This window comes from Narcine bancroftii, chromosome 7, assembly GCF_036971445.1.
Source record: "Narcine bancroftii isolate sNarBan1 chromosome 7, sNarBan1.hap1, whole genome shotgun sequence".
NCBI lineage: Eukaryota > Metazoa > Chordata > Chondrichthyes > Torpediniformes > Narcinidae > Narcine > Narcine bancroftii.
Window position 1 is genome coordinate 93,113,305 of NC_091475.1, and position 113,196 is coordinate 93,226,500.

Below are 113,196 nucleotides of genomic sequence, written 5' to 3' on the forward strand. Positions count from 1 at the left end.
TATTGAAGATTTTATTTCCTGTTTTTTTGGTATCCCCAGCATGCATGTGTGAGGAGTCGCATATGCGCAATGTAGATCCAATTTTTGAAATGGCACCATCTTTGTGAGGTGGCTCCGTGACTCACTGCCCAGTTTCATTGATGAGGTAGGCCCAAGTTCTTTTTTCTTTGCATTTTTCTTTTGGTGTAATATTCAGATATTGTTCTTTGCATGAAAGCATTGTTTTTTTTTAATCATCAGTAACTTTAGATTAATGTTAAAATAGTTTTGATGAGTTAAACATTTAATTAGCACTTTTTTTTAGTAATTCCTCTGGGAGACGCGAGGATGTGCTGTGACCTCTACACCCTCAAGAGACCTCCCCAATAATGTAGACATCTAATCAAAACAGAGCATGGCGCTTGTCCCAGAAATGGCTTCTTTCTATCAGCCCTATGCACTCTATCAAGTTCAAATCCATTTGGGAAGTTCTCAGATACCAGAACTTCTGGAATCCACTTTTGAAAAAAATCGTACTGGATTAGAGCCCTCAAAATCTTCAACCAACCCAACAATCTTCACCTTATTCCTGCATCTATGATTTTCCAATTCAATCTTTTGTAAAGGTTCTTTCCTTTGCACATCCAAAGTTATGACAGAATGTTCCATTTTATTAACTGTTCCTTTACATTGTTCTACTTCATAACGATAATCTTGGATATCATCTTCACTTTTCTGGACTTGAATTTTAATTATATCAACAGCTTGGTATATTTTGTCATTTCTTCTTTAATATCTTTCATTTCATGCTTAACATATTCAAATTGTGTTTTATCATTACTGATGACAGATTCAAATTGCAAATCCATATGTTTGCACATTAACTGCATTTGGTTGATAATTATAGAAGTTTGTTCAAGATCTTCCATACCTTGGGTTCTGGCTTCAGGGTATCTGAATTGTTTAGCTTCAGTCCCATGAATCAATTGGGCTTCATCTTTTTCCTGTTCTGCTCCTGCTCCCTTCAATTATTCATAAGCTTTTTCTTCCTTCTCTTTATCTTGATCTTCAGCATTTTGACCCTCTGAATCGCTGCCAGATTATCCTGATTCAACACCTAGTTGAATCGACGGCTGGGACTGACTAGCAACGGAGATAGTGCTGGAGTCATATGAATCCTTACCATTGCTGCACAAGTCACTCTTTGACGAGGAGGAACTGGAGCCTGAGGCTCCACCGTTAAGGTAGGCCCAACTTCTTCAGCTGTACTAACTTCTTTAGCAACCTTTTTCTTAATTGTTTGAATTTTTCCTTTCCTTGTTGCTATAATATATTGATTAATGAATAAATCCTAAAAGTTTTAAGTTTAAGAAAGATTTTTCAATATTACTTTTAGCCGGGTTTTGATTAATTCTGCATCTTTTCATGTCTCCAACCTATACCATCACATCTGTTTGTCTGTATGTGTGTTAAGTCTGTTGTGTGTTTGCATGTTTTGCACTGAGGACCAGAGAATGCTGTTTCATTGGGTTGCACTTGTTTACATCCGGTACCGCACGGATGGCAGTCTCTTCAATCTGAGGCGCCTGCAAGCTCACACCAAGACACAAGAGAAACTTGTCCGTGAACTACTCTTTGCAGATGATGCCGCTTTAGTTGCCCATTCAGAGCCAGCTCTTCAGCGCTTGACGTACTGCTTTGCGGAAACTGCCAAAATGTTTGGCCTGGAAGTCAGCCTGAAGAAAACTGAGGTCCTCCATCAGCCAGCTCCCCACCATGACTACCAGCCCCCCCACATCTCCATCGGGCACACAAAACTCAAAACGGTCAACCAGTTTACCTATCTCGGCTGCACCATTTCATCAGATGCAAGGATCGACAATGAGATAGACAACAGACTCGCCAAGGCAAATAGCGCCTTTGGAAGACTACACAAAAGAGTCTGGAAAAACAACCAACTGAAAAACCTCACAAAGATAAGTGTATACAGAGCCGTTGTCATACCCACACTCCTGTTCGGCTCCGAATCATGGGTCCTCTACCGGCACCACCTACGGCTCCTAGAACGCTTCCACCAGTGTTGTCTCCGCTCCATCCTCAACATCCATTGGAGCGCTTACACCCCTAACGTCGAAGTACTCGAGATGGCAGAAGTCGACAGCATCGAGTCCACGCTGCTGAAGATCCAGCTGCGCTGGATGGGTCACGTCTCCAGAATGGAGGACCATCGCCTTCCCAAGATCGTGTTATATGGCGAGCTCTCCACTGGCCACCGTGACAGAGGTGCACCAAAGAAAAGGTACAAGGACTGCCTAAAGAAATCTCTTGGTGCCTGCCACATTGACCACCGCCAGTGGGCTGATAACGCCTCAAACCGTGCATCTTGGCGCCTCACAGTTTGGCGGGCAGCAACCTCCTTTGAAGAAGACCGCAGAGCCCACCTCACTGACAAAAGGCAAAGGAGGAAAAACCCAACACCCAACCCCAACCAACCAATTTTCCCTTGCAACCGCTGCAATCGTGTCTGCCTGTCCCGCATCGGACTTGTCAGCCACAAACGAACCTGCAGCTGACGTGGACTTTTTACCCCCTCCATAAATCTTCGTCCGCGAAGCCAAGCCAAAGAAAGAGAAAAACTTGTACAATTAGAGGACAATACACTTGACTGAACCCTTTCCTCTTAAATGTTAAAAGCCTACCACTTGCCACTTCTCCCCTTATCCTCTCCCCATCAATCTCTCACCAATAGCTTCCAAACTAGGCTTTGCCCCACTTAGTCCCATCTTTCTCCAACTATTTTAATAATTATAAGCTGATCACTGGTCTAAGAGTGCTTCTTATTGAAACTTCAGTCACTTACCCTTTTTCATTCCCTTGCAGGAGGTCGAGAGTTGTGCCCTCTATACCATATATTAATTGAAGAAATTTTCTTGGCCACATTTGATAAATTCCAATGTGTCCAAGCTCTTTGCACAGTCAATTTTATGAAAGTTAAAACATAGCAATAATACCCTTATTGTACATCTTTCTACAATCTCTTTAGACATCATTCATTTCAATTCCCATGGACTATTTTGGGGCCTACCATAGAGTCCCAAAGAAAGTGATAATTTCCTATTTGTTTCTACCCATTTAGCCTCACTGGTGGGCCCCAGGAATGCTCTCTCTAAGCATGGTTATGCCTTTCTTTGTCAAGAAGGCAACAGCCATCTCTCGACTGTAGCATCTGTACTCTAGAACAATGAGTCGTCAGTCTTGCCCCTCTATCAGCTATGTTGGTCTTATGGCTATAATATCCCAGTCCACTAAGTTAGTCTGCCTTACTCATTAATCATCATTGAAATGAAATAAATATTTAAACCACCAGTCTTTCCTTTATCTTTGCTGTCCTCCTGCCTGTTCTGTCTGCTATATTTCCTTTCTTTGATCCAAGTAATATCTGATCCAGCATGGAAAGCTCAGGGGTAACTTTATATAAGTAGATAAAATCATGAGAGATGGAGATGAGGTAATTTATTCAGTCTTTATTCCAAGGGTAGGGGCACAGATTTAAGGTGAGAGGGGATAGATTAACCTGAGGTGCATCTTTTTCTCTCACATGGTAACAGGTTTGCTGTCATATGCATTATAGAATGTACATGAATATATTGCGGGAACTGTAGGGGTGTGTATAATTGTAACATTTCTAAAACATTTAGCCAGGTGCATTGATGGGAAAGGTTTGGAGGGATATGGCCAAACATGGGTTTTGCTTAGGTGAACAACTTGAGGTGAAGGGCTTTTTTCTCCTCAATAAAATTATATGAAGCTAATACTTTTTGGACTGGTTTTCAATGGAATTTTAGGAAATATAAATTATTAGCAGAACTTTCTAGTGAGTATTAGACTTGTGGCCTAATCATCTCCAACCCCACTATGGCCTTTGCTCCAGTACTATTCGCCAACAAAATGGAGCAGTTTAGTTGTGGAATATTGTTATCCCGATTGATATTTTAATGATGGGTTTGTCACATACAGTGTTCAATGTACATATGCACTGAAATTCTTGCTGCAACCAAGTAGGTACTTCATGGAAAAAAAAATACTTTAGTATACATTAAATAAAAATACACTAAATTAATCACGCATTGTATTACAAAAAATATTTCCTCCTGTATTAAGGATAAGGAGATTTATAGCAGTTACAAATTCAGTTGACAAATATATAAAAATGGAACATTTACAGAAAGAAGTGTTTTAATTTTTCATTTTAACCTACTCGTTAAGCTAAGCTGTAGCATTTCTATGCAATAACTACAAATCCAATATTTCTGCCACATTTGGATAATTCAAGTGATCAAGGAACTAAAAATAGATGTAACAATGAAACTGAGTATTCTCCATGTTGGAAATCATTTAACTTTGTGATATTAGTAGCATCTGAAACAACCTGCTACAAATTTGGTTCACCTGAGTACGTTACTCCCCTGAATATGAGATAAAATCAAACAAGCTATGAATAAATCTTTATGGATAATGAATAGTATCAGCATTGCATAAAAGAATGTTAAATGCATGCCTGTGCATTTTAAAAAAAATGTTAATTAGTGATGGGAGAACATGATCAAGGCACCAAGCACCATTCATTACTCCAAACTTTGTACTGAAGCCACTAAATCAAATTAACTACATGCTGTAAGCTACAAGCTCATGATTGTTTAAAACTTTTTATGTAACGTTCTGCATGGAAATTCTAGACATTTTGTTTAAAAGCTGCTGAATGATCAACATCAGCTATGGAATCAAGGCTTTTTGGGGGCATCAGCTGGTGTGGTCCCAGGATCTTGTCTGGTTTTAATGCAGTCTTCCCCTGTGCTTTGGTATCCAAAGTTTTGAATTGAATATTGCTGGAAAAAAAAAAGCAAACGATAAACAACTCTCATAATATAGTGGTAAAAATTACAATCTGTGCGAATGAGTAAATCTTTGTGACCATCAGGATCTGGGCAGTAATATACCAGGGTAAAGTAGGTACTCTTCACAAACTTGAGTCCATTCTTTTCTTCTCTGAAGAGCAAGCAAACCAAAATTCCAACACCAAAGATGAGAGCAAACTCTATAATGATGAAATAAGTGTAGACAACCAACTGCAGAGCCGAATTTCCTCCTGTCCACTTTAACATGAAAGGTCATCAACCCCTCGTTAGATAGGCAGAGAAAACTACTGCCCAGGATGGGGAAAAAAAACTTGAATCCATCTTGTCCAAATTAAATCAATTGATCCAATTAAAAGAGGGCAACAGAAAATAGAAAATTCAGAAGTACTGAAAATGCAGGAGTATATAATAAAGGAAATAGCAGTAAAATGTCTTCAAGTGTAATAAAACTGAGTAGAGTCAACATGGATAGATGAAATGAAAAAATTGTTGATGAATCTGCTGGTAAACAAGAAATGTGCAGCTGCTGTAGAAGTGCTGGAGAAACTCAGGTCCATAAACAGTAAAAGGTTGTCAATGTTTTAGGCTTGAGCCCTTCTTCAAGTGTGACAAAAATTAAGCAGTTGCCTGAATAATTCCTCTGCAATTTCTGCCACCTACAATGTGAACCTGCCACCAAACACATCTTTCTCTCCACGCTTTCTGTAATGATCGCTCCTTCGTCCACTCCCACGGATGGTACAAAGCCCTGTGATTCAAAAAGTGCTATACTCGGGGAGGGGGGGGGCGAGCCACGTGACGGCATGGGGCATGGGGCTAGACTGGAATTCTCAGCTCTCTCCAATAAAGTTTTAACAAAGGGTTAAGAAGCCTGAACTAACTGCAAGAAAATAGCAGAGGAAGCTATCAGAAGACCTACAGAACAATAAACAATGCCTCCTAAGAAAGATAATCTGACTGTTTCTTTTCAAGAACTTGAATAAGAAAAAAGAAGCTGATAAAGACGAGAGGCCTACATCGAAGGAGGATCCTGGAGCTCTCCAGAAGGCAAGTGCCCGTGGTGGCAGACCTGGAGCTGGGGAGACCATGGACATCGCTGTACAAGGTCTTCCCCTGACAGTTGCCGACTGCCACGGGAAGAGACACCGCGCATGTGCGAGGGGTCACGCGTGCGCAGAACACAAAAAAAAAGACAGAGGCAATTTTTAAAAAAGCTCGAGAAGCCTCCAGCTCCAGTGATGAAGAGGAGGAGCAGGAAGAAGAAGAAATGTATGTGAACACAGGAGAAAATAAAAGAGTCTTATATATCTACAACTGAAATGAAGAAGTACATGGACACTTTCCAGCAAACTTTGTTACAGTTAACAATGGAAGTTAAAAAGTGCAATGAGGGTATAATTGAAAATAAGGGTTCTAAGAAGAAGGTGGAGAGAATGATGTCTCAAATGGAACAAAAATTTGAAGTGATGGACGCAAAAATTTAAGGCAATGAATTTGAAATTCAGCATGTTAAAGAGCAAATGAAGAAGGTTCAAGCTGAGGCGGCTGCCATGAAAGAACAATTAACTCAAAAAATTGATATGTTAGAAAATTTTAGTAGAAGAAATAATATAAAAATTGTTGGACTTAAGGAAAGCGATGAAGGGCAAGATATGAACAGATTTTTACAACGTTGGATTCCACAAACTTTGGGGGTAACTGAATTTTCAAGGAGATATTGAGATTGAAAGAGCTCATTGATTTACATTGATAATAAGATTTTCTTTTACCCTGATATGTTTTGATTTGTTGAAAAAAAAGAAAAGAACCTAATGCTGTTAAAAATGTGCTATGGAAAAAAGATTACACTTTTGTTTGAAAGTATCCAGCAATGTTAACAGTTTTTGTTCCTGAGGGTAAAAATAGATTTTTTACGGAACCCAATGAAGTGAGTGTTTGCAGATTTGTTGCCAAGAGAATGAGACAAGAACTGGGAGATATCTGAAGAGGAAGTGGAAATATTGCAGTTGGGGATGTATAATGAAATCATGCAAGTTTTAGGAAGAGAGAGAATATTAGAGAAAACAGTTTTTACCTGATAGATTAGTGTAAAAATATATGAATTGATCATTGTAAGTTTGTGTAGATTTGAGGCATAATTTCAGGGGAGTTATTATATGGTTATATGGGAGTTAGGTATGAGCCTGGCCTCCGTGGAATCTAGTGGGCGGGTGTGGTTTTTGGTCACAACTCCTTTCGATCAGGGGTACAAAGACACACTGTTAATAATGTACACCTGGGGGGAGGGGGGTTGGGTTTCTGTTCTTTTTAAAAAAAGAACCAATAGAAAAACAAAAGAATAAATAAAAGTGCTATACTTGAAGCTGCGCCTCCTCCCTGACCACTGATCAGGGCCCCAAACAATCTTCCCAAGTGAAGCAACATGTAACCTGTGAATCTGTAGGGGTCATTTACTGCATCCAGTGCTCCAGATGCGCCCGCCCCTACATCGGGGAGACCGGACACAGATTAGATTATTTTGTTGAGCACCTTCGATCTGTCTGCTGAAGCAGCAAAGATCTCCCAATGGTCAACCATTTTAATTCCACACTGCCAGTTTGGGGACACTTGTACATTGGAAGAATAATACCTTGTTTTCTGTCTGGGCAGTCTCCCACTGGATTCCATCATTATTAACCAATTTCTGTTACCTCCCCTCCCTCAAACACTCATTTTTTTCTAGCCCTTCCTTTTACTATCAGAGAGCGATCTTTCTGACCCCTCAGCCTCTTCCCCTTTTGACCTTCTCAGGTCTTTTCTCTTCCTCCCCTTCCCAATTATATCCACCTACTATCACCTGGTAACTTGTGCTCTTCCAACCTCCCCCTACTCCCCAAAACCCCAACCTTTTCATTTGGACATCTATCTAATTTTCAGCACATCTGAAAAAGGGTTCAAGCTTGAAACATTGATCTCCTTTCGTGATAAGTAAAATAAATAAAGGGGTTACCAGAAGTTAAAGCAAGTGGACAGAACAAGCAGGGGCAAGCCTGGGTGCCTTAAGCTACCGGATATGGTGTTGAGGCTAATTTCAGATTTATTGACAGAATACATACAAGAGTACAAATGTGACATCACACACAACTCTGAGATTCTTTTTCTGCAGGCACAGCAGAATTACCACTAATTGGTAGTGTAAATTAAAAATGTTCATAGCGTAAACATGTAAACAAATAAAGAATTGTACCCAGAGAATGAATGTATACAAACTGACTGTGCAGAACAGAGAGAATAAAGAAAAATCAGTAAAGTTCACAATTAAGAGTCCTTAAATGGGTTCTCTGATTGAGTTTGTATTGAGAAGTCTGATGGTGGAGGGGGAGTAGCTGTTCCTGATCCTGGTGGTGTGAGTTTTGTGCCACCTATACCTCTCTCCTGATGGTGGCAGCGAGAACAGAGTGTGTGCTGGGTGGTGAGGATCCTTGATGATTGTATAGCAACCACCCCTTTAGTAGGTCCATGCAAATCATAAAAATCAAATGTATAAATCTTGGCCACCGTGTTCAATCCATCATTACATCGTACCAAGCAGAAAAAAACTTGTTTATGTCCAATTTCTGTTTCCTGTCATCCAGCCAATGCTGGAATATCACCTCCTGCACCAAGGAGGTTTTGTTTTCTTTGATGCAGCACTTAAATGACCACTTGCATGCCCAATTGAAGGCAGCACAGTTCGTGTAGCAGTTACTGAAACACTTCCAGTGACCGGGGTTCGAATCTGGCACTGTCTGGTAAGGAGTTGTACGTTCTTTCCCATGGGTTTATTCTGGATGCTCTGGTTTCCTCCCACCCTTCAAAATGTAAGCAGGTTGTAGGGTATTTGGGTATAATTGGGTGGCACGGGCTTGTGGGCCAGAGGGGCCTGTTACTGAGAACTGGAATTAAAATTCCTTTTTGTCCAACTAGGACACAATGGGCTGAATGATCTTCTTATGCGTGTATGCTAGCCCAATAACCTAATTTAAGCAGATTGACATAAGAAATACTTTTTCAAAATTTTATCCAGCAAGTGAACTGAATGGTCTTTACACACTCTGAGAGTTAAAGTACAGCTGTGCAGGCTCTGAAATGATAATGACCTTCAATTGGTTATGAATAAAAAAATCTGTATGTTCTCACCTTGGGAGTAACTACCAGTTGCTTTCTTTGATGCCTGAAAAAAAAAAGTGTTTCAATATTTTAGTACATTTTATCAGAATCTGATTTTTAAAAGTTCATTTAATGGGTGGAGTCAGAATAGAAATTGGATTGTGACACCTCTCGCAATTTCTTTGCAATTTTCAATCACTTTAGAAGCATCAAGAAATACTGATCAGAATTTAGCTCAAGTACAATGCTCACACCAGAAGAATGCTGAGCAGCAGTGGTGCTAGTCTTCCCCAACACCTACAATTTTTTTTCAGGCATATTATGCTTTGCATATATACTCAATGCACTGCGTGAACTGCACATTGGGGAAAAGGTCCAAGTTGCTGGATAGCTGACCACATCAAAATGTCTTTTCGGAGTAACAATTGTCCCCACTTCTACCATCTCCTGACTGCTCATTCCAAATATCCGCCATCTGCTGTGAAAAGATGGTGCCCCTCAGATCCCTTTAAATCTTTCTCCTCACCTCAAAACTAAGTCCATTTGAAGAAAGATGATTTACCTTATCTGTGCCCCTCATGATATAAAATAAAAGCTCAATAAGATTCCTCTTAGCCTCTGATATTTGAGAAGAAGTCCCAGCCTAACCAGTCTTTCTTTATAACTCAATCCTATCAGTCCTGGCAACATTCTCATCATTTTTTTCTGCAACTTTTCTGGCCCAATGAATCTCAAAAATGGCCGACACAATACTTCAAGTGTGTTGTCACTAGCAGTTATAATACAACAGCCCTGTTCTTCTACTCAGTCTGCTGATTGATGAAGCCAAGCATGCCATATACCTTCTTCACCACTCTGCATTGTCAGATTTACAGAACATGCTTGTATCCTGAAGTTTCTTTTATTCATCACTAAACTGTCCAGGGTCTTACCATTTACCATGCAAGTCCTGCCCTAGTTCAATTTACCAAAGTGCAAATCCTCAGTTAAATTCCATCTGTCATGCCTTGGCCTATTTCCCAGTTCACTTAGATCCTGTTGTAACTTAGAACACCTTCACTGATCACAAAACCATCAGTTTTGGTGTCGAAGTTAAAGTTCAAATTGATTATCAGAGTACATACATGTCATCCCATGCAATACTGAGATTCTTTTTCCTCTGGGCCAGGCAGAATTTCTAATTACTAGTAACTGTAAACTGCATTCAAGAAAGGAAAAATATGTAATTAAAATAAAGAAATGTAAACTGACTGAGCAAATGCAGAAAATAAATATTCGGTAATAGTTAAGTCTGCCGTTCAGGAGTTTGATTATTGAGGGGTAGCAGCTAATCCTGAACTTGGACGTTTGAGTCTTGTGGCACCAATACTTCTTACCCGATGACAGTAGTGAGTACAGAGCTTGTTTTAGGTGATGTGGATCCTTAATGATTGCTGCTGCTCTCCATCTGCAGTGTTCCATGTAGATTTTCTCAATGGTGGGGAGAGTTTTGCCTGGCTGTGTCCAGTAATTTTTGCAGGGCATTCCACTCAGAGGAATTGGGTTCCCCCACACCAGGCCACGATGCAGTCAGTCAGCACACTTTCTTTCACACATCTGTAGAAGTTTGCCAAGATTTCCAATATCATGCCAGACCTCCGCAAACTGCTGAGGAAGTAGAAGCGCTGATAAGCTTATTTCATGATGACATTAGTATGTTTGGTCTAGAAAAGATCCTCTGCGGTGGTGACTTCCAGGAATTTAAATTTTCTCATCCTTTCTACCTTTGATCCCCCAATAATCACTGGATCATATGTGGAATATTAGCTGTAGAATATCTAGTTATGGGAATTATGATGAAGAAACCATCACACAGACTTTGCCAGTAAGCTAGGAGAGAAAGAAAGATTAACCAAGGACATTTGAGACAGTAATCAACTCTCACCTCTTCCACTGAGCCATATCCTAATGCCTGCCTGATCTCTTGAGCACAATAGTGCTAACTGACTACTACCTGTTAGATGTCATCTAAAGGCTGCAATAAGCATCCAGCACCTGAATGGAGTCCCTGAATGGATGGCATTGTTTCAGTGATGAAGTTTTGGTCACCATTGTCAACGTCAAGAATCTAAGATTACTATGAAACTATCCATTTACATGTGTAAATTAGAAACCAGAAATCAGGCAGGCAGAGAATAGATACTGATTGTGTACTGTGAGCAACCCTTCCAGACTTCTGTTAACTTTTTGTATGCCAGAAGGATGTTCTTAATTATAACTGGTACATGAGATTAAATGACCATCAACAAATCAGTTCCCTTTCTTTAGAAAGAGGATATGCAAATATAAAAAATAAGCTGTTGAATACCTTCAAAGAAATGTTGTCCAATTTGTATGCAGGAAAATGCCTTAAATATTGTACCCTGTGACCGTGTTCTTTGAATGAGACCAAACGGTCTTAGTGAGGTGACCTTGTCTACCCTACACTACAGATTGCTCATTCCTGCTAGCATTATTCGAATAAAGTCTGTTTGAATTGTACTGTGTGAATTGGTTGTACTACTTGTATTTTGACAGGAGCTCGACTTTAAGACATACATCTCTGGTGTTCCCCTCCAGAAATCCACAATCAGCTCCATGGTTTTGGTGATATTGAGGGTGAGGTTGTTGTTGGTGTACCATTCAGTCAAGTTTTCAATCTTCCTCCTGTATGCTTATTCATCACCCTTCTTTATATAGCTTACCATGGTGGTATCGTCAGCAAATTTCTATATGGTGTTGTTGTTGTATCAAGCAACACAGAAACACATGTAGAGCAAGTAGAGCAGGGGCTAAGTATGCAGCCATGTGGTACCCTGCTGTCTATGGAGATGGTGGAGATGTTTTGCCAATCTACATTGTTTGGAACCTGAAGGTGAGAAATCCAGGAGCCAATTGCCCTGTGGAGTATTGAGGCCCAGATCTTGGAGTTTGCTGTTTAATTTTGGGATGATAGTGTTGAATGCTGAACTGTAGTCAATAAAAAAAACTTCCTGATGTATGTGCCTTTGCTGTCCAGGTGTTCGAGGATTTGTGGAGAGCCTGTGAGATGGCATCTTTCATAGACCTGTTGCTGCAGGAACCAAATGGGAATGGATCCATGTTGCCAGGCAGACAGGAGCAAAAATGCTTCAATTATAGATGTGAGTGGCACTGGTTGACGGTTGCTTAGGAAGGTTACCATAAAGCATAGGAGCAAAAATAGATCATTCAGCCCATCGAGTCTTCCACACCATTTAATCATGAGCTGATCTATTTTCCCTCTCAGCCCCACTGCTCAGCCTTTTCCCCATAACCTTTGATGCTCTGGCTAATCAAGAATCTCTGCCTTAAATACACCGAATATTTTGGCTTCCACAACCACCTGTGGCAACAAATTCCACAGATTTACCACACTCCGGCTGAAGAAATTCTTCGCATCTCTGTTTGAAATGGACACTCTTCAATCCTGAAGTTGTGCCCTCTTGTCCTAGACTCTCCCGCCATGGGAAATTACCTTTCTACATTTACTCTGTCCATGCCTTTCATCATTCCAAATCTTTCAATGAGATCCCCCTCATTCTCCGAAATTCCAATGAGTGCGGGCCAAGAGCTGTCAAACACTTTCTTAAATGAGGAGCCAAAAACTGCTCATAATACTCCAAGTGAGGTCGCATCAGTGCATTTAAAAGCCTCAACATCACATCCCTGCTCCTCTATACTATTCCTCTTGAAATGAATGCCAGCGTTGCATTTGTCTTCTTTACCACAAAATCATCATGCAAATTTACCTTCAGACTATCCTATACCAGAACTTCCAGGTCCCTTTGCATCTGGGTATTTTCAATTTTCTTCCCACTTTAAATATAGTCTGCTTGTTTATATTTTCTACCAAAGTGCATGGCTGTACAATTTCCAATGTTGTATTTCATTTGCCACTTCTCTGAGCATTCTCCTAATCTGTCTAAATCCTTCTGCAGCCTCTGTTTCCTCTGCACTATCTGCTGCTACACCTACCTTTGCATCTTCTGCAAACTTGGCCACAAAGCCATTCATTCCATAATCCAAATCATTAATATACAACATAAAAAATGGCCACAACACTGACCCCTGCGAAACATCACTACAAACAGGCAGCTAACCAGAATATTATCCCTGTATTCCGACTCTCTGCTTCTGGCCAATCAGCCAACACTACCCATGCCAGTATGTTTCCTGTTATACCATGGGCTCTGATCTTGCCAAGTAGAGTCACGTGTAGCACCTTGTCAAAGTCCTTCTGAAAATCCAAATATGCAATATCCACTGGCTCTTCTTTATTTTGCCTGCTTATCACTTCTTCAGAAAATTCCATTAGGTTTGTCAAGCAAGATTTTCCCTTACGGAAACCATGTTGGCTTTGGCCTATCATGTCATGTGCCTCCACTACTCCTTAACTTCATCCTTGACAATCAACTCCAACATCTTCCCAACCACCAGACTCAGCTTAATATTTTCCTTTCTGCTGCCTCTAACCCTTCATGAATAGTGGAGTGGCATTAGAACCATAGAACCATAAAATCAAACTTACCTGTAAATAAGAATACCCTAAGATCGCTGGAAGACCTTGAAATTGGAAGATTTGGCAGTTTCCGTTTGATTGCGGGACCATTAAACAGCCTGCACTAGGCAAGTTTAACATGGCAGGAGTTTTAAACAGCCAGCAATTGGGCCATTTAAACACCATGGGAATTACCAACAGCAGACCCACAGAGACAGATGTACACCAGCTTTGGCAGGGAGTGCTGGCCATTGCAACCTACAAAGTGAGGGCAAGATGGTTGTGATGCTTCATAACCCAATGAGCTGAACCCCTTCTATGCCCGCTTTCAAAAGGAGAACCAAACAGTCCCTTCTAGAATCCCTGGCAATGTGGAGGACTCTGTGATATCTGTCTGTGAGAATGATGTCAGAACCTCATTCAAGAGGTTGAATCCTCACAAGGCACTAGGCCCTAAAGGTGTATCTGGCAGGGTACAGAAAGTCTGCCCCAACCAACAAGGCGGAATGTTCATGGATATTTTCAACCTTTCATTGCTGCAATCAAGAGGTTCTATCTGTTTCAAAACAGCATCAGTCATCCTGGTGCCCAAGAAGAGTAGAGTGGGCGGCCTCAATGACTGTTGCCCAGTAGCACTAACTTCTACTGTGATGAAATGCTTTGATAGGCTGGTCATGGCCAGAATTAACATGTACCTAAGTAAAGATCAGGACCACTGTGTGATAGTACAGGATACTATCACCAATGTATATATTTGTAGTGATTGGCTGAGAGCCATAGCCATGCCTACTGGCAGGTCATAAAGGGGTGCTCCTAACCAAACCCAGGTCAGTCTGGACTGGTCGACCTCGATGTACTACGCTCCAGTCTTTTGTTAATAAAAGCCTTGGTTTGAGTCAACAAGTCTTTGAGTCATTCGACACGCTACACACTGCAATTTGTCTGTCGTCACAATTGCACAAGCAATGATACTGGATCTTCCCTCAGCTCTGGATCACCTCAAAAAAAACAATCATACTTATGGCTACTCTTCATCGACTACAGCTCAGCCTTCAGCACTATTCCTTCAGTGCTGGTCAAGAAGCTTCAAACGCTGGGTCTCTGCACACTGCCCCCCAACCCCACCACCCCCCACAACTGGATCCTTGACTTTCTCATCAGAAGACTATGGTCAGTAAAAATGGGAAAGGCCGACACTTCCTCACTGATTATCAACACAGGCACACCTCAAGGATGTGTGCTTCACCCACTGCTCTACCCATTATACTCCTATGACTATGTGGCCAGGCACAATTCCAATGCTATCTAGAAATTTGCTGATGACACCACAGTTGTCGGCAGAATCACAGACGGCAATGAGGAAGCGTACAGGAGGGAGAGAGATCAGCTCGTTGAATGGTGTAACGACAACAATCTTTAACTCAACATTAGCAAAACCAAAGAGATAATTGTGGACTTCAGGAGGAAGTCAAGCAAACACGACCCAGTCCTCATCAAGGGGTCAGTATTAGAGAGGGTCAAGAACTTCAAATTCCTGGATGTCACCATCTACAAGGATCTGTCCAGGTGCCTCCATGTCAATGCAATCATGAAGGCGGCTATACCTTGTGAGATGCTTGAGGACATTTAGTATGTCATTGAAGACTTTGGAAAACTTCTACAGGTGTACTATGGAGAGCATTCTGGCTGGTTGCATCACTGCCTGGAATGGAGGTGCCAACTCTTAGGACAAGAAAAACTCCAGAAGGTTGTTAACTCAGCCTGCAACATCACAGGTTCCAGACTTCACTCCATTGAGGTCATCTACACGAGGCAGTGTCTTAAAATAGCAGCCTCTATCCTCAAAGAGCCCCATCACCCAGGCCACGTTCTCTTCACTCTGCTACCATCAAGGAAAAGATACAGGAGCCTAAAGATGAGCACTTAACAGAACAAGGCCAGCTTCTTCCCCATTGCCATCAGATTTCTGAATAATCAATGATCCAAAGACCTTGCCTTACTTTGCGTGCACTATTTTATTTTTATATAGTAATGTTGTAAGATGGTTATAATATACATTTGCTCTATGATGCTGCCACAAAACACCAAATTTCATGACTTGCTTATGACAATAAATTCTGATTCTGAACATCTCCATCAGTACCAGAACACCACAAGGCTCCATTCTTAGCATCCTGCTCTACTCGCTTTACACCTATGACCGAATGTCTCAGTACAACAATAACACCATCTACAAATTCACTGACGATGCCACGGTAGTGGGTCATATAAAAAGGAGCGATGAGTCAGCATTCAGGAAACTTGGCTAAATTGTGCACCAACAACAACCTCACACTCACTGTCACCAAAACCAAAGGAGCTGACTATTGACTTCAGGAAGGGAAAACCAGAGGTGAACGATCCAGTGATCATTTGGGGATCAGAGATGGAGAGGGGGAGCACATTTAAGTGCATGAAGTTACTATATTGGAGGATTTTTCCTGTACCCAACACACTGAAGAAAACACATCAATGGTTTGACTTTCTCAGGGGTTTGTGAAGGTTTGGTATGACACCAGAAACCTTTGCAAATTTCTACAGATGTGTGCTGACCGGCTGCATCACAGCAAAGGGGACTCCAAAACTCCCAAGTGTAAAGCCCTGCAAAAGGTAGTGGACACAGCCAAAGACATCACAAGCAAAACCCTCCCCACCATCGAGAACATCTGCAGGGAATGCTGCTGTCGGAGAGCAGCAGCAATCATTGAGAACCACACCATCCAGCACACGCTCTCTTCTCGCAACTACCATCAGGAAAGCGGTATTGAGGCCATAAAACTTGTACCTCCAGGCTCAGGAACAACCGCTCCCCCTCCACCGCTCAACAATAAACTCAATCAGAGACTCATTTAAGGAATCTTACTTTTACATTTTATTGTTTATCCTTTCTTCTCTGCCTTGCATAGTCAGTTTGTTTACATTTATTTGTTTTGTTACATGTTTACATTGTGTACAGTTTTTTTTGTACAACCATTAAGTGGTAATTCTGCCAGTTTTCAGGACAAATAATCTCAGGGTTATATGAGATGCCATATATGTACTGTTGACAATAAATCTGAGACACAACTTCCCATGCACAAAGCAATAATAACTACCCATAATCAGTCCCTACCATTTCAAATAGCATTTGAATCTTCTCCTTGCCATGTGTTTAGCTCATTACCCCATAGGCTTCTGGCTTATCCTTAGAGCCTTTTATTAAACAAAGGTACCATATTAGTTACCCTCTAGTCTTCCATTTCCATTCCCACACTTCACAATGATACACCAGTCTCTGCCAGGGCTCCTGCAATTTCTTCTCTAGTGTCCCATAATAAAATATCTTTGATCAGGCCTACTTTGTGTTTTAAGACATCCTGCTCCTCCTCTTCTGTAAACTGGATCCAATTCAAGACATTACTATGACCTTCACCTCCCTGTACTTGTCCATGGCAAATCCAGGTGAAAAATACTTGCGAAGAACTTCACTCATCTCCCATGGCTCGACCTTGTTGATTTTTTAAGGGCCTTCTTCTTTCCCTTGTTATTCCTTTGTCTTTAATGTTACTTGGTCCAAATCTCTTTAAATCTCCTTAAATTTATCTACTAGAACAATCTCGTGCCTCCTCTTTGTCCTCCTAATTTCCCTTGTAAATGAACTCCTTCATCCTCTGTACTGTTTGCTTGATTTCAGCTGTCTATAACTGGTAGATGTCTTGTTTTACTTGACTAGATCCTTAATATCTCTGGTTACCCAGCATTCCCTATTCTTACCAGCCTTGTCCCTTACACACCATCCCGAAGTCTCTCTTGCAGCCAGAGAATCATCTGCCTATGCCCTTGGCTATCACTTATTGCTCAGCTAATGCTAGTGCAGTTCACAAAAGAGCTGGAAGAACTCAGCATGTCACGTAGCATCCATGGAAAGCAAAAGGCAGTCGATATTTCGAGCCACAGCCCTTCTTCCGGTGTGCTGAAAATCAGGCAGATGTCCAAAGAAGGAAGTGTGGTGGGGGTGGGCAGGGGAGGGGGTGGAGGAGGAGCACAGGTGAGATTGTCTGCATTCCCCTGTTCCAATGAACTTTCAGCCTGTTTTATTTGTAGGAATGCCAAGGACTGAAAATCAGACCAATAAGCCTTTATTTTAAGTATTTCAAAATAAAGGTTGTTTTGACAAAGTATTAATAATTTTGGATGAGCATCAGTTCTATACACCAGGATTTTCCTACTTACCACCTCAAAATAAGGAATAAACAGACACTTCCTGCGAAGACTACACATAATGTTATCAATACAGCTCTTGTCAGAAACCCTGAAAGCATAAATATAATCATTAAATTCTTCAGAAACACTATTTCATTCATGAACATGGATTAAATACATTAAAACTGTCACTTCAAGTCACATTCAAAATGCAGAAGTGAGATAAAATGGTGATGATGAAAGCTGATTATCATATGCAGAAGTCCAATGTACAGATGCACTGAATTCTTTCTTGGTGAGGCCATTAACATACACAACAATAGTGTAAAACACTGCATCTAGCAATAATAATGACATTCGTTTCAAGATAATTATGGAAAAGGATAGGTCTGGTCCTCAGATTGAGATTCTAAATTGGAGAGAGAGGTCAATTTAATGGGATCAGTAAGGATCTAGCAAGTGTCAATGAGGCTGTTTTGGTTTGGTAAGTAGGAGTCCTTCAACGGTGAATTTTTGAGAGTATAGAGCAGTGGTTCTCAGCTTTGTTCCTTCCACTCACATACCACTAAGTATCCCCTAAGCCATCAGTGCTTTGTGATTAGTAAGGGATTGCTTAGGACAGTATGTGTTTGGAAATAAAAAGTTTGAAAACCACCTTTTTAATAATCCCTAATTGACTTGTTATGTGCACGGATTCATACCTCCAAATGAAATGGGCCAACTTTACTCAACCAAAATATTTCAATAACAATTGGGTCTAGAGCAGTGATTCTCAACCTTCCCTTCACAGTCACATACCATCTTAAGCAATCCCTTATAATCATAGAGCACTAATGGCACAAGGATCACCTATTTTCTAGTGAATACTGAAACCAAGTATTGATTTAAGACCTCCTTTGCCTCCAGGTGCATATTGCCTCCTTCATCCTTAAGCCGCCCCACCTTCATTCTTGTCATCCTTCTGTGATTCACATATGCATAGAAGGCCTTGGTTTTTCCTTAATCCTACTTTCCAAGGCCTTCTCTTGTCCCATTCCAGCTCTCCTGCCTTTTCTTCCCAGCTTCCATACAATTCTCATGAGCCCTTCCTGTTTCCTGCTTCCTAAATCTAATGTCTGCTTCTCCTTCCTCTTAACTAGCTGCCTCACCTGGTTCCCTTTTCTTGTCTCAGTGGGCCAAACCTATTGTCAACCTAGAGAAAGTGGTCCCTAACCATCCTCCACATTATTTCTGTGCTTTATTCCAAGAGCATCTGTTCCCGTTTTACTTCCCCATCCCATCGTAATTTACCTTAACCCAACTAAAGAGTTTCCCATTTTGTCTGCTTTTATCCTTGTCCTTAGTTGCACTAAATTTCAGGGAGTTATGGTCATTATCACCAAAATGCTTCCCCACTGAGAAGTTTTCCACCTGACGAAGTTAATTCTAAATCCAGTATGGCCTCCCCTCTAGTCATCTGGTCCACATACTGTCAGGAATCCTTCTTGGACACAGCAAACAAATTCTGCCCTATCTATCAATCTTGCAGTCAGGAGGTGCCAGTCAGTATTAGGGAAGTTGAAGTCTCCCTTAACAACAACTCTTTAATTTCTGCACCATTCCAAAATCAGCCTCATTTTCTGCTCCTCAGGGACCTGAGGGCCCATAGACTACTCCCAGCACAGTGATTGCTCCCTTCCTATTTCTGACTCCCACTCATACCGATTCAATTCCTACAGCATCATCTGTTTCTACAGCCATGGTACTATCCCTGACCAATGTTACTCCCCCTCCCATCCTATTCCTTTTAAAACACCTAAACTTGCATCAGCCAATCCTGTCTTTCTGCCAGCCAAGTCTCTGTAATGGTCACAACACCGTAATTCCACATACTGATCCATCTCCTTTATTCCTCATACTCCTTACTCTGAAATAGACACATTTCAAACTCTCCAACTGACCATATTTATGCTTCATCCCCTGCCTGTCCTTCCTCACAAACCCACAGCACATTTCATCATCCTTTCCACCTTCTACACTCACATTCTGGTTCACATCCCCCTGCCAAACTAATTTAAACTCTCCCCAACTACTCTAGCAAACCTTTGTTGGACAGCAGTCAACATTGCTGGTGTGGCATCAGGTCAACAACATCAATGACAACAAATCAGGAAGTGGCATAGAACACAATGGTGTATCAATGGTTTTGAGGCGGAGAGCTTTAAGATTAGATTATACCAACAATCTGTCCTGAACTAACTAAGTTTACATTATGGCCAATGAGGCACACTAATACATGTCCCCAATGTCTCTAACCAATTTTTATAAATACATCAGACTGGCTGCATCATAACCTATCTTGCAAAGACTACAAGAAATTGCAGAGAGTTGTGGATGCATCTCAGGCCATCACGCAAACCATTCCACCCTTCATCAATTTAGTTTATATAAATTTCCCGCTGCCTCGGTAAAACAGCCAACATATTAATTGACTGACCCCACCTTGATCATACCCTCTTCTCCCTCCCATTGGGCAGAAAATACTAAGTTTGAAAACATGCACCACCAAATTCAAGGACAGTTTCTTCCCCATCATTAACGGATTATTGAAAGTTCCTTATGCCAGTAAAATATTGTTGTCCTTGTTCCGTTTTACCTTTTTTCTGTTACTCTATACTGTGCACTTTTGCTTTATTTTGCAATACCCATAGCCCTCAAGGATAGGTTGACTTGCTTGGACACATGAAAATAATATTATTCTCTGTTTCTCAGTTCATGTGGCAACAAACAATTCAATTCAGTTTCACAACGGATTATGATATCACAGCCATAACAAAAAATGTGGTTGAAAAAAAGGGTAGGATGGGGAAAATAAAATAATTTACAGTAATTTAAGCAGGGAGAAAAGGAAGTATATATCTTTATGGTGAAGATGTCAAAGAAAATCAACAATTGTCAGCAACTTTGAGCTTCCAATGAGAAGCACAGTTTTTCATTTCAGGAAGAAGCTTGGGGTTGTGGTTTGTTCTGCCTTGTGTGCAGACAGCCCAGTGCCTGGGAGGAATGGTGGAATGTCTTTGGCGTTGGAGCCAAGAAATGTGGAAGAAGAAAAGAGACTGGGCATGTGCACAGTGAAGAAGAACTGGAAGAAGCAAGAAAAAGGAGCTCTCTCCCAAAATGGTGATTCGGAGACTGATCAAAGAACAGAAAAAGAGGATGAACTGGTAAATGTTAAACCAGTGAGCCAAATTAAAAAGTTAAAGTACAAACTGAAGAAAAATATACTAATGAAGATATAATGAAAGTACTTTTATTGAAAGATCAGAATAGTAACAAGAAATTGGATCATATTTTAAAAGTAGTGAGCAGGTTAAAAACAGAAATTGGGATTTTGAATGAAAGGGTAATGGAAGTGGGAGAAAAAAAAATGGATGAAACTATGGAAAGAGTGGTTAAAGTAGAAAAAGAATGAAATGAATGGGCTACAGAAAAAAATTTAAAAAATTGGAAAAGTTGGATTTTAGTAGATGCTAAAATGTTAAAATAGGAGGACTCAAAGAGGGAGTGGAAGGTGTTAATCCCATCCACTTCTTTCAAGAATGGTTACCAAATATCCTCAGAGTACAAAATGTCAGAGCTAAGATAGACATTGAGAAAGTATACAGGTCTCCTTATCCACATTTAGGAATGAATCAAAAACCACGCTCTATATTAATTAGATGTATGAAATTTAATGATCGTGAAAAAATATTAAGAGCTGCAACAAAAAAAAAGTTAAGGAGAGAGAAGGAAAACCACTAGAAGTTGAAGGTGAAATTTTTTTTTTTATTATGCTGATACAAGTGCTGTGCCAAAATTTTGCAGAAGGGAATTTAATCCTCCGAACAGCACCATTTAGAAAATAGGATACAAATTTGTGCTGCGTCAACCAGCCAATTTGAAATTCCTGACGCCAAATGGCAAAATAAGTTTTTTTTTTCCACAAAAGAATTTTGTGAACAAATTATCAAATTTGAAGGAAATTTAAAGAGAATGAGAGAACTTCTTTAAACCTGATTCTTTAAATCTGAATTATGATACAATTTCTTCCTGTGTATTTGTATTTGTTTGAAATTTTCTGAAATTGTTTTGTTTTATTCTTAATACTTTCTTTCTCTGTGGAGTGCTGTTAGTGGGGACACTATCTTTGAGAGTAGGGGAATGACTTGAAAGGAGCGAGGTGTGGGGGGATTGTAGGGAAGATATGGAACAAGGATTTTCATAATAACAAGATGAATCATATATTTTGGAGTGTGACAAAGATTTTAAATAATGTTTTAAATTTTAGGTTACTTTTTATGTTTTTAAAACTCACACTGATACCCCTTAGATTTTATAAAGTTATTTGAATAGTTGTCCTAAGATATTACTTTTTATTTTCTTGCTTTAATTTTTTAGGGTGGTTCTTTTATTTTTAGGGAGGGAGGGATTAGGGGGAAGGTGCAAGGATAGAAAAGAATTAAAGTCAACAAGTAATATGGTTTAAATGATTATATTGTACAATGAATTTTGAATATGGATGAATGTACGACTTAAAAACTTCAAAATAAAATATTTGACATAAAAAGAAAGAAGGGTAGGATGAGCACTCACCAGGATATAGCTTTTGAGTGGAGGTCGATGGGGCTAGGTAATAACTTGCACACACTAAGATGCAGTGAGAGAATGTTACCAACATTTCAGGCTGAGGGAAATACTGAGGCTTCGTGCTAAGCAAGGGAAGACTTGGTGGAGAAGGACTACAGTCTCTGGTCCTCCTTTTCCTGGGCATTGAAAACCAGAGGAAACCCCCTCAAACAACAAAGGGAAGAAAAACTACAAGAGGCCACAGTGGTAGCAGTGTGCCAAATACTAATTGAAGAAAGAATGTTACAATGTAAATGTTACAATGTACAGTGATAACAATGTGTGAAATCAAGAACATGAGCAGGAGAAGGCCATTTGGTCCATCGAGCCTGCTTCACCATTCAATGAGATCATGGTTTATCTAATTATTGGGTCATCTCTGCCGATCTGCCTTTTCACCCATATTGCTTAATTCTCCTACTATTTAAAAATCTATCCAATCTTGTCATAAGTATATTTACTGAGGTAGCCTCCACTGCTTCAATGGGCAGTGAATTCCATACCCTCTGGGAAAAGCAGTTGCTCCTCATTTCCATCCTAAATCTTCTACTCTGAATCTTGAAGTTACTGTCCCTAGGACTAGTCTCCACCACCAATGGAAACAACTTACCTCCTTCTATCTTACCTATACCTTTCATTATTTTATACATTTTGATAATTTCCCCTCGCATTCTTCTAAATTACAGTAAGTACAGGGACACTAAGGATGTGAAAAGCCTTTGCATAGTCTTCTTTTTGTAAATAATGTTATTGTGAATAAAATTTAATTCTGAAAAATGTGGTTAGGCATGGACTAGCTGAGCAAGAGGGTCTGTTTCTGTTCTGCAACATTCTGTGGCTCTATGGTTCTAATGTGAAATGGAAAGAAATAAAAGAAGAGGGGCATTGCAACATTGATTAAGAAGACATTGATTAAGAAGCGGTGGCCAGGAAGTGCATTGCGGTGACTTGGAAATCCAACTCTATTCTTAGTATTGAGCGATGGAATAAGGAAATGCAAAGTTGCGTTCCCCTGGAGAAAATAACTTACAATCTGAGAGACAAGTACAGCACCTTTCGGAAGATTTGGCAGCCATACATGCTCTACATAGGGGTATGGAAGTGATTGTTCTACCGTTCCCTGCTCCGGCTCCCTCTCTCCCACACTGATCCCGATCAAGGAAAGTCAAGAATGAGCACCAACCCAGAAGCCGTCTGTTGAGCCGCGATAGACCCTGTTTCTTTTTATTATTTGTACTCTTGTTCATTTCCTTAATGCTCATGTGTGTTAGTTTTATTGTCATTGAAGTATGAATGACTTGTTTAGTTTTATAGGTGGGGGAGGGGGTGTGTAATGATGTGGGCTTGTATGTCCAGTCATAGAGAAAAGGAGTGCATACACATGTATACGAGATTGTGAACTGCCATCTTTGGCAGGATGTGATATATGACGGTACAGGCCTGTGTGAAAAATGATCAATGAAATATTTTTTAAAAAGACAATTATTGCAGTTATGAAGGACGTCTTCACGTTTTGAAAATTTACGACTTGAAGGCACTAAAAATGCCATTATTTGTGCTGTTAATTTCTAACCTGAGCTTGAGTTTATATGATCCATCTCTGGACTATCTCTACACATTCTCGATCTCTCCATCTCTTTCACAAGAGAAAGGCTTTGCACCAACATCGACCACAACCCTCCAGATGCCAACAGCTGGCCCAGTTGCACTTCCAACGCACTTGCCTTTGCACCAACTCCATTCTCCCTGTTCCTCTGTTACTCTGCCATATTTGTACCAATGTAATTCCATGCAGGTGCCTCTGGAAAGTGATCCTTTTCTTGACCCAATCCCCTTCTATGTTGGTACCTCAAAACAGTCTATTTTTAACTCCACTCCCTCTTTAATTACTGTACAAAAATTTAATTCCTCTTTAAATCTTGTTAATGATATAACCTCCACAACCTGTCGATGTAGAGAATTCTAGCGAATGACCACTTTCTGCAAGAAATTCCTATGGCTTTCAGTATTCAATAACTACCTGCCTGTCTTTCGAGCAAGATTCTCCCACGAGAGGAAATATCTTGACACATCATTTGTGATGCCCCTAAGGTTTATATACATATCCACAAGAACATCCCTCATTCTTCTGAACTTCAAAGAATGTATCTCTAATTTCTTCAGTCGTTCAATAGACAATAAACAATAGACAATAGGAGCTGGAGTAGGCCTTTCGGCCCGTCGAGCCAGCACCACCATTTTACAGATCATGGATCTTTTCGACTGTGGAGGGTATAGGGTTACAAAGTCAATGTGCAGATAGAGAGAAAATTACAGTTAAAACAGACTTTTGTTAAAAATGGGACCAAAAAGATGCATTATAATCTGTGTTGCCTCACTAGTACCCTATATAATTGTAATAGTAGACCTCTATTCCCCTACATTCCATCCAAACAACTCATTGCATCTGCTTGCTTACTTTCTAAATAATTGGTGCACAAGAACACCTAAATGCATTTATTCTTCATTTAAAGGTAATCTTTTTCCACTAGCTAATAGTCTACTTGTAGATTTATTTTACTGAAGTACATGACCTTGCACTTCCAGCATATTAAGCATCATTTGCCAAGTTTTTGCCCACTCATTCATCCTTTCTAATGTGATTGCTGAGTTCAAAAATCTTCACTGCAGCATGCCCTCCCATCTATTCTTCTTGCACTCTGCTGTCTCCTCCAGTCCAATTATATTAATCGTAAGTATTTGAGGGATAAAAATTGATTCTTGCAGCATTCTAGAGCAAACAGGAAAGGCCTCCTTCCCAGAACAGAGGCAACAAAAAGTAACAGGCATAAATTTAATGAAATTGATAAATTCTTCGATGGGAACAAATGGGAGAAGTTTGACCTAAAGAGCAAGAGGGCCAATGGAAACAGAAACATCCATTACATTTTTCAAAACACAACTATAATTACTCCACAGAGTAGGATCAAAGAGCCAAACGTCTACAGCTGTTCCATCAGTCACAAAGAATGGTAGCACCTTTTGTGGGCAGATTGTTCAAGTTAAACCTCAAAGCACATTACAGCAAACAATTTGCAATAGTGTTATCTTGGTCACAACCAACATTGCAATATTCAGGGCAATCCACAATGCAATCAAATTATTAGTAACAAGGGTTGCAACATTCAAAGAATCATTGCACAAGACTAACTCAAAATGAACTGTAAAAGAGAGTACATCATCCAGAATGAAATACCAAGAAAATTAATCCACTTGAGGAACCTTACTATTTTCATTTCTACAACTTTGGGTTTTGGGGCATACTTATATATATGTGATTTTGTTTGCTTTTTAGCAATGAAGCTGTAAGTGAAACATTAACTTGACATGAAAATAGGTCATTCGCTTCAGTGTTCAAAAAAATTGACATTACCTTGAATCAGTCCTATCCAACATAAAACTGTTCTTAGCAAAATATTAATACATACAATGATTTTCATCCGAAGTAATCTCAATCTCCCAACGTGCTGACAACTTCCAATGTTGATTGGACGCTACACAGACATACGTGCCAGAATAACTTTCCTTCATCGGTCCTTTGAATATGAGGTTATTTTTAACCAATTCAATGCCTTCAGGAAGTGAGCTATTTTGCCTTGGAAAAGAAAACAAATGATAGATCAAATAGCTTCATATGCATTTATCAAAAGCATATCTGTATTTCTTAGAATCTGATGTAAAATATTTATGCTTTATGACTGTGAATATTTTAATTCATATTATCATTATATTTGCTCATAAACCCTGCCATAGAAATAAATGGACAAACTATTTGCTTTTGATCTATAAAGGACAGTCAATAAGGTCATTCAAGTCACATCAAATACAAGGAGACCAGAAGATAACGCTGGCTACATCCAAGCAAAGATCTCTTTGTTTCTGACCCACTCTAAGATCTTCACTCAGGCTTTGACACTAGATGCTTGGTTTCCTTTCTTGCAGATACTGATTCTTTAAGACTTCTAGCTAAAAACCGCATAATGAAATTTGCTGACAACATTCACACACTGCTAAATCACCGACTTGAAATCACTCCATTGTCATTGCTGGTAGGAAATACCAAAGCCATTCCACATCATCCCACATTGCCCTCTTCAGTGTGTTTAGGATTATGTAATATCAGTAGCTCGTTCTAAATCTCCAAATTGCCAGCAAAAATCAGCTGAAACCAATTAATAGTGATAAATTCCATGAGATAAACCTAGAGAAGTTCAATGCATGTACTAAAAGAGTGCCAATGGGGTGGGCAGACAGCACACACCTTGTGAAACCTATTTCAGGAACAGGATGGAGAGAAGCTTGGAAATAAATTGGCAAAGGAATGAAAAATGTATGGTTCCCATTTGTTGAATAGTGACAATGGCTGGAGCTACAATCAGAGAGTCAGAGTTTGAACATGTGAACTTCCAGATTCAAGGACAGTTTCTTTCTTACTGTTAGCAGATACTTAAAAGGACCTCTCAGGTAAAAGATGATCCCCTACTCTGTTTTAACTAATTTTCTATCTGCACATTATCTTTGTAACACTATACCAGGGGTTCTCAAACTTTTTCCTTTCCTCTCACATACCTCTTTAAGCAATCCCTACACTATTGGTACTCTGTGATTAGTAAGGGATTGCTGAAGGTGGCATGTGGGTGGGCAGAGAAAGTTGAGAAGCACTGCTCTAGACCCAATTATTACTGAAATATTTTGCTTGAGAAAAATTGTCATTGGTCCACTTCCTTTGGAGTTATGAAACCGTGCGCATAATTATAACAGTGGCTTTCAAACCTTTTTTTCCACCCACATACCACCTTAAGCAATCCCTTACTAATCACAGAGCACTGAAGGCCTAGGGAATACTTAAAGTGGTATGTGAGTGGAAAGAAAAAGGTTGAGAACTGCTGCACTATACCTTCCACTCTGTGACTTACTGGGACACGACATCCTGCATTTTATTTTATCATTCTGTTACCTTATGCATTTATGTATAGATGGATATGTCTGGAGAGAACACATACAAAACTTTGACATGACATTAAACAATTAAGTTCAATACACTACAGAGCAGTCTCTTTGGTCCACCATGACTATATTAACCTTTTTACCCAACAATGTGAATTCCACTTGCTGGCATTAGGCCTATATCCTTCTCTGCCCTGCCTATTTCCCTGTGTCTTGAAGTGTCTCTTAAACATCATGTCTACATTTGAGCATCACCCCCTCTGTCAGAGAATTCCAGATATTAATCGCCCTTTTAAAATACTTTCCCTTCAAATCCCCAGAGGATGTTGGGGAATAACTCCAGAGCTCCCTGAAAGAGGCAGCATAAGAGGATAGGGTGGTAAAGAAGATGTTCTGCAAGCTCGTTTTCATCAGCCAGAGCACCGAGTATAAAGCTGAGAAGCTATGTTGCAGCTATACAAAACTTTGGTTAGGTCATATAGGCTCTTATATGTACAAATGTATAGATGAAATACTTGTCCTGCATATGTGTTTGTCCGTATGCGAGTTATGTCTGGTTGTGTGTCTGCATGTTTTGCACTGAGGATCGCAGAACTCTGCTTCGCCAGGTTATACTTGTACAATCAGATGATAATAAACTTGACCACTAGAATATTGTGTGCAATGCTGGTCACTACACTGCAAGCAGGAAGCAGAGGATTTGGAGAAGGTACAGAAAAGGTCCACCAGCAATTTGCCTGGATTGGACAGAATTGGCTATAAGGAGAAGTATGACAAACTTGGATTGTTTATTTTTTGGAACATTGGAGGCTGAGGGGTGATCTGATAGCAATTTATAAAGTTAACAGTGGCACAGTGAGGATAGATTGTCTTTTTCTCTCAGCGTGGAAATGTCAAATACGAGAGGGCAGGATTCTAAAGTGATAGAGGTTAAGTTTAAAGGAGATTTTCAAGGAAACTTTGTCACACAGACATTATCCTGAAACACTATGATTGCAATGTTTAAGAGGCATCTGGACAAACACATAAACTGGCAGGGAATAGAGAGACATGGACTGTGCACAAGTAGTTGGGAGTAATTTAATCTGGCATGGTGATTAGTTGTGTAATCTGGCATGGTTGTTTCTGTGTTTTTTTTTTTTGTTTCTAAAAGTTCTCACATTAAACTGGTGCCCTCTTCTTTCTGATATCCCTACTGTAGGAAAAGATTGGTTACTCCAACCTTTCTTTGCCCTTATAATTTTATCAGGGAGTTGTTCAGCCTCCTTTGCAAATTTATTTCCATGATTAAAGTCCCCCAATATCCTGGTGCAAGATAACATTCCATCCATGCCATTCTATGCCATGACCTACTACAAGGATAAATATGCCAAATGTCTTGGTCACCACCTCAATTGTCATTTTCAAGTCAATTCAGGTCAAGTTTATTGTCATCTGTACAGGTACAACCCAATGAAACAGCATTCTCCGATCCTTGTTACAAAACACAGAGACACACAATCAGACATAACTCACATATAGACAAACAATACATACACAGGACAAGTATTTCATCTATACAATAAATAAATATTGTTTCATTAATAGGAGAGTCTTGAATGGTTAGTGTGATCAGCCTCTTTGGTTGTTCTTAATTGTCTGTGGGAAGAAGCTGTTCCTTGGTTTGGTTATGTTGGCTCTGATAATCCTGTATTTCTTCCCATACGGGAGCAATTGAAAAATATTGTTTGCAAGATGGAAGGGATCCTCAATGACTTTGCACACCATCTTCAGACAATGATCCCAGTAAATCACATCAAAAGGGGGAAGGGACCCTCAGTGATCCTCTCTGCCATTTGTATGGTCCTGTGGATTGATCTCTGATCTATTTCTCTGCAGCAATCATACCACATTGTGATGCAGCCAGCAACAATGCTCTCGATAGAGCTCCTTTAGAAGATTGACATAATGGTGGCTGATAGCCTTGCCTGCTTCAGTCTTCTCAGGAAGTACAGTCACTGTTGGACCTTCTTGACAAGTGAGGAGATATTGAGTGTCCACAATAGGTCATCAGTTGAGTGAACTCCAAGGAACTTGGTGCTCTTCACTCTCTCTACTACAGAATGGTTGGTCCTCCTGAAGTCCACAATCATCTCTTTCATCTTGTCCACATTGAGACTCAGGTTGTTACCCTTGCACCATTTCACGAGATTTTCTACCTCTTCTCTGAAGTGTGACTCATCTTTGTTGATGAGGAGGCCAACAGTTTAGAGGGAATCATGGACGTGAACCCTGAAGTTCTCTGTTCATCAACACTCCTTGGTGCATAATTTGATGTCACAAAAAAGGAACACTTCACAATTGTCATCTGCCAATGCTACAGACAATTTTCCATCCATTCTATATCCTGCTGTTGCCTTCTTTGCTTTATACAGCACCATCAAATTTCATGTCATTTGCAAACTTACTAATCATACCATTTACATTCACATGCAAGTCATTAATAAATACCCAACAAAGGTCCCAGCATCAATCCCTACATTACACTACTGGTCATAGACTTTCGACCAGAGACACATCCTTCTATCATTACCCTCTGTCCCCTAACACACCAAGGATAAACCATTGGAAAATTCCAAGTCTGAGACAGTGACCACAAATCTCCTGTATTTGTTTTGTCAAGTTAGGGAAATTATCTTGCATTCATTGGTGGATTGAAAAGGCCCTGCTTAGTGTTCTGTCTGGGATATAGTACAGATACCACTGATGGGACTTTTCAGATTCATAGAATTATAAAGAATCTACACCCCTGTCAGTATCAATGGTGCTGTGGTGGAAATAGTAGATAGCTTCAAGTCCTAACAAATAAAATCTCCAATGACCTGACCTGGGCCAAGCACGTTGACGCAAAATCGAGAAAGAACACCAAAACCTCAACTTTCTTAAAAGGCTAAGGAAGTTTACCACAACCTCCTTATCCCTCAACAATTTCCACTGGTGCACCATGGAAAGTAGACCTACTGGATGAATCACAGCATGGCATGGGAGCTGCTCTGCTCAAGATTGAAAGCAGCTGCAGAAATTAGTGAACACAAGTCCGAGCATGGTCAATCCCTGTCTTCACTATGAGAAAATGGTGTCTGCATTTTCTGAGTGTCACCGTGAACATTTACTGGAGGGCAGATTGGCGCAGGATCATTGATTTGTGGATGATGAGAACACAATTATCCACTCGCATACTTCAGTGAAAGCATCAACTATGACCTCAAGTTTGGTGTGTTAGTATGTGCAAGCACAAGCACTGCCTGCATAATGCAGCTTGACTGGTGATGTTTGGGTAACCTTAGATCTCGAGCACATTTGCCATAGGTTGAACAGTTTCCCATTTGTTCAGTCATTAGCTCCAAGTGCATGGGAGGCAGCATTGTGTCAAGAAAGATTAAGACAGTGAGGTGGCAGTGACAGTTTTGTTTGACACCAGTCTTCACTGAGGCTGGATTTGTTGCAGACCCCAGGGGTGAATATCACAGCAGGCATCTTGTAGTGGATCAGTTGTAAGATGGAGACACATTTCTGTGGGGAGTCGAATTGGAGAATAATCTACAGAGGAAGGGTGCTTCATGCAGAGATTTGTATTGGGATGAGTTTTTTGTTTAAAAAATGGGGCCAGGAGGATGATTTTCAAAAATGTTAATTTCTAAAATAATTTCTTTGGAGATACAGCACAATAACAGGCCCCACGAGCCCACACCCATTGAAAAATTAACCTACTAACTCTGGTTGTCTTTGGATTGTCTGTGGGGGAAACTCACATGGTCATGGGGAAATTGTACAGACTCTTTACATTTGCCTCTCCCTGGCTCATCATCCCAACTAAAAACAGAATTGGGCTTTGAACATGCACTCAATATGAAAGGCTGGATTTCAACTCATCAATGATCTTTCAGCATTGTCTGCAAGGGAATGTCAGGAGGCAGAAATAAGTATTCACCACCAGCATGAGTTGTTTCTTGTAATATTGCACATATACTTAATTCACCAGTATTGTCCACTGCAATCGCAAGATCTAAACTGATCAGGCATAGTGTAAACATGATCTGCTGCATCCATAATGCTTTGTGTTAGCCAAGGCATTACATTTTCATGAATTAGAAATTATTGTGATTTATGCCAATTATCTTCACTTTGCAAATATGCTCTACCTTGTTAAATATCGCTCTTGTTTAATAAAGAGTCACCTAATACTGTTATGGACCATGGACTGATCTTTTAGACTGACTGTCATTATAAAGGATGGATTTCTCCTAAGAACTTGTGATACAGCTAAGTGCTGCCTCGTCAATTGCTTGGAACTTTTGAGAACAAAGGGAGAATCCAGCAGTGAAGCAGAGAGCAGCAGTTTGAGAGGACAGCTGGAGAGCATACGCCTCAATGAGGATTCATAATATTATGAGCTCCCATTTTAGTAAAATGGAATTATCACTGATAGTACAGACAGGAGGACTGAATGGTCACAGTTAACATTTCACACAAGCACCATCACAACGCCAGCCACAGCCCAGTGACAATTCGATACATCGGAAGAGCTGAGGGAAGGCTTGTCACAGTCTGTTTCAAATTCGATACATTTGCAAAGACATTGTGATTTTGCAAGGGTGAACCATTCTGACGCTGAAGAGAAAACAGCTTTTTGAAGCAGCTCGTGGCCAGCCATTTTGTGGAATTCAGAGCAAAGCATGCTCTATGAATGACTGGGCTTTTGCAGTGGATTAACCTGTGCGGAAGGGTCTTTTGGGAAGCAAAGTACTTCATTTTGATTCTGACTAACAGTGAAGGTCACTTGGAGAGACCAGTGCCAGGGTCTTGGAAGCTTTGTGGAGGCCACCCAGTTTGAGTCTTTCCTACAAAAGGACCAGGAGTGTTATGACCAGAGATCATGTGGATGGACATTTCTTCAAAGGCAACGCAAGGAGAATTGATGAATCTGTGGCAGCCACAACTCCAGTCTTCCCATCAGTTCAACATTAATTCTGGGCATCAAATTTCAAAAGCCTACATTTCAACACTGAATGTAGAAGACTGAACTTGGAAGTAACTTTCTAGGTTTTGGCCTGGGCTGTAAAGGTTTGGGTATATCACACACACATACACATACACACTAGTACACCTGTGTATAGTTGGGGATAGATTTAGTGTTAAGGATAGCGTAAGAGTAAGAAATAAAATTAGTGTTTTAAAATTAAACACTGTCTATTGCTGCTTGTTACACGCAGTTCGTAACAGTAAGTTTACTGCAACCCGACATCAGTAATTTCTCTCTCCAATGTTCAATATGATGTCCTTTATTATCAGTTAAAGAACTAAACTTGAACATTGAATGTAGAGATTGAATTCTGTGAACTGTGTTTTTTGGATTGGCTTACTTGACTGACTGACCTGGGGTTTTTGGGGATTTTTCCTTTCTGAATATTGGGCACAGACAGTTATGGTCAGGGTTTTATCACATGCACACTGTTTATAAATATATGATAGTTGTATATTTGCTATAGGTACTCATAGTGGGGTTAATTGTGTTAAGACATTATATTGTTAATAGTCATTAACAAATACAAGTACACAATCCTTTATCCAGACATCTAAAATCGGGAAAGCTCAAAAATCCAGCAAGTGGGGAGAGAGACGGGAGCGCGAGTCAGGCGGGTGAGGGGGAGAGACCGACAGCGCGAGTCGGGTGGGCGAGGGGGAGAGACCGGCAACGCGAGTCGGGTGGGCGAGGGGGAGAGACCGGCAACGCGAGTCGGGTGGGCGAGGGGGAGAGACCGGCAACGCGAGTCGGGTGGGCGAGGGGGAGAGACCGGCAACGCGAGTCGGGTGGGCGAGGGGGAGAGACCGGCAACGCGAGTCGGGTGGGCGAGGGGGAGAGACCGGCAACGCGAGTCGGGTGGGCGAGGGGGAGAGACCGGCAACGCGAGTCGGGTGGGCGAGGGGGAGAGACCGGCAACGCGAGTCGGGTGGGCGAGGGGGAGAGACCGGCAACGCGAGTCGGGTGGGCGAGGGGGAGAGACCGGCAACGCGAGTCGGGTGGGCGAGGGGGAGAGACCGGCAACGCGAGTCGGGTGGGCGAGGGGGAGAGACCGGCAACGCGAGTCGGGTGGGCGAGGGGGAGAGACCGGCAACGCGAGTCGGGTGGGCGAGGGGGAGAGACCGGCAACGCGAGTCGGGTGGGCGAGGGGGAGAGACCAGCAATGCGAGTCGGGCGGGTGAGAGACCGGGAGTGTGAGTTGGCCAGGCGGGGGGGGGGGGGGGGGTGGAGATTGACAGCGCAAGTCGAGTGGGCTAGGAAGGGGGAAGATGGCAGCGCCACTGGAAGGGGGTGGGGTAGTTACAGCAGCACAATTCGGGCGGGCTTAAATCTGGCTTTCTGAAATCTGGAAAAATCCAAAATTCAGAACATTGTCCCCCAAAGGTTCCGGATAAAGGATTGTGTACCTGTATAGAGTTAAAATTCAACCTTTTTGAATTGCATCTTCTGTTGTTTGCTGGTTTGAGATGTAACAATACTCAGGCATTATTTAAATACTTTAAGTAACTATTTTCACTTACTTTGAACAGTGTAAGTCAATTTGCTCCACAAAGCCTGTTATTTCAATCTGAACGATTCCCTCACTGTCCTTGGTGTTGAAGATAATTTTGTTTTTCCTCCCTTTAACACCATGACTGTTGTTTTTAATTCTGATACTGAAAGGACCTGTGACAGAGAGATTTAACCAATGAATATAAATGGCTACATCATCAACCAGCTGTGGTCAGTGCCCAGCAGTACAAGTTACAACAGCCTTCAGAGACCCTGGTTTGGTGAGGAAGAAGATTTCAGGATGGGGGAGCAGCAGACTTTTAGAGAATCACAAAGCTGGCTTTTTGCTCAACAGTGTGATATCACTGCAAATGAGGTGACTCCATTGATAATTTTATAGTTAAAAAATTATTAGAGAGGGTGAGGCATGGCAGGACAGCTCAATGCAGCAGAATGCACATCCTGAACTGTGGAAGTTCATGGTTGCTTCCAGTATTCCATATGGACAAAGTCTCTCAATTTTCAGAAGTTTGAGTGGTGGCTGGAGACATTGTGCTGCATCCATGAGGCTAAGAACCTGACGAACAGAAAATTTAGTAAGTTAGTTGGACTGCAGCTTAAGCACAAGCAGGTAGAGATCTTGGGTACCCACCAAAGTAGTACAGGAATTCTCTCAGCCCACCTCATTCTAATAGGTTTTCTCCATAATGTATCCTCAGGACTGGAATCAGAGACAGGAGAGTGGTACCACAAGTGGTTCAAGACTATGAGAGAGGAGTGAGTGAGAGAACAAAAATGATAGGTGACGTTCAGGAGGACAGAAAGATATTTCTGCGTCCGTTGACATTCTCTGGTCTGCTGTTATTTCATTGGTTCCAGAGACAAGAGCATTACTGGGCAACTGCAAAGCATCATGAGAAAATAAACTGGGTGTAAAACTGGCTCGGCTCAAGAAGACAAAGGATAGTGGTCGAAGAGTCCTCTTCTGGCTAATGATCTGTGACTAGCCATGTTCCACAAAGATAGACATTTGTGCATATACACACAAACACACAAACACACACACATATATGTACATAATATACACACACACAAACACACGCATATACGTACATAATATACACACAAACACACACACACATATGTACATAATATACACACACACAAACACACACACACATTATATGTACATAATATACACACACACACACATACACACATTATATGTACATAATATACACACACAAACACACACATATACGTACATAATATACGTACATAATATACACACACACAAACACACACATATACGTACATAATATATGTACATAATATACACACACACAAACACACACATATATGTACATAATATACGTACATAATATACACACACACAAACACACATACGTACATAATATACACACACACAAACACACATACACATTATATGTACATAATATACACACACAAACACACATACACATTATATGTACATAATATACACACACACAAACACACACATATACGTACATAATATATGTACATAATATACACACACAAACACACACATATACGTACATAATATACACACAAACACACACACATACACATTATATGTACATAATATACACACACACAAACACACATATACGTACATAATATACGTACATAATATACACACACAAACACACACATATACGTACATAATATACACACACACACAAACACACACATATACATACATAATATACGTACATAATATACACACAAACACACACACATACACATTATATGTACATAATATACACACACACAAACACACACATATACGTACATAATATACGTACATAATATACACACACAAACACACACATATACGTACATAATATACGTACATAATATACACACACAAACACACACATATACGTACATAATATACGTACATAATATACGTACATAATATACGTACATAATATACACACACACAAACACACACATATATGTACATAATATACGTACATAATATACACACACAAACACACACATATGCACATTATATGTACATAATATACACACAAACACACACACATACACATTATATGTACATAATATACACACACAAACACACACATATACGTACATAATATACGTACATGATATACACACACACAAACACACACACATACACATTCTATGTACATAATATACACACACAAACACACACATATATGTACATAATATACGTACATAATATACACACACACACAAATTATACATACATAATATACACACAAACACAAATTATACATACATAATATACACACACACACATTATATGTACATAATACACACACATATTATACATACATAATATATACACACACATATTATACATACATAATATACACACACACAGACACACACACACAAATGTCAATGGTCAAGTTAGTAAGTTTGCAGATGATATGTAAATTAATATTGAGGATACTGAAGAAGATTGTCATAGAATACAGCAAGATCAGTTGAAAATTTGAGCAGAGGTATCTGGGAAGTCATATTGCAGCTGTACAAATCTTTGTTTAGGTCATATTTGGAGTACTGTGTGCAGTTCCAGATCCTACACCAAAGGAAGGATGTAGAGGCTTTGAGGTTTTGGAGAGGATGTAGATAAACTGTTGACTAATTTGGGGCATATTAGCCATGATGAGATTGGACAAACATGATTTTTTTTTCTGAAGTGTCAGAATCTGAGAGGTGATCTGATCGAAGCAAATAAAATCGTGAGAGGAATGCATAGAGTAGATAGTCTTTTTCCCAGGGTGGAAATGTCAAAAAATTTGAGAGGGCTTTGGTTTAAAGTGATAGAAATAACGTTTAAAGGAGACATGCAAGGCCAATTTTTTTTCCCCCTCACACAGAAAGGAAAAGTGGTAGAACCATATTTGATAGCAACTTTTAAGAGTCATTAAGACAGATATTCATTATAAACAGGCAGGGAATAGAGGTGTATGGATCATATGTGGGCAGATGGGATGTTTAGATTGGTATTGTGGTCAGCACAGATATGGTGAGCTGAATAACCTGTTCCCCTGCTGAATCGTTTCATGATTGCAAATTGCATTTCCTTGTCACAACCAGCAATGAGATCTTTAAAAAAATACTCACATCTTACAAACAATTTCAATGGTGTAAAAATGGTTGGATGTCTTATTAAACAGGTTACATTATCCAAACTGTGGCGAGATTGGATTGGCTTGTAGCTGCTGGTAACAATCCTGCTTGAATTTTGCTGCTTGGTCTTGTACTTTCCTCTCATTGGGATGTGTGAGGGAATCCATACAATATTGTCTGCGAGGCCACCCTGAGCAGCTCTGCATGCTGTCACAAGTTTATCTTTTGAACTACTCTGATGCTTTGTGCTAAAAAGAAGGACTAGAGAGGAGAACAAAGTACAGTCATTTTCAATGTCCTAGAACAATATTAAAAACTAAATGTTACTCAGCAATTAAGAATTTTACTGTCTCCAACAAGTCATTTTTTCCTCAGCAAGTTTCTTGCTTTTCTAATCATTTTTACAACCCAGTTTAATTAATTTTAAACAAGTAATTAATTAAATGCACTCATGGTCCATTTTCTTAACTGGTTGTCAAAATATTTTGATCTCTTAAGCTCAATCATAAGGGACCAGTAATTAAATTCCTGCTACATGGTTTATAAGCAACTAAAACCCAAAAGACTTTCATATATTAGCTTATGCATGCAAAAATTTAAATGCAGCCTAAATTTCTTTTTAAAAAAAACTGATGAGCTCTATAAATGGGGAAAAAATAGCTCACAGGAAGTTCATAACTCCACAAATCGATAAGAAACATTTTGTTATAGTTAACTTACTCAGATTTGTCAGTTTTACATGATTTTCAGCTGTACAGGAGTTTATAAAGACACACACATTTGATTTTACAGTTGTAAACGGGTGATTTCTAACTCTTGTCAACGGAACTTTGATGGATTTTGAACACACTGTATTTTTCAAAGAGGTCTTTGGTACGATTAGCCCAAGAAAATGCATTGTTTTGTTGATTTCCACCTGCCACTGTGATTGACTGATTGCTACTTTTTTCGTGTTCTTGCATGTGGACACCATTCCATTTTTCTGTTCATGTAGATTTGTATTCGTATGTTTTCCTGCAAAAATCACATTATAGATAACAGATACACCGAAAGGTAATACAAGCAATATATTTTATAAATCTAATAACTTGACTTGTATTCATTGAAAGTTCAGTCATGTTGCTCATGTTATCATTTAATTCTGCTTATCCTGTTCCACTGTTTACTAGTTACTCCTTCCTGATGTCCTTTGACTCCAACAACTAAAGTTATAAACCTTTGCTTTTAATTTTTCTAAAGATTCATCCCGTCTTCTTAATCATTTTTTAAAAAATTATCTGCCCTCCTAAGCATTCCATTCCTTTTGCATTCCACATGCTTTCTCCCTCTGCTAATAAATTGATGGCAAGAATCTTTAATAACTATGATTATGTTCTCTTGAACTTACTGATTAAATCTTTCTCCATGTCTATTCAGCACTTTAAAAAAATCAGACCTTCATTCATACAAATGAATTTTTCCTTCACTAGGTGAATGTCTAATGTTATTTTGTGTCAGGATGCTTCTTTGTATTTAGTATGTTATAAAAATTATAAAACACTATGATGGAAAACTATGTTTGATCTGTTTTTAAAAAAAAAATAGAAATCTAATTCAGCATAGATCTGGCACAAACTTTAAAATCCTGTGTTCACATTAGATTAGAAGTTTGAAAGAATTCAATTCTTGATTATAAATCTCAATTACTAAGTACAATCACGGAATTCTTCACATTAGACAATGGGGTTTGATCTTTCCGTCTGGTAATCGAAAAGAGAGGTTGGCCAAGTGCTGAGTGCAGAATTCCTTTGGGTGAATGACTATTATGCATGTCAGATAATGTCAGAAATCTCTTGGTGCCTGCCACATTGACCACCGCCAGTGGGCTGATATCGCCTCTAACCGTGCATCTTGGCGCCTCACAGTTTGGCGGGCAGCAACCTCCTTTGAAGAAGACCGCAGAGCCCACCTCACTGACAAAAGGCAAAGGAGGAAAAACCCAACACCCAACCCCAACCAACCAATTTTCCCCTGCAGCCGCTGCAACCATGTCTGCCTGTCCCGCATCGGACTTATCAGCCACAAACGAGCCTGCAGCTGACGTGGACTTTTACCCCCTCCATAAATCTTCGTCCGCGAAGCCAAGCCAAAGAAGAATACTATGTTCAGATTGGAATTGAAACACAAAAAATACAGTAGGCCACCAAAGAAGATGGCAATAATTCACCTTGCTCAGTAATTCAGAAGGAGCAGAAATGTTTGATTTCAACTTTTTGAATTTAAAATAAAATTGAACAGGTTTCTTCCTCTTTGCTGTTAAATAGCGCACCCTGCTGGAAATGTGCACGCAGACTTTGGGTTAGAACATGATGAGTCTTGGCTGCTTCTTCAACAGTTGAAATGAGCATCAGTTTTAAAAGTGCTGAAGGATATGCAGGCAGCAAGCAACATTCAGCAATAAACTTTAAAAGTCTTTGCATTGACATTGGACTCAAACAGATTCTTCTTCAATCTCTCCACCTCTCTCTCCAATATTTAAAAAAATCAAACTCTATTTCTTTGATAAAGCTTTTAGTCTACTTGTATTTTACTCAATTGCCAGCTCATTCTCTTTAGACCTAATACTACATCAGCAAACAATTTAATAAAATTATCAGATTATTAATGGAATTTTCAGCTCTTCAAGTGTCTTTTTTTACACCAACCCAGTTTCAGAGACAGTACAATTATAACATTCAAAAGAAATTTGGACAATATATGAATAGGAAGGGCTTAGAACAATATGGAACAAATGCCGACAAATGGGCCTAGCCTAGGATGCTAACTTGGCCACCACAAACAAGTTGGCCAAAGGGTCGGGTTCTCTGGCTCCGTGAACCACACAGGGCTGACAAATATATTTGCACTTCACCATCATCATGGGTCATAAATCAATATTTTGTAAAAACATGGTTTGACACCCATTTGCAAGTGATTCCATCTGAAGAGCAGCATCATTGATAAAAAACAGTAGTGCCTTTATTAATCCATCAAATTAAGGGAGAAAGTACAGTTGTTTACTGGAGCCACATTACAGATGCCAGAACCTGAAGCTAAAAACCATCCACTGGAGGAACTTAACAGGTCAACTAGCATCAGTCGGTGGAAAAAGAATGGTCAGTGTTTTAGGTCAAAGCACTTTATTGACACAGGGAGAAAAAAAATTTGTATAAAGAGGGCAGGTAGGGACAGGGGCCCAAAGAGGGATTGGTGAACCATAACACATGAAACATGACAGATAAAGACAAAGGGAAAGGGAGACATAAAAAATGAATCACCATCAATTTTTTTAATGTTATATATTTTGCTTAAACTTTGTATTCCATCCTTCATATATTAAGAATCTGAAATCTTTTGTGATTACATTTCTAGCTAACACTATCTGTGCCAATCTAACTCCACTACCAGCAATTTCTGAGAAAGACAGGAGAATGGAAAGAAGATAGGATTGAAGTAAATGGCCTAAACTTCACAAGGGTAGAAATGTACCTTTGCTTAATTTTCTGTTTTTATATGTGCTTGCCAGAAATTAGAATGCATGTAGCTTTTTAAATTTCAAAGATTGTTCAGTTACTTCAATTTCTTCAACTAAATATTGAAGATGTATTTGTAATCAATGAATTAGAAATGATTCAATAGTAGGTCCTCCCTCATTATTACAGTACTCTAATGAAGCCCTTAAGCATACAGGTACTCCTCAACTTATGTCCGATTTCCATTCTGACCGTCCGATCGTATCTCAAAATGGACGTATGCCGGAAATGCATTGTATCTGTGTTATCGTTTGTCAACACATGGTGGCCACCAAGGCCAGTTCTCTCAAGAGAGAACTGCCATGGGTGTTATTTTCCATAGATAGACCCCTGTAAAAGTATAATTTTTATATTATTTTAAAAAGATTCATGTGTGTATGGATGGACAGCCATAAATCAGAGAATACCTGTACTGTAATGATACATCTTCTGCATCCCAACTTCCCATGCCTGAAGATTCTGCATGTTGAATGGTTAACATGCCAGTCCTGCCTTTCTTTCAATCAGGTGTCTATTATAGCAATAGTAATCACATTCATATGTATTGATCAAAGGTCTCTGTAAAACTGGATTCCTAGTCAGACTCCTTGCTTTGAAGGCAAGTAAAACCAGACCAAAGTTAATTGACCAATCCTGTAAATTATACAAAGGAGAACAGATACTTGGAAGATTTTTTAAAAAAAAGCAAAAACTTCTGGTTTCTCAGAGCAAAAAAGTTTCCATCACTAAACAACAAGGTTTCAGAGGTGACTCAATAATCAAACTTCCTCTCGGCCTCATTATCACAGAATTATATGGTGGGAAAGGAAACTGTTTGATTTCCCGTATTTCTATCACTTTTTCATATCTGATTCATCACCACCTTATTTTCTGCAAAATCCTGTCATTTAGAAAAAACTGTTCAGGTTTTTATCTGTCTTCATTTAAAATATTATTTTCAAATTTGTGTTCAGTATCTTTTCTAGCATTTGCATTGGAATAACCTTTACAAACAAATGTTCATCAGGTTGCCTCCAGTTCTTGTGTCAATTTCTTATTCCATGGATGACTCTTCTACCAGTGGAAACAATCATCCTCATCAGAAGTATTCAAATATACTGATTAAATCTCGAAATAACAAACATGGTACAAAAGGTAAATGTTAGCAATTATCAAGGAAAACTGTTGAAGCTACTCTTAAGGGGAAGGGTTAAAGAACCAGAGATTGGGCTACACACAAAATATTCGTAATAAGAGATTGGGCAATGCAATTTTGGGATCTTTGCTGCAAATGGATGGTTGGCGCCAGAAGGAATGTCAGAGGGGGCCATTAGTGCATTAAAGAAGGGGGCGGGGGTAAACAGTGCGGATTCTGGTCATATCTGCTGATAAACGTTAACGTCCTCCGTCCCTCCAACGTAGCAGACAAAACCACTGGTTTTATTGTGTCAAGCATCACAAGCAAGATGCTAGTGACACAGCTGGGGGTAGGTGGAGAGTCACTGGCGTGCATCAAGCTGGATGTTTGACGCACACTAGTGATGCGGGCAGGGGTGGTTCTAATGGCAATCAATAGCTGTGACCATGTGACCTCACTTGTGGCGTAATGCCCACAGATGCCACCCCCACCTTGGCACCCAACCCTGTGCACATGAACTAACAGGAGCCCTAAATTCATAACTTCTGGATTATTTCCAGAGCTACCTGCCAGTGAGTATAGGAGCGGGAGGGTAGGTTGTATGAATGTTATTGATTTCGAGGGAGGGCTTTAGATTTTGGATTCACTAGGACTATTTCTGGGAAAGATGGGACTTAGACCATAGGATCACAAGATACAAGAGCAGAAATAGACCATTTGGCCCATCGAGCCTGCTCCACCATTCCAACATGTGTGGATCCATTTTTGCGCAGCCCCACTCCTCTGCCTTCTCCCCATAACCTTTTATAGTTGTGCGAACTGAGCTTAATTGCACCTGAAAAGGGTCAGAAATGCTTGTGGAGAGGTTCGCTACTGCTGTTGGGAAGGGCTATTTTTGCAAGGGAATGGGACATAAAATTGATCCTCAATTTGGGGATAGATGCAGTTAACGTACACGACAGCAGCGATAAAAGTTAGCCCAGAAGGGGTTATATTTAAAATAATATTTTAAATTATTAATCAACAATTATATAATGTCTAATCTAATTTAACTAACTGATCTAAACTTTACTAAATTTATATACTGCAGTTGTACTCGGGGCACACAGCGAGCGAAAGAACCACGCAGAGCTGAAAGTGAGTTGAACCAACTGATTTTGATAGAACTCTTTCATATGCTTAAATCCCTCAGAACCTGATGACACTTATGACTCTTGGGACCCTTATGACATCAGCTACCAGGCTGTGGGCTTGCCCTGCACCTGGAGCTACAGCAGTCAGATCTGCCGCGGACTTGCCTACGACTCCATGAGGCAGTTTGCCTGTTGCATGGGCGAGCTGCCACGTGACCTCCCCCCCCCCCTCCAAACCAGCGTTAAGAGGTGTAGAGTCCACGGCTAACACCTTTTTAGTCCATTTGGGGGGCTGACCTCGTCGGTGTGGGGGTGGCATAGTCACAAGGTGATTCAGGTCTAGTTGTGCCAGTCACCTTGTGGCTGCTCATGTCGAGGATGTACGTGGTTCAGTTCTGACACACCACCTTGTACAGGCTCTTGTTCGACCACTGGGCCAGTGTTGGCTGGTAGACACGTCACAGAGGAACTTCCTGCCTGTTGGGCAAATGGGGATGTCCTCAAGTTGTAGGCCTGAGATGGTAGGCCAGCATGTCTTTGTCCAGCTGCTGTGTCTCAGCAAGCACCACATAGTCCATCCTTGGGGAAAGGGAATACACCAAATGGATGGAGGTGCAAACAATGTGTCGGCCACGACGTCGTTTTTCCAAGAGATGTGTCTGACGGCAGTAGTATACTCTGAGATGTATGACTGGTGGCGTACCTGCCACGCTAACCATTGGATCCAACACTTTAGTGAATGTGAAGGTGAGGGGTTTGTGGTCCATGAAGACCACGAACTCCTGCCCCTCCAAGAAATACTGAAAGTGCTGGATCGTGAGGTAGATGGCTAGCAGCTTCCTGTCAAAGGTGCTGTCTTTCAACTCTGTGGGTCACACGTGCTGGCTGAAGAATGCGAGTAGTTTCCACTGACCCTCAATTGGTTGTTCCAACATGCCGCCGACTGCTGAGTTGGAAGCGTCAACCGAGAGGGCTGTGGGCATGTCCCCCCACAGGTGTACTAGGAGGTTGGCATTTGCAAGGGTGTCTTTGGCATGCTCGATAGCCGCCGCTGACTCTGTGTCCCAGGTGATTTCCTTGGCCTTGCCAGACATCAGGCCGAAAAAGGGTCACATGATTCAGGCCGCTGATGGTAAGAATCGGTGGTAAAAGTTGATCATTAACAACCCTCAACATGGTGGTTGTGTCTCTCTCACTGCTCACACTGCCACAGTTCTCCAATTCTTTCTGCTCCTTCTGTCCTGCAGGCCCTTGACTGTACTGTGCCTGGCAAACTGGCATGTGGCCTTAACTGTTGCAGGCAAGGGAACCACTCCATGTAAGTCGATGTGGTGCCCAAGGAAATCAATGGCCGACAGCTCAAACTGGCACTTTGCGGGATTCACTCAGGTGGCGGCAGAGTTGGTGTAGGTGTGTCAAATGCTCTTGGTGCAAGCCGCTGGTGATCAGGATTTCATCTATGTAGGTGAAGGTGAAATCCAAGCTGTGCCCCACCAAGCAGCTGGAATTTCTGTGCTGCATTCTCGAGTCTGAAAGGCATTCGCAGGAACATGAATAGGCCGAATGGGGTGATGAGAGCCATCTGGGGGACATTGCTGGGGTGGACAGGAATCTGGTGAAACATATAGACCAGGTTGACATTGAAGAAGATGGGGGCCCCATGAAAATTGGCTGTAAAATCTTGAATGTGTGGCACTTGGTAGTGGTTGGCCATTGAGCCCTCTGTAGTCACCACATGTTCTGAATTCTCCAGATGACTCGAGCACCTCGTGCAGCAGAGAGGCCCACCAGATGTCTGAGCACTGGATGATCCCCATCTCCTCCATTTTCCTGAACTTTTCCTTGGCGAGGTGGAGTTTGTCAAGCAGAAGCCCGCGTGCCCAGGCATGAAGTGGTGGTCCTTGAGTGGGAATGTGGTGCTACACTTCATGCGTAGGGGCATCTGTGGAGAATGTAATAATGGTTGGGAACTCCGCTAGTGCTCTGGCAAATTTATTGCCTGACAATTTGACCGGTAATTTGACTTCGCCGAGCAAGGAGGTCTGGAAGATCTTGGCATTCACTAGATACCGTCCCTTTGAGGTCCACTAGGAGGCAGTGCGCCCAGAAGAAATCCGCACACAATAAAGGCTGTGATACTGCTGCCAGTGTAAACAACCAGGTGAAACAGCTGGAACCAAACTGCAGTGGGATGGTTCGCATTTCATATGTGCGAATACTGTTGTTGTCGGCAGAGGTGAGCACCGGTCCTAACTTCCCAGCACAGTTGTCATGGCTCAAATGGGGCAAGACGTTAACCTTCGCCGGTGTCTATGAGGAACGTCCGAATGGAATGTTGGTCCCATAAGTAAAGTAGGCTATCATGGCTACCAGCCGCAGCATTTCCCGGAAAAGAACAGGGTGGGTTCCTGAACCCCAAATTTGGTCGCTAAAACACCAATGTTCTGAACTGGGGTCACTCCCTGCAGCAGGCTTTACTGGCTTTGTTGATGGTGTGGGGAAGGCCCATGCAGCAACTTGGTCAATGGAGGCCCTGCTTTGCGTGGGTCACTGAAATCGTCGTCAGCAATGAGGAGGCGGATATCTTCTGGCATTTGCTCAAGAAATACTTGTTCAAATAGTAAACATGGCTTATGGCTGTCTGCTAGTGCCATCATCTCGCTCATTAAGTCCCTGTCGCCTAGCCGTCCATGTGGAGCAACTTTGCTGAATGCTCACAGCAGGAGAGGCCAAAAATATGGATCAGGAGCACCTTGATTGTTTTATACCTGTCCACAAATGGTGGCTGGTGTAGGAAGTCAATAATGCGGCCTGCTGTTTCCTAGTCAAGTGAACCAACCACGTAGTAGTACTTTGTGACATCCAAGATGATTTGCCCAATCTGGAATTGGGCTTTGGCCTGTTCAAACCAAACCTGTGGCTGTGAGATTCAGAAAGTTGGTAGTTTCAGTGAAACTGCATTCTGCATGCTTGGATCAGTCATCATTGGGTCCTGATGCCATTTGGACCATTGGGGTCACCAATGTAGTTGCACTAGGTGTGGTGTGCTGAGGTACAAGCACAAAACTCAAAAGACTGTACAACAGGCTTTATTCCAGTAAAAGTTTGAACACCAGTTCAAGCCTTGGTTGCTCCCCGTCTGACTAGCTCAGAAGGGGCTGGCTCAGGTCTATATTCAGGTCGGCTGATTAACAGCCGGCCAGGTGGAGTCAGCCCCTTAGGTGGTCTTCCTGCAGGTACAGAGATCGCCCCTTGCAGTAGGCTGGTGGTCATATCACAACACTAGACATGCAGCAAGTGAAAGAACCACACAGAGTCGAAAGCAAGTTGAACCAATTGACTTTAATAACACTCTCGTGTACGCTTAAATCCCTCGGAACCACATGATGCTTGTGACTCCCAGGACCTTATGATATCAGCTGCCAGACTGTGGGCTTGCCCCACACCCAGAGCTCTCACAGTCAGATCTGCCGCAGACTTGCTTGTGATTTCGTGAGCCAGTTCACCTGTTGTGTTAGTGAGCCGTCACAATTCTATTATCTAACGTAAACTTTAACTGTGCATGAATATGTTGGTGTTTGTGGAATACCCCAAGTCACTACTGCTCAAGGTTCAATTTTTAAAAGGCAGTTCCAAGTTTAGAAATTCAAAGATGACACGTGACTTGAAATTGAGGTAACACGCAGGATTTAGATGGTTGAGACACACAGGTTTTAGATGAATAGTGAGACACGCAGGCTTTCAATGGTGAGACACGCAGGCCTTAAATGGTGAGACATGCAGGCCTTAAATGGTGAGACACTGAGGCCTTAAATGGTGAGACTCTGTGGTTTTACACCACCAGCCTACTGCAGGGGGCAACCTCTGTACCTGCAGGAGTGTAAGGGAATAGGACAACACCTGGCCGGCTGCCAATCAGTCGGCCTGAATGGATCAAGCCCCACCCAGTCGGGTGTCAATCACCCTCCGGGATACAAGCCTGCGCTGGCCTCCCGAGGTCTCATTCAGAGTTGCTGCAGCTACAGCCAGCCTGGCTCTGTGAAAAGCCTGTTGTACAGCCTTTACCTTGTGTGTGTCTAATTCTGTCTAACAGTGCACCACAGACACGCAGGCCTTAAATGGTGAGACACGCAGGCCTTAAATGGTGAGACACGCAGGCCTTAAATGGTTGAGGCACGCAGGCCTTAAATGGTTGAGGCACGCAGGCCTTAAATGGTTGAGGCACGCAGGCCTTAAATGGTTGAGGCACGCAGACATTAGATGAAGTTAGCAGTTCATGAAGTTGAGGTGCTTCAGAAAAATGTCCATTTTAGATGAGTGACTTATTCAGCAATTAAAACCCTTTTAGTGGGTCAGTAGAAGTAGAGTGGTCTCTCATTCCCCTGAAAGCAAAAGGAGGAAATTGGAGAATTCTGTCTATAACCACACAACGAGTCCACGTGAGTCTCTCAATCCCACAAAAGAGGTCGAACACTCTTGTGCTGCCTCTTTCAAAAGACTTCATGGGCCCTTTCAAATAAGATGATCATGTGGTCTCCACTTCAGGGCTTCTCCAAGACTTTCTGTAAATGTATCAAGTTGTAAATGTAACACGCTGTCTTCCAAAAATGCAGCCCTTTCACAAGTTACTTTCCAATACCTACAAGGTTTCTTCAATCAGTTCACTTAAAGGGACAGTCCCACTCAAATAAAAATGAACTGAAAAATTGGGGGGGTGGGGGGTGGGGAAGATGGGGAATGTCACAGCAGTCAAACAGTGAAGGGAAATTAGGTCCATCCAAAAGGTAGAGAAAACATGGATGTAATTGTTGGGCACTATCAGTAGCTCCAATAATAACACAGGTAAAGACTGAGGGGAACGATAGGCTTTATTGTACTAGAGACTGCAGGCCCGGGTCCAAGGCTAGGAATGAGAGGGAAGGAGAGGGGACTCGACCTTTATGGCCCGGGGTCACGTGGGCAGGACTAAGAGAGGAGCCAAGGTAGAAGGACACCTGGAGGACGGGGAAGCCAGTATATATAATCATATCATTACATTCACCCCACCTCTTTAAAAAAAAATGGAACCCACCAGAAAACAATCAACAAACCGGGGTGATAACAGCAACAAATTTTTACAACAACAATGTCTAATCATATAATACAAAGGGCAGGAGAAGCAGACGCCCCTGCCAACTAGAGGTTGAGCTGCACGGGTGGCTTCCTCTGTCTGCCGCACTGCCATGGAACCGGTGTGTCTGTACAGTGCTCCTCTGGAGAGGGGACCAACGGGGAGCATCCACTGCAGGGACTGTCTAAGAAGGGGTGCCAGCGGTGGACTCCTGGAGTGTTGGGGGGTTCCTCCACTGCTGCATGGGGGGTAATGCCTGGACATCCGGCTGCAAGGCAAGCAGCTTAGGCTCCAGGGTCGTGCTCTGATGCAGCACGATTGGGTCCGTGGCGTGGTCAGTAGCCTGCAAAGCGGTCTCAGGGTCTCCAGCCCTTGCCAGGTCTCGTATTGGCACAGTGTCCTCTTGGCCATCCGGGTACCTCACAAATGGATATCGAGGGCTTGCATGTATGAGGTGCACCGCTTCAACCAGTGGGTCCGTTTTATGGCCCCCATGCAGGGTGAAGGAAAAATATGCTACCGGCCTGCCTGCCTGGTTTAACGTGGCGGCCTGTGTGACATAGGAAGCATCGCTTTCCACCTGAAAGGAGACAGTTTCATCCACGGCATGCATCGTGGCCTTAGCGATGTCTCCTCAGATTTGGTCAAAAGCAGCCTGGTCCTCTTCCGATAATGGGAAGGTGGTTGTACGGATTAGGAGGTGGGCCTTATCGGCGTAGTTGGGCTCCCATTGTCCATAATATGAAAACAGCCTCAGGCACTGCTTGAGTGCCTTCAGGGTGTTTGGGACAGGGAGCTCCATGAGTGGTTGCATGGGGTCTGGGCCGGGGGAAATGACACCATGTGCCACGATGCATCCAAGAAGGGCCAGGCGCTCCATGTTGAACATGCATATGTCCTTGTTGTATGTCAAGTTGAGGGACTTGGCCGTACGCAAGAACTTTGCAAGATTAGCGTCGTGGTCCTGTTGGTCATGGCCGCAGATAGTGACATTGTCAAGGTAGGGGAACGTCGCCGTCAGCCCATGTTCCCCCACCATCCAGTCCATCACTCTCTGAAAGGCAGAAACACCGTTAGTAACCCCGAAAGGCACCCGCAGGAAGTGAAAAATTTTCCCGTTTGCCTCGAAGCCTATAAAGATTTGGTTGGCTGGAAGGGGGGGGGAGGAGTTGGTGGTAGGTCGACTGAAGGTCAATGGTCGAAGAAATTCTGTACTTAGCGACCTTATTGACTAAGTTGGCTATACGGGGTAGCGGGTATGCGTCCAACTGGGTGAAGTGGTTGATGGCCTGACTATAATCAATTACCATCCGGGGCATTCCCGCACCTCTGACCACGAGGATCTGCGACCTCCAGGGACTGGTGCTAGGGGCTATGATCCCCTCTGCCAGGAGTCATTGAACCTCAGCCCGGATGAACTGCATGACCTCCGAACTATAGTGCCTACTCTTGGTAGTGATCGGTTTGCAATCTGGGTTTAGGTTCGTGAACAATGACGGGGAGGGGGGAGGGCACCCGTAGCGCAGTGCCCGGGACTGGTGGCTGTGGTCGGTCAGCAGTGGTTGAGGGCCCCCGAATGCCATTGTCACGCTCCTGAATGGACTCTGAAAGTCGAAGCCCAGGAGGATCGGCGCGCAGAGGCGAGGGATAGTTGGGAATATGATATGGTTGCTATCACAGAAACACGATTGAAAGGGCAGGAGTGGAAACTCAACCGTCTGGTATATGCAGAATTTTCAGGTGCGACAGATGGGGATGCAAATGGGGAGAGAGCAGTGCAATATTGATTAAGGATTCTATTGCTTCAGTAAGTAGAGAGGATATCCCAGAAGACTTGTCAATTGAAGCCCCTTGGATTGTGTTTTGGACAAATCTTTGACGAGAGCATTACAGTCAGCAGGAGATCAGGAGCAGATGATAAAGTGCCTTAACAGGAGGCAAGAAAGAAAATTGCTGGGACCCTAACAATTTTTTTTTAACTTTGCTAGCCGCAGACGAGTTGCCAGATGATTGAAGGGCAGCCAGTGTTTTTACACAAGAAGGGGAAAATGGATAAACCTGTTAATAATTAACCAATGTCACTGGTAGGGAAGTTATTGGTGAAAATAATCTCAGGGATAAGAATAATCTACTCTTAGAAAAACAGTGATTAATCAAAGATCTAAGCAATTTGATTTTTTTTTCCCAAAGAGATTGCAAAATGTATTGAATCCTCATCACCCTTCTAAACCTCTTATCCTATATTAAACTCTTTAGTTTCAGACATCTCAGATGTGAGGAAAAGTTTCCCACTATCTACGTCCATCATAATTTTATGTACTGCCTATCAAGTCTCCCCTCAGCCTCCTCACATCCCTGGTAGAGAAATCCAGCCTTTCCAAGAATCTCTCTCAACTGAATTGTTCCCTCTGCATCCTTCTCCCTTCTATCACATCCTTCCTATAATGTGGCACCATAAACTTTACACGATACAAGCCATATGCTATAGTCAGATTGGAAATGCTTCTTACTTATAAATCACAGGAAGGAAGGTGGCAATCCAAATGCTGTCCCCAGTTTACCTTCAGATGTAGGAACCATGAGCAACAGCTGATGCCCATGGATCAGGCTTGTTAAAAAAAAAACTGCTTTATGTTCCAAACTGAGAGGCTTAAAACAAACAATAAAAATTCAACTTATGCATTCGGTACATTGATTGCCTTAGTCTTACTCGACAGATTTTAAAATGTTTCTCGATCTTGAGGTGAAAATATCAAAGGTATGCTTTTATTTCCTGTTTGTTGATGTGGTAATAACAACACGACTCGAGAGGAGAGGTTATAACAATAACTATTTACTACTATTTATAGGTAAATGGGAGCTCTGTACATGGTAGCTGTACTGCACCTGGACTCCATTGAACTCCAGCTCACCAATCCAGAGCTTGCTCATGTGCAGACCGCTACCACGAGTATGGTGGATGCAATGCGATTGCAGTGGGTGCCAAATGACTGGTCAACATCCCTTTTCTTAAGAAACCCCCAACGTAATACAGTTCTCAAGTTAACATTATATATGAACACAACCGACGTGGATTAGTCTTTGTACTTGGGGTTCGGTTTACAGATACGTCCTGAACGCGTCCTGTAATAGCCCTCTGTGGAGGTAGAAGCCTGTGGTACCTCAACCTGAAAATGTGCACATTATCTAAGGTGTGGCTACTGAGGCAGTAACACCAGCTTTAGGCTCAAGTTCTGGTACACAGTCTTGTCAGGATAATGTTGAACTGGGACCGGCTCCCTTACAGGAATGATGTGTCGTCAGTTACTTCTGAATACTTTCCCTTCCGATCAGACCAGGTATGATCTTGACTACTGGCAGTATTCTTATACCACACCAGTCCAGTCGTAGCCCTGGGGAGTTTGCATCCTGATGACTTGTCCCTCTGTCAAAGGCTCGAGGGTGCAGCTTGTCGTAGCGCTCCTTCTGCGACAGTCTTTTGCTGAACATCTGGGCCTTGATCTCTTGTGGATTTCTCATTTGGGGCTCCAGAAGCTTCCTTGCCACAGGTAAGGTCATGCATGTCTGTCTTGACATCAGTCTAGCGCCAGAGACCCAAGTGTGAAGATGTTCCTCAGATTAAGCAGATTGAGGAATATATCCATTTTCTCCCTGTAGGGATTCTCAATTACCTGTTTGTCGCACTTCTTACAGCTCTCTTAGCCAACCCATTAGACTGTGGGTATTTGGGGCTCCTGGTGACGTGAGTGAAGTCCCACTTTGCTGCAAAGTCCTTAAATTTTTGGCTCATAAACTGTCTGCATTATCTGATATCAGGGTATGTGGTGCTCCATGCACCAAGAAGTGCCTTTTCAACTTGGTGACTGTTGTGAAGTAGAAACTTGTATCAGTTCTTTTTCGTACCACCCAGAATACGAATCAACCAACACTAGGTATTGCTGACATTGCCACTCGAAAATGTCAGTTGCCACAGTTGACCAAGGTAAGTGTGGAACCAGATGAAACTGTAATGGTTGCTTCTGCTGGTGTGGCTTAGTGCTGTTGCACACCAAGCAAGCTTGCACCTCTTGGTCGATGTTCTCGGTCATTCCAGGCCAAAAAAGCAATGTCCCTCACCCTCCATTTTGTGGCCTCTGCACCCAGATGCCCTCTGTGCAGGATTTTGATGTATGTCTTCTGCAATGAATTGGGAATCACAGCTCTCTGGCCTTTCATTATGATCCCTTCCTCGATGAGCAGCTTGTCACAGAACGGGAAGTCGGGGCGCACTACTGGTGGCAGACTGCACTACTTGCTTGGCTAACCACCCTTTTGTAACCATCCTCAGACATGTGTCTCCTTAGCTCCTCCAGGCAAGGCAAGGATATGTGAGTTACTGTTGCTACGTCAAAATTGTCCTCCTCCTCAATCTGTTAGACAGTGGTGTCTCTGGGGGCATGAGACAGCGTGTCAGCTTGGTGCATCTTTTTCCTCCTTGTATACCAGAGTGATATTGTATTTCTGAAGCCTGAGCATCATCCTCTGTAACCTCGCTGGTGTTGCGTGTATGGGCTTCCTCAATATTGTGACCAGGGGTTGGTGATCAGTCACTAGCTTACTATAGGTATAATCATTAAACTTGGAACAAGCAAAAACCACCACCTACAATTATTTTTTATATCTGTATCAGTGAATGACTTTGAACCAGAGGCCATTGGCTTTCCATCTACCAAGCATGCCACACTGAGCCCATACTGCGAGGCATCACAGGTCAGCATTTCTGGCTTTTCAACATCATAATACGACAAAACTAGTGGGCATGACATACACTTCTTTAAAGTGTCGAAAGCATTCTGTTGCTGTTCTTTCCAAGCCCACTCCACATCCTTGTGCGTAAGCTGTCTCAATGGAGCCGTGAGTTCACTTGAGTTCAGGACAAACTTGCCCAGGTAGTTAACCATACTAAGAAACCTCTGTAGGTCTGCAAAGTACCCCAGCACCAGCATCTTGCTGATTGCCTTCATTTTCAAGGGTCTACTTTCAAGCCTTCGCTGGTAAAAACATGGTCAACGTAGCTGACCTGGTTCAGCCAGAACCTGCACTTGAGGGGGATTGAGCCTCTGGTTCACCTTTCTAGCATGGTTGAGCACTTTCTTTAAATTGGCATTGTGCTCCTCTACATTCTTGCCACCCATGAGTATGTCATCAACTATGATGGCACAGGGATACCCAGCAAAAATCTATTCCATGGATCTCTGGAACACTTCATTGACTGAATTAATTCCAAATGACATCTGCAGAAATCTGTACCGATGAAACCAGTGCTTCATATGGTCAATATGATGATTTGTGGTCGAGCATTATCTGCCAAAAGGAGTTCTTTGCATCTAGGAGTGGGAATACGGTTGCGTCAGCCACTTGTGCAGCAACTCCTTCCACGATACGCATTGGATGATGTGGCCTCTTCAGGGCTGTGTTGAGATCCCGTGGGTTAAAGTATATCTGCATTTCTTGCCTGTCCTTCTTGTTGGCGGCTACCATGGAGGACACCTGTTCACTTGGCTCTGAAACTGGAGTATTTACACCCAAATCCTGCATTCTGTACAGCTTGGCCTTGACTTTGTCCTTCATGGCCACAGGTATATGATGCGTTGGATGAACCACAGGTTTTACTTCTGGGTTGAGCCTCCTGGAATATGTTACTGGCAGCCTCCCAACCTCGTCTGAGAAGAGATCACTATTCTGAGAAAAATTTCTGCGACAAATCGTCTTCAGAGGGGCATACTTGGTGAATGTCTCTACTAAATGAGATGAGTCCCACATCCATACATGCAATTAGGACAACCAGAGGCAGAAGATCCTCATGGACAGTGAAGAACATCTGTAAATGTAACTGTCCTGGTAGGTAGCACCACAGCTCACCATGCCAATGGTTTTGATCTTGCTGCCCCCATATGCCACTAGACTTGTTGACTTGACACATGGCTTGATCTGTTCCCCATTTCTTGGTCGACTGAATGTCTTCTCCAACATGATGTTGCACTTGGCTCCTGTGCTGACCTTCATTTTCACTGTCTTGCCATTGACCTTTATGGTTACGAAAGTTTCATTGCTTCCCCTAATCCATGTCTCTCTTGAGTCCACTGCCATCCGCAATGTAAGCCCATCGATGAAATATGTTTCTTACATGTTGCTTTCATCCTGTTCAGGCTTTAGTTGGTCAATCGTCCTTCTTGGTCTGGGCCTAGTATTGATCTGCAGTCTGGATCTACAGCATCTTTTGAAATGGTTCCACTTTCTCGCTGCACGGTCACCTCTGCAGTGTTGCACTTTGTAATGGATGATGATGTGGTTTGGTCTTACTGGCTCTTTCTCCTGGACTCTAGCCATTGTTTCTTTGCAGCTCCCACCTGGACTGGATCAACGCACATGGTAGGCTGCTGTGGAGAAGCTAACTTTTTGCTATTCTCTTCAGTCATTTCATGACTCAGACAGGTAGAGTTATCCTTCTCTAGCATTAAGTCACTATCGCACAGAAGCACCTTTCTCATGCCACAGACCAGCCTGTCTCTGATTAATTCCTTGCAGAGCTTTCCAAAGTTGCAGGTCTTTACTCTTACCTTTAAACCTCTGACATATGAATTGATGGATTCACCAGGCTTTTGATTTCTTGTACTAAACTTGTGCCTTTCCATCGTGATAATTGTCTGTGGATGCAAATTTCTCTAAATTTCTTTTTCAAGCATTCAGGGTCCTCTCTTGATTCTGCCGAACTGAGAATCAGCTCCCCTTCACGCATTTCACTTGTGTAAATGAATGATCTCTCCCTCTCTATGGCTTTTAGACCCTCTGAATTTAATAAAATGTACGGTCTGGTGCGAGCAGGCTTGTCACCATGCGCCACTGTGATAAATATATCATACTCTTTTTTGAAAATACACCAGTTCTCAACAACATTAGCTTCGAAGCTGAGTGAGTTGGGTCATCTGAATCCATCCGCCATGGCGACTGCTGCAACATGGTGCTAGTTCCTCACTTGAAAGTCGACCGGGAAGCCTCAAGCTCAGGACACCCGCCATCCCACTTCCGACACCATATTTGTCAATATGGTGGTATCAACATGACTCAAGAGGAAAGGTTATAACAATAACTATTTACTACCATCTACAGGTAAGTGGGAGCTCTGTACATGCTGTCCATTCCGCGCCTGGACTCCATTGAACTCCAGCCCATCGGTCCAGAGCTCGCGCATGCACAGACCGCTACTGCGAGCCCTTGCCTATCTGATCACTTCAAACACCTTCCAATAATTTACCTATGAACCACCGCCCTATGATTTCCCAGATATTTTTAGAGCTGATGTTGAGTTCGCTATCTATCAAATTTCTTCCTTGATTGACAATTGAGTGCAAAATTTGCAATCCTCCATTCCTTTGCCATTACACTTGACTCTATGATCCCTTCCTCTATAATTCATATTGGTCGCTCGAGTAACATAAAAGGGAAAGACCACATCACATTTAGAATCATGAATATTTCTTGTGGAAGCAGGAACAGTGTATTAACAAGCTATGCTATGACAAAGAATAGCATTTCGACATTAGACGGCTGCAGTAAAAAATGGAAAATAATGGAAGAATTCAGCAGATGTTGAAAGATAAAAATGACAGAGACAAGAGCAGAGAACAGTCATCAGAAGTGGGGAAAGCAAGTGAAAAACAAGCTTTGAGAAAGTGAGCATTTCAAAGTGGTAATCTGGTTTTAGACACTCTGGTCTGGTCCCCAGTATCATTTCTCAGCATCGACTGCCTTTTATTTATACCTTCCCTCTTTCTTCTCATCAATGTTCAATCTAGTGCACCACTGTTATCTATCATTCAGAAAACAGAAATTACCTTTCCAGTCCCATCCAGGAGAAGGTTAGAGGTTGGGGGGTGGGGGGGGGGGGGAATGTTTGGTGAGAACAGGACAACAGAGGGAGGAGCAAAAGCAAATACACAGTAAATAATTACTGTGTTAAAACACTGATGCAGTGTGCACAAAGCTAAAACAGAAGTTCTTTTTTTTAAATATTTTATTTATATTTTCACACAAGCTTGTACAGTCATATACAGTGTCATGCCAAAAATGGCAGTTCACATTCAAATATACATACATTTTTTCTCTCCATGACTATACAAGCCCGCGTTTCAATCAACCCCCCCCTCCCCCCACATACAAAACAAGATGACTCACTCAAACTTCAATCAACAAGACGAACAGCAGGAAAATGAATAACAAGGGACAGGGATTGTCACAGCTCAGTGGGCGGCCTCTGGGCCCATATTCATTCTTGACTTTCATTGATCAGGATCAGTGTGAGGGAGAGGAAGCCACGGCTGGGAATGGGGAAACCAATCACCTCCATGTGCCTATGTATGGCTGCCAGATCTTACAAAAGATACTGTCTTTGTTTCTCAAGTTATGTTATTTTCTCCAGGGGAACAGAGCTCTGCATTTTCTTGTTCCATCGTTTGATACTAAGACTAGATGGGACTTCCAAGGCACTGCAATGCACTTCCTGGCCACTGCCAATGCGATTAACACAAATTGGATTTGAAATTTGGACAGCTTCATCATAAACCTATTTCCATATTATTTCCCAGCAGGAACAACTCTGGGTCCTATGGGAATTGCTTGCCTATAATTTTCTCCAGGACTTGGCCTAGATCTACCCAAAAGAGCCTCAACTTGGTACATGACCAGGTTGCGTGCACAAACGTCCCGATTGCAACACCGCATCTGAAGCATTGGTCCGAGAGATCTGGTTTGGATCTGTTGATTTTCTGCGGTGTTATATACAACTGATGCAAACGGTTATATTGGACCAGTCTGTGCCTTGCATTAACAACTGTGTCATGCTTTCTCAGCACAAGTCGAACCAGCATTTCTTATCAATTGCAATGCCCAAGTCCAACTCCCATCTTTCTCTCAACCTATGAAGGCCCAGTTTGAGTCCCTCTGACTGGAACAATGAGCGGTAAATTTCTTACCGCTCCCCCTTTGAATCAAGGCCTCTACATTACTGCATCAAGGTAGGGCCACACTTGGACCTTCTATGTCGCATAAAAAAAAGACCTTATTAGAAGATAGCAGTGCTCCTGAGACCAGATACCCTGGCATCCAAAACTGCTCTCAATGATGGATGGTGGAATACAAGAACTTTCCTGAGGATGTCAGAGAGGTTGTGACTGCATCAGCAGTTAGCACCCTAACCATTTTAAAAATAAGCCTATTTCAATAATGATAAAAACGGTGGATTTTTTTTTGAAAAATCAAAGGATCAGATAGACCACATCTGTCCACTTAAGGATACAACTAGGTTTGCCCATTCACTAAATATCTCTTAAAGCGAGATACCTCCAGGGCAAAGGGCCAAGATGTGTGAAATTTACATTGCAGCAGAATTTGTTCAGACCTGAATGTGGGCTGATTTAGACAAGAGTTAAATTGTCATCACTGCAGCCAGAAATGTTTTGCGTAACTATTTCAATAATATAAGTGATAGAAACAATTTTGAAACTTACCACTTGTGCAGAGAAAATGACAGACCAGAAGACAGAAAACAAGCTCCATTTTCAGTGAAATCAAGGGCACAACTGAGAATTATCTTTGTTCTAATTAGAAAGGAAATAAAATAGGTCAATAGAAAGAAATGCAAATGATCAACCAAAATTGCATAATTCCACTGTTGTCAGCAACTTTTAAAAAGCACTTCAAAACCTTGCACATTTCACAGTTCTTCTCAGAGATTAGCAGTTTATAAAATGATGTAATGAAATATTTACCTATCTCTTTCTTACAAACCTCATCAGACTTATTTGTATAGCCACAATTTTGGTTTCCATTTTTAAACTTTTAAAGAGAATGACGTACACGTTCTCTGGATTGTGAGGTAACTGCTCCACAAGTTGCATCAATGTGCCTCTTTGGTTGACAACAGATGCTTCAGGTTGATGATCATCTCAGTATCTCTCCTTCCTTGGAGAGGGTCCTGAGATGAAGTTTTATGTAGTAAAGATGATCAACTGATCAGTGAGACCCTCTCCAAGTATTGATTGCTTTGCACTACTGGTAGTTGAGGCTAAGGTTCGGCTAGAAGTTTGTAATTTTTTTCACAGTTACAGACAGGAACCAGAAACCAGAGTGCTTTAATTTTTTTTTTGTTTTAAAGAGATAAGATAAAATTGAAAATATATTCACATCTACTCCCTGAAATCAAATAAAAGGAGGTGATCAGGTCTCCACCCTACAGCCACCTTCTCCCTTTGAATTAAATGAATTTTCCTCTTGCCATTACAGGGATAAAAGCAAGGGTCACAGCCACATCATGGATGCCACAAATTCTGATCAAGTGAAAGATGGTCACCAGAGGGGATGGCAGTTTCTCCAGGTCATTGTATGAGGAAAATATTTCAACAACATAATGGTTATTGTGACTTGCAGCACTTGGTGCTGCCCTGATATGAGGCAGTAATCTATTGGTTAGCCTTTGTTCCCACATTGACGCTACATCAAACTTCACAGTAATTTAACTTTTAATTCCCTTCTTTCTGTAGTTAGTGAGTTAAAACACAATGCTGGAGAAACTGGGAGTGGGATGCAGAATTGAAATAGTTGGCCACTGGGAGTGAAGGGGCTCAGCAAAGTGATCTCCTAGTCTGGGCCCAGTCTCTCTGAAGTAGAGAAGGCCTCAAAGTGAGCACCAGAAGCAGTAAATCAGTCCTGCAGAATCACGTTGTTAGAAATTAAAGTACCTTTAAAGAAATTGCTCGAGACAAAAATTGAGAACAAAGAACATTTATTACAACAACAATGCAAAGTTGGGTGCTTCCCCTTACCCTGGGAATACACACACATACTGGGGCTCACCCAACTTTTATACAGTCAATTTCAGTATCAGAGTGCCCTCCCCCTTACATTCTTCTGCCCCCTGGATGGGTTTGGCATAGGTAATCCTTCCTGCCTACGTGCAGTTTCAGTACACTTGGAGGACCAGGGGGTATCCTGTGGGTGTCCCATCATGTCATTGTCCTTATTCACACCTTCCTGATTCTCGGGGCTACAATCTCTTGGTATGCGGAGTTGACTCATTCTATCTAGGGTTGGCTAGTTTCATATGTATAAATCTGTGTATGGTTAGCTAATTAGTTATGTAGGACTTGGTACTTCTATCTAGGGCTAGGAGACCTTTATCTGATCCAGACTACCTCAACTTCCTACATTCTATTGTACCTTACCATTCCTTTTCTTAGTCTTATGGTGGCTCTTGTCACACAGAAGATTCTTATGTTAATCGTGCTGACTCTGCTTTCCTGCATCCTAATCTCCAAGCTTATCCTGTTTGTACTGGTTACAGCCATTAACTGATGAATTTTAGTTTCTTCCATGTTCATAATTTTAGATCAATTTTCCCATCTCTCACAATCCTCACTTTTCTTTTAGATCAGTAATACTGATCTTTCACCATGATCAGTGTTACTGATCTTTGGTTACTAGTGTCAGTGTGACTGATCCCCCCCCCACTCCTCACTTTTCTTTTAGATCAGTAATACTGATCTTTCAAGTGTAAGGTGTTGTTTTACCCAGCTGGTCAATAACCGAATTGTAATACCTGCGTAAAGTCTTTAGGTAGGGGAGCACCATGAAGGTCAGAGTAGCGAGTCCAGCTGCTTATTAGGGTTGCGAGTATCAGGCTCCAGTTCTCAGTAAAGAGTCTAGTCCATCCCACATCAGTCCGAAGTTGCCATGTCTGAATATGGGCATGGGCAGATTCATGTTGAAACATTGAAGCAGTGTCTTTAACCGCCCGACTTTTGTAAGCATTGTCCTGACGAAGTCTGTGAGAAACGCTGCCTTCAGCAGCGAACGAGTAGCAGTCTGTGAGAAACGCTGCCTTCAGCAGCGAACGAGTAGCGAGAGTCAGGCGGTTCTGTTGAATTGTGGCTAGTATCTGATGTCCTCTTCAGCCCCGAACCCTAGGGCCACCGATCTCCGAAGGCTGTCTGGATTCTGATATTAAAGTGTCAAGCAGCTCACGTTGTTGGTAACTGGTGCTCCCCTTCACGGGGTGATGAAAAGAGACCAAGCTGGGGGGGGATTGTTTCTCGTGAATTTATTGTATTTGCAGCTTGCCTGTGAGTCTCTCCCTGTGTGTGAAATGTACATTGATTAATCACTATGTAGGCTGTTAACTGACTATCGCTACTGTGTTCCCCTGGTCCGTATTAAAATTGTCCTACATCTATGCCCTGTCTACACTGTAAAGTATCACAATTGTAACCTCTGCTCCCCCTATTCCAGGAGGACTTAAAACATAGCGAGTACTGAAGTGACATATCCATTTAACGAACAATACTCCAATAAATGAATAAACAGTTAAAATTACAACGATAAATGTATAAACTGTTAAAATACGACAATAAAAAATACAACAATAAATGTATAAACCGTTAAAAAATACGACAATAAAAAATACAACAATAAATGTATAAACCGTTAAAAAAATACGACAATAAAAAATACAACAATACATGTATAAACCGTTAAAATACGACAATAAATGTAACATTACGGCACTCTGTCACGGCGCAGTGTAAGTTTCAGGTCTGAAGGATGAGGAACTGCACGCCAGGCTGAGGGTTGAGTCTGTGTGTCGTGATGTTGTGGTTCAGAAGCTGGTTTAATTCTTTGAATGTGGGTCCAGCCTTTCTCTCTTGTTCTTACTGCGGTGTCTGTAATTAAAAGTACACAGAAGGGACCATCCCAGGCAGGTTTTAATTGATCCTCTTGCCATGCTTTTACATAAACCCAATCACCAGGTTTAATAGAATGTATAGGAAAGTCTAAGGGTGGTGTTTGGGCTAATAGTCCCTTTTGTTTCAAATCTTGGATGGAAGTAGAAAGCCCTCGTAAAAATTTGGAAATGTATTGGTCATTAGCCTCAGGAATGGGAGAATCAGTGTGGAACCCCATAAATGGGAGCCCAAACATCATCTCGTACAGTGAGACTGCAAGATCTTTACGAGGTGCTGTCCGAATTCTAATCAGGGCTAATGGTAATGATTTAATCCAAGAAAGACCAGTCTCTTCATTAAGTCGGGTGAGTTGAAGTTTCAATGTTTGATTCATACGTTCGACTCGACCCGAACTTTGGGGATGCCATGGGGTATGTAGTTGCCAGTCTATTCCTAAGTTCTTGCAGACACCCTGGAGAATCTGAGAGGTGAAATGCATACCTCGATCTGAATCAATGGTCTGCATCATCCCGTATCGTGGAATGACACATTCAATGAGTATTCTGATGACAGTGTTGGCGCGATCATTCGGAGTAGGAAAAGCTTCAACCCATCTTGTAAAATGATCGACCAGGACAAGGAGAAATTTGTAAATACCAATCTTAGGAAGTTCAGTGAAATCTATTTGTATGCGCTGGAACGGGCGAACGGCAATGTCGCGACCGCCAGGTATTACTTGGCGCATCGATTTCTTATTGACCCTCTGACAAATGGGACAAGATCTAGTAGCAAGATTAGTAATATTGTATATGCCAGGGCAGTGAAGGGAACGTCCAAAGGTATCAACAAGGGACTGGGTTCCCCAATGTGTTTGTTGATGTAACTGATCTATGACTTGGCGAGCTATGGCTTTGTTAAGGACTTGCCGTCCGTCTACTGTCCACCACAACCCATCGGCAGTCTGGCAAAATCCCTTGTCTCTCATTGAGACCTCCTCTTCCCGTGAAAAGATGGGGTTCTTTTTAATCTCTATCGGCGTGGGCAGTAGCTGGTACATATGAATCTTTTCTGCTAATGCTGCCTGTTTGGCAGCTGCATCAGCCTGCCTGTTTCCTCTAGCTTCAGGACTGTTACCAGTCTGGTGTCCCCGCACATGTACAATGGCAATTTCGGACGGGAGTGTTAAAGCCTCTAGGGATTGGGTAATTAACTGTTCATGGGCTAACTTTTGTCCTTTGCCAGTTATCATCCCTCTTTCTTTCCATATCTTACCGAAGGTATGGACTACACCAAAAGCATATTTAGAGTCAGTGTAGATCGTTCCTACCTTGTTCTCTAGTTCGTGGAGTGCTCTACAGAGGGCATATAGCTCACAGGATTGTGCTGACCAATGACCAGGGAGGCGACCAGCTTCGATCACCAGTTCCTGTTTACCGTCCACTATACTATACCCACTATAGCGGGTTCCTGCAATACAACGTGAAGAACCGTCAATAAACAATCTTTCTCCTTCAGTTAAAGGGACATCGGTTAGGTCTTCCCTAATTTTTGTTTGTAAGTCGATAACCTCTGAGCACACATGTTCTAAATCGTTTGAGGACTGGTCATTAGTTGGAGAGATGAGGAAGGCTGCTGGGTTGAGAGTTTTGGTCGTGAGTAAGGTCAAATCATTGCTGTCCATTAGTATCGTTTCATATTTTAAGATTCTCGAATCCGTGAGCCACCTTCCAGCCCGCTGCAATAGAATATTGCGGACTGTATGAGGGGTATGAACTATCATAGGGGCGCCGAAAGTAATCTTTCGTCCTTCTTCAACCAAAATTGCAGTGGCTGCTATGGCTTGTATACACTCTGGCCAGCCGCGACAAACTGGGTCTAAAAGCTTTGACAGGAAAGCCACTGGTTGTCTATAGCCAGCCCTGCTTTGGGTGAGCACTCCGGTGGCTGCCCCAGCTTTGGTATTAGTGTATAAATCAAAAGGTTTGTTTAGGTCAGGTAGCGCTAAAACTGGGGCACGTGTAAGGCACTGTTTAACAAAGTTAAAATTTTCAATCTCTTCATCCGTCCAGTCAGGATTTGGGTTCCTATACTGGGAATCTTATCATAAAGGAATTTGACCAGGTTCGAATAATTTTCTATCCAGATTCTACAGAATCCCACTAACCCAAGGAATTTCCTGAGTTCCTGGGCATTTTTGGGAGGGGGGATCTGTATAATACCAGTTATTCTCTCTGGGCTAATTTTCCTGTTTCCTTGACTGACTAGATGTCCTAAGTATTTGACCTCAGATTGCAAAAATTGTAGTTTGGACTCGCTGACTCTCAGACCTTTCTTCTCCAAAAATTTAAAAGTGCTACCGTAAAATCTTTAGCTAATTCATAAGTTCTTGCTGTAATTAGCAAGTCATCCACGTACTGTATGAGTTGGCAATTTTCTCTCTGAGGAGCTTCATCTAATACCTGTTCTAGGACTTGACCAAATAAATTGGGCGATTCTGTAAAGCCTTGTGGAAGGACAGTCCACCGGTATTGGTTTATAAGGCCAGTAAAGGGGTTCTCCCATTCAAAGGCGAACATGTCTCTGCTCTCTGTGGCTAATGGACAAGTCCAAAATGCATCCTTGAGATCAATGACACTAAACCATTGATTATGGGGGTCAATTTTACTCATGATGGTATAGGGGTTGGGTACAACCGGGTGACGGGCAAGAATGAATTTGTTAAGCTCCCTCAAGTCCTGTACTAGGCGGTAGGTGCCGTCTGGTTTTTGAACAGGTAAAATCGGAGTATTAAAGGGAGACATACAGGGCTCGAGTATACCGTCCTGAATCAACTGGTCAATTACGGGCTGTAAACCTTTTCGGCCAGCCAGCGGAATCGGGTACTGTTTCTGTCTAACAATTCGTTGAGTATCTTTTAAAGTGACTTGTAGCGGAGGAATATCGAGGATTCCTCTATTTCCCTTTCCTGCCCATACTCTTGGATTTATTAGTTTGCGATCTTCCTCGTTTAAAACATAGAATTGTACTCCAATGCCTGATTGTAGAGGTCGAGTACCGATAGCCAATTGGTCCTGTAAATCCCTTCCTAGCAAGCATACTCCGGCTTGGGGAAGTAATAGAAGATCCTCAATTATGATCTTATCTCCCATTTGAATTCTGACTTCTCGCAATACCGGGACTGGAAAGTCTCGTCCTCCCACCCCAGAAACTGTAACTGTCCCTTCTATTTTCACCCCCTGGGGTTGGTGTAGAACGCTAGATCGGGCGGCTCCAGAATCGACCAAAAATGTCATCTTATCACTGTGGGGTCCTATGCATAAATTAACTAACGGTTCTCCGTGCAGCCCCACGGTGTGTATTAGCTGAGAACCGTGACCCCCCTATTCGTGATCAGCTTCCATCAGGGCATAGGAACGTGTGTCCATTGCTCGCAGTGGGCATTCCTTTTTAAAGTGCCCTTCCTTTTTACAATGAAAACAAATAAGGGGTCCTGTTTCCCAATCTTTCCCAAAATTTCTAGGGGGCACACGTCGTCCCCGGAATCTTCCTCTACTCCTCCACCTGCTGGGGTCTCCACCTCCTCACCCGAGGCTCCCCTCACCGCGTACAGAAGTTGGCCAGTAATCCTTATCTTTATCGTGATGATCAGCTACTATTCCTTTGACTGTTTGTAATAAAATTTTAGCTTTCCCTTTTTGTTTATCCTCTGCCCTCTGGACAAATGCTCTCTGAGCAATCTGCAGTAGCTGGGTAATTCCTTGCTCATGCCAATTTTCTGTCTTTTGTAGCTTTCTTCTGATGTCTGGGGCTGAGTTGGTAACAAAACCCGTTAGAACCAATTGTTCCCCTGCTGGAGATTCTATGTCGAGACCCCCATATTGTTGAATTGCCGTGCGCAATCTATTGAGAAATGCAGAGGGGGTCTCCTCGGGACCTTGGGGAACCTCAAAGGCTTTTTTGAAATTCTGTCCTTTGGGGACAGATTCCCTGATTCCTTTGATCAAATTAATCCTGTATTCTTCTATCAGTGTGCGGCCACCACTGGTATTTTTGTCCCAATTAGGTTTTGTGAGGGGGAATTTGACTTCTCCAGGGGTCGCCTCGTGCCCCACTTGGTGTTCCTTATCCCATACTCTAATGCCTGCCTGTCGGATCATTCCCCGCTCATCTAAGGTAAACAGAGTCTTAAAGATGGATGTTAATTCCTCCCAAGTATACAGATTTGGTCCCAAAAATTGGTCTAACTGTTCGGCACATCCCTGGGGATCTTCTATGAGGGAGATTAATTCTTTCTTAAAATTACGTACTTCAGTGCTGGTCAGGGGCACATTTACGAACCCAAGACCTTCTCCCACGGGAACCTCCCGCAGGGGTCGCATCCAGCTGATTTCTGGTTTCTTAGATTTGTGTTCCTGTTCCCTGAGAAGTGAATCGCAGGGTTCTGCCACTTCTTCCTGAGGGATCTCACGCTGTTCTGAATTACAATGTTCTATCTCTACTGTCAACGGAGGTGGTAATCGAGCGCTTTGTGAGCGAGTCACCATACCACTCCGGTTCTCCTCTTTCTTCTCTAGTGGTGGGGGAGGAGGGGGAGGTGCAGAAGGGTAGGTCATAGGAGGGGAAGGAAAGATAGGAGCCGGCATAGGAGGAACATAAGGTGGAGGGAGGGAATGTAACACATCCCACCCCTGTGATTCAGGGACAAAAGGTTCCTCCTCTCTCTTATCTCTGAATTATTTCTCATTCAAAACCAGTTGTTCAATGGGTCCCTTGAGCCAGAAGGCTGCATATTCCCTGCTCTCAACATTGTCTCTCTGGTTTTGATAGAGCCAGATGTTCAAAGCTTGACACATCCATTTATCCTTGGATCCGAACTTTGGCCAGTACACGGAGCTCCCTTTAACCGGGCATTTAACCCATTCAATACAACAATACCTGACCATTGTCAGTTTGTCTTTCCCATGGGTCTTTCCCGTGCCCCACTCAGATAACTCAGATAAAACACCCAAGATTTTAATGATCAAAAGGCTTTGATATGAATCCAGTTTTTGTGGAAATTAAATTTAAATTTAGACACATTCATGCTGTGTTCTGTGTGAAGGCCTCCCTGCTTGTCTTGAATGTGTGTATTGCAGGAGGTCATCTGTCCTCCTTGCCTGAAACTTATTTGGAAGTCACATCACCTGTCAATCAAAATTGGACTCTGGGCACCTATTAATGCACACCTTGTTATTGGCTAATATCACCCAATATCATTATTGGCTAGAAGCACAGATTAGCACTGTATGTAACACCAGCACACAGCACATTCTCGCTTTCTGCTTCCTAGTCCAAGCCACAGACATTGTTCCATGCCAGGTGGCTGTGGACATCGCTGGAAGCGTCGCAGGTAAAGTGTGCACTGCACTGAAACTGAGCTGTAGAATTGTGAAAGATCAATACTTGCAGAGAACTGAAACCCTGTTGGTTAGAGAACCGGGCGTGTGTGTAAGAGTTCCTGTTTGCAGTGTGTGAGCGAGTCAAGTATCAGTTTACTGTTGTCATAGTCTAACCAATGTGCGAGGTGAATGTATATATCATTCCTTAACTGAAATAATGATGAGTACCGTTTAACATTCTCCCCTTTGTTTACCGTATGTTAATAAAAGTTACTTCTGATTGTTACATTTACGTCAAGACTCATCTCTCTGTGCACCCATCTAACCTGATACTCTACTCAACACAACAATTGTAGCTGCGAGCAGGGTTCAAGGAGTGTCAGCTGGACACACGGAGTCTTAACTATGTGGGAGTGGAAGATCCTATTAACAATGTGAGAGATTGTATTAGCAAGTTTGAGTGTATGGGTGATTGTGTACCTGTTCACCAATGGGTGGGGGGGGGGGGGGGGGAGCAGGAGGCAATCCACAGATAGGGAAAAGACCTGGGTTTGGATTATAAAAACCCTGGATGGACCAATGAATGAATGTTTCAGCCATTTGGTGATGTGGTTGGCAAGTCATGTCATGCCATTCAATTGGGTCGACTGGTTGGGCCCCTACAGAGAGAAGATAAGCCACCACATGGTCCCCCCCTTGGAGTTACTGGGGTTTCTCAAGGCTGGGGGGCAGAGTGGTTGTATAGGAGCCCTATGTTTACTGATATCCCTGCTCAGGTGCCAGTTAAGTAATCAGGGTGCTCAGAAAGATAGGGAGATAGAATCCCTGCAAAAAGACTCGTGAACTGCAAGAAGAGATACAGATTGCCCAAGGCCAAGTGACCAGCTTTTAAATTAAAATCATGGAAGCAGCTTCCAAGCTGATTGAAACAACAACTGGAAGCAGCTCGCTGGTCTGGTTTGCAGCTTGACTCAGGAAAAGTCTGAGCCATTGTTCTATGTGGGGCGGGGGGGGGGGGGGGGGAGAGGTTGACGTGTGTTTTGGGAATGAATATGTATGGATGGATGATGATAACCATGAGGAAATTGAGTCCCACAATACACTTCCTCTTTGTGTGCCTTAGCCTTTACAAGCCAAAACAGACACCCTGCCATCCCTCCAAAACCGGGAGGTAGCCGAAAATTGCGAAGGGGTGGGGGGAGACCTTGTGTGGACATGTAGGTGGTCACTGCAAGATAATGGAGTCCTGGGACTCCACTGCTGAGGGGCTGACCGGGCTAGGGGACCAATACCACCGGTCTCCTGGTGAATACTTAGCCATGCTGCTGCTTCAGTTGGGAATGTAGGGGCTCCCAATTCCCTTCTCTCTCATCAGAAAGTGAGCATCCTGGGCAGTCTGTCTGACCAGCAGACAATTGCCAATGACTTACAGTCACCACCAGAAGGTGTCGATGATGGCACCACACTGTAGGAATGGCTGGTGACTGCAGTCCAAGCCAGGATTCCTGCAGTCCTAGGATGGGGCTGACACAGCCGGCCCTAGTTGCACACTGTTGGTGATGGGATGTGAGTTGGGCACTGATCGTGGGTATCTACCGGGCCACCTGCGAGCACCATCACAATTGCCTTGGTGGGCAATTTATTCACACCACATGCCCTGACCTTGGAAAGATTGGCTTTCCCCTTGTGGGACTGGCAATCAGGATGCCAGTCTGGGAAACCATTGCTCCACCCCCCCACCCACCAGAGGGATCGGAGTACATGGAGTGGAGAGCTCACGCTCGAGTTTCAGGGCTAAGGGGAAGTTTGGTAACGTCACCCTGCCCATGTCTCACAGAGACAAGTGCGCTCTCTGGAGAGAGCATTGCAGGGGAGGGGGATGAGCTTCCTATGCTCCACACACACTGACCTGGTACAGTCTTCCCACTGGACTTCTCCCACTGGAGGTGGCCCCTGATTAATCTATCTTTTTAGCCCTCCCGACCCTCAGCCCCGTCAGGATAAGATGACCCTTCAAGCTCATCAAAACAGACTGCTGTGATCCCATCACTGATTTCAGTCACCACACCAGCTTGTTCCCCATACTTTGATGAAGGGTTCAGGCCCGAAACACTGGTGATGTATCTTTACCTTTGCTACATTAATGCACTGTTTGACCTGAGTTTCTCTAGCATTTGTGTGTTTTTTCACTTAACCACGGTGTCAACAGAATCTTGTGTTTTACACCAGATTGTTTAATCAGCAAGGAGCTGTTCTCAATTATTGTGCAAAGAACTCTCTGCAAGAGAATGAGCTGTGGCCATGGAAACCTAAACCTCAACATTGGACATTTGACCACATCCTTTGCTATGCACCTTACAAATACAGCGTTTGTAATGGTTTTTTTTTAAATTTGCACCTGAGCTGTGGTATCTATTCTACATAAAGTCTCTCAGCACACTCACGAAATTGCAGATCAGCTTTTAATACGATGTTACAGATCACACTCTAACAGGAAATATTGTATATATTTTCTTACAACTGACATCAGAGGTGAATGTCCATATCGTCGCTTAAGTGAATTAGTAATCACGTACCGTTTAATGTTCTTGCTTGTTTGTTTCCCATGTGTTAATAAAGTTACATGTGATTGTAACACTTGTGTTAGACTAGTCTCTCTGTGAACCCACTAAACCCAATACTCTTCCCAACACAACAGCCTGCGAGACTGTACTACCTATTTCCACCCAATTTACCTCCAACCCAGTGTGTTTTGAAGGGTGGGTTGAACCTTTTTGAAATTAACTTTTATAAATTTAATTTTTAAAATTTAAATTAAAAATTTATTACATGATAGAAGCCAATTCCAGCTATTTGAACCCATGCCACTCAATTATATTCAAATTAACCTACAACCCTATACGTTTGGGGGGCTGGGGGGTGGTGGTGGGAGTAATAGATTGTCATTGATCAAATGAATTAGGGTTTAATTCCTTTGTGCTATAAAGAAAGTGGAGTTTGAAAATGCCTTTGAAAATTTTTTTAACATAAGGCAGCAACCTTTCCAAAGTAAGGGCAATGAAGGAGGAACTTCATAAAAGGCCTCAAGTCTTAGGAGTAATGAGAGTTTATTTTCATATACAAAAGTACAAGACAGTTACACCAAAATTCTTGTTTGTTGGAGCCAAACAAATTACCACAAAATGCCAAGACAGAGAAAGAGTTAATAAATATAGAAAGATAGATAGATAAATATTTACATTTACAGTTAGAACAATAAAATGGTGACATTTCAAAGTGCAGACAGATATTTTGGTGGTCGTGGACTAGTTTCTAGTTGGGTTAAGATTAGAAGGGGAGGTTCAATAATCTGAGTTGTTGGACAAAAAATGATCTTGAAGTGCTGGACTACAGGCTTTTGTATCATCTGCCTGAAGGGAACAGTGAGAAGAGGTTGTGTCCAGGATGATGCGGATCCTTTGTGTTGGCTGCCCTCTTGAGACAGGGCCTCACATTGTATCTTCAGTGGATGGGAGTTCAGAGCAGCCTTCTGCATTACTAGGCATTTGAGTTACCAAACCAAATTATGATGCAATTAGTCAATATACTTCCCACAGAGCACCTGTGGAAGTTTCATATCATACCCACGCCAAATGTCCTCACACTTCTTGTAAAGTTCAGCACATTAACAGACCAATCGATTTGCAAGGAAAGAGTTTCACACAGTTCAGGGAGGAGATTATAAAGGACCACATGTGAGGCTCACCACTTTAGTGGACCAATCAAATTGTGATTAATCAGTAGGAACAAATAAAATTGAATCAGGTACAAGTGGAGCAGCCATTGTTGGAGCAGACATTGCATGATTGGCCCAGAGTAGGAGTGAGAATTTGAGGCTTTGTTCAAGGGGCTTCAGTGACCAGAAGCATAAGAGTTGAGGTAAGGACACCTTTTTGTAACGCTTTCCTCTTTAATAGACAGTAGGAATGGCAGACAGGGTAGGGACATGTTTCTCTTGCAGAACGTGGATAGTCAGGGAAGCCAATAGTATCCCTGATGACTTCATCAGCGAGAAGTGCATCTCAAGGACAAGGGCAAGCATCCAGAGTTATGGTGCATACTGGTACTGACAAAATAGGCAGGAGTGAGGTAGAGGTACTGCAAAGAAAGTTTAAGGAGTTAGGAAAGCAGGTCATCCAAGGTAGTAATCTCTAGATTATTCCTGGTCCCACGAACTAGGGAAAGTCAGAACAAGGTGGCAGTGCAGAGAAACATGAGGCTGAAGAGGTGATGCAGGGGACAGGGATTCTGACGAAGGACTGACCTGTACAAGTGGGATGGGTTGCACCTGAATTGGAGAGGAACAAATATGTTGGCATGGAGGTTTGCTAATGGGGATTGGGTTTAAGCTAGAATCAAAGTGAGGAGTAAGAGGTGGTTCATGTACAAGCAGCGACAGCTGGTAGGGAGTTTGTGTGAAAGGACTGGCAAAATTGCAGCAATCCAACAGGGACACAGTCAAAAGTAACAAACTTTTTACATGGTATATAAATGATCTGGATGATGGAATAGATGGCTTTGAGTCTAAATTTACAGATGACACCAAAATAGTGGAATGGGAGGTGGTGCTGAGGATACCAAAAGTCTGAGGAGAGATTAGGAGAATGGGCCAAGAGGTGGCAGATGTAATACAATGTTGGAAAGTTTATGGTCATGCTCTTTGGTAGCAGGAATAGACAGGCAGACTCTTATTTAAATGGAGAGAAAATACAAAATTCTGAGGTGCAAAGAGACTTGGGTGTCCTAGTGCAGAATACCCTAAATGTTAACCTCCAGAATGAGTTGGTGGTGAAGGTGAATGCAATGTTAACATTCATTTCCAGAGAGATAGCATACAAGAGCAGGGATGTAATGTTGAGATTCTATAAAACACTGATTCAACCTCACTTGGAGTACTGTGTAGTTTTAGGTGCTATATTTGAGAAAAAATGTACTGGTGTTGGAGAGTGTTCAGAGAATATTTATTAGAATGATACAGGAATGAAAAGGTTAATATATGAGGAACAATTTTCGGCTCTTGGACTGTACTCACTGGAATACAATAGGATGAGGGGGACCTCATAGAAGCATTTTCAATGCTGAAAGGCCTGGACAGAGTAGATATGGCAAGGATATTTCTCGTGGCATGGGGATTCTAGGACAAGAGGGCATCATTTCAGGATAAAAGAGCATAACAGAGATGCGGAAAAATGTCATTAGTCAGAGGGTTGCGAGTCTGTGGAACTTGTTGCAACAGGCAGCAGATCGTTGGGTGCATTTAAGGCAGAGATTGACAGGCATTTGATTAGTCAGGAGATCAAGGATTACAGAAAAAAAAGCCAGGGAGTGGGTGGATGGAATAGCTCACAATTTGAATGGCAGAACAGACTCAATGGGCCAACTTCTGCTCCTATATCTTGTGTCAAAGTGCTAAAATGTTTTGCATCTAAATGCGTCCCGGTCCGGGCTGAGGGCAGGCGGCGGCGGCCCCGATCCGGGCAGGAGCAAGGGGGAGGCGGCGGCCCCGGCCTCGGTCGAGTGAGGCAGGCGGAGGCCCCGGTCCGGGCAGAGAGTGAGAGGCGGCAGCCCCAGTCCGGGCACAGGGAGAGCAGCGGCGGCCTCGGCCCCGGATCGGGCAGTATGGACCGACCTAACAGGGGAGGCAGACCCCTCCAGCCCGGGTAAGAAACCTGCATAGGAGAAGGCCACTCCGATATAAAACCTACGACCCAAGAACCTCGCTGCCATGTCCCAGCTTGCTTGGCCACGGCACACGAACCACGGGTGTAAAGGGTGGGGCCAGTACTGCGCATACTGCACTCCACCTAAAAGCTCCTTTGCGTAGGCCCGAGGACAGGTCCATGTCCTCCCCCTCCACGTCCTCCCCCTCCACGTCCTCCCCCTCCACGTCCTCCCCCTCCACGTCCTCCCCCTCCACGTCCTCCCCCTCCACGTCCTCCCCCTCCACGTCCTCCCCCTCCACGTCCTCCCCCTCCACGTCCTCCCCCTCAAAAGATGCTCACAAACTCAAGCTAGCATGCTGGAATATCAGAACCATGCTAGACAAGGCTGACAGCCACCGACCTGAACGTCAGTCTGCCCTCATTGCATATGAACTCCTCAGACTTGACATCGACATAGCCGCTCTCAGTGAATTCCGCCTGGCAGATGTAGGCAGCCTCCAAGAACGTGGCGCGGGCTACACACTCTACTGGTCTGGCAAGCCTTTGGATGAACGATGCCTATCTGGTGTAGGCTTCATGGTCAAGAACTCCATTGCCTCCAAACTCGAAAACCTTCCGACAGGCCACTCGGACCGGATCATGTCCATGCGACTCCCCATTCAAAACAAGCGTCGCATCACCCTCATCAGTGTCTATGCTCCAACCCTCCAGGCGGAACCAGCAGAAAAGGACAAGTTCTACACTGATCTGCGCAACCTCATTCAACGCACCCCTACAGCCGACAAGGTTGTCATCCTTGGCGACTTCAACGCTCGCGTCGGCAAAGACTCAGAAACCAGGCCAGGAATCCTGGGCAAGCATGGTGTCGGCAAGTGCAACGACAATGGGCGCCTCCTGTTGGAGCTCTGCGCAGAACAGCGGCTTGTCATTACAAACACCCTTTTTCAGCAGAGGGACAGCCTGAAGACTACCTGGATGCATCCCCGATCCAAACACTGGCACCTCCTGGACTACATCCTGGTGCGAGAAAGAGACAAACGAGATGTGCTCCACACCAGGGTCATGCCCAGAGCGGAATGCCACACTGACCACCGGCTGGTTCGCTGCAAGCTCAACCTTCACTTCAAGCCAAAGCCCAGGAACAGTAAAACCCCCAGAAAGAGGTTCAATGTTGGAAACCTGCAGTCAGACGAAGTGAGAGGAAACTTCCAGGCAAACCTCAAAGCAAAGCTCGACGATGCAATCCGCCTCACGGACTCGTCCCCTGAAACCCTCTGGGATCAGCTGAAGACTACCATACTGCAATCCACTGAAGAGGTACTGGGCTTCTCCTCCAGGAAAAACAAGGACTGGTTCGACGATAACAGCCAGGAAATCCAGGAGCTGCTGGCAAAGAAGCGAGCTGCCCACCAGGCTCACCTTACAAAGCCGTCCTGTCCAGAGAAGAAACAAGCCTTCCGTCGCGCATGCAGCCATCTTCAGCGCAAACTCCGGGAGATCCAAAATGAGTGGTGGACTAGCCTCGCCAAGCGAACCCGGCTCAGCGCGGACACTGGCGACTTAAGGGGTTTCTACGAGGCTCTAAAGGCTCTATACGGCCCCTCACCCCAAGACCAAAGCCCGCTGCGCAGCTCAGACGGCAAAGTCCTCCTCAGCGACAAGATCTCCATCCTCAACCGATGGTCAGAACACTTCCAATCTCTTTTCAGTGCCAACCGCTCAGTCCAAGATTCCGCCCTGCTCCAGCTCCCTCAACAGCCCCTAAGGCTAGAGCTGGATGAGGTCCTCACCCAGGATGAGACATATAAGGCAATTGAACAACTGAAAAGTAGCAAAGCAGCAGGTATGGATGGAATCCCCCCAGAGGTCTGGAAGGCAGGCGGAAAAACTCTGCATGTCAAACTGCATGAGTTTTTCAAGCTTCGTTGGGACCAAGGAAAACTGCCTCAGGACCTTCGTGATGCCATCATCATCACCCTGTACAAAAACAAAGGTGAGAAATCAGACTGCTCAAACTACAGGGGAATCACGCTGCTCTCCAATGCAGGCAAAATCTTCGCTAGGATTCTCCTAAATAGAATAATACCTAGTGTCACCGAGAATATTCTCCCAGAATCACAGTGTGGCTTTCGCGCAAACAGAGGAACTACTGACATGGTCTTTGCCCTCAGACAGCTCCAAGAAAAGTGCAGAGAACAAAACAAAGGACTCTACATCACCTTTGTTGACATCACCAAAGCCTTCGACATCGTGAGCAGGAAAGGGCTTTGGCAAATACTAGAGCGCATCGGATGCCCCCCAAAGTTCCTCAACATGGTTATCCAACTGCACGAAAACCAACAAGGTTGGGTCAGATACAACAATGAGCTCTCTGAACCCTTCTCCATTAACAATGGCGTGAAGCAAGGCTGTGTTCTTGCACCAACCCTCTTTTCAATCTTCTTCAGCATGATGCTGAAACAACCCATGAAAGACTTCAACAATGAAGACGCTGTTTACATTCGGTACCGCACGGATGGCAGTCTCTTCAATCTGAGGCGCCTGCAAGCTCACACCAAGACACAAGAGCAACTTGTCCGTGAACTACTCTTTGCAGACGATGCCGCTTTAGTTGCCCATTGAGAGCCAGCTCTTCAGCGCTTGATGTCCTGTTTTGCGGAAACTGCCAAAATGTTTGGCCTGGAAGTCAGCCTGAAGAAAACTGAGGTCCTCCATCAGCCAGCTCCCCACCATGACTACCAGCACCCCCACATCTCCATCGGGCACACAAAACTCAAAACGGTCAACCAGTTTACCTATCTCTGCTGCACCATTTCATCAGATGCAAGGATCGACAACGAGATAGACAACAGACTCGCCAAGGCAAATAGCGCTTTTGGAAGACTACACAAAAGAGTCTGGAAAAACAACCAACTGAAAAACCTCACAAAGATAAGTGTATACAGAGCCGTGGTCATACCCACACTCCTGTTCGCATCCAAATCATGGGTCCTCTACCGGCATCACCTACGGCTCCTAGAACGCTTCCACCAGCATTGTCTCCGCTCCATCCTCAACATTCATTGGAGCGCCTTCATCCCTAACGTCGAAGTACTCGAGATGGCAGAGGCCGACTGCATCGAGTCCACGCTGCTGAAGATCCAGCTGCGCTGGGTGGGTCACGTCTCCAGAATGGAGGACCATCGCCTTCCCAAGATCATGTTATATGGCGAGCTCTCCACTGGCCACCATGACAGAGGTGCACCAAAGAAAAGGTACAAGGACTGCCTAAAGAAATCTCTTGGTGCGTGCCACATTGACCACCGCCAGTGGGCTGATATCGCCTCAAACCGTGCATCTTAGCGCCTCACAGTTTGGCGGGCAGCAACCTCCTTTGAAGAAGACCACAGAGCCCACCTCACTGACAAAAGACAAAGGAGGAAAAACCCAACACCCAACCCCAACCAACCAATTTTCCCCTGCAACCGCTGCAACCGTGTCTGCCTGTCACGCATCGGACTTGTCAGCCACAAACGAGCCTGCAGCTGACATGGACATTTACCCCCTACATAAATCTTCGTCAGCGAAGCCAAGCCAAAAGAAGAATAAATAAATTGGATGCCCTTGTAGTACAGCTACATATTGGAAGGTATGATGTTGTGGCCATCATGGAGTCATAGCTAAAGGACAGATGTCATTGAAAATTTAACGATCAAGGATACACAATGTATCAAAAATATAGGCAGGTAAGCAGAGGGAATGGTCTGGCTCTGTAGGTAAGAAAACACTAAATCATGAGAAAAAGGTGATATTAGATCAGATATAGAATCATTATGGCTTGAGTTAAGAAATAGCAAAGGTAAAAAGACACTTATACAGAGAAAAAGTTATGTACAGACCTCCAAATTGTAGCCAAGATGTGGACAACAAATTACAAAGGCAAATAGATAAAGTATGTAAGAAGGGCAATGTTTTGGTCATCATGTATGGGGTTTTTAAATACACAAGTAGATTGGAAAAACTAGTTTGGGACTGGATCTCAGAGAACATTTATAGAAAGTTTTTGAAATGCAACTTGTTGATGAGCCCACTACTGGATTGCATGTTGAGCAATGCACTTTAGGTGATTAGAAAACTTAGAACTATTAGGGGCAGTGGTCACGTTATGATTGAGTTCAAATTGAGAATTAACAAAGAGAAACAAAAGTCAGATGTAACGGGTGTGTCAGTGGAGTAAAGGAAATTACAGTGGGATGAAAGAGGAATTGGCAAAAGTAGATTGAAGGGGGCCTTAGTAGTGAAGGTAGCAGAGCAGCAATGGATGGAGTTTCTCCAAGAGATGAGGAATGTGCAGGATAAATGCAAACCAAAAAAAATATTCACATGGAAAATTGTCATAACTGTGGCTGACAAGGGAAGTCAAAACCAACATAAAAGTAAAGGAGAGGGCATACAAGAAAGCACAAATTATTGGGAAGATAGAGGATTGGGAACATTTTGAAAGCTTGCAGAAGTTAACTAAAAAACTCAAAAAGGAAAAGTGTGTAAGTGGGCTAGTAAGTAATATCAAAGAAGATAGTTACATACTCAGACAGCAGCAATAGAAATTAGCCCAGTGTTATATTTAAAAGAATATTTTAAATTATTAATTAACCATAATATAACACCTTCTCTAAACCTCACATGTTTAAAAATGTATCAAACATTTGCATGCACAAGTGAAACACTTACGTCTCAAACATTTCACTTTTCTTTGGTGAGTAGTATCCATCAAACATCTTGATAACCTTGTCAAACTTGCCCTGGTCATCTGCCTTGGCAAAAGCAAGCATGTTAAAAACCTCTAGTGCTGGAGTCCTGCCGTGGTAAGTAACAGTGCAATCTTCTGTGCATCTGGTTTGCTATAGAGTCCAATGGCTTTCAGATACAGCAGGAATCCTTGTTTGAATAATTGCTACTTCTGGTCAACATTCCCAGTCCAATTCTCAGCATCAGGAGTCTTCACACTTTCCATGTATCCTGCTGATACTGACTCCTGGTACCATGTGATGTTTCTTTTTATTATAATAAAGAAACTTGGTTCTTTTGTATTAAGAATATTTTATTAACAACTCACAGCCTAGTGGGACATCTAATGGTCAGGAGGATCACCAACTCCCAATCACCACACAGCATAATCCAGAATTATTATTACTATATTTTTTTTTTGCATTCCTTCTGGAGGTTGTACCTGGTCTTTCTGTATGTCCCTGAATCATCTGAACACCACAAGCATTTTTGTTTAAAAAAAAACAAGGATTGTAAATAATTATTTCAGAGTGAAGCATGTACTCAAACTGGGAGAAAAGGTAGGATATGATACTCAATAGGAACCTTAATCAAAACATTATGTATTTATAAAATATACTCTGCTTTAAAAAAAAATCAGTATCTATTAATATATTAATTTATGTCACTAGTCCTTAAAAGTGCACTGACCCACAGTTATATTGGAGCTATACATACATTGCACTGACATTGTTGCAGGGGAACAAATGCATGGAAATAGCACACCTTATTGATGAGGATTTTGATATTCATGGGAATTAGTAGAAAGCTCTTAGGGGGTGATGAGGTATATTGCGGAAATTATCAAAGCCAGACCTAGGAGCAGAGCAAGAAGAAATTATTATTTTATTCGATTTGTCAGGGTTGTGCTCTTTTAACTGCAACTCACAAACACATTTTGGGAGAACATTTTGGAAGCGGTGATAATAAATCCTTAAAATGTTAGATGGCAGTGGATAGCTCCAGTCTGGACCATAGGGAAGTTTTAAATTAGGGTTATTTAATGCACAACATTGTTAGTCAGGAGATGAGTAGTTGGTTGTAGCTAATATTGGTAAGTCTACACCTGACATTTGTCAGTAATCAGGGTTCGAATCTATAAGGAGTTTATAGGTTTTCCCCGTATTTGCATGGCTTTCCTCTGGGTGCTACAGTTTTCTCCCACTTTCCAGACATACAGGTTTAGTAGCTTTATTGATCATATGGGTGTATTTGGGTTTGTGGTCCAGAAGGGCCTGTTACTGTCTGTATCACAAAAAAAAGTCTTTAGTGAGTACGATTTAAGGGATTTTCCAAACCCTTATATACATAAATTAAAAACTAGGATAACTGGATCACTCAACAACAAAGGAGGGGATATGTACCTGGAGCCAGAGGAAGTGTGCGAGGAATTCACAAGACATCAGAGAAGTAAGCCAATTGTCCCATCATATCTGTTCTGCCATTCTAATCATGAGCTGATCCAGTCACCCACTCAGCCTCACTCCCTGGCTTTTTCCCTTGATACCCTGACTTATCAGATACCTGTCAATCTCTGCCTTAAATACACCCAATGACCTCACTTCCACAACTGCCTGTGGCAACAAGTTCAACAGACTCAAAACTCTCCGACAAAATAAATTTTCCTATATCTGTTTTAAATCAATGCCCTTTTATCCTGAAATTATGCTCTCTTGTCCTAGAATCCCCTACCATGGGAAACATCCTTGCCGTATCTATTCTGCCCAGGCCTTTCAGCATTCAAAGTGCCTCTATGCGATCTCCCCTCATCCTTCTGTACTCCAATGAATACAGTCAAAGAGCCAACAATCATTCCTCATCTGCTAACCCTTTCATTCCTGGCATTCTTCTCTGAATCCTCTCCAATGCCAGCAGATTTGTTCATTAAATATGGCACCTAAAACTCTACTCAGCACTCTAAGTTAGGTCTAACCAGTGCTTTATAGAGTCTCCACATTATATCCCTTCACTTATATGCTATCCCTCTAGAAATGAATGCCAACATTGCTTTCACCTTTTTCACCACTAGCTCAACCGGAAGGTCAACTTTAAGGGTATCCTACATGAAAACACCAAGGTCCCTTTGCACTTTGAAGTTTTGAATCTTCTCCCCATCTAAATAATAGTCTGCCCGTCTATTTCTGTTACCAAAGTGCATGACCACCGTACACTTTCCAACATTGCATTCATCTGCCATCTCTTGACCATTCTCCTAATCTTTCCTCAGACTTTTGGTATCCTCCGCACCACCTCCTCTACCACTATTTTGGTATCATCTACAAATTTAGACACAGAGCCATCTATTCCATTATCCAAATCATTTATATACGTTAAAAAAAAGGCCCCAACACTGACTCCTGTGGAACACCACTGGTGATTGGTAGTCAACCAGAATAGTATCCCTTTATTCCAACACTGTTTCCTACTGATGAGCCAATGCTCTATTTATGCTAGTATCCTTCCTGTAATTCTATAAGATCTCATCTTGTTTAGCAGCATTATGTATGGGACCGTGTGTATTTGAAAGACCAAATACACAGCATCCACTTCATCTCCTCTGTTTATCTGACTTGTGATCTCTTAAAAAAATTGCAATCAGTTTGCATGTCATGCTGACTTGGGCCTATCTTTTCATGCATCTCCGGGTATTCCGTAATCTCATCCTCAACACCAACATCAGGCTAATTGGTCTACAATTTCCTTTCTGTTGCCTCACTCTCTTCTGAAATAGCAGAGAGACATTAGTGATCCTCCAGTCCACCAGAATCATGCCAGACTCACATCAATTCCTGGAAGATTATTACCAATATGTCACAATCTCTACAGCTCTCTCCTACAGAATACAGTGTGTGAGACTTATCTACCCAAGAAACTTCTCTCTCATGATCTTGACTGCACTCATTTCTCTTCCAAGAGAGCCACGAGAGTCCAGTACGCTGGTTGGTGTAGTGGTTAGAGCAAGGCCTTTACAGTCCCAGTTATTGGGACCAGGGTTTGAATCTCACACTGTCAGTAAGAGTTTGTACTGTTACGAACTAACTACCCTCTTAATTTTTTGGACTAATGGGTCTTCGTTAGCAGTAACACAGGAACAGCAATGGAAAATTTACCAGACAATTGTAGATTCAAAATAATAGTGTTTTTTAATTAAACTATTAATAACATAACATTTCTTATCTCTAAACAAATCCAAATTTAACATTACTATGCACAAATGTAAATGTGTTTTTAATGAAGTCCCCTCTGAGAAGCCAATTGTAAAACTTCAGCATCATTTTGGTCTTGCTTGAAGGTCTTAAATTCTCAGTTCAGAAATAATTACAAAGTGCTTTTAAACATCATATCTTCAGGCCTCTTTACTCACAATATTACCCTATTTTCCATGAGACAGGGAATGTTCTTCCATGATGAATTCACAAAGGGTTAAACAAAGTGTGAATTGCAGTCAATACCAGTATTTAATAGCTTCGATAATTGCATGAGCCTCTTTCAACTGAGGAGTGTTGTATTTCAGGATGCTGCAATGTGCAGGATAAGAAGGAAATGGGTCTCCCTGCTTAATTTAAGGAAGCAGCCAGGGAAAAATCTGAGGCATCACTTTCCACTTGGATGTGCATGGAGGCTCTAGTCATATCTTGCTTGATATTAGTGAAAGCAGCAATAGGAAAGAGGATGTTTTGATAAGAGGTTGGGCTTTATCGGTGTAGCGAGGTACCCACTGGGCATAGTAGAAGAAAAATCCCAGACATCTTTTAAAGGCTTTATGAGTTGTAGGGACTGGTAGTTCCATGAGAGGGCACAACTAGTCAGGATCTGGGCTGATCACACCATTTCGACCACATAGCCCAGGGTAAACAATATGATTGCATGGAAAATGCACTTTTGTTCATTGTATGTGAGATTTAGGTTTTGCGTAACTTTGAGAAATTTGTTTAGATTAGCGTTGTGGTCCTGTAAGTTGTGACTGATTGTGAAATTATTTAAGTAGGGATAGGTGGTGGTTTGTTTATTGTCATCTGCCATGTAGTCCATTTCTCTCTGGAATACAGACCCTCCATTAGTGATCCCAAAATGGACATGGAGGAATTGATACAGCCTACCATCAGCTTCGAAAGCCTAAAAAATACAGTCACTTTCATGAATGGACAGCTGATGATAGGCAGATATCCGGTCTATGGTGGAGAAAACCTTGTTGTGGACTATTTTGTTCACCGTGTCATTTATTCTCAGTAAGGGATAAGCATCCAATTGAGTGAATTTGTTTATAGTTTGACTGTAATCGACAACCATCTGATTCTTTGTCCCTTGTTTTACTACCACGACTTGAACACACAGGGGCTGCTGCTGGGTTCGATAACGCCTTCCTGTAATAATCGTTGTACTTCTGATTTGATGAATGACCTGTCGGCAGCAGAGTAGCACTGGCTCTTGGTTGTAAATGGGTCTACAATCGGGTGTAAGATTGGTGAATAATCGCGACAGGGATATTCTCAGGATCGAGAGGTTGCAGAAGGGTTTTCCAACTACCAGAGGTGGATGAGATCCATTATAAGCTTGGGTTACACTTTTGAGCTGGCACTGGAAATCCAGCCCTAAGAGCACAGTGGCACAGAGATTGGGTAGGATGAGCAATCGGAAGTGAATTTTGCGGTCAGTGTTTAGCACTTCAAGAGCACAGAGGGCAGCCATATGAGGGTGGAAAAAAACTCTCAGCTCTTCCACTTTTGAACAGGCAGTTCATAGAGTGCCAGTTTAATTCTATAGTCAGCATGGAATGGAAAAATCATAGCTACTTCCCTGATTTAGTTCCAATTGTTAGTGTTGCATCATCCTGTGCTTCATGTCACTTGTCTACAGGGGGCGCTGTCCATCTAAATTTGCACAAAGCAGGCAGAAGGGATTGGTGGATTTTCCCACTTCCCCAGTTTTGGCAGTCCTTTTAGAGATCCCTCTGCACACCTTTCCGTAGTGACCCCGCTCCCCATATTTAACACACACAGCCTCTCTAGCAGTGCTTCGGGATCATAGATGCTTAGCTTGTCCACAGAAGTAACATTTCAGTTGATTTTGTCGAGCCGCAGCCACAACAGGGTCAATGGCCAAGTCTTGTGACTGGTCATTCAGCAGATTATCGAGTAAAGTAGGAGCACACAGCCATAATTCAGCAACCAGTTCAGACAAGTGGACATCTGCTCTTCTAAATGGAAGGTCTGCAGACTCAGCGATTCTTATAGCTTGATTTAAACCCAGCTCACCTGCCTCTAGCAGCCGCTGTCAGAGACCAATGAGTCCAGGACCAGTATGTCAACAAATTCTTCAGCAGACTCCACTCTCCTTAAGCATGCTCTCCCCAGGTCATGAAGGGTCAGGATAAAGTCATTGATCAACTTCCCTGGCTGCTGCTTGCATGTAGCCAGTAAGAGTCTGTCATGCACCATTCCGCTGGCCCACATATTTTTTCCTCTCAGAGAAGTGATAGCAGCTGAATAAGTCTCTTTGTCTTTAATCAGTAAAGCGGCCTTGGTGCTGATCCAGGACAGAAGTAGGAGTAACTTCTGCTCATCATCCACATTTAAAAACGCTTCCAGTCACCGCAGTCAAATGCTCAAAGAAAATCACAGCCTCCAGGGCTCTTGGGTCGAGCCCGAGCCCGTCAGGTTTCATAATTTGCTCCATTCTTACCAGAGGTTGAGGTCTGGGTGTAGGCATCTGTTCCAGCAGTGCAGGAGGCTGCACTGGCTGTGGGGCTTGAAGATGCACAGGTGCTGCAGCCTCCAAAGGATGGAGTGGAGGTGGCAGCTGTTGATCCTCCAGTCGACGAGCCCATGGTCCTCCGACTTCTCCATTGTCTTCATCCCCCGACTCTGTTTTCGGATTGGGCACTGCTTTTAAAGTGATCTCAAACAAACTTTGCTAATAAAATTGAACCACAATCAATAACTCATGAGATAGAAATGATGTCTTTCTTTCTTTGGCTTGGCTTCGCGGACGAAGATTTATGGAGGGGGTAAATGTCCACATCAGCTGCAGGCTCGTTTGTGGCTGACAAGTTCGATGCGGGACAGGCTTTTATTAGCAAGAACATGGCAGTGTTAGCCATCTACGAGGCTAGTCCCAATCTAGCTGAGAGCAGTGGACAGGAACACTTATATGTAAGCAATGGGGCGACTTCCCCCTAGTCAGCCGATAGTGCCAGTCCTCCATACCAGCTCGCAGCGAGCAACTAAATTCTACATACAAGCATGCAATACCAAAGATCACCACAAACTGGCCATATAAAAATAGACCCAGTAGAATTCTGTCTTTTTCCAAAGAGGCAGCAGAGTGGTCTTATTTCAAAAGTGACTGATTCTGTGTTCCCCTTTCCCCAGGAGTAATACACACACTAGCACCAATTCTGATTACTGTGACTCAACCCTGTTTTTCACAAGGTTTCAACCCCTGTGCGTCACAGGGTTTTGACTTCTGTCAACTCCTAACTGAACTCAACCAAAAATGTCTGAATTCAATAATAATTCTCCAAATCATGTGACCATTTACATCATTGAGGTCAGTTCCAATTCTTTAAAATCATGTGATCAGTTATTGGAATTTTAAACAGTTGCAAACCGCAGTTTCTTGTAAACCATGTGATCTTCATACCTCTGTCTTGGCTCTGAAAGATGACCTCACTTCTGTTTCAAAGGCTTAAGTATATCACTCACATGGCTCTGAGATTCTTTTCTCTTGTTCAACAGGCCTTAAATGGTTTAGTTTAAAAACAGGTGGCTTCCTCCAGCAGTTCTTATTGAAATCTTAGATACTTCAGATTTTAATCAAGCAAACACTCCATTGTTCTTGAATAATTAAGACCAACTTCAAGTCCATTAGCTCGGTCTTTCCAGACACGTGGACTCTGAAAATGAACTCACTTCTCTGAAAACAATGGTTCTCTGTAATTATGCTGTGACCTGAGTGCAACCCTGTACCAGCCTGTATTCTTAACTTACTAAGAATACAGAATCAATATTTTAAATATAATTTTTAAATTTAAAATTTTTAAGTGAACTTACGGGGAAAGGTTAGATAGATTAGGACTTTATTCATTTGAGTGCAGAACAATGAAGAATACAAAGTTATGATGGGTATCGCAAGAGTAAAAGCAAGCAGGCTTTTTCCCAGAGGTTAGGTGAGACAATAATCTGAATTCATGGGTTAAGGGTGAAAGGGAAAAAGTTGAAGGGGAACATTAGGGGGAAACTCCCTGCAGAGTGCTGGGAGTGTGGAATGAGCTGCCAGCTGAATTTGCAAATGCAGGCTCAATTTTAACATTTTAAAAGAAGTGGACAAGTACATGGATGAAAGGGGTATGGAGAGATCAGGTTCAGGTGCGGGCCAGTGGGACGAGGCAGAAAGATAGATCAGCACAGACTAGAAAGGCTGAAGGACGTGTTTCTGTGCAGTAGTGCTCAATGGTTCCAAAAATTTAGATGTCCTGATTGGCAAGTTTGCAGAAAACACAAATTGCTGGAATTTTGAATAATGAAGAAAGGTGACAAAAGATACAGTAGAATAGAGATAAGTTGGAGATATAGGTGAAGAAATTGCACATGGAATTTAATCTGGCCAAGTGTTTGGGAGGTCAAATGCAAGGGGAAAGATTACAGTAAACAGAACTGAATGTGGCCACACAAGAAGAGTGGGTGGTATCGAAGGGGCACTGCATGCTTGCTTCATTGGTGGGGGATGGAGTATAAAGTCAGAAAGTTATGTTGCAGCCATGCAAAACTTTGGTCAGGTTCCACTTGGCATATTGTGCAATACAGGAAGAATGTAAAGGCTTTGGAGTGTGCAGAAGTTGTTCACCAGAGATTACAGAATATTAGTTTAAGAGATTAGACAAAGTTTGATTTTTTTTTTGTGTGAAGTGCTGGAGGCTCAGGGATGATCCAACTTAAATTTATAAAATTAGGAAAGGCTCCCATGATGGAAATGTCAAACAATAGAATGCATAGATAAATGGTGAGAAGTGTCGGGGGATAAGTTGATTTAAAAAAAACCGTGATGGCAGGTACCTGGAATTCTCCTCCAGAAGTGGTGGTGGAATTGGACAAAATAGTAACATTTAAGTGGTATTTGTTCAGGCACATGGAGGGAATGAAGCAACATGAATCATGTGCAGGAAGGGTTAATTGGTTTAATTTGGCATTGTGGTCAGCATAGACATTATGGGATGAAGGACCTGTTCCTTTACTCTTTGCTCTATTTCACTTATGTTACTTAAAATGTAAAGAATTATAAATGGTAAAAATTGTAAGACACAAATTCCTGAAATTCACAATTTTAAGTGGAATAGTCTTAAATTACAGTCTGCATTAAAACATTGAGCGTCCTTTTTGTTTTACTGGTTAGCAAATTAAATCAAACAAATTTACCAGTAGATGCATTCTGATTTTGAATACACAGCATAATATCACTGCTGACAATGTCTTGAGAAGATAAAATTTTAATTTTGATGTTGCCAGATGGCCAAATGCTTCAAGATTTTAATCTACAATGAAGATGCTCGGTTTCACATCATTCATATTAGAAATTAACCATTGTCACAAATGAAAATACTGCCAAAGGACAAGCCAATGTTGTCTCTCAGAATCATAACCGCTTTTCTTAACTTAAAAGCAGATTTCCACAACTATTTTTGTTTCTTTCCCTGAACCTGGGTGATCTGGCTGCTAACAAAGGTCAGAAATGTACAGAAAAGTTACAATTTTGGCTTCTTCAAGCCTGGATTCAACCCCAAACATTACTATTCAGATTTCTGGAGTGAAATCCATTCATCAACATTTTAGAAAGCTGAGATACTCAAAACTTTATCCTGTCCAAAACATCTGTGCAATTATGATTGAACATCTAAATTAATGGCATTCTTAACAGATAGACTTAGAATGAAAAGAACAAAAATGGTAGGATTACGTGAGGGGTGGGGTTGGAGAGCGGTAGCAAAATTGGTTGTGTGCGGACAGATAAGCAGTCACCAAACTGATATTCTCATGTGGAGTGTCCGTGATCTATCGATTTGCACTGGCACAAATGAGAGGGTGGGGTATGATAATACATAGTTTAAAATGAATGCTTGGGTCCTTGTGCTCCGGTGGTTCAAAGACTTGCTAAACAGCATTTGTAACTTAGGGAGGGAAGATAAAATGATTAACTGAAAAACAGAGGGGAAGCAGGAGAGACAGCTGATACTGGCCCGCAGTGTTTGATTGGCAAATCGAACAAAATGTCTGTGAGTTATGAATTTGAAGGAAAGCTTTATTTTCAATCATTGTTATTTTAATCTCCAATCAAGGACAATCAATACAGAATAAGAAATGTTGTTTTGTATCATTTATTAAATGCCCAGGTAAGACTTCTATAATTTTGACAATTAATGAATCAGTCCTAATGAGTTTAATTCTTTCTGCACTCCAAAAAGACATTGATACACAAATGTCTTCTAAGATGTGTAATGTGCTTGCATGTGCAGTTGTCTTGTAAATTCACACAAAATAGAATGTTCAATCTTTTTCTGAGTTGTATTAAATATACATTGATCCTGTCACCTTCTTTTGAGCTTTTACTTTGTCCTTAATTCTTTGTCCCCACAAAGAAAAAAAATGCTCCAACCACAACTGTACCAAGCTGAACCACCATCAATAGTTTCCTGGCTGTCATACCCTAACCAAGATAGTATTATCACCTAATAATGATTGATATCTCTGATTAGTGGGCAGAAAAACAATGTATTTTCAAATGGACTGAAGCCCCTCAATCTGAACATTCACAATTGAGTATACAATTAGCTTGGCTGTTGCATAATAATTAAAATATTTGCATTTTAAATTTACACTTTATTTTAGTATTGAAGATGTTATATTGAAACAGTCAATCCCTTCCTCATAAAATATGTTGAGAAAGCATGGTGGTAATTAAAAGACAATCACGTACCAAAATCCAGACGCATCATCAGTTGTGAGATTAACTAAATTTCTTGTCACCATTTGAACCACGAAACATCAACCTAAGTACTGCATTGGCAACTATTTGTTGGTATCCCTACACAAGGTACTGGACCAGACAACATACCTGATTGAGGACTGAAGTACTCTGCAAACCATTTGATGGAGGGCTTCATGGTTATCCTCAACACCTCACTGCAGCAGCCCATTGTCCCTGGAGGTTTCCACACAGCCATCATCCTGGTACCCCAGAGGTTGACAATACCAGGCCTCAATGACAACTCCCCTCTGATGGTGGAACATATTAAAGCACATCTCCCAGAGATGCTGGACTCATTTCAATTTGTTTATAGAAGAAACCATTCGAAAGACTATGCTACTGCCTTGTCCCTTCACTCTGTCCTGACCCAACTAGAGAAAGATGCCTCATAAGCCAGACTGCTATTCATCAACTTCAACAATCATTCACCAGAGGCTGGTGGAGATGCTGTCCTTTCTGGTACTCAACACCCCTCTCTGCAACTGGATTCTGGCCTTGCTAATGGAAAGACCACAGTCTGTCTGGGTCTGTAGCAGAAGGTCAAGCACCATCACTCTGAGCACTGGTGCAACTCAGGGCTGTGTGCTCAGCCCACTCCTGTTTATGCTACTGACCCACGGCTACATCGCCAGATCCAGCTCCAACTGTGGCATCAAATTTGGAGATGACACAACTTTGTAGTTGGCCTCATCAGCAACAAGAAGTGGAAAATCTGGTGATATAGCGTGCGAGTAACAACCAGAGTCTCAACGTGAACAAGACAAAGGAGATGATCATGGACTTCTGGAGACCAGGAACAGCACCCTCCACTACAATAACTAACTCTTTAGTGGAGAGAGTGGAGAGCACCAAGTTCCTTGGACTTCACTTAACTGGTGACTTATCATGGATACACAATATCTCCTCATTTATCAGGAAGGCACAACAGTGACTGTACTTCCTGAGAAGAATGAAGCAGGCAAAGCTATCAGCCACCATCATGTCAACTTTCTACACAGCTCTATCAAGAGCGCACTGGCCAGTTGCATCACAGCATAGTATGAATCAGGGGTCAATCCACAGGACCATAAGTGGAAAAGAGCATCAATGGAGTCTCCTTCATTCCCCCCACCAACCTCGACAAGATCTACCAGGTTCATTGTCTGAAGGGGCACACAAAATCATTGAGGATTCCTTCAACCCTGCAAACTGAGCCAGCAACACCAGGCTGAGAAGTGCTCCTCTTCCCCACACCCTCAGCCAATGAGAATGCTGAATGACCAAATAAACCATCAGAGACTCTTATTCACTAAGCAATATTTATTTGTATCTATGAATACTTGTCCTGCATGTGTATTGTTGTCGGTATGCATGCTATATCTGGTTGTGTTTGCACGATTTGCTGCAAGGACCATAGAATGCTGTTTTGACAGGATGTTCTTGTGCAATCAGATGATAATAAACTTGACTTGAATCATCTGATTGGGGTGAGGACAACCCTGTTAAATAAAAAAAGGCTTTCCATCAAAGGCTGAAGAAAAAAAAAGAGATTATGGAAGTGGGCTAAAAAGTCAAAGCTATTGGTTTGTAAAAAGAGAGTAGCTAAGGTAAATGTTGCTTCCCTCAGTGAATGAGACTAGGAATTAACAATATTTATATTGTCACAGTGGAATTCATCATCATTCAAACACAACTCTAACATTCAAGGACAAAAGAAAGGAACTTAATGATCAGAGGAAAGGTACTAATCAATTCAAATGCATTAGACATGATGGCCTACATTCAAGAGTTTAGCTGTTTTCAGCGAGTGGACGTCATTTTCCAAAATTCCCTTTTGTTTGGAAAACAATGAATGTAACATGCAACTTTAAAAAGAGGAGGAAATCAGGAAGCTAAAATCTTCGAGCAGTTGGACTAAAAAGAAAACATTATTAATTATTGAACAAATGTATTGAGAAAAATTTAAGCAGTCCACTTATTTTATGAAAGATTAATTGTACTTGAGAAATTTACAGTTCTTCGAAATGTAACAGTGGGAAAGATAAAGGATTGCCTCAAAAGAGTACATATTTTTGGTATAATATACACAGCAGTGGGACCTTCACAATCTCCTTCAATAGAAAGGTGGAATTAGGGCATGGCATTTCTGGGATATTGTCATTGCCTAGAACCTTAGATTATCACCCCAAGTCTAAATGCTGTCTAGGTCTTGCTGTATGCAGGAATGAGCTGTTTCATTTGAGTTGTGAATGGAATTAAACCTCATATTATTACATCAGTGAACATTTCCACTTTTGGCCTTAATATGGCCAATAATAAATTACCACTGGTCCTGACACCTCCCTGCCATTGCCAGTCCCTAATCAGCTCCCCATCTGCGATGTTTCTTTTATTGTAATAAAGAATCCTGTGTTCTTTTATAACAACTATACTTTGCTAGCTATAGTACTCACTCACGACTTTGTGGAGACATCCATTTTGAATCTATTCCTAGTTGCAACAATTCATCTCTGACTCACTCTAGTGGTCAGGAGGATCAATAGCACTCTTTCACAATGTCCCCTTTCCTTGAGATCTTTAATCTAACAACATGACACACTAATACAGTATTCATTTCAATTTAAAATGTAAACAAACATCAGCAGCAGAAACTTTTTAAGAGTAGTTCTTTTTCTTTTAGAGATTCAGTCTGTCAGGTGCTTTGATAACGCATGTGGATCTTCTTAAGACAGACACTTGTTTCGACTATACTGGATCACAACTGTCTAGCACTGGTGTTGTTTTCTCTGCTGGTGTGCAGGCTGGATCTTCTGCATTTGTCTGTTCCTGCAGTGTTTCTTGCATTTTCAGCAGGCTCTTTTGATTCCTCCTCAGTATTTGACTGACCTGTGACAGTGTAGGATCTTGGATTTACTTCCACCAGAAAAGTAACTTTTTTTGTCCAAAGTGTTGGAATCTCTGAGTTTCACTGTGTCATGTGGTACCAGTGGCCCTAAACTTCTTGCTGATTTGTCATAGTTTACTTTTTGTCTCCATTGCAGACACTTTTGTTTCCATTCAACATCTCTTTTCTTATTTGGGTCTGCAGAGTTGGGAAGTGTGATGCGTAGTCTATGTCCCATCAGAAGCTCAACAGGTGACATGCCATGTTCAAGTGGTGAAGCTCTGTAACTCAATAGAGCTAAAGATATGAACCACTGCCTTGTGCTTTCTCAAGCAGCTGTTTAACCATGTGAACTCCTTTCTCTGCTTTGCCATATGACTGTGGATACAGAGGACTTGAAGTCACATGTTGAAAATAATACCTTTCTGCAAAGTTCAGGGATTCTCTACAATTGTAACATGGTCCATTGTCACTGTAGACAATTTGAGGAATTTCACGTCTTTCATTTTTTTCCATAAATTTCATTTTTTACAAATATTTTATTTATTCAGCATTATGTCAAAAATTAAGAACATGATAACATAGCTACATAATAAAAATAAATATATGTTGAAAATCTATTAATAAAAACTAAAAAGCTAATATCTAAGAAACTAAAAAAACTACAAACAATTAAAAAACCCATAGCTACCTACCCTCCCCCAAGTTAATCTAATCCCAACACTAATATATAAAATATACATTGTAAAACTATGACATATAATTCAATGGGATGCATCAGTTGCCTCTCAAAGACTCAAAAACATCATAAAATAATAATATTTTTTAGGGGAAACTTCACTGATCAAGAAAAAAATTATAAATTCATAATTTTAACCTCATTATTTTAGCAAATGGACCCCAAATTTGCAAAATTATTTTTTGTATCCCTTACATTATATGTAACTTTTTCTAATGGAATATAAATTTGAATTTCAGCATGCCATTGGTCTAAAGTTAACGAAACATCAGATTTCCATGTAACAGTGACATATTTCCTTGCTATTACTAAAACCAACTTAAACTTTAATTGAAAATCTGACAACAATAATTTAGGAATAACATTTTCAAAATTTCCTAACAAAAACATTTCAGGGGTTTAAAGGAAAATTCACTCCCATTATCAGTTGTAGAAATAGAGACCCAAAGCAGGTTAACCTTTAAACAAGACCACATAGGATGAAGAAAAGTTCCAATTTCTATTCCACATCTAAACACTGATCCGATAAATCTGATCTCCATCTACTCAATTTCTGAGGAGTAATATATAATTGATGTAAATAATTATAATGAAGTAATTTATATGAAACATTAATAGTATGTCATAACTTCTTTACACAAATTCGGCCAAACTTATTGATCTATTATCTTGACCAAATCTCATTCCATCTTTCCTTTGAATTAAACAAACCTATTTTGAGGTGTCTGTTCTTGTAATAATATATATGCAATTGAAATAACTTCTTTAAAACCATAATTTGTTCAAAATTTGAACGATCTTTTAAAATCATTTCTGGCCCCAATTTGTCTCTCAAAAAAGCCCTCAAATGAAAATAACAAAATAATGTGTTAAAAGGTATATCTTATTTAACCATCAAAAGACATCAATCTATTATTATGATATGCAGGTTTCTTACCCGGGCTGGAGGGGCCTGCCTCCCGTCCTAGGTCGGTCCATACCGAGAAGGCCACTCCGATATAAAACCTACGACCCAAGGACTTCGCTGCCACGTCCCAGCTTGCTTGGCCACGGCACACGAACCATGGGTGTAAAGGGTGGGGCCAGTACTGCGCGCACTGCACACCACCTAAAAGCTCCTTTGCGCAGGCCCGAGAACAGGTCCACGTCCTCCCCCTCCACGTCCTCCCCCTCCACGTCCTCCCCCTCCACGTCCTCCCCCTCCACGTCCTCCCCCTCCACGTCCTCCCCCTCAAAAGATGCTCACAAACTCAAGCTAGCATGCTGGAACATCAGAACCATGCTAGACAAGGCTGACAGCCACCGACCTGAACGTCGGTCTGCCCTCATTGCACATGAACTCCTCAGACTTGACATCGACATAGCCGTTCTCAGTGAAGTCCTCCTGGCAGATGTAGGCAGCCTCCAAGAACGCGGCGCGGGCTACACACTCTACTGGTCTGGCAAGCCTTCGGGTGAACGACGCCTATCTGGTGTAGGCTTCATGGTCAAGAGCTTCATTGCCTCCAAACTCGAAAACCTTCCGACAGGCCTCTCGGACCGAATCATGTCCATGCGACTCCCCCTTCAAAACAAGCGTCACATCACCCTCATCAGTGTCTATGCTCCAACCCTCCAGGCGGAACCAGCAGAAAAGGACAAGTTCTACACCGACCTGCGCAACCTCATCCAACGCACCCCTACAGCCGACAAGGTTGTCATCCTGGGCGACTTCAACGCTCGTGTCGGCAAAGACTCAGAAACCTGGCCAGGAATCCTGGGCAAGCATGGCATCGGCAAGTGCAACGACAATGGGTGCCTCCTGTTGGAGCTCTGCGCAGAACAGCGGCTTGTCATTACAAACACCCTTTTTCAGCAGAGGGACAGCCTTAAGACCACCTGGATGCATCCCCGATCCAAACACTGGCACCTCCTGGACTACATCCTGGTGCGAGAAAGTGACAAACGAGATGTGCTCCACACCAGGGTCATGCCTAGCGCGGAATGCCACACTGACCACCGGCTGGTTCGCTGCAAGCTCAACCTTCACTTCAAGCCAAAGCCCAGGAACAATAAAGCCCCCAGAAAGAGGTTCAATGTTGGAAACCTGCAGTCAGACGAAGCGAGAGGAAACTTCCAGGCAAACCTCAAAGCAAAGCTCGACGATGCAACCCGCCTCACGGACCCGTCCCCTGAAACCCTCTGGGATCAGTTGAAGACTACCATACTGCAATCCACTGAAGAGGTACTGGGCCTCTCCTCCAGGAAAAACAAGGACTGGTTTGACGAAAACAGCCAGGAAATCCAGGAGCTGCTGGCAAAGAAGCGAGCTGCCCACCAGGCTCACCTTACAAAGCCATCGTGTCCAGAGAAGAAACAAGCCTTCCGTCGCGCATGCAGCCATCTTCAGCGCAAACTCCGGGAGATCCAAAATGAGTGGTGGACTAGCCTCGCTAAACGAACCCAGCTCAGCGCGGACATTGGCGACTTCAGGGGTTTCTACAAGGCTCTAAAGCCCGCTGCGCAGCTCAGACAGCAAAGTCCTCTTCAGCGACAAGATCTCCATCCTCAACCGATGGTCAGAACACTTCCAATCTCTTTTCAGTGCCAACCGCTCAGTCCAAGATTCCGCCCTGCTCCAGCTCCCTCAACAGCCCCTAAGGATAGAGCTGGATGAGGTTCTCACCCTGGATGAGACATATAAGGCAATCGAACAACTGAAAAGTGGCAAAGCAGCAGGTATTGATGGAATCCCCCCAGAGGTCTGGAAGGCAGGCCGCAAAACTCTGCATGCCAAACTGCATGAGTTTTTCAAGCTTTGTTGGGACCAAGGAAAACTGCCTCAGGATCTTCGTGATGCCACCATCATCACCCTGTACAAAAACAAAGGTGAGAAATCAGACTGCTCAAACTACAGGGGAATCACGTTGCAGGCAAAATCTTCGCTAGGATTCTACTAAATAGAATAATACCTAGTGTCGCCGAGAATATTCTCCCAGAATCACAGTGCGGCTTTCGCGCAAACAGAGGAACTACTGACATGGTCTTTGCCCTCAGACAGCTCCAAGAAAAGTGCAGAGAACAAAACAAAGGACTCTACATCACCTTTGTTGACCTCACCAAAGCCTTCGACACCGTGAGCAGGAAAGGGCTTTGGCAAATACTAGAGCGCATCGGATGTCCTCCAAAGTTCCTCAACATGATTATCCAACTGCACGAAATCCAACAAGGTCGGGTCAGATACAGCAATGAGCTCTCTGAACCCTTCTCCATTAACAATGGTGTGAAGCAAGGCTGTGTTCTCGCACCAACCTCTTTTCAATCTTCTTCAGCATGATGCTGAACCAAGCCATGAAAGACCCCAACAATGAAGACGCTGTTTACATCCGGTACCGCACGGATGGTAGTCTCTTCAATCTGAGGCGCCTGCAAGCTCACACCAAGACACAAGAGAAACTTGTCCGTGAACTACTCTTTGCAGACGATGCCGCTTTAGTTGCCCATTCAGAGCCAGCTCTTCAGTGCTTGACGTCCTGCTTTGCGGAAACTGCCAAAATGTTTGGCCTGGAAGTCAGCCTGAAGAAAACTGAGGTTCTCCATCAGCCAGCTCCCCACCATGACTACCAGCCCCCCCATATCTCCATCGGGCACACAAAACTCAAAACGGTCAACCAGTTTACCTATCTCGGCTGCACCATTTCATCAGATGCAAGGATCGACAATGAGATAGACAACAGACTCGCCAAGGCAAATAGCGCCTTTGGAAGACTACACAAAAGAGTCTGGAAAAACAACCAACTGAAAAACCTCACAAAGATAAGCGTATACAGAGCCGTTGTTATACCCACACTCCTGTTCGGCTCCGAATCATGGGTCCTCTACCGGCACCACCTACGGCTCCTAGAACGCTTCCACCAGCGTTGTCTCCGCTCCATCCTCAACATCCATTGGAGCGCTTTCATCCCTAACGTCAAAGTACTCGAGATGGCAGAGGTCGACAGCATCGAGTCCACGCTGCTGAAGATCCAGCTGCGCTGGATGGGTCACGTCTCCAGAATGGAGGACCATCGCCTTCCCAAGATCATGTTATGTGGCGAGCTCTCCACTGGCCACCGTGACAGAGGTGAACCAAAGAAAAGGTACAAGGACTGCCTAAAGAAATCTCTTGGTGCCTGCCACATTGACCACCGCCAGTGGGCTGATAACACCTCAAACTGTGCATCTTGGCGCCTCACAGTTTGGTGGGCAGCAATCTCCTTTGAAGAAGACCGCAGAGCCCACCTCACTGACAAAAGGCAAAGGAGGAAAAACCCAACACCCAACCCCAACCAACCAATTTTCCCCTGCAACCGCTGCAACCGTGTCTGCCTGTCCCGCATCGGACTTGTCAGCCACAAACGAGCCTGCAGCTGACGTGGACTTTTTACCCCCTCCATAAATCTTCGTCCACGAAGCCAAGCCAAAGAAGAAAAGAAAAAAATTATGATAATCCCCTAAACTAGAAATTCCCTTATTGTACCATATACTTTTAAAAAAACGATTATCTTTTAAAAAACCCAAAGAATTAATTATTGATGTTTTTTAAATGAAAGAATATATCCATCAACTTCTACTTTAACTTTATTCCAAATATTCAACCAATGTTTTAATATCGGATATTCCTTTCCTATTACATTAGATTTAAAATCCCATATATAAATAAACTCATCTGATTTAACCTCTCCTATCCTTAGTTCAATATCCTCCAATGATACTTTAATTTTACAAAAAACTAAAAAATTTAATTGAGCTGTTCTATAATAATTTTTAAAATTAGGAAGTTGTAATCCTCCCTGCTCATATTTCCATGTTAATTTTTCTAATGACTTTCTTACAATCTTCCTTTTCCAAAGACATTTCCTAACTTGTTTATTTAAATCCTGAAATAAAGTTATGGGGTATAGATATAGGTAAAGTTTGAAATAAATATTGAAGTCATGGGAAAATATTCATTTTAATACAATTAAGTCTCCCAATTAACGTAATCAATAAACTAACCAATTTCTTTAAATCTAGCTCTACCTTTTTAAATAATGGAATATAATATAATATATATATATTTTTTAAATTATTATCTATATATATCTAAATATTTAATATTCTCTGACAATTTAAAATGAAACTCTTGTATACATTGTAAATAATCTCCTTCTACAAGCTCCATTATTTCACTTTTATCCCAATTTATCTTATCATCTCAAAAGTTTCCCATAATCTAACAAATGTCTATAAGGTCTTGGTAATGATATTTGTGGTTGAGTTAAGTAAACTAATACATCATCATCAAATAAACTAAATTTATGCTGCACCTGATTAGCTCAAATCCCTTTGATTGTTGATCATCTCTAATTTTTTGTGCAAGTGGTTCTATAGCAAAAGCAAACAAAGCTGGTGCTAAAGGACACCCATGCCTACTAGATCTACTTAATTTAAAAGGTTGAGATACCTGTTCATTAGTAATTAGCTTTAAGACTTATATGTCAGGCCTTAATCCAATTTATAAAATTAATACCAAAACCAAATTGACTTAACACCTTAAATAAAAAATCCCACTCTAAACTTTCAAAAGCTTTTTCAGCATTTAAAGCTACAATAAGACTCAGATCTTTTTTTTCTCTGAGCTAAATGAATTATACTTAACAACCTTACTATATTCTCTGAAGTTTGCTTATTTTTAACAAAACCCATTTGATCCATATTTATTAAATCAGTTAGTTATTAATTAATCATATTTACCAATACTTAAGCTATAATTCTATAATCTACATTTACCAAAGATACAGGTCTATAAGAAGTAGGTTTTAATGGATCCCTGTCGTTTTTAGGAATAACTGTAGTAATTGCCATAGAGAAATTTTCCGGAAAACTATTGTTTAGAAGCTTGATCTATTATTTTCATAAATAATGGAATCAATAAATCTTTGAACTCTTTATAAAATTCAACTGGAAAACCATCTTCTCCAAGAGATTTATTATTTAAACTATTAAGCGCATCATAACTCTCATGCTCAATAAAAGGAATCTCTAATCAAGCTAAACTTTCTTGAGTCAAAGATAGTAATGTTAATTGTGACAAATAATTGTCTATGGCTTCTTCATCCTGTACTGAATCAGATGTATATAGTTTATCATAAAATTCCTTAAATACCTTATTAATTCTTTGTGATTTATATGTTACTTCATTGTTATCTAATTGTATAGCAATAATTGTTCTAGAAGATTGTTCCACTTTTAATTGCCAAGCCAAAACTTTGTTATCTTTCCCCTAACTCATATTTTTGCTCAGATCATAATATAATTTTCTCTATTGTTTATGTTCATTGAGCTATATTGTAATTTTTTTTATTTAATAGAATTCTATATTTATCCTCAGAAAATGATTTGAGTTTATTTTTCCAAGTAAGTTCTCCTTTTCCAATTTGTCTGTATCTTTCATATATTACTTTATTAAGTTTTGAAGAATAACATAATTTGCCTTCATAAATAAGCTTTCAATGTATCCCAAATAAAAAAAAAACATTATGTACTGAATTTAAATTAGTTTCACCTGTTATGAGCCCAAAGGACCCCAAAACCCAGCAGCAATAGATATTAATCATGACAAATGGTTACTTAAACAAAAGTTGTTTTTAATTATCTTTAAATATGAAAACAGAATCACACTTTAACTTATCTCTATTAACTTAACTAATCTAACTTAACCCACTTCTAATTCTAAGTGCACGTGTGTGTAAGTTTAGAACAGTTCTTTGATTCACAGTCCAATCTCAGTTCTCATTCTTCCAAATTCACTGGTTACAGGCAATTCTTATACTGTGCACAGAATTTAACATGTATAAAGTTCACCAGGCTTTGATGCTCAAAAGATGAATGTTTACCACTCAGGAACATTTTTGTAGGTTTGCAGAGAGATGTCTTGTTCCAGGATTTCCACAACTGAGGTACCACCATTAGTCACCTCAATGTCTTGCTGATGAAACCTGCCCCATCAGGGTTCTCCAGATGATTACCTCTTTCAGCCAACCACAGATTTCCTTTCTGTTCCGCTTATTCCAAGAGAAATATCAGACAGATAGCACTTTCAGCCATCCACCACTCTGGAGCTCCTGTTTCAGTTCCAGCAAGCTTCTCCTGGCTTGTTACACACAGACTCCCTTCTATCTCTTTCTTTCTTTCTGAGCCTCAAACTCCCAGGCAACATGTCCTTTTCTCTCTCTCACTTGCAAAAAACCCTGACCTCCAGCAAACAATAGGAGCTCGTCTTTTGATCAATCTGTTGTTTTAGGTAAAAAAAAAATAACTTCTCAATTACCTTTCTGTGAAGAGGTATTAGGAGATGGCCTGTTTCTTGCTGTGGCTTTAAAGACAATAGTCCAATCATTCAGTTTAATTAATAGCCCCTTGTGAAATCTCCATAGCATTCTCCATAGTTTCTGTAAAGTCACTGAATATGAATTCTTCAGTATTTCAAATAAGATCTGTTTAAAAGAGTATGTATGTATGTAACTTTCTCTACTTTTCCCAATTTAACTCCCAAAAATATTCCCAAATATTCCATCACACATAGAACAATTGAATATGTTGTCTTAGAAATAAACAAAAGGTCATTACCCCCACCCCAAAGGACTGTTAACGGTATGTAGGGCCATGGGTCCCTGTGTATCCACCGTATCTCAATGGAGTAGACAAGGGGGACCTGATCACACCCTCATGCTTTGCAAGAAGAAGGGGTAGTGAGGCCTGCAATGTCGCCCTTTAATAGCCCTATTTGGCCGGTCCAGAAGCCGGATGGCTCCTGGAGAATGACAGTTGACTATCGTTTTTTGAACAAACATGCCCCACCACTTGCTTTGGCAGTTCCGGACATTGTTACCCTTATTGAAAACATTGCTACTGGGAACTCAGGAACATGGTATGCTGTCATTGATCTCGCTAATGCCTTCTTCAGTATTCTTATAGATGAGGTCTTACAGAGTCAGTTTGCCTTTACCTGGAAGGGGGCACCAGTATACCTTCACCCGCCTCCCTTCAGGGCTATGTACACTCTCCCACTATTTGCCACAGCCTAATTGCCCGTGATTTGGAGACGGTGCCAGTATCGCCTTCTCTCTCGATTCACCATTATATTGATGATGTGATGATCCAAGGGGCCACGGAAGAGATGGTACAGTAAGGTATGGAGAATGTCCAAAATACCCTGATGAAAAGAGGGTGAGTCATTAACCCCGCCAAGGTACAGGGCCTGTCCCAGACGGTTATCTTCCTTGGAATTCAGTGGCATGCTGGAGAACAGGTGGTTCCCAATAAAGTTCACAATAAGATTGCAGTCTTGGACACTCCAACTGGTTAAAAAGAGACCCAGCATTTCCTAGGGTTATTGGGATACTGGCGACACCATATTCTTAACTTGGTGTTGCTTTTACATCCTCTATACAAGATTACCCAAAAGAAAACAGACTTTTTATGGGGTGACGATCAGGAAAGGGTGTTCCAGTCCACCAAGCAGGCTATTCTTCAGGCCTTGCCCATTTCTCCCCGCATCCCAAATACCCCTTACAAACTACAGGTCTCCGTTACTGATCATGTGGCCTCCTGGAGCCTCTGGCAGAAACAAGAGGGCCACCAAGTCCCGCTGGAATTCTGGTCATGAACCATGCCCAAGGCTGCCACTCGTTATTCTGCTTTTGAACAACTGTTACTAGCCTGTTACTGGGCCCTGCTGGAGACTGAAAGAATGACAGGTGATGCAGATGTCCAGTTGCGATAATGAACTGGGTCCTGGCTAATGACACTAATCTAAAGATCGGACGGGCTCAGCAGTCTTCTATTGTTAAATGGAAATGGTATATTCAGAGTCGTGCAACCAGAGGGCCTGAAGGGGTGGGTCACATACACGAACACGTGGCTGATCTTCCATCTCATCATGAGGACGTTGAACCCGCCTTGTCCCCTCCCCTACCCCCTTCACCAGTTTAGTGGGGTAAACCATATGATTCGCTCACTCCAGCAGAACAAGAGGATGCCTGGTTTACTGATGGTAGCAGCTGGTGGGTGCAAGGAAAGCAGAAGTGGAAGGCGGTAGCTTACCATCCCAGGTCAGGAACTCATTTATTGGAGGAAGGGGATGGTGGCTCCAGTCAGTATGCTGAGTTGAAGGCGGTCACTTTACCACTAGACTCCCATGATCACCCTCTTCGGCGGTTTACTGATTCCTGGGCTGTGGCTAATGGACTAGTGGTATAGATGCCTGATTGGCAAAAGAATGACTGGCTATTGCATGACTGCCCAGTATGGGGCAAACAGTTGTGGCAGCTGTTGTGGGATGCTTCCCATCATCGTGAGATAACCATATATCACGTTGACCCCCATACCAATGCGACGACGAACATGGCACAACATAATGCAGTAGATCAGCTTGCCACTATCAGCTGCACCGACACCGTCCCCCTGGCTCGATGGACACATGAACAGAGTGGCCATTTGGGGGAGAAGGGATCAGCTATGTAGGCACGTACACATGCCTTACCCGTCCATCAGGATGATGTCCGCATGGTCGTGCATACATGCCCAGCATGCCAGCTAGTGAAGTCCCGCACCATTCCTCTTGGTCCGCATGACCGAATAAGACGGGGAGCTCGCTCAGCTGCGGTCTGGCAAATTGATTACATAGGCCCTATACCAGACTGTATGGGTAAATGTTATGTCCTAGTAATGATTGACACCTTTTCGGGCCTGGTTTTCACTTTACCCACCAAGACAGCTGACCAAGCTAGCACTATCCAAGAACAAAACCATTTAATTTCTCGTTATGATGTACTAGAGGAAATTCAGTCTGATAATGGCTTGCACTTCTCCGGGAAGGCAATCTGTAAAATACAACAGTATTTTATGGGTCCACCATATTCCTTATTACCCACAGGCTGCCGGGTTAGTTGAATGAATGAATGGCTTACTGAAGGAACAAATTCATTTGTTAACACCACTGGGGAACCTGAAGGGGTGGTGCCATGTGCTGCAGCAGGCAGTCGACAATTTGAATCATCGCCCTTTGAAGGGAGGTACACCGTTCCACCGACTTCTTCACGCTTCTGAACTACAGCCTATTCCAGAGGAAAAACAGTCATTGCCCCCCATTCCCGAACGAGAATGCCAGACAAAAGGTATGGGTGGCACCACCAGGTAGTGGCCCTCCTGTAAAAGGGGAAATAGTGACACTTGCCCAGTGTAACACTCGGTGGGTAGCTATTGAGGGACAGGATGGTTTAGTTTGTTTAAATACTGAATGCTTATGGCATCGTGAGTGACATGTCAGGCTTCTTTGTTCCAGGTCCGCCGTCTTGCGTGCGGGTTGATCTGGCTTAACAGCTGCTTTGATGCCAGCAATTGGATTTGTAATGTCGAGGATGTTCCGAGGGAGTTGCCCATGGGGGACACGGCCCGATGTATCCACTAATATATCTGATACTGTTCAGCATGTTTCAAAATCTGTTCGTGAGCTTCAGTGTCTGGGTGCTGTGGCCCACAGGTTCGAATCCTGCTCACAGCGCCAAGTGTCCTGGGTAAACTTGTACCTCTCATTTTGATCATTTTAGATTTGTCAAAGTGTTTGAGCTATCGAAAGAAAATAGACACACACACCAAGAGCAGTTCAGTTTATACAAATGTTTATTACAAATTCAAAAGCTGATTTCAAACTACAATATGTTAGCCCTTCCCAACTATACTTATCAATGCCTGGACTGGTCCCAACTGCCGAAGCAAGGCAACGACTGCACACTTGTAGTAGGTTGTCGGAGCGCTGGTAGCAGCTTCTCCACCTCCCTCGACCGGGATGTTAGCTGGGCTCTAGAAGTTCTTCTTCTTGCTGACACATTTTGCCACCTCTCGGAGTCTCCAACTTCAGCAGTGGGACCATGGCTTATATTACCCAAAAGTTGTTTACTTCATAGCTTATCTCTTTGAATAAATGATTTAATTATCTTCAAGGTCTCCTGACAGTCTGCGACCAACAAAAGAAAACTGCATATCTGGGCCTCGTGGTGGAATTTAGATGTGTCTACTAATTCATATGGATCCCTGGGCCTCATAATGTAAATTAGATTATGTCTTCTGATGCAACTGCATCCCTTCTTGCATAAGGTGGTCTAAATCCTCCATTATAGGAGATGGCCTGTCTCTTGCTGTGGCTTTAAAGGCAATAGTCCAATCATTCAGTTTAATGAACAGCCACTTGTGAAATCTCCATAGTATTTTCCATAGTTTCTGTAAAGTCACTGAATATGAATTTGTCAGTATTTCAAATAAGATCTGTTTTAAAGTGTGTGTATGTCTGTAACTTTCTCTTCTTTTCCCAATTTATCTCCCAAAAATATTCCCAAATATTCCATCACCCATAGAACAATTGAATATGCCTTAGAAAGAAACAAAAATCCAGTCTTTTCAATAATAAAGAATGCAATCTCCATTCTATAAACTACATTTTGTTTTTCTAACAATTCAAACTAAATTAAGAGGAGAATGGTCTGATAATAATCCAGGTTTATAATCCATAGCAATCACTCTTGATTGATTTTGAGCAGCGAGTAAGGAAAAAAAAATCAACTCTAGAGTATGTATCAAATCTACTAGAATAAAAAAAATCCCTTTTCTTAGGATGCATTTGTCTCCATATATCAATTAAATTAAAATAGTTCATTATAGATAACAATATTTTAGCTGCTTTTGATTTCATTAATATGTATTGAACACTTATCCAACATAGGCTCTAAACAAAAATTGAATCACGACCCACTAAAATATTTTCATGTACATTCACTAAATTAAAAAAAGTATCCTATGTAAATTTCTGATCATCCAAATTTGGTGCGTAAATATTTAATAAAGTCCATTCTTCAGAAAATATTTGACAATTTACTATAATATACCTTCCCGCCAGATCTGTAATTACATCTTGAACTTTAACTGGTAACTTTTTCTTAAATAAAATTGCCACTCACCTCGCTTTAGAATTAAATGTAGAAAAAGCTACTCGACGTACCCAATCCCTTTCAATATTAAATGTTCACTTTAAGTCAAATGAGTCTCTTGTAAAAAGGCATTATCAACCCCTAATTTCTTTATGTATGCAAATCCCTCTTTCTTTGTATGGGCCCATTAATATTAAAACAATATCTTAACTGTTTTAGCCATTATTTCCCAAATTATTAACATACAGTCCTATCCATGAAGAATTCCCATAAATTAGATTGGTCTGAGGTGTCAACATTTGCAATCCAAAAATATTGAACTTATTCAAAATAAAAATATTATACAAAATGGTTAAATTGAAAAAAAGAACAAAATAAAGCCTCCCTCCAAAATGCCTAGCATTACAACCCCCAATTTTACAGGTCATGGTCAAAACACAAAAACACATGTAGTCATCAAAAACTAACAAACACTACCCCTGACTCCCAGGGGAAAGTAAACAAACAAACAAATATATATATATATATATGTGTGTGTGTGTGTGTATATATATATATATATATATATATATGTGTGTGTATATATATATATATGTGTGTGTGTGTGTGTGTGTGTGTATATATATATATATATGTGTGTGTGTGTGTGTATATATATATATATGTGTGTGTGTGTATATATATATATATATATATGTGTGTGTGTGTGTGTGTATATATATATATATATGTGTGTGTGTGTGTATATATATATATATATATATATATATATTTATATATTTTAAAAACTCATTCCCCATTAAAAAAAATATATCATCTCAATAAGTGGAAGGCGAGCCATGGGCAAATCTTCAACAAAATCTTCGGCTGGAATATAATTGTTGAAAAAGACATTCTGCTTATCTGGAAGGAAAACCTTCAAAGTAGCTAGATATCGCAGCACAAATCTATAACTTTTATCATATAAAGCCTTCTTAACCGGATTAAACTCTTTCCTCTTCTTCAAAAGAGCTTGACTGAAATCTGGATTAGAAAAAAATCTTATCACCTTTATAATTCAAAGGTCCATGTTCTTTAGCTCTTCTCTTTGTCATTCCAAGTATCTTTTCTCTACCTTGATAATTTAAAAATCTGAATCTTTGATTCAGTCCGGGCTTTGGTCAGAGAGCTCTATGGGCTCTCTCAATCATAAATCTCTGCAAAAATTTCTCACCCGAAGATTTGCCATATTCAATCTTGAAAAAAGCAAATTACATCTTTACCCTCTTTATCATCAGACATTCCAACAATTTTGAGATTATTCCTTCGACTATAATTTTCCAAACTATCAACCTTCTCCAACAATTATTCATTCATAGAAACCAAGGCAGTAACAGAATTCTCATTAACATTTGTTCTTTCCCCTATATGTTGAACTTCTTCACGATCATCTTGAATTTTTTCTTCCAATTTATTAACTCTTTGTGAAACATTATTTATTGATTTAGTTAAGTCAATTTTAACTTGAATTTCTCCAGTTAAAAATTTAAAATTATTTTCCATTGTATTTGCAAGATTATCAATTTTAACTTCAATTTTATCAATTTTTTTCTTTAAAAACTTTGCCTTGCCTTTAAATTGTTCTTCTTCTGCAGTTGTATCTTCATTTTCACTTGTAAGATCACTAGAATTCTCTCTCATACCAGGCAAGTCTTCTTCTTGCAGACCTGGAATGCTGGACTGGCCCTTTAAGACAAATGAAGATTTTTTCCATTAACTTTTTCATCCAAAATGGGCATGCACTAGGAGTCATTCACAGGATGTGGAAAGTTTTCAGAATGGTGCCATCTTTGCGGAGAGCCACAGAGATGGCTCCATGAGATTGTCACTCTCCAGGGCTGTCTCCAGCAGATCAAGGAAGAATTCCAACAGCCGGCCCAGGTTCGTTTTCTCTCTCCAATTCACATTTTTCCTTCGGTGTAGTTTTCCATGTTTTTTTTCTTTTTTTTGTCAGCAACATTGTAGTTAGTTATTAATAGTTTAAAAAGACTTTGAATTAACCAATAATAAAAAAAATAACTTAATTAGCACTTTTTAAATTAAAATCCCTATGAGTCATAAGGGAGTGCTGTGTTCCCTATGCCATCACGTTACCTCCCCCAATTGCATATATTTGATCACACGTACAGCAGACATGTTAGGAAGCAGTAGAATCTCCGGATAGTTGAATAGATAATCAATAACCAGCAAGTAATTTTTTCCATCCATGTGGAACAGATCAGTCCCAACTTTCTGCCATGGTTCTGCTGGTAAGTCAGTTATTATCATGGGTTCCTTTGTCTGCTTTGCGTGATGTTTCAAACAGTTCTCACAGCTGGAAACCATCCTGTCAACGTCAGCATCTATCCCTGGCCAATAAACAGCAGTTCTGGCCCTCTTCTTGAATTTTTCAGTTCCAAGGTGCCCCTCATAAAGCTTTTTCAGCATCTTTTGTCGCAGTGACTGAGGAATGACAATTCTTCTCTGAGTAAAAGCCCATTGACAACACTCACCTCAGCTCTGATGTTGTAGTATGGCTGACATTCACCTCTAGGCCATCTTTCATTCAGATTCTTGATGACCTTTTGTAGAACTGTGTCCTTTTCTGTTTCAGCTACGATCTACTTGGATATCATGTCAGATACAGGAAGTGATTCATTGATCAGGGTTACAAAGATTCACATCCATCTCTGTGTGCTTCATTCTGCATTGTTGCCCTGGATTAACTAACACTGTTTCCCTGGTGTGTACATCAATTCAAAGTCATAATATTGTAGCTTCATCATCAGTCTTTGGATTTACAGTGACATTTTACTGAAATTATTCTTGAGTATGGCTCTTAATAGGTTTGTGGTCTGTCTCTGCCATGAAAATTGGTAGACCATACACATAACTGTGGAACTTCTAGAATCCATAGACCAAACCTAGACACTCTTTCTCCATCTGTGCATGTAGACATTCAGATGCTGTCATTGCCCTTGATGTCTTCAATCTTCCCATAGCCTGCAGTAGTACCGTATCTATTCCAACTTTTTGAAGCATCTGAAGATATTTTTGTCCTTCTGGATGCATCAAATGACAAAAGCACGGTTTCTGTAGTTAGAATGGGGATGACTGAAACCATTCTTTCTCATATTTCGCTGTCCACTTGAATTCACATTTGTCCTATAACAAATTACTTTGGAAAACAGGTTTGGTATGAATTTCCCAATGAAATTGATCATTCTCAGCACTCTCAATATGCCTCTTTTGTCAGTGGATCTGGGCATCTCTAAAATTGCTTTCCACATCTGCCTCTGACAGTTCATCTCCCAGAAACTTGATTTCCTGGTCATTAGTGAGTTTCCGCTGTTTAATTCATACTTCTGGATGTGCTGTAGCACTTTGGTGAGCCCCTCAATGTGTTCTTTTTGTGTGGATCCCCATAGGACCATGTTGTCCATGTACATACGTACCCCATTTATGCCTTCTATGATGTGCTCCATTGTCTTGGGGAACAATTCTGGAGCTGAGAAAATTCCAAAAGGCATCCTCAGACAGGAGTATCAGCCAAGCAGTGTATTAAATGTACAGTATTTTGAGATTTCTTCATGCAGTTTTAATTGCCAGAAGCCTTGGGATGCATTCAATTTAGTGAAAAACTTGCACCAACCTCTCACTTGTAATTTAATTCCTGATCAGAATCTGATACTGTTCTCTCCATATTGACATTCAAGCCTTTTGGGTCCACCCACACATTTTGATACACACCATTCAATTCACCCATTCTGTGGGCTTCTCCATTTTCTTTCACCCCAAGTGACATCATTGAGTCAAGCTTTTCTTTTAATGGCGCTGGAATCCACCTCAAGTCATGCATTACTGGCTGTGCATCCTCTTAACTGTAACTTATACCTTTGGTAGAACTGCAAATCCCTTGAAGGTGTCTGGTAATTGAACCAGCATTTTCTCTACGCGGTTGTGTGTGTGCATTGGCACTGTTAATGTGGTACACCCTCTTGACCACACTTAAGCTTTCATATGCCTTGTCACAAAGCACCGATTCATGTCCATCTGGGACAACTGTGAACCTGAGGTTGGGCTCTTTATCTCTAACCTTGAGTTTACATGCATCTTTCGTGTCAGTGCTCTGTCCATTGTAAGCTTCGAGCTGTACAGGATTTGCATGGATATATAGCTTTATCTTCATTGCCCTGATGTTATGTTCACAGATCAAAATGGCCTTTTGTCTGTATCCAGCTTGAAAGGATTATCTGCTCCATTTGCTTGCAATGACAGTCCATTTATCCTGCTCAACTCCCTTCACACTTGGCTGTTCAGTGTCTGTTGGTTTATAGTCTTTCTGCACTACCATGCCAACAAAGAATGCATCACTAACAGCATTTTCTTCGATAGTGTGCATGCTTTCACTTCTGTTTCATTTCCCTGATTGCTTTGCATAATGATTTTGCAGTTGGCACTTATTAGACTTTTCCCCGAGGCTGGGCATTGTTTTGGTGCATGTTTACAATTGAATGTCTCTCTACCTTTTTGTTTTATATATCTCATTTTTTGTTTATGTGTCCAGTAACTGTGGCTACGACTATGCTTTAATTTTCATTGGCCTTTGCACTCTCACTGAACTTTCCTGTGTGCTGCAGTGAGTTCACTGACGTGGCATATCTTCACAACTCCAGCTAAGGTAAGCACCATCTCTCACAGCAACCTCTCTCTTTCTTATCAATAATCCCAAACACAATTTGACCACGGAACATTGAATCTTGCAGTGGTCCAAAATTGCATGTTCTTGCTTTTAATTTCCAAGTCATTAAAAAAAGTATCAAATCTCCCTACCTGCAGCTGTGTGCAAAGCACATACCTCTTGATCATTTCATTTTTCTTTGGTGAAGTGTTCTTCAAACATCTCGATAACCTCTTCGAATTTGCCCTGGTCAGCTACCTTGGCAAAAACAAATGTGTTGAAAACCTCTAGTGCTTGAGGGCCTGCTATGGTAAGTAGCAGTACAATCTTCTGGGCAGCAGGTTTGCTATTACTATCGTTTGCAAGTACAGCATAAATCATTGTTTGAATAAACTCTACTCATGGCTGACATTTCCAGTCCAATTTACAATCTCAGGAGTCTTTACACTCTCCATGTGTTCTGCTGCTATCGACTGGTTCTCACTCTGCACACTCCTAGTGTTTCTTCTAATCCTGGTACCATGTAATGTTTCTTTTATTTTTAGGAGGAAACATTTTTTTAATAACAAATATACTTTATTAGTTATAGTACTCACTCACAAACTTGTGGAGGCATCTGTTTGAATCTACTCCAAGCTGCAACAACTCATCTCCAACTCCCTCTAGTGGTTAGGATTATCAGTAACACTATCATTACACCACCCAGACATTTTACAATTGTGAATTATTTGAAAAAAAAATAGAGACTAGGATCCCAGCTCCTGTCTGGAAGTCCCAGGTCCCTGCTCCTGCTCAGGAGCCCAAAGCGACTTCTTTGATGCGAACACCACCACACCCAATATTGAGAATGGAGTTGCCGTTACTGTCTTGGACCCAGCTGTTTGGCATCTTCCCGGCCAGAAGCAAATATAGTTTTTAAAAAAACTGTTACATGTGTTGCAATCAATTACTTGTTAAATTTACAAATTTGTTATTTGGTGATTGGGGTTTTGTTACAAAGTTTGGGTGGATGGTGGGAGGCCCAGACACCAGCACGATGAGCAGAAAATTGGCAGGTTGTTTGATACAACTGAGATGAGCTAAAATCATACAATTCAGGCTTAAATTGGGATCCTGTTTTACCAAAAGATCATCTTATCTGCCAAATAATACAGCAGTCAACACTAGGCCCTTTCAGGTGGCCTGAACATTCCTGTATAAAGCCGCCGAATATCCCCCCTTGCAGCTCAATACCCACTCACCTGAATGTGCCCAAAGCACCTCCGAAGCGCAGTCGCTAACCCTCCTCGGAGAGGGATGATCAGCAGAGCACAATGCTCCACCGATGCACCTAAATGTGCAACCGCTTTTTTTTTCAAAATTTATTTATAGTATCTCCATACATTCATTTCAAATTGACTTAGTATAATATTACATAATAGATACTAAATAATTTTCAAATTTTCACCCCCCCCACCTCCCCTGAAAGGGCCCATTGACAAAATTATTAACATTCATTTGTAAATGTGGAAAAATACAGCACAAAAAAATTCTAGAAAAATAATTGCATTAGGATACAAAACTAGAAAATCCCTAGAAACTCTCCATTTTGTTAGGAAATGTGGTACGTGATTAGCATAATAGATTTTCAATATTCACTACTATGAGACTTGCACTACAGTCTTATTATAATGTAGTCAACATGAGTAGAGTAAAAGAATTAAAATTTTCATTAATCTGTGACAAGGAATCAATTTTAACAGAAAGGTAACAATAAATCTCAGTAAGAATATTTTGATATTGAAAAATCTCCCGTCTTACATTGTGAATCTGGAACATACATTAACATATTTTAAAAATAACAGAAAATTTAAAATTACGATACCTTTCAGTTTTTTAATGCACTGAATCTCAAGGCAGTTACCAAATGTGAGGGATTATGAATGAAATGTGAATGAAATCAACAACAAAAAAAAATGAAATGGTTCAATGTCCCTTTACATAAAACTTCAACAGAATTTTTTGGGAAGAAAATATTCTTCTTTCAAGATATAGTGAATTTAAATCTAAAAGGAAATACTAAAAGCACTTCATTACTTCTCAACAGCCTTAAAAAATGTCATGAAGGCAACAATACTGCGCCACATAGAAAATGAAAATTGGATATATTAAATTAATTGGATACATTTTGAACATCCATTTTCTGGAGAGATGCATTACATTTTAATTTTTATGAAATAATACAATTAAACAATATAAACATAGATATACACATTTAAACTGCAAATGGTAAAGAAATTGCATTTTCAACTTGAAAGATAAGCTCCAGATTTACACAGTATTTAAAAGCAGTTTTGATTTATAATTAATACAAAAAAAATCTTACATGTATCCATGAATAAAATGGTTTTCAGGTGTGCTATTGATAGGTGACATTTTATTAATGATACTTCTACAGAGGCACTTACCCATATAGGTAATAGTTTACACAAAGTTGTAATAATTTTTAGCATCTACTGACATTTAATAGAATCCTTACAACCACAACCATTTCCAAGTTATTCTGTTTTATTATCAAATGTATACATTTTAAATATCAATAATTGCAAAACACAATAAAAGCAGATAAATAAGGTGGGGAATTGAGGGTGGAGGATAAGCAGATGGACTCAAAACCAGAAGAGAAGGATGAAGGGTGGGAGCTAAGTGAATCTGATCAAGTTATTAGTGGACCCAGATACAGGATGGTTGGGGTTGGGGGGGGGGGTCAGTGGTTTGTACAGGTGGGTGATAGGTAGATGGGAGCAGGTGGGGCAGGGTGATGGAATGAAGGGATGTGTACAAGGACCTGGGTTGCAGACTACCCAGGCAGAACATGAGGCCTCACCCTGGCAGAAGAGATAGTAAAGGACAGACAGGTTTGTGTGGGAATGAGGGAAAATAAAATTGTTTCCAGGGATAATAAAATCTCATCTTATCATGGATACATTAAAAGTCCAAAATTCCAGATCACCTGGATTTCTCTAACTCTCGCCTAAAATCCGGACCACCCAAGAACCCGGACTTGTCTAAAACTCTTGGCTTTTGCGTGCATGAATTGTGTGGTGGGTTATGTAAGCACCACTGTCTAAGAATTCAAAATTACGTATCGACCCATTCACCGAGCAATCAGATTTTTAGGACTTTTACTGTATTAGGAAATTATTAATTATCCGTTCAAGGAACAGCAATAGGATAATCCAGATGAAAAAGTCTTCAGTTTATTATCTTACAGCAGATCATAATTTATGTTTATTTTACTTAAAAAAAAAACTTTTAGCACTCAGCATTTGCATCATGAGTATGAAGCCAAGGTCACTCAGACAATCCTGGTCAGTCACATTAAATGCAAGTAGCACGTCTTGGTTAACACATTGATTAAAAAAAGACATAGGAGACTCCCACGTTTTGGCTGTTTCTCTTATGGAAATTCACCCTTATTGAATTCACAAATCAACGCAGAATAAAATTCCATTTCATTGAACTCTGGTGAAAAGAAAAATCATTTTTTTCAAAAATCATGATGGATTACACGCAACTCATAATACAGGAGTCACTAATACTGCAAGATTAAAAGTTGGGCAGTTGCCAAAACCTAAATTTCTGTCATCAGATTTAAAGAAAATTTTGGGCTGAAATCAAATTCTCATAATAATATAGAAAGACATAGATCGAATCATTTCAGTGCTCCAATATTTTGTCTTGGGTTAACACAAAATGATTAATGCTAAGCATATAACTTAAAACATTATCCACATCCATGGCCGATGAAATTTATTAGCCTTGCTTGATCCTGTGTCCTTGTCTATTGTGATTACAAAAGTACAAGTTGCAACTTATTTCTGCAAGGTCTTGAAATCTTCACTTGTTTCCAATTTCGTTCAAACGTCTGCCAGGGATAGCTTTACAAATCAAATACAGTATATAATGACCAAAATTTCCTTACATAATTTCACTGATTAACATTGCTGCAAAATATACCACAGTCAGAATTGTTAAATAGAGTTTTTGGTACTTGATATCCCATTCGGTGTATGCTACTATTCCCACTTAAAAATTGGAGATAAACAATAGAATTAATTAAAATTCTAGCCCAGAATTTATTAGCTCGGAGCATAGAACATTACAGCACAACACAGGCCCTTCAGCTCTTGATGTAGTGCTGATCCTATATATTCGTACCAAAATAAATGAACCCTTACCATCTTGTAAACCTCAATTTCCCTTTCATCCATGTATCTAAGAGCCTCTTAAATGGCCCTAATGTTTCAGCCTCCATCACAATCCCTGGGAATGCATTCCAGGCATCCATAACTCTGTTTTAAAAAAAACCTTGTCATCTCGCCTAAACTTTCCTTCTTTAACTTTGTAGAGATGTCCCCTGGAGTTTGTTATTCCTGTCCTAGGAAAATGGTGCTGGCTGTCCATCTTATCAATGCCTCTCAGATTCTTGTAGATCTCAGACAGGTCTTATCTCATCCTTCGTTGCAGAGACAAGCCCCCAGCTCTGCTAACCTTGCCTCATAAGATGCATTTTCCCATCCAGGCATGGTCCTGGAAAATCTCCTCTGCACCCTGTCCATAGCTTACACATCCTTCCTATAATGAAGTGACCAGAAATGAACACAATACTCCAAGTGTCGTCTCACCAAAAATTTGTAGAGTTGCAAGATGACCTCTCGACTCTTGAACTCAATCCCCTGACTAACGAAGGCCAGAATCCCAAAGGCCTTCTAACTATCCTATCAACCTTAACAAATGAATATATTTGAACCCCAAGGTCCCTCTGTTCATCCAAACCGTAAAGAATACGACCATTAACGCTGTACTCAGTCTTCTGGTTTGACCTTCAAAAATGCATCACCTTACACTTATTCCAATTGAACTTCATCTGCCACTTTTCCCACTCACTCTGCATCCCATCTATATTCTTTTGTAACATACGACAACCTTCAGCACTATCCACAACTCCTCCAATCTTCAAATCATCCGCAAACTTACTGATCCATCCTTCTGCTTCTTCATCCAGGTCATTTATTTAAAAAAAAATCACAGATCCCTGCAGAACTCCACTCGTCACTGATCTCCAGAGAGTTTATTTTCTATCCACTACTATTCTCTGCTTTCTACATGTAAGCCAGTATTTAATCCACACAGCCAAGGTTCCATGGATCCCATGCCTCAGGACTTTCTAGTGCTTCATGGGAGACCTTGTTAAATGCCTCACTAAAATCTATATAAACCACATCTACCATCCACCTTCATCAATTTCTTTTGTTACCTCTTCAAAAAAACTCAGTTAGGCTCTTGAGGCATGACCTTCCCTTCACAAAGCTATGCTATCCTTGAGTAGACTGTACTTCTCCAAAAGGTCATAAATCCATCCTTAAGAATCCTCTCCAACAGTCTGCACACCATTGATACAAGACTTACTGGTCTATAATTTCCCAGGATGCTCCCTATTATCTTTTTTAAACAATGGGATTACATTTGCCATTCTCCAATCCTCCAATTGTCTCAGTTATCTCTTCACTCCCTTTCTTCGGCAACCTGGGATACATCGTGTCCAGCCCTGGGGACTTATCAACTTAATATTTTTAAGAAGATCCAACATTTCCTCTTCCTTAATCTCATCACTGTCAAGCACACAAGCCTGTTCTATTCCAACCTCACCCTGATCAAGGTCCTTTGGTGAATTCATTTAGGACCTTTCCAGCCTCTTCTGCCTCCCAGCATGTTGGCACCTTTATCCTTAAGCAGTATCACTTTCATTCTTATCATCCTTCTGTTCTTACATACCCTTAGAATGCCTTGGGGGTTCTCTTAATCCTACTTGTCAAGGCCTTCTCATGCCTCCTTTCAGCTCTCCTAAATTCTTTAGTTCCTTCCTGGCTATCATACAATTTTCATGATCCCTTCCTGTTTCCGGCTTCATAAATCTAATGTGTGCTTCTTTCTTCCTTTTAACTAGCTGTCTCATCTGTCTTGTCAACTAAGGTTCCCTTTTCCTACCATCTTTTCCCTCTTACAGTAGGGCAAACCTATCTTGAACCCAGTGCAAATGGTCCCTAAAAATTCTCCACATTACTTTGTGCTTTCTCTCATGAACAACTGTCCAAAATTTACTCTCCCTCGTTTCTGCCTCATCCTATCATAATTCACCCTTCCCCAGTTGAACATTTTCCC

The 113,196-nt window shown here is 41.7% G+C and overlaps 1 protein-coding gene across 5 annotated transcripts; it reads right to left on the reverse strand.

Moving 5' to 3' along the window:
- Positions 1 to 3,483: 3,483 nt before the first annotated feature.
- LOC138739118 (uncharacterized) lies at positions 3,484 to 57,675 on the reverse strand. 5 transcript variants are annotated; one of them, XM_069890611.1, is made up of 8 exons: positions 57,592 to 57,675; positions 37,856 to 38,149; positions 37,130 to 37,396; positions 33,994 to 34,138; positions 25,893 to 26,059; positions 17,812 to 17,890; positions 9,054 to 9,087; positions 3,484 to 4,865 (listed from the first exon to the last, which is right to left on the reverse strand). In XM_069890611.1, exons 1-8 carry the CDS (start codon positions 57,638 to 57,640, stop codon positions 4,761 to 4,763), a joined length of 1,140 nt encoding a protein of 379 aa, XP_069746712.1. In that variant the 5' UTR covers positions 57,641 to 57,675; the 3' UTR covers positions 3,484 to 4,760. The 5 variants fall into 5 exon arrangements, with proteins under 5 accessions (XP_069746712.1, XP_069746713.1, XP_069746715.1 ...); XM_069890612.1 differs by lacking the exon at positions 57,592 to 57,675 and adding an exon at positions 42,861 to 42,946; XM_069890614.1 differs by lacking the exon at positions 57,592 to 57,675 and adding an exon at positions 41,670 to 41,749.
- Between the last annotated feature and the right edge of the window lie 55,521 nt (positions 57,676 to 113,196).

Coding starts and splice junctions, on each gene's coding strand:
- LOC138739118 (XM_069890610.1), bottom strand. CDS start 41,151: ATGCAGAATCTTCAGGCATGGGAAGTTGGGATGCAGAAGATGTATCAT. Junction 34,139..37,129: donor ATTGAAATTGTTTGTAAGAT/GTGAGTATTTTT, acceptor TCTCTGTCACAG/GTCCTTTCAGTATCAGAATT. Junction 4,866..9,053: donor AACTGGTAGTTACTCCCAAG/GTGAGAACATAC, acceptor TTTTTTTTCCAG/CAATATTCAATTCAAAACTT.